The sequence below is a fragment of the Vulpes vulpes genome, chromosome 14 (genome assembly GCF_048418805.1).
Source record: "Vulpes vulpes isolate BD-2025 chromosome 14, VulVul3, whole genome shotgun sequence".
NCBI classification, from domain to species: Eukaryota; Metazoa; Chordata; class Mammalia; order Carnivora; family Canidae; genus Vulpes; species Vulpes vulpes.
Genome location: NC_132793.1, coordinates 100693591 through 100833512, shown reverse-complemented (window position 1 = coordinate 100833512; position 139922 = coordinate 100693591). Strand labels below are relative to the sequence as shown.

At 48.8% G+C, this 139922-nt stretch overlaps 6 protein-coding genes across 9 annotated transcripts; 4 read left to right on the top strand and 2 right to left on the bottom strand.

The window, feature by feature from the left end:
• Positions 1-1978: 1978 nt before the first annotated feature.
• Positions 1979-24661, top strand: ANPEP (alanyl aminopeptidase, membrane). The gene is made up of 21 exons (XM_026000983.2): positions 1979-2162; positions 9348-10182; positions 10750-10892; positions 11006-11145; positions 11565-11691; positions 11774-11928; positions 12155-12268; positions 12375-12518; positions 12673-12738; positions 12884-12949; positions 14443-14618; positions 14886-14965; positions 16172-16305; positions 16436-16491; positions 17314-17461; positions 20555-20646; positions 21407-21517; positions 21641-21808; positions 22641-22781; positions 23199-23280; positions 24047-24661. The coding sequence occupies exons 2-21, from the start codon at positions 9575-9577 to the stop codon at positions 24197-24199; spliced, it is 2904 nt and encodes a 967-aa protein (XP_025856768.1). The 5' UTR covers positions 1979-2162; positions 9348-9574; the 3' UTR covers positions 24200-24661.
• A 4425-nt stretch (positions 24662-29086) lies between these two features.
• Positions 29087-31814, bottom strand: MESP2 (mesoderm posterior bHLH transcription factor 2). Its single transcript, XM_072737283.1, has 2 exons — positions 30951-31814; positions 29087-30097 (listed from the first exon to the last, which is right to left on the bottom strand). Exons 1-2 carry the CDS (start codon positions 31812-31814, stop codon positions 29828-29830), a joined length of 1134 nt encoding a protein of 377 aa, XP_072593384.1. The 3' UTR covers positions 29087-29827.
• A 17596-nt stretch (positions 31815-49410) lies between these two features.
• Positions 49411-50863, top strand: MESP1 (mesoderm posterior bHLH transcription factor 1). Its single transcript, XM_072735224.1, has 2 exons — positions 49411-50145; positions 50478-50863. Exons 1-2 carry the CDS (start codon positions 49426-49428, stop codon positions 50550-50552), a joined length of 795 nt encoding a protein of 264 aa, XP_072591325.1. The 5' UTR covers positions 49411-49425; the 3' UTR covers positions 50553-50863.
• A 5381-nt stretch (positions 50864-56244) lies between these two features.
• Positions 56245-105680, bottom strand: WDR93 (WD repeat domain 93). Of its 3 annotated transcripts, XM_072737280.1 has the most exons (17): positions 105605-105680; positions 96988-97332; positions 95786-95978; positions 94285-94349; positions 87883-87961; positions 85670-85785; positions 83634-83672; positions 77652-77736; positions 73894-74065; positions 72400-72470; positions 71777-71863; positions 70632-70751; positions 68614-68830; positions 66494-66557; positions 65493-65649; positions 64950-65148; positions 56245-56560 (listed from the first exon to the last, which is right to left on the bottom strand). In XM_072737280.1, the coding sequence occupies exons 2-17, from the start codon at positions 97288-97290 to the stop codon at positions 56464-56466; spliced, it is 2064 nt and encodes a 687-aa protein (XP_072593381.1). In that variant the 5' UTR covers positions 97291-97332; positions 105605-105680; the 3' UTR covers positions 56245-56463. The 3 variants fall into 3 exon arrangements, with proteins under 3 accessions (XP_072593381.1, XP_072593382.1, XP_072593383.1); XM_072737281.1 differs by lacking the exons at positions 56245-56560; positions 64950-65148; positions 65493-65649; ... (5 more) ...; positions 73894-74065; positions 85670-85785 and having other exon boundaries at positions 77651-77736; XM_072737282.1 differs by lacking the exons at positions 56245-56560; positions 64950-65148; positions 65493-65649; ... (8 more) ...; positions 85670-85785; positions 87883-87961 and adding an exon at positions 91650-91780.
• On the top strand, positions 105661-116062 carry PEX11A (peroxisomal biogenesis factor 11 alpha). Of its 2 annotated transcripts, XM_026001008.2 has the most exons (3): positions 105661-105854; positions 111693-111808; positions 114032-116062. In XM_026001008.2, exons 1-3 carry the CDS (start codon positions 105799-105801, stop codon positions 114601-114603), a joined length of 744 nt encoding a protein of 247 aa, XP_025856793.2. In that variant the 5' UTR covers positions 105661-105798; the 3' UTR covers positions 114604-116062. The 2 variants fall into 2 exon arrangements, with proteins under 2 accessions (XP_025856793.2, XP_025856803.2); XM_026001018.2 differs by lacking the exon at positions 111693-111808 and having other exon boundaries at positions 105662-105854.
• Positions 111729-131665, top strand: PLIN1 (perilipin 1). The gene is made up of 9 exons (XM_026002682.2): positions 111729-111808; positions 119891-119949; positions 122333-122537; positions 124247-124329; positions 125624-125888; positions 126194-126366; positions 128495-128683; positions 129091-129336; positions 130227-131665. The coding sequence occupies exons 2-9, from the start codon at positions 119905-119907 to the stop codon at positions 130560-130562; spliced, it is 1542 nt and encodes a 513-aa protein (XP_025858467.2). The 5' UTR covers positions 111729-111808; positions 119891-119904; the 3' UTR covers positions 130563-131665.
• Positions 131666-139922: the final 8257 nt, after the last annotated feature.

Genomic DNA, 139922 nt, shown 5'->3' with positions numbered 1-139922 from the left:
CATAATGTATTTAACCAATCATCTGTAGCTGAACATTTAGGCTATTTCTGACTTTCCTGAATTATAAGTCATACTTCAGTAAAGAGCCTGGTCCATAAATATTCTTTTAAAATTTTATTTGTTTGTTTGTTTGTTTATTTATTTGAGAGAGAGACAGAGCACAAGCAGGGGGAGGGGCGCAGGGAGAGGGACAAGGAACAAGCAGGCTCCCCACATAGTGAGGAGTCCGGCATGGGGCTCGATCCCAATATCATGACCCGAGCTGAAGTCAGAAGCTTAAGCAACTGAGCTGTCCAGGTTCCCCAAATAATCTATTTCATTGGGCTAGATTCCTGAAAGCAGCCTTCATTCCTGTCCCCAAACTGCCCTCCTGAAAGTTGGGCTGCACTTCTGCCACAGAGGCATGTTTACTCCTCTCAAAATGTCCTCAGAGCCTAAGGCAGAGTGGCAGGGACCTAGGGTGGAAGATTCTCTCCTGGCCTGAGTGAGCCTTTCCTTGGCTTTATAGCCATAGAGCAGATAATGTGAAATATGCTGGAGGAGGGGGTGAGACAGGATGAGACCCGAGAAAGAGAAGGAAAACCTACAGTAGCTGCTAGGGTCTCACTCAGAGCCTACCTACTCTTACTTTACACACATGTCTATATTCCAATAAACTTTGTGATCTGGCTTTTAAGAGCACGGCAACAAATTAGGAAGCAGAAACAAGACTGCTGCTTAGAGGCTCCCTGGTCCACAGTATGGTTTCCAAAGGAAGAGCAAGTGAAAGTATCATAAAATGGAGTTAGAAAGTGAGTCTGGACCATGCAGCACAGTGCTAACTGTCCCACAGATCCCAGCAATGGATAAGGAGGAGTGGATTAGATCAGGTGATCTCTAGATGTGCTCCTCAACCTGAGGTTCTGGCAGGCATCCTGAATACTGTGGTAGGCAGAATAATGCCCCCGTCCCCAAAGATGTCCTCCTAGTCCCCAGAATCTGTGACCACGTTACAGCTACGTGACAAAGAAGAATGAAAGTTGCAGATGGAATTAAAATACCTAACCAGGTGATGTTAAAATCGGGAGATTATCTTGGCGGACAATGTAATCACAAGGATCTTAAAAGTAGAAGCAGGAGGCGGAAGAAGAGTTAGTGTTGGACTGATACAACGTCAGAAAGATGGGACCATTGCCAGCTTTGAAAAACTGGTGGCAGCCACAAACCAAGGAATGTGGGTGGCCTCTGCAACCTGGAAAAGGCAGAGAAGTAGATGCTCCATAGAACCTCCAGGAGGAGGCCCTGCGGACACCCGAGTTTAGCCCAGAGGACCCATTTTGGATTTGACTAATGGAATTGTAAGGTAATAAATGGGCATTGTGAAGTTTGTGCTAATTTGTTACAGCAGCCAGAGGAAAGGAAGAGAGTATGATCTGGTACTGCCCAGTAGAATGACGCCCCTGGAAGAAGAGTGCCCTGCCCTTGGTTGCACAACGCCTGGAAGCAGAATCTGAAGGAGAAGCACATGCATATTCTGGCTCTGGTCTCTCTCTCTCTCTTTTTTTTTTTAACTTATGTACGTATGTATGTATTTATTTAGCTAAGTCCTGCTGCGTCTCTGCCTTCTTGATGATGAAGGTATTACCGAAGTTAAATTCTGTGGTGGCAGGCATGATTCCGTGATCTGCAACACTCATGTTCAGGGGATGCCAGTCGCCTTCTGGAGTAGTGCTCTGCCCCCACCCTCAACTCCCAGGGCGAAGCGCTGCGCCCCTCCCTCAGGGGCACGTGCCGCCCAGATGTGGAGGGGCGGGGCGCTGGGGCTCTGCGCCCCAGCTGGGCTCGCAGGGCAGCGCGGTGGGGGGGTGCGCAAGGGATCGGGACCCCAGGGCGCTTCCAGGCGGCGCGGCCGGCCCGGCGGAGCGGCCCCCCACCCGCGGGGGGCTCCGGGGAATGGGAGGGCTGGGAGGGCTGGGGGGGCACGGGTCGGCGGAGCTGCGGGCGCGCGGCCGGAAAGGGGTTAACCCTGAGGAGTAGTGGTCGGGTCAGGTTACTTCCCTTTAAAAAGCCGGGGAAAGGAGGAGTCAGGCCCTGGAGGGGCAGTTCGGTGGCCGCCTGGCTCGCCGCGGCGTAGTCGGGGAGAAGCTCCCAGCGGCCTGGGTCGGGCGCCTCTGCGGCTGCAGGCAAGTGGGGCGTGGAGGGGCTGCCGGGCGGCTGCGGGGCGGCTGCGGGGCCGCGGGGGCGGCAGCCCGGGCGAGCGGGGACCAGGACGCAAGCGCAAGCAGAGCGCCCCACGTCTGCTGCCCGCGCCCCCTTCTCAGACGTGTACACTGAGGCCCAGGGAGAGCGAAAACTCTCTTCTCCTCTCCTGCCTCTCCTCCTCCTCTTCTTTTTACAAAAGTTTATTCCTAAGTGTACAACAGGTTCCAAGGCAACACTTCGTTCTAGATGAAGGTGGCAGCAGATGCTGTGGTAGGGAACCCAGATGTTTCCCCAGGAATGGAATGAAGCATCGCCCACTGCCCCCGGCACGGGAAGGGCTTCTGGTGCCAGAGTTCTTCATTGCACCGGGGAGGGGAGGGGGGGGCTTCCCCTGGGGGAGCCCGGGGCGGGGTGCGGGTGGTGGTGGTAGGAGTTTCTCCTGCTCCTGCTCCTGTTTCTGTTCCTGCCTGAGCGCTTTATCTTGACCCCCCTCCTTGGCCAGCTTCTCGGGCTGCTTCAGGGGCTTCTTTTTGCCGTCTTTGCCGCGGGCCCAGGTGCCTGCTGCTCCTTCCGGGGCCTCGCCACCAGAAGTGTGAGGAATTCTTTTGGCAGACAGCCCACGGTGATCTTGTGGCCTACTAGCCCACTTTCCTATGGAGTCTTGGAGTCTAAGGCTAGACCTTCGTGGAAGAAGGTTGAGCTGCTTCCATTTCGCAGATGGGGAACAGGCCCAACTGTGTGAGGCAACCCAGCTCCACTCTGGATTCCCACCACCCACCCCAGCCGCTGGGGGCCTGGGGCCCAGCTCCTTACCACTCCCGCACCCCTCGTCAGGTCTTCCAGCCCTTCTGCTTGAAGTTTTATTGCTAAGCATTCTGAGGAGATAGCAGGGGTCCCCACATTGGAAGGGGCCAGGGGAGTGGAATTGGGCATAGTTCCTCAGCTTGTGGCTCTGGTGGAAGGTCCAGGACCCCTTGCTGGGTGCTCTTGGACAGTCTGAGAAGGATGGCAGGGACAGTGGGCCAGCTGCTCACACCGAGGCCCCTTGGTGCTGTCATCCATAAGGACAGCCATCACCACCTGCCTGGGCCCCACTCCAGGTATCATCAAAGACCCCACAGTGGCCCCAGCTGCAGCCATGGAAGTATAGCTGGGGTCTTCCACAGGCCTGTGCCTGGTAGCAGCCCCCAGCACTGCCCTGCTACCAAGAAGTTCCACTTCCTAGAGCCACACCTGGCTTCCAGTCCTGGTCTGGAGGCATGGGGCTCATAGCACCACTTGCAGAGCCCCCAAGCTGGCTTGCATCAGATTTTCAGCATCTTGGTCATTCCCTACAACAGCTGCTTCAGCTCCATGACCCTTAATGTACCTATAAAATTCAGAAAGAGGGGGCACCTGGATGGCTCAGTCAGTTCAGCGTCTGACTCTTGATTTCAGCTCAGATCATGATCTCATGTGAGATCTCTTAATGTGTGATTAAGCCCCGCGAGCTTTATGCTGAGCTTAAGGGATTAAGCTTGGGATTCTCTCTCTTTCCCTCTGCCTCTATTTCACCCCTGTAAGGGGTGTGTGTAAGGGCCCCTGTAAGCACGTGCATGCGTGCTCACTCTCACTCTCTCAAAAATAAAATAAAATAAAATAAAAATTCACAAGGGACACACAGTTCCCCTAAAAGGTGATCAGACCTTTCATCCTGCCCAGATCTGCCTTTGTGACTTACTATCATGTGTTGTGCTAAAAGGTATTTGTCTCCTCCAGCCAGGAGAAAATGTAGGATGGGTTGGGAGAGTGTTTTATTATTTTGGGAGGGTGCATGTATAGTTAAGCCTACAAAAGCTGCCACTAACTAGCTGTGTGACCTTGAGCAAGTCACTTAATCTCCTTCTGCTTTGGTTTCCTCAGCAGCCCATTGGTGGTGATTATCCTGGTGGGGCACATAATAGATGCTCAGTTACACAGATGGGAGCTGTCAGGCAAGATCCACAGCCCAGGGAACCCTGGGTGGCTCAGCGGTTTGGCGCCTGCCTTTGGCCCAGGGCGCGATCCTGGAGACCCGGGATCGAATCCTACGTCGGGCTCCCGGTGCATGGAGCCTGCTTCTCCCTCTGCCTGTGTCTCTGCCTCTCTCTCTCTCTCTCTCTCTCTCTCTCTCTCTCTCTCTCATAAATAAATAAAAAATTAAAAAAAAAAAAAGATCCACAGCCCAGAATGGTCCCTCCTCAGCTGGTGTACTCTCCACCCCCATCCTACCAGGGCCTCTCTGCTCTTTCCCTCCTGAGTGCTCTTCGTTGGGTTAGAAAATCCATTGCAGGAACTAACTTCCCATCAGGGCCTTCTGAGTTCTCACAGGACAGACAGTATCTGATGCTCCCAGAGGAAGCACCCTGGGGGCTGGCCCACACCCAGCCTCATGCAGCTGCAGATAGAGGCCTCAGAAGCTTGGGAGTAGACCAGGGGCTGAAGGGGCCAGCGTGTGCTCTATGCTGGGGGCCTAGCCTCGTCTCCGCCTCCCCCTCATCATTCCTTCGGGACAGACATTTGGGCTTCAGCCTTTAGGACCCAGCCTGCCTGACCCTGCAGGTGATAAGGGGAAACTGAGTGTTAAGTAGCAGCTTACTCAGGGGTCTGGGAGGGAGCCTGGATCACACCCGAATGCTGTTCCTGGGCTCTCCCCACCACACTCCCTCCCAGGCTCCTGGTGTTCCCATGTTAGAATAAAAAGCAGTTTTTACCCCCTACCTCTGAGACTTTTCTTGTTCAGCTGATGTCTCCTACATGTGTGGCTATCTATGCCTTTAATATTCTCCAAGTTGTCAACCTTAATTTTTTTTTTTTTAGTTTAGAAGAACTTTTGTTCTCTAAACCAAAACATAGGCAGAAACATATAAACCCATAGAAAGGCTGCTTTGGTTGCAATGAGGCTGGAGATCCGCAGCTTCTCCCTCATCAAGAGATGAACAGTAAAAGGACACACATTTTGCTCACCTGCAGAAGGGTCCCATTCCAAAGACAGCCCATGGGGGGCGTCACCCCCAGAACCAGACAGGGTGGAGCAGTGATTTCCAAAGTGAGTGCAGTAGTACAAGATGATTTGAGAGGCCACCTAGATGAATAGTTTTTAAATCAATAATCATTAATTAAGTTGTACCCAGGAAAAAAACGATAGCTTCACACAACTAATCATGAGTTCCTGGTAATTATGGGTCAAGAGAGTAAGAAGCGATTGATTTGAAGAAAAATATTGGGGTGCCTGGGGGACTCAGTTGAGAATATGACTCTTGATTTTGGCTCAGGTCATGATCTCAGGGTTGTGAGATGGAGCCCCATGTTGCACTCCATGCTCAGTGTGGAGTCTGCTTGGGAATCTTCCCTCCCTCTCCTTCCACCTTGCTTCTCTCTTCTCCCCCTTGCTCCTATACATGTGTGTGCTCTCTTTTTCAAACAAATAAATAAATAAAATCTTTAAAAACACAAGAAAAATATTAAGTGAATAATATACAAGAGTATCACAGGTATGGCAAAACTCCTGAAGGTGATCCAAGAGCCCAGGGAGTATGAGGTATGTGGGTGGGGTGGGGGGTGGAATCTTCCCCGAGAATCAAGTGTCTGAACTATGGGTGAGTTCCATCTTTCAACCACTGGCTCATTTTCTTTTTGATACATCCATTTCACAAGCATGTGGTACCTGCCTGCTGTGTACTAGGTGCTTCCTTCGTGTAGGGGATACTATCCCCATGGTGCTCAAAGTCTTGGGGGTGCTGGGAGGACTGTCCTGGGACAGCATCACTGCAGTGGGCCTCCAGGGGGATAGGTGAGGGAAACACAGAAGCCTCCCAGAGTTTGTTGCAGGTGGGGAGGGGATTGCGATATGTGGCTAGAAGGGGGAGAATGTGGTGAGCTTGAGGAACAGAAAGAGGCCAGTGGGCAGAGCCCAGAGGGTGATAGGGGAAAAAGGCTTGAGATGAGACCAGAGAATCTTGGAGAGCTGTACCATGTCAGACCTAGAAGCCATGGCAAGGATTGTATACTCATTCATTTAGCCAGTATTTGCTGGACTCCTGCCCTGTGTTGGAAATGGAGGAGGCCTACAAAATTAGGGTCTTCCTTTAAGGTGCTTGGGTCCAGTGTCAGGCTTTTGAACACATAGATGGTCTATCCATGAATGCTGTGATAGAGATGTGGACCAGAGGCCAGGGAAGCACAGAAAGGTGAGAGGTCCCGGTCCCCATGCGCAAGAAGGCAGTGACATTTGAGCTGGGTTTTGAAGGATGAGTAGGAGTTTGACAGGAGGGAGAGGAAAGGCATTCCTAGTAGCAGAAACAGGATGAGTGAAAAGGCCCAGCAAGTGTAGGGAAATGACTGCAGTTGGAGCCACAGTAGGCATTGGAAAGAGGAGAGGCCAGACGGTCAAGTTCACAGAAGGTCTTCAGACTCAAGACTGAGATTTCAGTCTACAGGCAGTGAGGAGCCAGAGATTGAGTTTGATCAGGAAAGGAAAATCCTTCAACTGAGGTATGTGGTGAGCTTGGGGACAGCCATCACTGCTCAGTGGGGTGTGAAGATGGCCAGGCTTGGGCCATAGCTCCATGGGCTATGGAGCATGCCTCTCCCTGTGCCCCCAGCCTGAGCTGGCATGGTGCCCGGAGCAGGGACCCCTCATTACAAGGCAATAAGCCGCCTGCTGCACCAACTTTGAAAACCAGAGGCTCTTTCCAAAAACAGTGAAGATTGCAGCCAGCTGGGCGTGTTTTGGCCGTGTCCAAAACAAACAGGAAGAGATCATAGTGGGCCAGGCAGGGCCTCTTTCTTTGTTTGGAGAAGGGATTAGGCCAAGTGGGCTTGTGGGTCTTTCTGCCTCAGAGGTGGGGGGCTGCAGGCCCAGTCAGGGTCAGATTTAAACTTGGTTTAGGGGGACATGTAGCACTCGGTGCCAGCCTACAGGGTTACTATAAAGATGTCCTCCTTAGGCAAATCCTGGCCTCGATAGTAGGAGCCTGGGAGCACATGCCACATCACCCATGGGAGCCACTGTTCCCTCTGTCACCACGCCCTAGCTGAAGCCTTTTCTTGGGCACTTGGCTTCCTGTTAGTGGCTCTTGGCCATCAGCCCAGGCCTGAGGAGGGTGGCTTTTGGCCACCACAGTGGGAAGTACACACTGTCCAGACCAGGGCTCCATAGGTAGGTCTCTAGAGAGAAGTAAAGAAATACATGTCAAGGGCTCAGAACACCCCCAGTCTGAAAGATGGGCATGAAGGATTCCCCTGAAGATCCTGCACTCAGACCCTCACCTCCGCTGGCTAGATGACAGGTGGCAGTCCTTCATTCTTGTAGTTATGCATGAATAAATCAATGTAAGGGTCCATTCAATTCATGTGAGCTTTCATCTACGAAGCATTCTCTCAGGCTCAGGGGAAGGCTGACCCAAGCCAGGGCAGGGAGTCGTAGATGCATGAGGTTCTTAAAGAGCTTACAAGCTGATGGAACAGGCATATGTGAGCCCTGAGATACATTTGGCCTGAACAAGAGCACTGCTTGTCTGCATGTTTGGAGGAAGGTTCAGAGAAGGGGCAGGAAGATTCAGGCAGGCATTTCTCTCAGGGCCAGAGTGGGGACAGGGACAGGGATGGAAATGGACTAGAAAGACTTCAAATAAGCAGTGACTCCTGAATCAATTCATGCATGTGTGCGTTCAACAAATATGTATTGAGCACCTGCTATGTGCCAGGCATACCAGGAAGTAGCCAAAGGCCTGCTTTCATGGGGACTGCAGTTGCTGAGAGAGAGGACTCAAGTCTTTACCACACAGATCAAACGGAAAACTAACAACTGAGTTATAGGGCTTTGATGAAGAGGTTTGTGGTACTACTGGAACCAGTAGGGACTTGACCTGGTCAGGAAGGTTGAGGTGGCTTCTCTGAGAAAGACTTAAAGGATGAATAGGAAATAACTAGAAAAAGAAGGAGGAGAAGATGATCCAGGCATTGGGACAGCATGTGCAAAGGGCCTGTGGCAGAAGTGCTGAAGACCAGAGTGGCTGGACCACTGTCAAGGGAATGTGGTGAAGATGAGGCTGGGAAGTGAGCAGGCTGATGTCACCTGAATTTGTGGGACCTTTAGAAGATTTAATCTGGATTTTGTGAGCAAAATGGGAAGTTTTGGAGTTTTTTTAGATTTTATTTTTAAGTCCTCTCTACCCACAACATGGGGCTTGAACTCATGACCCTGAGATCAAGGGCAGCATGTTCCACTGACTGAGCCAGCCAGGTGCCCCAGCAAGGTTTGAAGCTGTGATGAAAAGTGATCCAGTTCTTGTGACAAACAGGTTTGAGGGGGCCTGAGTGGAAGTGGCGAGTCCATGAGGGGATAGTATCTGCATAAACAAGGAGAGTGGCTTTGACCAAGGACATGGTGAGATGAAGGGATGGGGGCGGAATTGGACATAGAAGTCAATGTCTGAGACACTGGGCTGCTAGATAAGAAAAGTGATATTGAACATTATTTTATTACGTATGATAAGTAGTAACTTCATTGCTATTAAGGATAGGAAAAGAGGCCATGCCATGCTCTGAGTAAGGAAGAAGGGAATGGTGTTTGGGTTCTGCTCTGTAGTGTTTAATATATTTTCTTGTTAAATCTGTGCAACAAAGCGGAAAGGTGAGTCCTATTTTCTATTTATGAGGAGAGAACTCTCAGCAAGGTAAAATTACCTGCCTAAGCTCGCAGCTGGGAAGAGGGTAAACCTCCACCAGCCTCCTCTCTTAAAAAAAAAAAAAAAAAAAAAAAGGCAAAACATCTTCTTCCTCCTCAATATGCTGGAGAGTTGGGATAGAAGTTTTTGGCAAGAAGGGATGAGAAGGAGAGACCTCCTGCCCTGGAAGATCGCAAGGGAGGCTAGGACCGTGCCACTGAGGAGCCCTGGGTGTCCTGCCAGGATCCAAACCATAGGGGTGACCCGAGACACACCTGACTCAAACCAGAAACTGACTCTCCTCTGCATCTCCCACCTCCCACTCCTGGGAAGTCCTTCCTTGACTCTGACCTCACCTGACCTGCTTCTGTCCCCACTGTCACAGCATGCAGGCTCACTGCCACCCAGCCCCGCTGCTCCTTCTCCCTGCACCCTCTTCCTGCAGCCTATGACTGGACGCCGTTTGCTCCCCAACAGGCACCCCGGCGCGCAGTGTCTGGATCTCCTCCCTCTCCGGAACCTGAGCACAGGGTGCCCCTGCCCCATCCACTGACCTTTGCCTGTGTGAGCCCTGGTTAATTTTTTGCCCAGTCTGTGGGCTGTGGGGCTCCTCCTTCTGCCTCCCAGGGATATAAGTCTGGCCGAGGCTCGCTTGCTTCTCGCCGTCCTGAACCTCCCCCAGCTTCCCCGCCCCTGCCCTCACCATGGCCAAGGGCTTCTACATTTCCAAGGCTCTGGGCATCCTGGCCATCGTCCTGGGCATTGCAGCCGTGTCCACCATCATCGCTCTGTCTGTGGTGTATGCCCAGGAGAAAAACAAGAACACCGAGAGCTCCCCAGTGAGCTCCCCAGTGAGCCCCACAAACCCCAGCACCACCGCGGCTACCACCTTGGACCAAAGCAAACCTTGGAACCATTACCGCCTGCCCAAGACTCTGATTCCCAGCTCCTACAACGTGACGCTGAGGCCATACCTCACCCCTAACAGTAATGGCCTGTACACCTTCAAAGGCTCCAGCACAGTTCGCTTCAGGTGCAAGGAGTCCACCAGCATGATCATCATCCACAGCAAGAAGCTGAACTACACCAGCATCCAGGGACAGAGGGTGGCCCTGCGGGGTGTGGGGGGTTCCCAGGCTCCTGCCATTGACAGGACCGAGCTGGTGGAGGTCACCGAGTACCTGGTGGTGCACCTGCGGGAGCCACTGCAGGTCAACAGCCAATATGAGATGGACAGTGAGTTTGAGGGGGAGCTGGCCGACGACCTGGCAGGCTTCTACCGCAGCGAGTATACAGAGAATGGTGTCAAAAAGTGAGTTGTGGCTGGGTCTGCACCGGGGGGTAGGGAGGTGGGGGGTGGGCAGGTCCTAGATGCTGAGGCAGAGCTGGATCCTGGGGGCCAAGGGAGGGAGGGCTTGGACTGGCAGGGCTTTGAACTTCCCAGAGGCTTTTGCTGGTTCATGACTGCATCCACAGGTACTGGTGGAGCGGCTACCTAGAAAGCAGCCCTCTTCTGGGGGCCCCCATTCCCCACAATAGGGAGTCAGGGGAAAGTGGTAATAGGGAGTCAGGGGAAAGAGCCTCTGAACAGATAGGAGAACTGGGGCTCACAGGAGAAAAACTTGCCCAAGGTCTCCCGGCTAATACAGGGAGACCTGTATTACCCTGCCAGGACTTTGACTCTGATCTCTCAAAGGAGCGGCCTGTCAGGATCCAGAAGTTGGAAGTGGGGAGGGCAGGGATGAGGCCAGACCGGACTTTCATGCACCCCTTCTCCCACATGCCCAGCAACACATCCTAAATCCCCCACCCCACCTTGCTCACCCTCACGGGTGCAGGCGTTCCACCGGCACCCGCTCTAATATCCTGGTTTGGACAGGGTGCTGGCCACAACACAGATGCAGGCTGCAGATGCCCGGAAATCCTTCCCGTGCTTTGATGAGCCAGCCATGAAGGCCACGTTCAACATCACCCTCATCCACCCCAGCAATCTTGTGGCCCTGTCTAACATGCCGCCCAGAGGTGAGTGGGTCTGTCCCGGAGCCACACACCCTTAGGAAGGAGGCGCCTCCAGGGCTAGGAGGCAGGGCAAGGGAGAGGAGGCATCTCTATGTGCTCGAATGCTCCATGCCTAGGTCCCAGTGTCCCTCTTAACGGAGAACCCAACTGGAGTGTCACTGAGTTTGAAACCACGCCTATCATGTCTACTTACCTGCTGGCCTACATCGTTAGCGAGTTTAAGAATGTGCAGGAGAACACGCCCAGTAACATCCTGGTAAGAAGCTGGGCCCACCTGTCCTTCCCCTGGGATTGGCCCTGGCCGGAGAGATAGTCTTGTTTTAATTCATTTTCATCTAAGCCCCAGATTTGTTTGAATCCCAGCTCTGAGTGATCTTGGACAAGTGTCTTAAATGCTAACCCCCAGTCTTTGCATCTGAAAAATGGGTCTCTCCTCATGAAGGGTGTTCCTAACATGTGGGTGCCAGACATATGGTGGCCATGACTGCTATTATTCCCAAAGGCTCCTCCCTAAGACTCAAAGCCCCTCAGAGACCACCAGCCTTTTCCTCTGCTGCCCACAGCTCTCAGTTTAACTCAGTTGATGCCCTCACTAGCCTACTGGGCCCCTGGGGCTCAGCCCATCTGCACCAGAACCCAGGAGGGACCTCTGACCTGCCTCCCTTGTCTTTGCAGATCCGGATCTGGGCTCGGCCAAGTGCGATCGACCAAGGCCATGGAAATTATTCCCTGGGGGTGACAGGCCCCATCCTAGACTTCTTTTCCAGACATTATGACACACCCTACCCCCTCAAGAAATCTGGTGAGTGAGGGGCCTTGGGGTGGGGGCAGAGGATGGGGCTTCCTCCCCAGAGGCCATCCTGCCAATGGCCTTGCCCTCCCAGACCAGATTGCCTTACCTGACTTCAATGCTGGTGCCATGGAGAACTGGGGGCTGGTGACCTACCGGGAGAGTGCGCTGTTGTATGACCCGCAGTCTTCCTCCATCGGCAACAAGGAGCGGGTGGTCACTGTGATTGCTCACGAGCTGGCCCACCAGGTAGCACCCCCCCCCCCATCCCAGAGAGTGCCGGGAAGTGAACAGGGGGGCTCTGGGAGGAGAGGGCAAAAGTCCTCACTCTGTCCTGGGTATGTGAACCCCACCCTGGACTAACAGCAGAGGGGAGTCCTGCCCAGCACCTGGCACATGGGGGATGCTCACTGAAGGGGAATTCTGGGTCACAGAGCCAGAGTGGCTAACTGGGCTGACCTTCCCTCCCCAACAGTGGTTTGGGAATCTGGTGACCTTGGAATGGTGGAATGACCTGTGGCTGAATGAGGGCTTTGCCTCCTACGTGGAGTACCTGGGCGCTGACTATGCAGAGCCTACCTGGAATCTGGTGAGCCAGCCGCCTAGTGGAGGGGGAAGGGGAGACCCTTGTGTGCAGGGTCGGTGGTCACCCCCCACCAGGTTGGTCCCTCCTCATGGCCACTGGGGATTTGCAGAAAGACCTCATAGTGCTGAATGAAGTATACCGTGTGATGGCGGTGGATGCGCTGGCCTCTTCCCACCCACTGTCCTCGCCTGCCAGCGAGGTCAACACCCCGGCCCAGATCAGTGAGGTGTTCGACTCCATCTCCTACAGCAAGGTACTGAGACAATGGGGAGGCAGGCAGAGGGAGCAGGCACTCAACCCACAGAAGCCACCCCAACCAGGGCTCTGGGAGCACCCGCCCTGGCCAAGGGGGGACACGGGGTCCTGCTGGCACAGCACTGCTTTCTGAGATCCCTGCCCTTCCCCAGGGAGCTTCTGTTCTCAGGATGCTCTCCAGCTTCCTGACTGAGGACCTGTTCAAGAAGGGTGTGGCAGTGAGTACCCTTGGCCAGCCATGGGGGTGTGGGTTGCCCCCGGCCCCTGCCCTGTGTCCCCGAGCCCCGCCCCCCCCCACAGGGACTCAGTGGGAAAGGCTGGGGAGCACCGGTTCTGTGCTCACTGTGGCCTGTCTTTCCACAGTCCTACCTTCATACCTTTGCCTACCAAAACACCATCTACCTGGACCTGTGGGACCACCTGCAGTGGGTCAGTAAAGCCAGCCCCCCAGAGCCGTTTTATTGGGGTCCTGAGATGCTGTAAGTCCCCAGGGGCAGCACATGTGGGAAAGAATGTGTCCAGCTCCACTGGTTACCAGCCCAGACAGGTCATTTGAAGCCTCGGTTGCTCATCTATAAAATGGGTGCAATGATACAGCTCCATGAAGGAGGTGTTAGGAGACCAAGGGTCAGGATCCCTGGCAGGCAACTCGCCCCCCACTGTAGTGAGCTCCGTGATGCAAGCCAAGGATTGCCCTCATCAACCAGATTGCAAAGTTCCTAAGCCTCTTCTGCCTCGAACTTTGGAGTTAGTCATTCTACTTACTCAGCACTCCTGGCTGCCCTGTGCCCCGATGGGTCCCTCCCAGGCATGACTTTGCACACTCCGGCACCCCCAGGACCAACTTTGACCTTGCCACCCAGCCCTGCTTTGTATTCTTGTCCACTCAGACCCCATGCAGCCCTGTCTGGGCAGACCCTCTGACCTTCCCCACCTCCACTCTCCCCTCCCTGCCTTTCTTAGGGCTGGAGTCTGCATCCTCCCATCTTCCCATCACTTCCCCTTCCTTCCAGCAGCCTGATGGACCCCTCCAGAATCGGGAGCCCAGTCCCAGCAGGGAGGGGAGACCCAGGGCCTTGTCATGGAATCACAGATGGCCTCTAGTGCCCCCCACTGGCTGGTCTGCAGCCCAACTTCTATCTGCCAGGAGGCTGGTCCACCCCCACCCCTGCTTCCCCCCTCCTGGAACCTCCCACAACCTGCTGACAGGGGCACCTCACTGCCTTTGTCCCTTCCCTCCACATCCTGGCTCCACTGTCTTCCTGGCCTGCCTCAGTCTCCCTCTCCTTCCTTCCTGCAAAGCTGAGCCCTCCTCCAAACCACGTGCCCCTCTAGCTCCACCCTTCCCTTCTACCTGTTCTGTCCCTGAGCCCCCTCTCTCTGCAGCAGCCCCCAGCTCCCCTCCCTGCTCAGCTTCTGCCCTTCTGACACTCTCCTTCCTCTTTCCTGTCTTTATTTTCTCAGTTATTAACAGATGTTTTTGGCTTTTTGCTGTTATTATAAAAGCAACGTATGTACATGGGAAAAGATGAAAAAAAGACCTGAGAAGACTATAGCAACCACACTAAGCCTATGCCCAGACCACCCACACTCTCATCCTCTCCCTCACTCTGCACCCTGCCTGTTCCTCTCCCCTCTCCTCCTCCAGGGTTGTTCATGCTGGACGCCCCCCTCCCATACCCACCTCCCACAGAAGCAGGGAGTGGGGGGCTTAGATTTGCTTAACCGAAGTGCAACGCACCAAACACCTGGAAGTTCTCAGCCTACCCAACCATTGGCAGCCAAGGAGAGGCAGAGCCTGGCTGAGGACCACCCCCCTCTTGCCTCCCTGCAGGGTGGTGCCAGGTGTAAGGAGGCTGCTGAGGATGGGCGAGGTAGGAGGGGTGGTCCACTGATGGCCGCTCTATCTTGCTCTGCCCCAGGTTTTAGGCAATCAGACAGCCATCAAGCTGCCTTACACAGTGAGCGCCATCATGGACCGCTGGATCCTGCAGATGGGCTTCCCCGTCATCACTGTGGACACCACCACAGGCACCCTCTCCCAGAAGCACTTCCTTCTTGACCCTCAGTCCAACGTCACCCGCCCCTCAGAGTTCAAGTGAGCAGACAGGGTCGCTGACCCAGGCGTCCCAGTGAGGGCTCTGGGGGGCAGTTGCCATGGCACCCCTTAACCATTGCAGGTCCTGGCCTGCTGTGGCCCCAGCCCCAGGGGCTGGAGCCAGGCTCTCCCTCTCTGGCTGGGAAGATGGGAGTGTTTTGTGCTGGAGCTGGGCAGAAATGGGGAGCGGGGCCTGGGCTGCTCATCACTGACCATGTCCAGGAGCTGCTATCTCTCACCACCTGGTTTTGGGGGCTCTTGTTGCAGCTACCTGTGGATTGTACCCATCTCTTCTGTCAAAAGTGGCATACAGCAGGCACACTACTGGATGCCGGACAATGCAAAAGGTAATCCAGCCCTGCCCTAGGGGACAGCAGTTCCACCCCATATTCCTGGGCCCACATCTCCTGGCCCACATTCTGAGGGTCAAGACAGGTTTCAGTGATGGCTTCCTTCATCATTTCATTCAATTAATGGAGCCAACTGCTTTGGTCCTAAGTTTTAATCTGCTGTGTGACCCTTGGCAAGTTATTATCCCCTCTCTGGTCTCCATTTCCTCATCTAGAAAATGGGGCTGAGAACAATATCTAGTTGTGTAAGTTGTGTGAGGACTAAAGAAGAGAATCTACATGAAATGTTTAAAACAGTACCTGGCACAAAGTATGAACAGCCCTGCTCTGCCAGTTACTGAGGACACCAAGCTCAAGGTAATTCATCCTCGGCCTAGGCCAGAACTGCAGGTGAAGAGAAGGAAGATAAGCAGTTAGAACTTTCCAGAGCCATGTTGAATGCTTTAACCGAGGCATGTACAGCTTCCAGGGCATGGGGCAGGAAGCCAGGAATAAGAAAGATTTGGCTTCATGGAGAGGTGAGAGAAAGCTTCCTGGAGGAGGTGAGCAGAGTCTTAGAGGAAGGAGTTGGCCAGGCCCATGGTGGCAGAGATAATAGTAAGTGCAAGGCATAGAGGCAGGAGAGAAGTAAGGCCTGTGACTTGGGCAGAGGTGTGCCCTCAAGGTAGGGCTGGTTCCTGAGGTCCCTGCAGGCTGCAGGACACAGTGGCTGTGTCTTCAGGCCAGGAGAAGCCAGGGAAGGTGGGAAGTGGGCAAGGACCACCTCTATGGAAGGACTTCCTCTGGCTGCCCGGAGAAAGGCTGGAAGGGAGGGAAGAGAGGGGCAACACTGAGGAGTTGACTGGCTGGGAGGCATTGCCTGAGCCTCCTCCTCAGTGACTGGGGGATGATGTTGCTGTTATGAGCTGGGGAGGAGGAGCAGTAGCCTGGGGAGTGCGGATGGAGATATCTGGGTGGCTTTCACTGATCCAGCCACGTGGAGCCTATGGGAGGCAGGGTGGGCAGTGAGGGGCAGAGATGGCACTAGGTCCATCTGAAGTCACCGGCAGTCCTGTGCTTCTTCTCCTCCCCTCTCCTCAGCATCACCCAGGGCTTGAGGGCCAGACAGTGCCAGAGGCTACATGGGAGGCTGCTCTCACCAAGGCCAAGGGTCAGCCTGTGGCCTTCTGAGCAGCACCATCCAGTGCTGGTCTTTCCCCACAGTCCAGAATGACCTGTTCAAAACCACCGGTGATGAGTGGGTCCTGCTGAACCTCAACGTGACGGGCTACTACCTGGTGAACTATGACCAGAACAACTGGAAGAAGATCCATACTCAGCTGCAGACAGACCTGTCGGTGGGTGTCTGCCCCCCCCCGCCCCCGCCCAATTGTCCTCCTACCAGGCCCGGGCCAAGGATGGTGCACCAGACAGCCGGGCCTGCCCCCACCACCCACCTGAGGTCACATCCTCTGTTGCCCCTTCTAGGTCATCCCTGTCATCAACCGGGCTCAGGTCATCCATGACACCTTCGACCTGGCCAGGTGAGTACCCTTTCCCTCTTAGGCACAGCCCAACTCAGGTCTGGTGACATTAGCAAGAGCTGCCCCATAATGAGAGCAGTGCTCTTCCTGTTGGCCTTACCCTCCGGGGCACAGGGCAGCAGGCTCCCTGTGCTGCTGCACACCCCCAGATAAGGCATCTGAGACTTAGTTTGAGTGCTTTACCTAGGGTCACACAGAAGTAGCCCCTGAGGGCCAGACGCAGGCCTGTCCACCTCTAGCACCATGCTGTGCTGCACAGCACCAGGCTTTTTCTGAAGCTTCACAGGGTGCCAGGTGACCATGCTAAGTGCTAAAAAAAAAAAAAAAAATCTGGGCAGGACAGGACAGGAGATGCTGTACCTACTGCATCCCCAGCAGGTGCTCAGCCCTCTGATTTAAGTGATGTCTCCAGAGACGTGGACATTTATGAACCAAATGTGCACACACAGCCTGAGAAGGAGGGGGAAGGAAGGGACGGAGAGCCAAGAAAATCAGAGAAGAGGTGGGCTGAATAAGGAGCACAGACTTTTTGTACTTAGGAATCTCAGCTCTGTGGCCTTAGGCAAATCACATGACCTCTCTGAGCCTCAGTTTCCTGTTTGTAAAATCGGGATAATACGCAAGGGAATGTGATTGGCAGCAGCTGAGGGCAGGGCCTGAGCTGGCCTTGTTTGTGGTAGCAGCCAGCGTCCATGTCCCCCAGCCCATCCACAGTGAACCCCAGAGCTGGTGCAGCTGGGGCTCCACGACCTCAGGTTCCACGAACGGGTCAGGGTTCCTTTAGTGTGGCTGACTTACTTGAACCTCTCTGTTTGTCCCCAGTGCCCAAATCATCCCTGTCACTCTGGCGCTGAACAGCACCCTCTTCCTGATCCAAGAGACAGAGTACATGCCCTGGGAGGCCGCCCTGAGCAGCCTGAGCTACTTCAAGCTCATGTTCGACCGCTCTGAGGTCTACGGCCCCATGAAGGTACAGGAGGTCATGGCAGGATCCAAGGACCACTTGACTCATTGTCTGGAATTGCATCATTAGGGGGTTAACAGAAACATGGTCTGGGTGGTGGGACCCTTCAGGACGACACAACACCAGGTGCTATGCTGAGAGCAGGCCAGGCAGAGAGGTGAGAGGGCTGTGGGATGAAGGGAGCAGGGATTGACAAACTGAACAGGTTGGGGAGGACATAGAAAGGACCCAGACTTCTAGCGGGGTTTGCTGTTTTGGAAATTAGCACTGTCAGGAGCACAGAAAAAGCCACTGAGCTGGGAGTTGGAGGGCCCCACTTTTACCAGCTGTGTGGCTTTGGCCAACTCTCATCAACCCCAGTGAACCCCTCTGTGAAATGAGGGAGGTGCAGGTGTTAACAGCTGTGAGCTTGGGGTAGCAGCAGGGAGCACATATGTTGAGGCTCCCATGGGGGAGACCAGAGGGAAACTCGGCAGTTTCACCGGAAAAAAAAAAAAAAAAAGCACCTAAGCCCCTTAAATGTCCAACAGCTGGGGATTGGTTAAGTAAACTACAAGATCCATTTCATGGAATAGTACACAGCCCTTAGATGATACTTGAAGATATCTTTTTGTTTATTTTTTGAGAGAGAAAGAGAGAAAGTGACCTAATGGGTGAGATTGGGTGGGGGGCAGAGGGAGAGGGAGAATCTTAACCAAATCTGGACTCTGCGCCCAGAATGGAGCCTAACGTGGGGCTCAATCTCACCACCCTGAAATCATGACCTGAGCTGAAATCAAACAAGTATCCAAAAAAAAAAAAAAAAAGAAAAGAAATAAATAATGAGGCACTTAACAGTCTGAGCCACCCAGGTGCCCCTTGAAGAGATCATTTTTACTTAAAAAATTTTATTTTCCTTTAAGATTTTATTTATTTATTCATGAGAGACACAGAAAGAGAGGCAGAGACATAGGCAGAGGCAGAAGCAGGCTCCTTGCAGGGAGCCCCATGTGGGACTCGATCCCAGAACCTCGGGATCATGACTTGAGCTGAAGGCAAAAGCTCAACCACTGAGCCACTCAGGTGCCCCTGGACCCAGAATTTACCTGGGTTTGGAAGGTTCTAGGTTGGAAATTGTTCCTCAGAGATTTTCAGGCCTTGCTCTACGGACTCCCAGCCTCTTGTGTTGCTATTGAGAAGCTCAGAGTCTTGCTCATTCCTGGTTATTTGAATGTGGCTGTTCTCTCCCTTCTAGAATCCTGTGGGCTCTTTTCTCAATCCTAGTGGGCCTTTGCATGAGTCTTTCTCCTCCTCCTCCCCTTTCCATCTGGACCTTTTAGCATTGCTCCCTAAGACATCCCTCCCCTCCTTGCTGTTGGGTTCTCTCCTTCCTAGGCCCCTGTTAATCCAACTTACTGTTCTTGTGTTGGCCCTCTGATTGTCCTCTGACTCCCAGCTTCCAGCTCGCTGACTTTCTGTTCTGCCCTCTGTGATGCACCACCTCTCCACCTGGCAGGCCACCTCTCTGCTACAGACTGCTGGCATTTCTTCTGTCACACGTTTAAACTTCCAAGTCCTGGTCCTGGTTCTAGCATCTTATGCAAATCTTCTCTGGACATTCAGAAGGTATTCATCTCAGGCTTTTACAAAGCTTTCTTTTTTTCCCATTGACTTGTTTCCTGAGTCTTCTGGTGTTTTTGGTCTTTGGAGAGACCACATCAGAGGCTATGCTGCCTCCTTTGGATTTGAGGGTGAGGCAATAAAAAGCCATTGGAAGTTCCGTGCAAAGGTCACATGTGTCACCTGCAGGTCTCGTTGGGGAGGTGGGATGACTGGGTAGCCAAGTGATTCCTCATGGGGACCCTCAAATATTAGTAGCCACTGGGCACCTGGCTGGCTCAGTTAGAAAACCACGCAACTCTTGACTTTGGGGTCGTGAGTTCGAGCCTCACATTGAATATAGAGATTACTAAAAAAAAGAAAAAGAAAAAAAAATTAGTATCTATGAGTGTATTTCTCTGAGACCAGAGAGTCATCTTCTATCTTATATAACAAAGCTGGTGATGCTCATTCTTTGGGATTGAGGGTCAGGGAAGAAACTGGAGATCTCTGCATTCAGGATATAAACTTTCACCTCTGGGCCTCTCTGCAGTCTGCCAACCCTTCCCCTGTGTCTGGTGACCGCCAGTTCTGAGTCCCCACACATTGGGCCTCACCCACGGTGGGGGTGGGGAGGGCAGGGTGCTGCCTGCTGCCAGAAGAGAAGTGGGAGCTTGGGGGGTTTAATTGTTCCTGCTACAGACTTTGACTCCTTAGCTCTGTGTCCACCCCTGCCACACCCCTGCCCACTGCAGCCCTGTCCCTCTGACCCTGAGCCCTGTCTTGGCCAATCTCACTTCCAGTTCCATGCACCCCTCGGCAGGTGCTGTGCTGCAGGCCGTGCCACTCTGCTCTTCCATCCCTCTCTCTCCACCTTCCAGCTCCTTGTCTGCGCAGGGCCCTCATCCACTCCGGTTTTCCTTCCTATTTCCTTTGTTCTTGGAAGTTTATTCCTTTAACATTTGGACGTGGATGCCGATTGGCACACGTGGCGATCTACCCCGTTGCACCAGAGTCTGCAAGGGGTTTTGATCATGTGAAGCAGGGCTTACATTCCAGTGTCAGGGACAAAGAGCAGTGTGCAGACTTATAGAAACATTAGGTAGAAGAGGAAAAATAAGGGGTGAACTCACCAACTTGAAAATCATAGTTTAGGGAAGCTCCTGGGTGGATTTTATTTTCTGCAGAGGCTGCTCCCACAATACATATGTGATATTTAGCATCGGGCAGCAGGGGTGGTGGGACCCAACACTGTATGAAAAAGTGGTAACATGAGCACATGGAGTGTTAGACTGGCAGAGGGAGGGAGGGAGAACCTGAGACCGGTCAGCTGACAGCTGGCCTAGCCCCGGACCCTTTGCACACTGGCCAGTCCCGGGCAAGACCCAAACCTCCAGCCTCTTCACTTCTGTGCCATTAGCCCTTGCTACACCTACCCACCCACGTCAGAGGGTGCATGGGGCTCAGAGCGGTCAGGCATGAGTCTCACCCTCAAAGCTCTTTGTGTTTTCTTCCCCCCAGAACTACCTGAGGAAGCAGGTCACACCTCTCTTTAATTATTTTGAAAAAATCACCAAAAACTGGACCGATCACCCACAGACCCTCACAGAACAGTGAGTATGCAGTTGAGAAGCTCAGGGCCTTGCTCGTTTCCTCATTCCCAGAGGTCATGGGCGCCCCAGCCACCCTGACCTGAGGAGTCCAGAGCACAGCCCTGCAGTATCCTCCTTTGGAAGACATCTCTGGACCAGGGCAACCAGCAGGGAAAGAACCCCTCCTAGGAGTAGGAGGTGGCCTGCCCTAAGGCTCTTTGTGGCCTGTGGGGCCGTCTGGCCCTTTGTACAAGAGACCAAACTGAAACTCTGAGGTCCCTCACTGGCTTGGTCATTTATTTTATTTTAAAGATTTATTTATATATTTGAGAGCAAGAGAGCAAGAGCACATGAGCTGGGGAGGGACAGAGGGAGAGAGAGAGAGAGAGAGAGAGAGAGAGAGAGAGAGAGAGAGAACCCCCAGCAGATTCCCCACTGAGCACAGAGCCCAATGTGGGGCTCGATCCCAGGACCCCCTGAAATCAGGACCTGAGCTGATATCAAGAGCTGGTTGTTTAACAGAGCCACCCATGCGCCCCTTGGTCATTTAGATTCTAAATGTTCAAATTGGGGCTGGAGCCTGTGCTGACCCCTCTAGGTCCCTGGGCTGCCCAAGGCACAGAGCAAACAGAGGAACCCAGTGGGTGGGATGGACTGCAGCCTCAGACAGAGCCTGGGCCGTGCCATCCTCTCCAGAGCTGTGCATCAGCAGGGGAATCTTTACCAGAGTCTAGGCCAGGTAACCCATGGGCCTGCTGACCAAGTGTCACCCCTGGGACAGGTACAACGAGATTAATGCCGTCAGCACCGCCTGCACGTATGGGGTTCCTAAGTGTAAGGACCTGGTCTCAACTCTTTTCGCAGAGTGGAGGAAGAACCCCCAAAATAACCCGTGAGTGTACCCCTCCTTCTCCCCCAACCTCCATCTGTCCCACAAACCCATAGCCACGTCCTCATCAGACCCTCATCCTACCCTCCCTGCTCTTGCTCTACCCGACACCCCCACCCTCGCCAGGATCTACCCCAACCTGCGGTCTACCGTGTACTGCAACGCCATTGCCCAGGGTGGCGAGGAGGAGTGGAACTTTGTGTGGGAGCAGTTTAGGAACACTTCGCTGGTAAACGAGGCTGACAAACTCCGCTCAGCCCTGGCCTGCAGCACCCAGGTCTGGATCCTGAACAGGTGAGGACTGGGTCCGGACGGGGCTGAGCACATTTCCCTCCCCACTGGGAACCAGGATCTCCACATGAGAGACAATGAACCAGCCGGGCCTCCACACTCTCATTTACGGGGGATCCCCATAAACTTGTACAATGGGGGCAGTATGTTCCCCATTTTACAGATGAGAACACTGAAGCTCAGAGAAGCCAAACAATTTGCCCAAAATCCAGAAGTTTTAGTAAGTGGTGAAGTCAAGATCTGAACCCAGATCTGCATCCATGTCTCATGTTTTTAACTGCTGCGGCTTCTTGGCCTGTAGTTGACAGCAGCTCAGTTTAACTTCACCAGGGACTCTGGTGTAGCTGGACCTGAGTACTTTGGAGGTGCAGGCGGGCATGCCTCACAGTCTGGGATGAGGGCTCCTGGCTCCCCCCATGTGCCACATATACCAGACCATGTGCCATATATCTCCCAGACTCCAGTGAAGAGCCTCCCTCAATGTCAAGGACAAGAGTAGCCACTCTACCTGGTACAGGGCTCTGGGCTCTGGGAGTCCTTCCTTTACTCAGTCATTCATGGTCAGTCATCAGATATTTATCAGGCACCTGGTCCATGTCAGGCATGACCCTTGGCATTAGCCAATGACCCCACCGAGGAGACTCAATGTCCCATTAGGCAGAGGGAGGTAGCACTAAGGGATCTTCAGCCCGTAGTAGGGTAAAGAGATACTAAGAGGCTACAGGAGAGGTGTGGGCGAGGTGAGCATGGGACCCTTTGCTGTCCTGGATCCTCTCTCGAATCATATGACTCTAGCCCTTGGAAGTGTCACTAACACAACATCCTGCCCTCACAGGTACCTGAGTTACACCCTGAACCCTGAACTCATCCGGAAGCAAGATGTCATCTCCACTCTTAGCAGCATCGCCAGCAATGTCATCGGGCAAAGTCTGGCCTGGGACTTCATTCAGAGCAACTGGAAAAAGCTCTTTGAGGAGTGAGTCTGCGAGAGCATGTTAGAAGTGCCCACTGAGGCTGGAGTGTCCTTGGAGGGAGACACATGTGTCTGTGTGTCTGTGTGCATGGGACACTGCAGGGCTGGAAGTTAGGAGTGCTGACAAATTAACCGAGCTTGAGGTCAGGTGAGGGGCAAATAATGCAAGACAAGACAGGGTCTGGGCTGTCCCTTTTCACCCTCGGGTGGGGGCGGGGGTGAAGAAAATCTAGTTCTCTGGAGAGATAGGAGCAGGGACAGTGCCATCAGACCTGTATTCGCATCCCTAGGGCATGTCATTTCCTCTCATCTATAAGATGAGGACAGTCACAGGGTGGTTGTGAGGATATAGTGTCCCCTGCCAGTCACTGAGCATTAGTTCTCAGTTTCTCATGGCTCTTCTCTCTCCCCACCTTGTAGCTATGGCACCGGCTCCTTCTCCTTCTCCAACCTCATCCAGGCAGTGACCCGACGATTTTCCACTGAGTTTGAGCTGCAGCAGGTAAGCTGCCCCGGCCCGCAGAGGTCCATCCCCTATCTAAAGGGGCATCTCAACCACTGAGCCACCAGGGTGTCCCCAGTTTTTGTATTTTTCATTGCTAGTGTGTAGAAATGTACTATGATCTTTGTACTATGCTCTTGCATCTTGCAACCTTGCTGAATTAGTTAGTTTTAATAGTTTCTTGGGTAGATTCCTAGGATTTTCTGTATGCAAAATCATGTCATCTGCTAATAGAGAGAGTTTTATTTCTTCCTTTCTGGATGCCTTTTATTTCATTTTCTTGCCTAATTATCCTGGCCACACTAGTACTAATACATCTTTTAATCTATGATATTTAAAAAAAATAATACCATTTATTTGTTGAAACAACTAGGTAATTTTTAGTATAGAAATGGCCACTTTTTGAATTTGCTGATTGCTTCCTTGTGGTATCTTGCTTAATTTGTCCCTCTCCCCTCCCTTGATTGGGCTGAGATTATAATTCAATTAAAAACTGAGGGCCAACTCAATAAAGAACCATGCAATGAAGGTCAGATATATCCAGGAGCCAGATTTAAGCATGAGGCTGTTCGTTTTCACCTCTGCCCTAGATGAAGACTTTCTCCTACAGAGAAAGAAGGACAGCCCTTCCTCTCCTGGAGAACAGGCTGTGGCTCTGTTGCCAAGGGCCCTAATGTGGGTGGGAGGACAGAAGACTGGACAGCCCTCTCCTCAAGGCTGTGTTAGAGACCCAGTCTGGGGCTGAGAATTTTCATTTTCCCGGCAGCTGGAGCAATTCAAGGCAAACAACATGGACACAGGCTTTGGCTCAGGCACCCGGGCTCTGGAGCAAGCCCTGGAGAAGACCAAAGCAAACATCAAGTGGGTGAAAGAAAACAAGGAGGCAGTACTCCAGTGGTTCAGAGAAAACAGCCAATAGTCCTTGGTCCTTACCATCACCTGGCCCCCATGGGAGATGCCTGTATGTGCCTGTCCCTGTGGCCCACAGCAGGACCCCATGTCAGACCCTGAGGCAATGATGTCCTCCCCTCAGGGACAAAGTCTCTGGCCCATGTTTTCTCCACTCTGCCCATGGGGGCAGTCCAGTTCCCAATGGCCAGACCGTCCAAGCACCTCCCAAGCCGCTGCCCCTCATGCCAACCCCTACCCCAGGACCGGCCAGGTGTCTGTCACCCAGGGCCCTGGGGCTGATCTCAGGGAAGCCCAGCTCTAGGGCCAGATGAACAGAAGCCCTTGATGGACAATGGATGGCCTTAGGGGAGCAGCCCTGTGCCCTCTCTCACCTTTCCATAGAGATCCTGAACCTGAAGAATCAACAGGGGACAAGATCTATATATTTTTTTTTCTAAGAGAAAATGTAAATAAAGAATTTCTAGATCAATGTCTAGACTCATTGCTAAACTAGAGCAGGAGTGGGTTTGCCCAGCAGCCAGGAAGACTGGGAGGGGAGGTACCTGGGGTGTATGGGACCTCCAGCGGGCAGAGGGCAAGAAGCATCAGCCTGCTGGTCCCTTCTACATAATGCCTGTGTGTCCCTGTGGGGTCTGCCAGCAGTCTTCATTTCATCCATAATCAATGGCAGGCTGGAGACCTGGGTGCTTGGGAACTATGGGGGGAGGGGCCCTAGGCCACTGGACACGATGGTTCTGATGGTGGTGTGGGGAGAGCTGGGGCTTGGTGCCAGGTCCAGAGCAGGTCCTGACAGTGAAGGGAGTGTTTTTTTCAGAAAGCAGAAGTTTCCATAGTTCCAGACACTGGGGTCAGCACCTGTCCTAACATGAGGGAAGGGAGCAGGGTGCTGACTGGGCTCCTCTTCTTGTGTCGCAGCCAGCACATGTGGGACAGTGAGAAGGGGCTTGGAGTGAGGACAGAAAGCTCTGGGACCCAGGTCTGGTCTGACCATTCACTGGCCAAAGGCATGTCCCATCTCCTCTCCAGGATCCATGGTGGCAGGTGGGATATCAGTCTGTAAAGTGGCTGTTTTCACGAGTAGCATGCAGAAAAAGGCAGATGCCCCCCAGATCACTTGGGGCAGCTGGTGGTCAGTGTCTATTCTGAGGAGGAGGTCTGGGCCCCTATGGCTCCATGGCCCCCATTAGCCTTGGTGGAAGTTTCGTGGCAATTGGAGCCAGGTTGTTGGAAGCTCACCTTGCCCTCAGCCCCACAGGGCCCAGCTGAGCACCCCAGGCCGGTGGAGAGAACATGGGAGGTAACAGATCACAGTGCTCTTTGGGGGTCTCCTCCAAGTGAGTCACTGGGGCTGGAGTCATAGAGAGCAGGGGGCCTGGTTTCAGATCACAGCTTGGCCAGTTTCTTGGGCAAGTGACGCAAACCCATGGGCTTTTGTTTCTGCATCTGCACAATAAAAATAATGGATCAGAGGGTTGGGGTGTGGATCTAAGGAGAGTCACATATCGGGCTATCTGGTGCACTGCCCCGCACGAGGAGGAAATCTGGGTGTTGTTACCCCTAGTCCTGCCTCCTGGCCTCCCCTCTCTCCTCACAGCCTCTGTTCCCTCTTGGGTGAAGTGGGGGTGGGGCTGGGCCAGGAAGGCTCCTCAGCAGCAATTGCAGTCCCTACATCAAAGGCGGGGCAGTCCAAGGAGTGAGACCAGCCCAGGTTATGGGGTGGGATCTCTCCACCAATCAGGAGGCTTCCCTCGGCCTAGCCCCTGTGAGCCAGCCCTTCCTGTCGCCAGTACCCAGCAGCCATGGCTGGCACTTAACCTTCTGGGGATCAGAGGGCAGGCCCCCTCAGGAGGTCCTGCTGGGGGAGGGGCTGGCCCCCCCAGGGTCCCTGGGAGAGAGCTGACCTCCAAGGAGAAGAGTCTGCAGGGATCCTCATCTTGGTGCCTGGCACTGGGCCAAGTGTTTATGCGCATTATCTCATTTGGGTCTCAACACGCCCAGGAGATAAGGATTGTTTTTATCTCAGGTTTGCAGATAAGGAAACTGAGGCGCAGGGAGTTTAACTCAGTAGAGCTAGAATGAGAAGCAGGCTCTTGAGCTGGGGCAGAGCGGCCGAAGCCCTCCATTTGGAGCTGGGGCGAGGTCTGTGGCATCCACATGTTGTGTGCTCCCCACCACCTGACAGCTTCCGAGGCTGGCATCCCAAATGCCCTGTGTGTCTGGAGGAAATCGGGTCCTGAGAATACAGTGAGGGTGCACAGAGCCAGAGACCCGCCTGCAGAACCATGGTCAAGGTCACACACAGAGCAGAGGCCTGTGGACTAGAATTCAGGCTGCTTGTCCCTGCCCAGCACTCTGCAGGGGGTTGACCACTCAGGGCCAGCAGGGAAGGAAGACCCTGGGGAAGGGCAAGAAGCCGCTGGTGTGGGAATGTCTCCTCCCTCTTCCCCAGGAGGCTCCTCAGGAGGCATGTTCTCTATGCAACAGGGTCGTGAAAGGATGTCCAAAGTATTACAGATGATGATGGAGGCAGGGGTGGAGGGTGTCCCCAGGAAGGAGTGGAAAGATCAGTCACCAGGCATCAGCCCCTCTCCCTCTCCTGCCAGGCACTTAGCAGCAGGCAAGCACAGCAGGGGTGAGGCCACGGATGGATGGAGGCGAGGGGCTACTGCTCCTGAGAGGTGGGCCTGAGTTTTCCCTTGCAGAGGCTGAGGACAGGGCTGGGAGATGGGCCCAAGTCCCCTGGGCTCTGTACCCCCATTCCAGCAGCACCTCAGGTGTCTCCCAGGCAACTCTAGCTGGTGGCCTCTCACCTCTGCCTCTTCAGGGGAACTGGGGGAGCTGGGAAAAGACGGCTGCTGGCTGCCGAATTGCAGACGCTCCAAATGCTGCTGGAGGAGGCCAGTGCTCTGTGGGGCTCCACTCCCGCCCTCAGGAGGGAGGACCTGGCCTTGGAGCTGGAAGGGCATGGCCATCTGTGCCTGGACCAGGGAGTATCCCCCTCTGTCCCTATGAGGACTAACTCCAGATCTGTGCGAACCAAAGGAAAAGATGGGCAGTTGTTTAATTCTGCCTTTGGTGCAGCTGCTATGAGACCATGGAGCCAAGACCTTGGGTCTTCTAGGGAAGGAGGGAACACTGGACAGGGAGTCAGGGGCCTGACATCCCTACCTAGCTGGGGGGCTGGGGAAAGTTGCTCCTCTCCCTGGGCTTGTTTCATCAGCTATAAAATGAAGGAGTGAAGACTATCCATTGAAACCAAATCTGGGAAGGATTTTCTTAAAGCCCCAGGCTCCTAAGTCCCAGCTGAATGCACTGAATCATGCTCTCAGGGTGGGCCCCTAGAACCAGGTGTCTCAGCATGCAGTCAGGTTAGGCACCCACCAGGCCACACCATCTCCCACCATTCAGCAATTACTATGTGCCAAGCCCAAGAACCCTGAGATATAGGGCCTGTTACTGTCCCCATTTCATAGCTGAGAAAACTGAGGCTTGGGCAGGTTTCATAGTTTTCCCAGTTATACGGAGAGTTAGAGCTGAGTGGAACGCACACCCAGGTCAGGCCCCTGTAACCATCTCCTCACTGTGTGAGGTCTTCTCATCCTCCCACCTGTGGCTGGCAGACCCCAGGGACAGGAGCCCTTGGGGTAAGAACCAGAACCCTAGAAGGCTAGGGGAAGAAGCTACCTCAGTGGGCACCTAAACTAGTTCTTCTTTTAGGAGATGGAGTAACTGAGGCACAGAGGAGTGACTTGCTTGATGATGTCAGCGGGTACATCATCGGGTCGGATGGCTGGCCTGCGTGCAGCTGAGAGCTCAAGCAGCTTGTGCTCTGGTCTTCCTCCCTCCGCTTCTGTCGCCCTGCACTATGGCCTCCCCACCCGGCTCCATTTCTGCCAAGCAGCCCAAGGGACCACCCGTGCCTCTGACCCAATTCCTTCCACTTTCCCCGCCTTCACTGCCTTCCCAGCACCCAAGAAAGAGGCCAGACAGGATCCCCATAACCTATGAGCTCCTTTTCTGACTCTATTCATCACCTCTGTCAACTCTGGACATGTGGTTTCTTCTGCCGGGGTCACTCCCCACTCGCCTGCTTGGCAAACATCCCTCACTGCCCATCCCCTATATCCTGCGATTCTCCCCTACTTGGGTCAGTATATGCAGAATGAGGTTGTTACCACTTTTGGCGCCCAAGCCCACAGTGGCCTTGATTAATGGATCTTGGGTGGCATTCTTTCAAGATTCTGGAGGTGCCTCTTATTTTTACTTAAAGCAGCATACATCAGAACAGCAGCAGTAACATGGATCAGGTAACTCAAGAAAGAGGTGTCAACCCTGTTTCCCACCACGCTGTAGCATTCTCTCTGGTCCCTAAGTACTGTATGTAAACTCACATCCTCAACTTGGGCCCTGACCGCTCACTTTCCTCTAATCTGCCCTGCTAGCTGGGGAATGTTGTCTCTCCAGGACCTCACATCAGGTATTATGGGCTGACCTGTGTTCCCCCAACATCCATGGTGAAAGTCTAAGCCCCAGGACCTCATAATGTGAATGTATTCAGAGATAGTGCCTGCGAAGAGGTAATTAAGGTAAAATAAAGTCATATGCGTAGGCCCTAACCCAGTATGACTAGTGGCCTTAACCAGAAGTGATTAAGCCAGGTGCAAAGACCGCAGGGTAATTATGTGAGGGCACAGAGAGAAGGTGGCCATCTGCAAGCCAAGGAGAGAGGCTTCAGAGGAAACCAACCCTGCTGACACTGAGCTTGGGCTTTTAGCCTCCTGAACTGTGAGAAAATTATACTTCTGTTCTTCAAGCCACCTGATGTACGCTCTTCTCTTATGGCAACCCTAGAAATAAATACACTGGCCCTAGCTTATACAAGCTAACCACCTCATTTCTTTTTTTATTATCATTTTTTTAAAATCACTTTTATATAACTGTGAAAGAGCCCTCCGGGTCAGTGGGAATGTACTCAAAAGAATGGACAACATAGTGGTGATGGGTCGGAGGCAAGTGAACAGGCCCAAATGTTAACCCCCTGTGTGACCCTGCCCAGCAGGCCAGGTGGAGCCCCTGGAGATAAAGACTTGTCAAAGTGGCAAGTGAGGGCACACACCAACCTCAGGAGGCCTAGTCCCAGGGTGAGGAAGAGCAGCATGACTGTTCCCTGTGGGATGGGAACATTCTTCCTTTTCCAGAGGCAATAAAAACCAAGGTTGATAGAAGAAAAACAGACCAAATAAAAATTTTTGTTGTTGTTTAAGAAGTACAAAATCTAAGCATACAGGCTTCTCTCCCCGCTCACCCACCCCCTCACCGACTCCCCCCACAATCCCAGCCTGGCCAACTCTGTGGTCAAGCAGCCACCACCTTCCTGAGGCTCAGGCAGTGCCCTGCAGAGCACTGGTCATTCTGGGGGATGTCCAGGACGTGGAGGACACTACCCCAGTCCTGATTCCAGCCAGGGAGGCCACCCACTATGTTTCAAACACTGCCTCTGTGAGAGACATCACTTGGAAAAGAGATTGTTGGCTTAAAAAAAAAAAAAGCTTGAAGATCACAGCAAGTAGCAAATGAGGAGGGCACTTCATACGAAAGGCCCGATTCCTGGCTGACAAGGCAACAGGCAAGGCCATTAGTAGAAGATGCCCAGGTGGGCCCCTTCCAAATCTTCTTGCCAAAGTTCAGGGCAGCCACTGAGCTGCAGGCCTGAGCTCTGGGAAGGGCTTTCATCACTGAGCTGGAAGGCAGGGCCTGGTCCCTGGTTCTCTGAGCTGGGGAGCACCTCTACACTGTGGCTCCAGCATCCCCATTGGGTCTGAGGCTGGAGTCTCTGGCATGCTGGGCGGGACAGGAGGGGTGGGGTTTCTGGCAACAGACAGGACTCTGGAGACACTGAGATACCCTGCAAGAGAGACAAAAGCAGCTGATTAGCAGGCCACTGCCTGATGCCCTGAGACCTTGACCCTGGATGCTCCCTGGAACGTGGCTGGCAGCTTCGGACAGCCCTGGTGCCGTGGATGCAGTGAAGCAAAGTGGTGAAGAACACTGGCTCTGGAGATACACTCCAGGGGTTCAAATCTCACCTCTGCTACTAATTAGGTTTAAGAATTCAATCTCTTTTATTCAGTTTTCTCATCTGTAAAATGGGGGTGATGATGACAATACCTATTCCACAGTTGTTGGGCTGGCTGAGTTAATACATGTACAGTGTCAAGAAGGTGTTGGGCAAACAGCAAGCAATAAATTTTGGTTATTAATATGCTCTTTTATGGACTATGATTCATTCACTCATGGGCCTCATGAACAAATGAAGCTTGAAGGAAAGAGGAAGGTCAGTCACCAGCTCCAAACCAGTCTACCCTGGAAGTTCCCACCCCTGGGGCCGCCGGGCTCCCTCTCCCCAAACCTTAATGGAGCACTTGGGAGCGAATCCCCAATGGCTCTTACTACTTTTCATTTTGCTTCTGGAGCAAGTCCAAGGATTCCCTCTTTAACTTGGCTGTCAAGTTTTCTAGGTCCAGGTGGTGGTGGCCTTAACGACCCAGGGCCCGCCACACCTCTTTCCCCAAGGAGGTAAGGGTCCTCTCCATACTCTCTTCAGCTTCTCTCTACCTCTCATTGGGTTGTTGGATTAGATAAACTGGGATAGAAAAAGCCTGTGATTCCCTGCAGACTAGAGCCTACCCACCCTTGCCATTTCCAAAGGAACCTGGGGACCATCCCGGGGGAAGCAGCACCCTAACATGCGCGCGTACCTGGTATACTACAGCCAGCTCGGGGGCCGCGGGGGGCGGCGTCCAGGGCGTGGCCTGGTTCCTCGGTTCTGGGGACGTCTGAGTTCCGGAACAGGCCTGGGGCGGTGTCCAAAGGGCAGCGTCGCGGGCTCTCCCTTGGGGGAGTTGCGGGGGCGACTGCATCGCAGGGCAGTAAGGGGGTGTAACCCAGGGATCCACGTCCGGCACCCCGCTCCCCAGGCGCTCGGGCGCCACTAGCGCTCCGGGACGGGCCGGCGGGGACCCCCAGGGCGCCGCGGAGCCCAGGCCCCCCGGGGCGCGCGCCTGCACCTGCACCTGCACCGGCGTCTGCGTCTGCGCCTGCGCGGGGCCGCCGCCGCCGCCGTCGGGGCAGAGCTGGCAGCACGGAGGCGCCGCCGCGTCGCCACGCCGCCGCCGCCGGCGCTGCAGGCTCTCCTCGCTGAGGCCCAGCACGGCCGACAGGTGGCCGATGTAGCGGATGGCCAGGCGCAGCGTCTCGATCTTGGTGAGGCTCTGGCCGGCGGGCGCCACGGACGGCGGCAGAAAGCGGCGCAGCTCGTGCAGGGCGCGGGCGAGCGTGCGCATGCGCAGCTTCTCGCGCTCGCTGGCGCTCTGCCGCGGGCCGCCGGCCGCTGCGCTGCGGGCTCGTGCGGGCGCCGTCGGGGCGGCCTCTGCGGCACGGACGCTGCGGGCCGGGGGCGCGGGCTGCGAGGGGCCGCGGGCGCCGTCGCAGGGGCACGAGCCCGACGAATCCGAGGAGGAGGCCGGGGACGTGGAGTCGGGGTGGCCGGCCCAGCCCCAGCCCCGGGGTGAGGCCCAGTGGTCGTGGCCCAGAAGGCCGCGCAGAGGAGGAGACTGGGCCATGGCCGGGGCCGCCGAGGGCTCTGGGAGGCTGAGCCGGCCACCTCCAGGCCTGAGCTTTTATCTGGCCCGAAGGTGAGAGGTGGCCCCCTGCCAGGTTACAGAGAGGTGTCAAAACCCACAGAGCCCAGGGAAGGCCTGGGCAGGGGGGCCTTGGGAAAGCGGGCCCATTTGCGGAGGTGTGGATTCTGACTCCTCGGGGGCTCTAATGGAGGCCCCTGCCGCCCGCGAGGTGTGGGAGGGACAATTCGCATCTGGCTGGAGCTGCGAAGCTTCTCACCGAGTTCCCACCCGCCCGGGCTCGTGGCGTGGTGAGTGCCCAGGAGCCCGACAGTGGTGGGCAGTGCCATGGTCTGGGGACGGCCGGGCTGGCCCTCGTGTGACATGTGGACCCGCGCAAAGAGAGGCTGCCTCTCTCACCCCCAGCGACTTCCCCTCACTGTCTGCAGGTGTGCTGGGTGAGAGGTCAAGACAAGCCCCGAGGGATTTGCCCACAATGATTCGGGGTGGGGTGGAAGTAGGGGGACCTACAGGTGGATCCTTCCTGGGTTGCAGCTGGAACCCACACTTGCTGGTTTGCTGAATGGTACAGAGAAAGTCATCTCACTACCCACAGATAGTTTCTGTCCCTGAAAAAATAGAACAGGCAGGAGAAGAGAGATAGGGAGCAGTGGGTGATGAAGATGAGAGAAGGTGAGCCCCCAAGCAGGCCTGAATCTGTTTGCTGTGTGACCTTGGGCAAGTCACTTAACTCCTCTGACACTCAAGGTTCCCTCAATCTCCTAGCAGTAATACAAAAACGCACCACCTAGGATGGCTGCTGGTACTGGGTGGAACCATTCAGTATGGGCCTGGCAGGTGAGCTAAATGTTTGCTGTTCCCATTTCATGAAGAAGGTTACTTACATTTCAGGATGCTGTAGGCATCACATTTCATTCATATTTATTTAGCAACTGGCAAAAGCCAGGCATAGCAGTGTGAGCTAGTTGTGGTTTCTACTCATGACATTTCAGGCTTGTGCTGAGAGACAAGTGAAAAGGCCATTATACACTTAGTAGCTCCGCCACCAACTAGCTGTGTGCTCTTGGGCAGAGCTTGAGTCTGAGCTTGAGCTTCTGCTCTATAAAACAGGAATAATGATTATAGTATCTACTTGTAGGACTGTTGTTACAGTCTCGTATTATAAACTCGGAGGTAAGGATGCTTGGGTGGCTCAGCAGTTGGACATCTGCCTTTGGCTCAGGGCATGATCCTGGGGTCCCAGGATCGGGTCCTGCATCAGGTTCCCTGCATGGAGCCTGTTTCTTTTCCTTCTGCCTGTGTCTCAGCCTCTCTCTCTGTCTCTCATGAATAAATAAATAAAATCTTTAAAAATAAAATAAACTTGGAAGTAGTAAAGCTCTCCTCAGCAATGATTACAGTTTAAGGGAGGCATCACTGTCCTTTGTGATCTTCAGAGAAAGTGCTGTACTCTGAAGCTGAGGCCCAAATGAGGGTCAGGATGTAGAGCTCTGACCACAGAGCTAGAGAGGTCACCACTGGGCCCTGGGACATGAGTAGGACTTGGTTAAGGAGAGAGGCGAGTAGGGAACATTCTGGCTGTGGGAACTGCTTAAACAAAGGGCTGGCAGTGGGACTTGGCAAGGTGCTTCCAGAACAGTGTGCAAAGGTGCTGCTCTAGAGAGCTGGAGGACAGCTTGGCTGGGGCCAGCCTAAGAAGTTGGATTGCCAGATGGACCTTGGAGCAGAAGTGTGATGTGAAAAAAAAAGGGGGGGTGGCGGTCAGTAACTAAAGGTCAACATGATGCTGTTTCCGGAATAGGTTGGCCTATATCAACTCGAAGTAATAAATAATGACCTTGGAGTATTTGTGGCTGCTCCTCAAATATTTAACTAATTCTCTTTGTAAGTAGTGAGAACATTACAGGTAAAGCTGGGATCCCTGTAACCCCTCAGCTATCAGGTTGTCCTGTGCCCCTCCAGACCTGGCCCACATGTTCACATGGATGTATGTAAATGAGGCAACATTGCAGCCTGTTGTCTGTAAGTTGCAGTTGTTGTTTTTTAAGATTTTAGTTATTTGAGAGAGAATGAGTAAGCGCATGAGTCAGGGGTAGGGGCAGAGGCAGAGGGAGAAGCAGCCTCCCCATAGAGCAAAGAGCCCGACGTGGGGCTCGATCCCAGGACCCCAGGATCGTGACCTGAGCCAAAGGCAGACACCTAACCGACTGAGCCTTGTGACTTGTAACTTGCTTTCTTTCATTCAACATTATGCCCTAGAGCATCCCACATCAGGATATATTTAGCTGACTTGTAGAGGGTAATAGATGATTTCAGTGAACATTTAAACATTGTGTGAACATTAGAGCAGATCATCTTAACTGGAAAAAAAATGGCAGGAGGCTCTGACAAACCTTCAATGACCAGGTGACATCACTTCTGCTCAGGACTTATTTTTTAAAATACCAGAGAAAATATGCCCAAATTACCACTCTGACGTGATGATGAAGTAATGATTGTCATTGAACAATGTTGGTCAGGGCAACACCTGTTTAGTTTATTCTAGCTGCCGTGAATGAGGAGAAGGAATTTCTAATTTGTCCATTGCACAGAGAGAAGATGACTTAACAGTGCTCTTGACTCTAAATAGGCTTTCTTTGGAGAGAAGCTGGCAGTTTATGCACTATTCCCTGACTTAAAAGGATTTAAAACAAGTAAAAATAAAATAGAAAAAATTCCAACTTTTTCCTAAGGGTGGTGGGGACTTAGAAAGTGAGTCCTACTCTTTTTAGGTTGAACTGTACTGCCTAGGAATTGATTTATATGTAATTGGCATTATAGTACATGTTGGCAAATCAGACTTCAATTAAAAAATATATATGTAATTTACAGTTGTAAATAAAATCCATCAGGTTTCTTGTGTGTTTATTTTTTTATTTTAAAAAAATTTTTTTAGGGATCCCGGGGTGGCGCAGCGGTTTGGCGCCTGCCTTTGGCCCAGGGCGCGATCCTGGAGACCCGGGATCGAATCCCACATCGGGCTCCCGGTGCATGGAGCCTCTCCCTCTGCCTGTGTCTCTGCCTCTCTCTCTCTGTGTGTGCCTATCATAAATAAATAAAAAAAAAAAACTGTGTGCCTATCATAAAAAAATTTTTATTTATTTATGATAGGCACACACACAGAGAGAGAGAGGCAGAGACACAGGCAGAGGGAGAAGCAGGTTCTCCGCAGGGATCCCGATGTGGGACCCAACCCCTGGATCGTGCCCTGAGCCAAAGGCAGAAGCTCAATTGCTGAGCCACTCAGGCATCCCTCTTGTGTGTTTCTTAATCTAGATTCTGAAGTTTCAACCTGCTGTTGATACTAAGTTTTCTGACTCACCCCTTTTAAACTGTTCTATGATATTCTGTAGCATATGTGCACCAGTCAGGCCCTTACTGAGGCATCTTTAGTGTGTGTTTAGTTTTTGCCAAATAGCACTGCCTCATGCATAGGCAGGTAGATCTGCTTGCAATCTCCAGGAAGTTCTGAAAATCCAGAAGTATCCCCACCCTTAGAGCCAGCCTGGGAGGATTTCATATGAAAGAGTTTGGTGAATAATGGGAATCCACTGTCAGCATAGAGCCCTGCTTACTCTCCTGTCTCTAGGGTAGCCTGGCCTCCTCTCTTGGGCTAGCACCAGAGCCCTGGCTACAGACTGGACTGTAAGATGCCAGAGTGTAAGTTCTAGAAAGTGGGGCCCTGGCTCTTAGCCAGGCTCTGGAAGCACAGGGACAAACTGTCTTCCAGCCGCATTCACTGGGAGAGTATGCCAAGATGCCAAAGTAGGTCCCCTCATATTGGGCCTGCTTAGCACAGGGAAGCAGTGTCACTTGGCAGGAGGCTGGGCTATGGAATCGGACTGACTTAGGTTTAGAGTCCCAGCTCTACCCCTTATAAGCTGTAAGAACTTGGGCAACTTAGCATCTGTTTTCTAATCTGTAAAGTGGGGATTCTGACTGCCAGGGTGATTGTTGGGGTAAATAAAGATAATGCATGTCACAGTGCTTAGCACAGAGCCTACACTTAAAAGACTTGCTTCTAGCAAGTTCAAGGGCAGAAGAATGAAGTAGGTAAAGGACGAGGTTGGGTGTAGGTAAGGGGGGTGGTATCTCTTAGTCTTGGCCCTAGAAGAAGCCAATCCCTTCCATCCCTGAGACTCCAGCAGCAGGCCCAGTACATCCTGCTCTATCTCCCTCCTCCATCTGCAGCTCTTTGCCTCTATGGACCTAGCATGGGGGGTCATCTTCAGGGCACTCCAGCTTCTGGCCTGTGGCAGGGGTCACCCCAGCTACAGCGTAGAGGGAACAGGAGAGTTCAGATACCTGGAGCCAAAGCTGGAGCCCACCAGCCCAGCCAAGGCTAGGAAATAGAGGATCTGAGCCTGCTTTTCCTGGTGGGCTGGGTCCTGGCCCAGCTGCTTGTCCAGCTTGCCTCTGGGACCCTCAGGCATTCCTCCCTCTATGCCGAAACCTGCCCCAGGTGTTTGGCAAATAAGCTGGGTCTGGGTCCTGCCCCACGGAGGCTTCTAGTTGGGCCAGCTCTGCTTCTCTCTTCCCCATTGACTCTCCTGGTGGAAGGAGGGACATCTAAGGCTGTATGCTCTTAGATAAGGTGATTAATGTCTGGGCCTCAGCGGGCTACTGGCACCGGACCGGGTGCACCCCCTGCTTCCTGTGATAGCAAAAGGTGGTGGTTAGGTCAGAGAAACATGGTCAGTAGAATGTTCACGAGTATGGCAGACACTTCTAGTTGCACACAGCATCCATTACAGCCTCTATTCTTAAATCTTTTTACATAGCAGGACTTGGTGTTATGTGGGTAGCAGTATGCCCAGCTGAAAGACTACATCTCTCAGCGTCTCTTGCTCATGTAACAGCCAACAAGATGTTAACAGAAGTATTGGTTGGGGCTTCTAGGAAAGCTGTTTGTTTATAAAGATTTTGTTTATTCATGAGAGACATGGAGAGAGAGGCAGAGACATAGGGAGAGGGAGAAGCAGGCTCCCTATGGGGAGGCTGATGCAGGACTTAATCCCAGGACCCCAGATCATGACCTGAGCCAAAAGGCAGACACTCAACCACTGAGCCACCCAGTGCCACTAGGAAAGCTCTTTAAAGCAGAGATGTACCCATGTTTTATCCTCTTACATTTTCTTCCTGGAAAATGTGATGACTGGAGCTTCAGCAACCATTTTGTGACAGTGAAGCAATCCCAAGGACAGAAGGCATACATTAAGGATGACGGAGCAAACAGAATCTTGAGGGCTTGATGACAACATAGAAGCACCATACTGGCCCAGGACTGTCTATCCCTGAATTTCTTTAATGTGAGAGAAAATAAATCACCACTTTGTCCAAGTCATTGACATTTGGGTATGAGCAGCCATGTACAATTCCTGTCTACATACTAAGTAAGTACCTAGGGTATCCTTGTCAACAAATCTTGTGAGTTGGATGACAGTTAAGGGAATTCATGACAGATTCAGTGTTCCCACAGATGATGAATGGATGGATGTTCACCTAGAGGAAGATCTACGGTGATAGGCCACTAGCTCTGTTCCCAGCCTCATCAAAGGCCTCATCATGATCTTGAATAAAGATACAAATTGGTCGAATTTGCGGTAAGCACACAGCGAGGGAGTTGGGTCACAGCCAAAATCTCAACAGATGCTGACAGGCTAGAACAACCTACCAGATCTAATAAGGGGAAGGGAGCAACAGAGCTCCAGGTATCCTCTGCATATCTTAGTTCAAGGTCAGGTGGCATCATGTAACCAGAAGCACGCTTAGAAAGGGCATGGTAGCCCTTGCCTCCTGGGCATCACAGGCATATAAAATAAATGTGATCCCAGTTGCAAGAAACGGGGTAATGAGTCTCTTATTCCCTATGCAGGATGGGCCATTGCCAGAGTAAGCATTCAAAATGTGGGGGCCACCATTTATAATGGAAGGAAACAGGCCCTAGCCAAGGAGAGCAAGGTTAGTGACAGGGCTTTAAGCCACGTCACCAGGGAAATAGTTGAAGGACTCAGGGACGTTTTGTCCCCCAAGAAAAAAACTTAAGGGTATCATGGGTGTCTCTGTGAAGGGAATACCCTAGAGAGACTGAAGAGCTGCTTAAGATTGGAAGTGCTGGGGCAGCCCTGGTGGCTCAGCAGTTTAGCGCCGCCTTCAGTCCAGGGTGTGATCCGGAGACCCAGGATCGAGTCCCATGTCAGGCTCCCTGCATGGAGCCTGCTTCTCCCTCTGCCTGTGTCTCTGCCTCTCTCTCTCTCTCTCTGTCTCTATGAATAAAAAAAAAAAGATTGGAAGTGCTGTTTTGTGAGGGAGTGAGTGGCCTGTTTGTGGAAGTGATCAAGAAGAGACTACAAGTACACAGTAGACACATGCAGAAGCTGGAACGGATGGCTGTTACTGCCTCTGCCAACACTCACAAGCCCCATAAAACACCGGGGTTGGACCTGAAAACCCCTGAGGTACAAGAATCAGGGAGAGGTTGGGGCTACCTCAGGACTCTGGGCTGTGTGAGGGTGAAGAACCACAGGGCTTCGTGGAAGGTTCTGAAGAACCTTCAGGCTGTCGTGGGCTGGGCTGGGGGGCGCAGAAGGAGGCCTCCCAGGTGCCCCAGCACCCCTGCCACTCTCACCCCTCTGCTCTGTGCCTGAAGCCCAGGCTCGGCTGGGCCTGCTAGTGCGTGAGCTGGAGCCATAAAGCCCCCGTGACCCTAAGCTATGTCTGCCAGTGTGGCACCAGTCAGGTCGACGCCCCGAAGCAGGGGGTGTCCAAGATCCTTTCACACGGGCGGAAACACATCATCCCCTGTGGACTTCCTCGGACTTTGCCCCAGGGCAGCAGTCAGAGCAGAAGGCCAGAGGCCCTGGTGGGGCCCTGAAGGGGCTTCAGCTCTGGGCCTGCTGAGGCTGTGGGAGGGCGGGGACTATGGCCCAGCCTGCTCTTGGTGGCAGCACGGCCCCCACCTTCTGTTCATGCCCAGCCCTGCTCCTGGAAGCTCTCCACCTGCCCTTTCTCCCCGGGCAGGCAGCGCAGGGCACCCCAGAGCAGGCCCAGGGACCTGGAGCTGGGTGAAGGCCTGGCCTCTGCCCTGTATGCTGTCTTTGCCTGCCTTCCCCGGGGTTCCCTTCCAGGCCTTGGGGGTGGTCAGGCTGTGGGAACATGGAAGGGAAGGAGAGGCAGGGCACATGGGGGCTGCAGCAGCCGTGTGGTATTCTCATTACCAGGGAGCAGTAAGGCCCAGCCCAGCCTCCCCCTTGGCCACTGGGGCTGCCTTCACACCTCCTCTCTGCCTGTTGACACAAGGCCACCTCCCCCAGGGCAGAAGGTGTCGACTTGGGAACGAGGGTGTTCTGGGGCCTCCAAAACAGTCCGGCAGCAGGTCTTCTCAGAAACCCCAGAAAGCCCTTCTGGGGGTGGGGGTGGGAGGCTGCAGGTCCCCACCCTGGGAGGCCCAGGGAAGGAGTAGGGCCTGTGCCCCTGGGATGGGGAGGGAGAAAGAGGGTGAGTGGGGGAGGACAGGAGCCCCAAGTCTGCCTGCCCAGAGAATGTCCCCTCTCCTGGCTCTGGCGGCTGGTGTGTGACAAGGCCCTGCCAGGTCGAGTGCCATCAGTGTCTCTGGGAGGCCCAGCAATGCAGCTACCAGGGCAAGGTCACCCTGACTGGGCCTCACAACCGCCTGGTCTCCTGAGCACTGCCACGCTACAGAGTGCCCAACACTTCGTCTGCAGTAACCTGCTCACTGCTCAGACCCCGTGACTTTCAGCCTGCGGTTCTCCCCGGACTTAGGTGCGCCAGGCCCAGAGAAAGTGCCTTGACCTTCATTTCCCAGTCAGGATTCTTTTTTTTTTTTTTTAATTTAAATTCAATTTATCAACACCCAGTGCTCATCTTACCATATTCCCTCCTTAATGCCTGTCACCCAGTTACCCTGTCTCCTCACTCACCTCTCCTTCTGAAACCCTTTGTTTCCCAAAGTTAGGTGTGGAAGACAAACCATCAGAGTCAGGATTCAGACCCACAGAAACCATGCACCCACCACTGGGAAAGGCTGCCCCAGGCCTAGGGGAGGCTCAAGGGACAGAGAAGCCCTCAAGGGAATCAGAACTTGGGGGAGAGGAAAGATCTCCTCTCAGTCTGCAGTGACCTGGTGTGGGGGTTGTGGAGGGTCAGGGCCACAGAGAGGCCCTACTGGCTAGGTCGAATGAGAGTGATCGAGTGATCAGTGATCAGGGCAGCTCACAGGGGAAGGCAGGAAGCAGTGAGGAGACCACAGTCACCAGGTGAGGACTGGCCGGAGCCGAAGCCAGGGCAGGGCCTGGGAGTGAGCTGAGGAGTCTATGGGCGGGCAGAGGATGTGGCCTATGGCAAGAAGGACATGGCCCCTGTTGGCTGGGAGAAGCACAGGAATGGCCAGGGCCATGGAGGTGGACCCACAGCTCTTCCTCCAGCAGGAGGCTGGGGCAGGGTGGCTGGCAGGGGAGAGCCTCCAGAGGCCCCAGGACTGCCTGGTCCCACTCCCCGGGCAACAAGAGCCAGTGGAGGTGGCTCCGGCCTAGGGCCAGCCATGGCTTGGCTCCATCCCTTGAGCCTTAGTCTTCTCATCTATGAAATGGGTGTCCTTGCTGGAAGGATTAGCTGGAGCAGAATGTGTTCAGCATGTGGGATTCCAGAAGTCTTGCCTGCCTGCCTGCCTACCCTTGCCAGAGAGAAATGACCACCTGTGGTCCTGCAGCTCTTGGGAAGTACCAAGTGGGAGAGCGAGTGGGAGAGCAAGTGACAGGCACTCCTGTGGCCCAGGCTCTGGGAGGGAAGCCCCAGCCTCCCGGCCCAGGAAGCCAAAAGGGCACTTGGGTCCACCTGTTGGAAGGCAAACAAGTTTGGGGTGGTTCTGCAAAATTTTTTTCCTCAAACCCCCCCCATCCCTCCCCTTCCTTTTCTTCCTCTTATTTTAATTATCAAAGCAATGCATGCTCATTACAAGGAAGTGAGAAAATGTAGACAGTCAAAAGGAATTTTAAATGCCCCTGGTTCCATCCACCCAGAGAAAACCAGGTTAACACCAGGTTGGCCCCGGGTTAGCACATATCCCGGTGTCCTAAGCTTTTCTAGGCATCCCTGCAAATACACAAACATAGAGCTAGAGGCCTTAGGAGAGAGCATGCTGAGGTTTTTTCTGTTTTTGTTTTTCCATTTTTTGAAGTTTCTGGTATATATGTTGGGGTTTTTTTTTTTTTTAATGATTTATTTATTTATTTTAGACAGAGCACTCAAGAGAGCACATGGTGGGGAGGGGCAGAAGGAGAGGGAATCTCAAGCAGATTCCCCACTGAGCCGGGACACAGGGCTTGATCTCACGACCCTAAAATCACGAACTGAGCTGAAATCAAGAGCCAGACGCTTAACTGAGCCACCCAGGCATCTCTATGTTTTCTTTTTTATATCAGCTTTATTGAGATATAATTCACACATCATGCATTCATCTATGTAAAGTGTACAATTCAGTAGTTTTGTATATTACATTAAAATTGTTTTAAATGGTGGTAAAATATATATAACATAAAAATTTGCCATCTTAACTGTTTTTAAATGGTGTTAATTACATCCACAGTTTTATGCAGCTGTCACCACTTCTTTCCACATCCTTCCATCACCTTGAGTAGAAGCATGTATCCATTAAACAATCACTCCCTTTACCACCAGCCCCTGGTAGCACCTCAGCCTCGTCCTGTCTCTACATAGTGCTCTAGGCGCCTCATGGAAGTGGAATCATAGTACATGCTCTTTGTATATGGCTTACTTTATCATGCCCTCAAGGTTTGTCCATGGTGTAGTATGTGCCCGAACTTCATTCCTTCCTGTGGTTGAAAAATACTCCATCATACGTATAGACCACATTCTCTTTATCCACTCATCTGTTGCTGGAAATTTGGTTATTTCCACCTTTTGGCCACTGTGCCTAATGCTTCTACTAAAGTTGGTGTGCAAATCTCTGTTCCAGTCCCTGCTTTCAAGTTCTTTGGATAGGAAAAGAGCATGTTGTTTTGTGACCAACTTTTCTCACTAATGTATTAACATTCTCTATATAATAGATGTAATTTTTTTTAGATTATACTTATTTATTGAGGAGACAGAGTGTGTGTGCATGAGTGGGATGGGGGGCAGGGCTGGGGAGGAACAGAGAGAAGGAGAAAATCTCAAGCAGACTCCCCACTGGGTGCAGAGCCTGATGCAGGGGCTTAGTCTCATGACCCTGAGATCATGACCTGAGTTGAAATCAAGAGTCAGATGTTCAATAGACTGAGCCACCCAGACGCCCCATCAGTAGATGTATTTGTGCAATGAGATGTTTAGGGAGTGCCTGGTTCTCCAGGCTGTGGTAGCAGTTTTGGTAACAAGTTCTCTAGTACACACTGAGGTGCCTTATGGATTTCCACATAGCAACATCCTTGTACCTAGATTTTTAAAATTATTTTTAAGTTGCATGTGTAATAATCAAATGCAGACTTCTTGTAAAAAATTTAAGCGTTTCAGATGAGATTAAAGTCTCCCCTAACTGCCTCCCAGAACCCAGACCTGCACCCAACCCCACCCCTCCACCCCAACACACACACCAAGTAAGTCCTGGGACGTTGTTTTAGGTTGGGTGAGTGTCCTGAGACCGCTTCTGGGTCTACGTGCATGCATACAGTCGACCCTCATAACCTGCATGGCATCACTGGATGACTTTCTGGTTAGAGGCAGTTTTTTTTAAATCTGTGTTCTCTCATTATTGCGTATATCGGGGGTGTCCTACTGAACGGATTTTTCTGCAACTTGGTTCTGCCCCGCAGCAGTACGTCTGCACGTGTGCCTGTAATCTTTTTTTGATCAGAATGAATATCCATCAGGGAAACTGCTGGGCAGAAGGCACACTGAGGCTGTTCTGCAGTTGCAGGCCGGCCCTGGGGAGCCCTGGAAGTGGGCTGTCGAGGGAGGCTAACCTGGTTTGGGGCTGTCAGCAGCCGGCAGCAGCCGGCACACCTGGGGCCCCAGCTATCCTGGCCGCCTTCACGGTGTGTACTCCCGGAGCCTGGGCTGGGGTATGATCTCTAAGGGTAAGGAAACTCGCTCGGTTCAGGCCAGGGGCTGGATCTTGGATTCCTCTAGGCAGGGGCCCCTCCAGAACTGCGGGTGGCGTTCATCCTTTCCTTTCACAAACAACCAGTGCTGACCACGTAAGACCCTTCCCCTGAGTGATTTAGCATCTAGTCAGTTTAAGCTGTGTCCCCTCTCCCGAGATGTTTTCCACTCTGTCCAGGGACACCCCTGTCCTCCAGCCCCTGGCAAAGAATTCTCTGCCCGAAGGGTCCTCACTCCCCCAGGTCCCAGTCAAGTGTCCAGTTCAGGCCTTAGAGCCCCCAGCCCGCTTTTTATTGGGCCTGAAGTCAGATACCTCTGGGGGTGCCCTCCCTCCCCTGCTTCCTCTGCCCTTGGAGCCAGCTGAGAGCCTGAGCCACCCACTGACCTGGCAGGGGCCTCATCACTGTCCTGGTGCCTCACCATGTTGTTGTGAGTGGTCAGCCGGGCTAGGAGTGGCGTTACGAGAAGTCTGAAAGCTGTACATCCTGCCTGGCAGCAGCTCCATCCTGTGTTTTCTGGAGGGGCTGTGTTGGACATGTCCTAGGTTGGCGGCTTAGCTGGACCTGCAGATCCTTACCAGGAACTTGGCAAGGGCACAGAGCCCAAGGTGTCCCCTGTCCAGAGCTTCCATCAACTTGTGGTCCTTTTTCAACCTTTGCTCCCAGGAATGTACCGGGCAGGTCTGTAGACCAGGGAGCCCTGCTTGGGCCCTACCCTCCCAAGCCCATTACCCTTCTCCTCATTCCTCTGGGCTCTATCTTGTGCTGCTTCTCAGCACACAGATGGATGTTTTTCCCAGTGGACAGAGGAGCAGACAGGGCTCTAGAGAGGGCGAAGTAGCCCGTCTGGGAGTCACACAGCCCATCACACTGGCCCTGAGCTGGCTTCACCCTCTTTTTCTTCTTCTCCCTCTTCTCTCTCTTCTTCCTCCACTTCCTCCTCCTCCTTTCTCCTTTTTCTTCTTCTTCCCCTTCTTTCTCTTCTTCCTCTTCCTTCTTCCTGTTTTCTCCTTCTTCTTCTTCTCCTTCCTCTTTTAAAGAAAGGACACTCATTTCACATTTTTTTTAGGAGTCAGTGGAGTTCAGTAATGGGCCCCAGGGGCAAATGTCAGCCCAGGGTAAGGCAAGTCCAGGTGGAGGCCCAGCCTGCCCGACAACACCACTGAGGCTCAGAACAGGTGGTGAGCTTATTATTGTTTGCTGCTGGGCAGCAGGCCAGGCTAATGTGGGAATGTGGAAGAGTGAGTCTGGGCCCCCTCAGCTGTCCCCAGGTTTATGCAGGGAAAGCAGCCCTACAGGGCCAACCCTCTGTGAGTCAGGAATCCTGCCTGCCCAGGGGGAGGGGATGGCCAGGACCTCCCAAGCTAGTAAGCCCTTTGCAGTGGGATAAAGCATGGTGAGGTAGGCCCAGCAAGCTTCCTCCCCTCCCTAAATGCAAGCCTCTGTGCCACAACCGCACCTGGCAAAGTTCTGGCAAAGGCCAGAACTAATGCTTCCTGCAACCCTCCAACAGGCCAGAATGGGGTGGCTGGGAGCAAGGGCTGGCATTGCGTGGCTTCAGCCACTTCTTAAGCCGGCCCCTGCATCTCTGGTTCCTAGTGCCCACCACCCCACCCCACCCCACCCCACCCCACCCCGGCCCCAGGACAAAGGCCCCTGACTCAGATCACCAAACCCCAGGTGGCTGGGCAGTGCCCTCTGCTGGTGGTGGCTGGGAATTTGAGGACACTGGTCCATGCTGCTGGTTGACCCAGGGGTCAACTCTCTGTCCTGAGACTGGAGCCTTCCATCCAAGGCATACAATCTCCCAGAACATCTCAGCAGGCAGTTGGGAGTACTGGGCTCCATTTTACCATTAGAGAAACCAAGGTGCCATGTGACAGGTTCCCCCCATTCCCAGGTCGGCCTCGTGGCTTTGGGCTGGTTCGGCTCCTTATTCCCTTTATGCCTTGGTTTCCCCATGCTCACTGTAAAGCTTAGATCTTCCTCCACTTACCCAGATGAAGCAAGGCAGTGTACATGTGACTTCCCTAAGAGAGAGGCACTATCACTATCTGCTTCCCCTGCGTTCTCAGCCTGGCTCCCAGCACGGCAGAGACTCTGGCACTTCCTCTCGCTGGAGCCTTTCCTGGAATCCGCCAAATCTCTCTCCTTTCTTCCCACCCCCTCCCTCCTCATCACCACTCTGCCTCCTGTGACTTCCACTGGCTGTGCATCCAGCTGATCCATGACCAAGATAATCAGATTACCTTGGGTCCAGAATAATCTATTCCATATGGCTTGCCAGCTCAGAGGCTCCGGCAGCTAAAGGTGTGAGGAAGGGGGGTGATCTTAGTTGGAAGGGGCTCCCTGGGAGCCTTAGGGGCCTTAGCTGGGAAATCTGCTGGGGAAGGAAGAAGGTGGAGGAGAAGCCTAGGGGGCCTGCCTGCTGAGCCCCCTGACTGCTCTGGGGCTCCAGGTGACTGCAGCCTTATCCATCTGGGACCCATGGGGGCTTGGGATCCATGCTGGGGGAGGTGGGTACTGGGCACTCCCAGTGCTTTCTCCATCTCTGCATTGGGGGCAGGTGGCTGCTATAGGACACCGAGCTTCATCATTCTGGGGCACTTGTACTTTCCATACGAGAATTCTCCACCTCCATTCACCAGGGCTCTGGTGCTGCTGGTCCAGGGCGGGTGTGGAAACCTTCCTCTTTTACATGTCCACGGATCCCTGTGATTTGCGACAAGATGTTGTGGGTGCTTGAGGACTGGGGGAGTCTCGAGGAGGAAAGGAACCCCTCTCGTCTTCCAGAGGAGATAGGAGAAGGTGGTGGGGAGGACAGAACACAGGCTTTGACCCTGACAGAGGCAAATAGGCTGCAGCCCTGCCCCTGTTTGCCATGTGACACAGGACAACCTCTCTACACTCCATTTCCTCATCTGCAAAGGGAGCAGTGACACCCACCTCACCACAGGGTGGTGAGCTGTGACCCAGCCAGGCCCCAGCACAGTAGCAAACATGCACGTGAGTGTTGCCCAATTATCCTGTGGCGCAAAAGCAGAAGCTGGGGCTGAGATGGAGAGTGAACTCCCCACCTGATGCAGGTGGTACAGGGCAGGACAGGGATTCTATTCTAACCCACACTGGCCACACTCCAGAAGGGTGTCCTAGGCCTTGTAAAGGTGACAGCTTCCCTCCCCCAAAAGGGGCTGGTGCCAGGGTGTGATGGGAAGATCCTGGCCGCAGGGGACACCTAAATGAGGAGCTTCCCAGGAGATGCGCCTGCTGATGCTAAGCAGGCTGGCAGCAGAAGAGCTGCTTCCTTCTCCTGGGGCCTCTGGCTCCGGCGGGGACCGGGATTAGGGGCTACGAGGGGAGTATTGACATAGCACCTTTGATTAGCACTCCTGTGTCAGGGGGCTGGTCGGGAAATGAGAGCACGGAGGCTGAGGGGTGGGAGGGGGGCCACGTCCAGGACCTCAGGCTTGGCCCGAGGAGCTGGCTGGTTCCTAGCGGGCAGGCTGAGACCCAGACCCCAGCCCAAGAGGATGCTGCCCTGTGCCTGCCCCCCGACACCGCAGCCAAGGACCCCAACTGAACTTTCACCTCTGCTCAGTGGGGCTACCCCAAGGCCTCATTTCCCAGCCTTACACGTTGGCAGGCGAAGGCAGGCTCGGGCCAGGGGAGCGGGAGCCACTGGCTCCGGCACTTGTCAAAACACAGGCCCCAGAGGTGTGAAGGCCTCACCCCAGCGGGAGGGCGTGTGGGCCATGCTGCCCGGAGAACTCATTAACTTGGGCAACTCCCAAACGAGCCCCCAGGAGAGGCTGGCGATAAGGTGATCAAAGGTGAGAGAGGCCCGAAGGGTGGGGTGGGGGATAGCAGCGACTGGCAGGAGGTGGTAAAGCCCAGGCTCTGGGTTGGGAGTCCTTCCTCTGCCCCAACTTGGCTCCATCGGGCCCACTGGCCATGACTCTTGCACAAACTGAGCCCGGACACCCCAGGGGCAGCAGGAGAGGGAGGGATCCCCAGGTGGCAGCCTTGAGGGCTGAGGTCCCCAAGGTGGGGGTGGGGGTAGAGGGGAGCCTGCCATCTACCCTGCCTCTCTGCGCTTTCCCTGGGCTCTTTTTTTTTAGCCTCCAAGCCTGACACCAGAGATCCTCAGGTCACATTCTGCTCAGGGCACAAGTGCACAAGGGACTTTAAATCTTAGGGCCCAGATGTGAGAATCCTCAGGAGCCTGAGCTGTGTTTTTCGGATGAACAGCCTGCCTCCCACACATGCCTGTTGTCCAAAACACGTCTAGTTGATTTTGTACTTAATAAAATAAAAAGTCATTTTTGCAACAAACCAGTGCTGGCGCTTTCCTCTGGACGGGAAGTGCAGGCCTCAGAGACAGGATGGCAATGGACTTTTTTATACCCTTGGGACTTGTTGAGCTTTGGACTTTTTTTGTGAATAAGGTGCATGTGTTGTATTTTCAAAGAGATGACAATGAAACCAAAGGGCAGCTGACTGCCGAGGTGTTCTGGGGGTCCTTCTGAGTTTCCTCAATTATTAGCTGCAAAGTGGAAATCCGAATCATGTGGGAACTGGAGGGATTTTTTGACATTCAGAAGGTTGGCAGCAGAGTGCCCAGAGCCCTCTCAGATCCCACCCTCCTACCTGATCGTCTTTACTCTGCACCTCCTCCCCTGAGTGCACAATATGCTCTACCAATAATAGTTAGTCCTTTTGGGTCCTATGAGATTGAAGGGGCCCAACCGCTGGCTTAGATCTGGAGCCCCAGGAAGGCATCCCTTGACCAGGGTCCAAAAGGAGCAGACCCATTGACAGCCTCAGGCTGAGAAGCACCCTCCTGGAGCAGGCTCTCCTTGGGAATAGGTGGGTCTACAGCACATACCCAGGGAATGGGCTCCTCCCCTTCTTCCCAAGGGTGGGTTGGCACTGCCTCTCCTGGATGTGACCATAGGCATAAGAATTCTGGGGCTGCTGGGACAGACTGCAGGGGAAGAGGGTACAGAAGGTGCCAGAAGAGGCCAAGGACAGTAGAAGATAAAAGAGAGAAGGAGAGGGGGTGGTGGTGGGCAGAGATACCAGGGAGAAGGTACTAAGCCACTTGGCCCCCCCTTTGCTACAGACCAGCTCACCCAATGGTCTCACTAGGCTGGAAGCCATGGGCAATGTGAAACATTACACCCCTCGCCCTGAGAAAGTTGGTATATACCACTTCTCTTGAAGACCTGATGCTAGACATCAGGTATTTCACAGTCTAGTGGAGAACAGATATCTGTGCACAAAGTAGCTATTATGATAAGGTGCAAACTCAAACTCCTAGGGGGTCAGGCAGGCAGCATAGGTTCTCTGAGATTTCCTACACAGTCATATTGTCTATAAATGGAGACAGTTTTATTTCTTCCTTTCCAATATGTATGCCTTTTATTTCTCTTCTGTGACTACACAAGCTAGGCCCTCTAGGACAATGTTGAGTAGGCCTGGGTAGGCACAGATATCCTTGCCTTGTTCTCAGTATTAGGGATAAGCATTCAGTCTTTCACTGTTTAGTATGATATTAACTGTGGGTTCTTTGTAGATGCCTCTTATCAGGCTGAGAAAGTTCCCCTCAATTGCTAGTTGGCTGAGAATTTTTATTATGAAGGGGTATGAATTTTGTCAAATGCTTTCTCTGTGTCACATCCACTCACATTTCAACTGCAAAGCCTCTGTACCCGCCCCAAAGTGGCAGGATACCACTGGCTAGAGGCCAGTGGTGGCAGCTTGTGGCAGCAGGCCAGGCCCTTGGTGCCGCCAGGCTGAGGGTGTCCTGCAGGGCATCAGGCTTCCCCTCTCTCAGTCAGCTGGTCCAGCAACTTGACCAGATTTGGCCAGCTTGTTGGACTTGCCTCGGATAGTTTCCCTTCCTCCCATGACCATCACCACCAGGTAAGGCCACGTCCAGGACAGCCTGCCTCAGAGGAGACACGGATTACTGTTCCTCTCACCTCTAGGGGGGGATCAGGGTCCCACTCGGAGTCCCCATCCTACAGATTCTACAGACCTGGCTGCAGCATGCCCCAGGGCTCCCATTATACCAACTGGGAACGACTCTCCAAGAAAACGTTAAGGTCCCAACAGGTGAAGGTGGCCCCCAATCCGGGTGCTATCCTTCAGGTCCCTGACCTGGCCACTGGGCGACAGCAAGAGGCCCGAGCGGCCGGCTCAGGTGCCCAGGCGAGGGCCCAGGTGGGGCCGACCCCGAGCAGCCGAGCCCCCCCCCCCCCCCCCCGCACCTTCAGCGCCCCCCGTTGGTTCAAAGGGTCGAGCCCCGCCCCCTCCAGGCCCCGAGCCCGCTTTGAAGTGCAGATGATGCGGCCTGGAAGGGGCCACTTCACACCTCGGGCTCGGGATAAAGCGGCCGCCGGCCGCCGGCCCCCAGACGCGCCGCCGCCGCCGCCGCCATGGCCCAGTCCCTGTGTCCGCCGCTCCCCGAGCCCTGGCTCCTCTCCGCCGGCTGGGGCCCGGCTCGGCATCCGGACGGCGGCTGCTCCCCCGCCTCGTCCCCCGACTCCTGGGGCAGCGTCCCGGCCGGCAGCCCCGAGCCGAGCCCCGGGCGGCCCGGCGGCCCCGCGGCCCCGCGAGCCCGCAGCGCCGGGAGGCGCGGAGCCCGCGGCAGCCGCCTGGGGTCGGGACAGCGGCAGAGCGCCAGCGAGCGCGAGAAGCTGCGCATGCGCACGCTCGCCCGCGCCCTGCACGAGCTGCGCCGCTTTCTGCCGCCGTCCGTGGCGCCCGCCGGCCAGAGCCTCACCAAGATCGAGACGCTGCGCCTGGCCATCCGCTACATCGGCCACCTGTCGGCCGTGCTGGGCCTCAGCGAGGAGAGCCTGCAGCGCCGGCGGCGGCGGCGTGGCGACGCGGCGGCGCCTCCGTGCTGCCAGCTCTGCCCCGACGGCGGCGGCGGCGGCGGCGGCGGTGGCCCCGCGCAGGCGCAGACGCAGACGCCGGTGCAGGTGCAGGTGCAGGCGCGCGCCCCGGGGGGCCTGGGCTCCACGGCGCCCTGGGGGTCCCCGCCGGCCCGTCCCGGAGCGCTAGCAGCGCCCGAGCCGCCAGACCCACCGGTGCTTTATGAGGAGGCGGCGTTTTCGGAATCTCAGGCAGTGGAGCCGGGCCCGTCGTCTCCGGTTAGTACTTCTTCCCGCCCGGGACGCCCTCCCGGAGCCCTGGGGCGGGGGTGGGGGTGCTACGTGCTGGCCGCGTCCCCGGCGCGCAGCTTACCCTGGGAGGGGGGCTCGCCCTGCGGCACCCCCACCGGCAGCCGGGGCCGGCCTGCTTGCTGTCCGGAGCAGGGTAGCTGGTGTGCCCGGGGCGCTCAAGCGGCGAGGGGAGGGAGAGGACACGCAAGGGACAGAGTCCTGTGTCCCGCCAAAGGTGCCCTGGGAGTGGAACCCACGAGCGCGACACCCACACCCCGCGGCCAGTGCTGACGGGAACTCCGTTCCCTCTCCCTCCGCAGCTCTTTCCTGGCGACGTGCTGGCCCTGTTGGAGACCTGGATGCCCCTTTCGCCCCTGGAGTGGCCGCCGGCCTGAACAGATGAAGTGACAACGTACAACTGGAGCCCTGTCTATGAGCATCGAGGCATTTTTGTCCTGAGCACCTTCAAAACGGCCTCTCCCCCCACAGACTCCCTTTCCTAGGAGGGGGCACTTGTGATACCGGCATGGACATTCCTGAGAGTGAGAACCTGTCCCCACCCAGGACGCCTCTCCCCAGCCCCTCCAGCAATGGAGGGACCCATAGGTAGACCCTTGGAGCCCGGCAGGGGGTGCCTGCCTCATATGTATTTATTTATTTGTGAATAAACTGTGCTGGTGTCAATTGGCAGTTTCTTCTTCCTCTACATGGACACAAAGCTCCCTCCCCTTCTTCAAAGAACCTAGGAGAATCATGAGAGTTTCTTGCAGTCTTCAGTCCCCAAAATACACAGGCTCAGACCCTTTCCCCCTCGCCCCCAGCCCTGGCTTAGCATCTAGTATTCTAGGAAGGTCAGCCTGGAAGGGGGAGGTGCTGCATATGCCGAGGTGGTAGCAGGTGGAGTCTGTCCATGTTTTCTTTGAACCCGGTTGGAGCTGGGTAAAACCAAAGCATCTCTGTAGAAAATACATTTCCATTAGTACTTACTGTGCACCAGGGCGTTTACACATTTTATACCCGAATAACCATTTTACGGAAGAATAAACTAGGGATCAGCACTCAAGCCCAGATATGAATTCAGAATCTGAGTTTCTTATCCCTGGTAGGATTTTGCCAGGGGACAGGAGCTCCAAGGGTTCATTTCATGCGTCCCAAGCCCCTTCTCCCCTTGTGCTGGAGCATATCATGACCTGAACCTTGGGATTTTCTCATCTACCTCCACTCTGGTTTCTTGCCCAGGTGGTTTAGGGACATAAAATAACATCAGTGAGTCAGTCCGGAGAGTTTATGTAACTGTGCCCTCCTAGCGGCCTTGCTAGGGTGGAGAGGCTCATGGGGTTGCATCCAAATCCACACACCTGACCTGGAACCACACTCCTGTCTACATTGCTGGGTTCAGGTCAGGGACACACTATAAGGGGAAGAAGAAAGCCTTGACCCAGAAGGAGCCTGGCCTCACTCATGGGGTCTGGTAAGCAGTCAAGCCTTAATGGGGAGGTGTGGTGCAGCCAGGTCAGCCTCTGCCCAAGGATCCCTGGGCCCTCTGCGGATGGATACCGAGTTTTCCCCTCTCCTTCAAGCATCTTTGAAATACAGGTGTTGGTGTTTGTTTTTTATGAGAGCTTTATTGAGATATAGTGTATGTACCATAAAATTCAACCTTTTAATTCAGTGGTTTTAATGTATTTATAGTTGTGCAACTGCCATCACTGTCTTAATGTAGAACATTTTCATCACCCCCAAAAGAAACCCTGGGCCCACTAGCAGTCACTCTGATTATCCCACCCCTCACCCCTCACCCCCAACCCCAGCACACTCATCTACTTTCCATCTCCATAGACTTGCCTGTTAGGGACATTTTGTATGAATGGAATCACACAATATGAGGCCTTTTGTGTCTGGGTTTTTTCATCTGTCATAACATTTTCAGGGTTCATCCGTGTGGTCTCGTGCATCAGTACTTCTTTTACTGCCTGGTGATATTACATTGCATAGATATAACCTGGTTTATCTGTTTGGCCGTTGATACTGATAGGGTTGTTTTGAAACCACCTCAGAGATAATTTCCAGGGCTCACCAGGCCGGGAGGGGCAGTAATTCAGAACAGGCCTGCGGCACTGCTGTGTCATTCAGGCGTTCAGGCGCACCCTGGCCAGCATTTGGCCGCAGAGAGTGGGATCCAAAAGCAGAGGCCCTGCAGGAGGGCAGACCTCACACCTCCGATGACCACCTCCTTTCCCACACCTCCCCTCCCACCTTGCCTTCCCCTCCCAGGACCCTAACTGGAGCCGAGTGGGAAGGCTTTTCCAGGGGCCTAGCCAATTTAGAAAATCTGTTTGCATGGCAAAGGCCCTGTGGTTTAGGATGGGGAATTAAAGTTATTAGCAAGTCTTTTCACAGATAAGTGGGTCTCATCAGCCAGCGCCCTCCCCTGGGGAGAGCCTCACCCTCCCTCTCAGAGCCCGGGAGCGGCCCAGTGTTTATTAGCACCTGGGTGTGAATTTTCATTAGCAGGTCTCTGCTAATAAGATAGGGGATCGGGGATGGAGGGGGGCGTCTCCTCGCACTGCTCCTGCGCCCCCTTGCTGGGCCAGCGCCACCGCCCAGGAGGAAGGCCGGTGTTCCCGCTCCGAGGCCCTGGGACGGTCCCTGGCATCTAGGTAGGTGAGAGCGTGTGCTCTCTCAGGTCTCAGCCAACCAACCCGTGAAAGCGGTCGGCTGGTGGGGCCGTGTTAAGGATGGAGAAGTTGAGTAGAGAGAGGCGCCCTAATGCGCCCCACTTTTGGTCAGTGGCGGTGTTGGATTGGGACACGGATGTGAGTGCGTCTGTGTGCTTCCCCAGGTCACATGGTGTGTGTCAGAGCTAAACGCCAGCCTGTGTTGGGGACTGGGTGGCGCCCCACCTCACCCGGGTCCCGGCCTGGAGGGAGTGGGCACGGACCTGCTGCAAGACGGGAGCCAGGGAATGGCATCAGCAGGGGATGCCCCACCAGGCCTCTGGCCAGCGGTGCTGCCTCCTCGGGGGAAGCTGCTTTCACAGGGGTCCCGGTCAGAGCCCATGGGGTACAGGCACACACGGAGCAGCTCCCATCAGCCAGGCTCTGTGTTAAGGGCTTTATTTTTATTATTATTTTTTAAAGATTTTATTATTTGACAGAGAGAAAGAAAGCACAAGCAGGGGGAGACTCAGAGGGAGAGGGAGAAGCAGACTCCCCGCTGAGCAGGGCGCCTGGCATGGGGCTCCAACCCTGGACCGAGATCAAGAACCCAGCCTAAGGCAGATTACTCGCCTACTAACCTACTCAGGTGCCCTGTATCAAGGGCTTTAAATTCAACATCTAACCTCAAGCCAGTTTAGCCTCCCAGGCACAGGTGAAGTGGGCAGGTGTGTGTGCTTCTACCCGTTGGACAGATCAGGACGCTGAAGCATGGACAGTGGGGATTTTTTTACAGAGCTAGTACTGAGCGGTTGGGGCAGATGGGCAGATGGTGGGCAGTCGTTGACAAATCGGGTCCTCGGAACAGTAGCGGCAGGCAAGTGTGTGGATTGGGGGGTGTAGAGTAAGGCTCTTGATGCACCTTGACCACCAGGGCCACCGATCGCCAGCAGGAAAGCTGCTTCTGCTCGCCGAGGAGGCCGGACTGTGGGTGCTGATGCTGGCTGGGCCACGTCCTAAGGAGGGGCAGCTAAGCTGATGGTTCTGTACTCCAGACATTGATTCAAGGACATGTTACGTGGGTCACCATGTGAACCTCGAGGACAAGAAGGGGGTGGTGGTCATGGGCTGGCTGTCTTCCCTCTAGCCACTTGTAGCTACATAAACAAGGCCATCTGAGGGGCATACGGATATGCCAGGATTCTGAGACACCCTATATCTGGAGAACTGGGGCTGGTCCTGACTGCAAAGCCCCTGCTTATCCCAGGGCCAGGCCACTTTGGCCACCCCAGCCCCCCTGCCCCCAGATGTCCCTGCATTTGCACACCCCTGAGCCTGATGCCTTCTAAGTTTGGCACCGTGGGCACTCCTTTGACTCACGTTAATTCCAACAGTCTCCTGAGAAGACCCAAGGTTCTCCTTTTTTTTTTTTTTTTTTTTTTTTTTTGAGAGAGATCGAGCACACTTGGCATGAGCAGGGTGGGGGAGGGGGAGCATCTCAGGCAGACTCCTCACTGAGCGTGGAGGAGATGGGGTTCCATCTCAGGACCCTGAGATCATGACCAAAGCTGAAATCAAGAGTTGGACATTTAACTGAGCGCCCCCAGGTGCCCCAAGAACACCCTAAGTTCTTGGTGCTTTGGAGGCATTCTGCTCCCCAATGGGCCAGGACCTCCTTGGGGCCCCCTGGCACAGCCCACTCAGCCCCTCGGTGCACCAGTTCTGAGTGGGGCTAGAGCTGTGGGGCCCCTGCTCAGCGCTGCTAAGGCCTCTTCTGCCCATTTCCCTGCACATGGCCAGGCCCTGGGTCCTCCGGTCTCCCCCTCTCCCCTCTCCTCCCTCCTGTGGACCAGGCATAGGAGGTGCCTTGTGAATGCCCCAACTCCCCTCCTGCTCCCCGCTCTCCCCATACTAGGAAACGAGGCAGCAATGGGATGTGGGCAGCACATGACTCTGGAGAAGGCAGACAGGGCACCTCTGGGGTCTTGGCCAGCTCAGCAGCCCTCCTGCCTTCTCCCCTTGTGACCTGGCACTTTTCTTGCTTCACATGGCTGCCCCTCCTTAGCTGGGGCGGACATGACCTCCATGTCCCTCCAGGGCTGGCACAGGCCACAGGCCCACCCAGTCAGTGGGCCTTGAGTGGTTCAAGGATGTGACCAGGCTCAGGGTGGGGAGAAGCAGGCTTTAGATGTTCCCAGAACCATCAAGAAAGGGACACTTGCTGTGGGTGCTGTTGGCAGCCGTGTTGCCACCCAAGCAGAGGGCCTCCCTGCAAAGGGAATCAGAATAGAGGTGGAGAGAGGTTCCTGAAGTTATCTAACACCTGGACCCAGCTACACGGGGAGCATCATGCTCCTGGGTGTTCACTTGACATGAGCCAGCCCAAAAGCTCATTTGAGTTGAGTCTCTGCCACTTGATGTTGAAAAAGTCCTTTAGGGCTTGATAGAGGCTGTTCTAGGCCATGTAACCGAGCCTCAACTTCCTGTCTGTAAAATGTGGGTAATGATGATATGGACATTTCACAAGATCACTTGAGGCACACACGGCAAGCACACATCATAGTAGGTGCCCCATAAATGCTGGTGTCCCGTCCCATTTGGGTGGTGGGTAAGGCCAAGGCCATCATCCCAAGTTCTCCCCCCTCATCTTGAGAGAGAGTGGCCTCAGGGCAAGCTGCGTGGAGGAAGAGGGTGGTTGTGGGAGTCGTTGCTGCTCCAGGTGGGAAGGGAAGGGGCAGGCACCTCGGGGGGGGACCTCTCCATCCAGGGACCTTCTGCGGTCTGCACCAGCACCGTGGAGGAGGTGTCGTGGCAGTGGGGAGCATGTGTGACCCAAAGGAGGAGATAGGTGGGAAAGGTCACTGCGGGTCACAGCCCCCACCTGCAGTTGGTCACAGGGAGGCTGAGACGAGACACCTGCCTGCAGTTCTCAGAGGCACCACACGATGTCCTCAGAGAGGCAGGCACAGGCCTGGAGCTGGGGAACCCCCTGCAGGGTGGAGGGGGTGCTCTGCATCCTGTATTCTGGTTCCAGGGGCTGCTCCTTCCAGTCCTCCAGCCCCGCTCCGGGGATCCTCCAGGGTCCAGGCCAGCAGGCAAGGGGCAGTAGTGCCACAGTCCCTGCCTGCCACCCTGCCTCTCAGGCCCCTGTGACCTCAGGCAGGTGCCCAGCCACTCAGAACCTCAGCCTCTCCAAGTGATTCCAGAAAGGTCATGAGCCGGCACAGGGAAGGAAAGGAAATGGGTGGGGAGAAAGAGGTGGCCTGAGGTCTTGCTCATTTGAGCGAAGTGACTCTCCTTCTCTTTCTCTAGAAGATGAATGGGCCTCACAAGGCCCGGGACTCTGCCTGAAATCGTTGCCTGGGCCCTGCTGGGGTCTGCACTGTGTGGGAAGAGAGGGTTACACAGCACAGCAACTTTGGAGTCTGGAAACGGTATCATTGTTTATTGGGGTGGCACCTCTGCCCACCGAGGGCTCTGACAAGTGGCTTAGGGGCATAGGCTCCCAGGGCCTACCTCCCCCTTGCTGAGGTCCCAGCCTGCCAGTCCAGGTCCCTGGGGCCTACTGAGCTGCTGTCCTCTGTCTTTGTGTCTCTGGACCTCAGGGCATCCTGAAGGCTGTGTACTGCAAAGCTTTTTGGCAGCCCAGTCACTTCCTGAAGTTCTCTCTTTGGAGCATCAAGGAATACCTGTGAAGCCGGGTCCAGTGCTCCTCCTCTTTCACCTTCTTCTCCAGCTTCTGGAAACTGTGGGCCGCATAGGTGGAGATGAGAGGGAACTGCTTCACTCCGTGTGCCCCCACTCCTCCTCCTCCTAGGTCCCCAGGCAGACCCTGCCTGCCCTGTGCTAATCTAAGAAACTCTCCAAATGGATAAAGAAGGTGTGGTGTCTATAAACAATGGAATATTACTCAGCCATCAAAAAATATGAAATCTTGCCATTTGCAATGATGTGGATGGAACCAGAAGGTATTATGCTAGATGAAATAAGTCAATCGGAGAAAGATAATTATTATAGGATTTCGCTCATATGGAATTTAAGAAACAAAACGGGATCATAGGAGAAGAGAGGGAGAAATAAAACAAGATAAAATCAGAGAGGGAGACAAACCATAAGAGACTCTTAACCATAGGAAACAAACTGGGGATCACTGAAGGGGAGGAAGTTGGGGGAACGGGGTAACTGGGTGATGGACATGAAGGAGGGCATGTGATGTAATGAGCACTGGGTGTTATATGCAACCGATGAATCACTGAACTCTACCTCTGAAACTAATAAAAAAAAAAAAAGACAAAAAAAAAGAGAAGAATTCTCCAAATGGCACATCTGCTGCACGTCTGTGTCCTCAGGACTCAGCCTGGTGCACAGCCCACCCTCAGAACACCCTTACTGCCTGACAACAGGGTGGGCATCCTAAACCAGGAGATGCCCCCCACCCCTGATAGAAAGCACGGTGTGCTGGGGGAGTCATGGTCTGTGTGCATGGACCCCCATTAGCCACATCAGAATACCAGCATGTCCGGTGAGTAACACTTCCTGAACATCTATCAGTGACACCAGCTGGACCCCAAGACCTGACCTTGACTGATCACCTGTTTGTACCCACTGACTTTTGTTTCACATTTTTCTTTAAGCTCTTCTTTCCAGTGTATCTCTTAACTCAAGCAAAAGAACTGAGGGACACAGCATCCTGTGATTAAACCCGAACCTACCCCTCAAGTAATAACACCTGCCCAGATAGACTTTCAGAGGCTCAGACAACCCAGACCAGTTCGCACTTAACACCCAACTCACACCTGCACACATGGACCATGGAGTGACCCACGGAGGGACCGACAGATTCTTTTACCTCATTATAATACTAGAATTTTGGGGTGTCTGGGTGGCTCGGTGGATGAGCATCTGCCTTCAGCTCAGGGTGTGATCCCGGGATCAAGTCCCACATCGGGCTCCTGCATGGAGCCTGCTTCTCCCTCTGCCTGTGTCTCTGCTTCTCTCTCTCTCTCTCTCTCTGTCTCTCTCATGAATAAATAAATAAAATCTTAAAAAATAAATACACTATGTATGCACGGGCATGTGTCCTTACAGCACAGCATGACCCTATAGACAACGACAAGCCTTCCTATCTAAATATTCATCCTAGCCCTACAATAAAAGGAACCCATTCACCCTGACTCAGGCCATCTCTTCATTTGCTGCAAATCAAGTTTACTTGTGCGACAGTTCATCTGGTGTCATTTCTCTGTGAGTCACCTTGGAGTGAGCTCACGCTCTTCTGGTTACACTGGTGACAGGCATGGGTGCGAGTGTGGGAAGGACCAGAGTCATTAAAACAGCCCCGTAGCCCCAGTGTACTAAGAGGGACAGGAGAGAGAACATTTGTAATACAAGGCATTTAAATGTCATTTGATGAGTTCAAATGTTAGAAGGGGGAAGGGTCTACCCTTCCCTGGGGTGGGAGTGGAGGTTGCTCCTGGAAGAGAAGGCCTTTGAGTTGGGTCTTTTACAAAATAAGAGTTTTTTTTGTTTTTTTGTTTTTTTAAATAACAAATGCACATGAATGGGTACAGGAGAATCAGAGAAGCTCAAGGTTCATCCCTCATTCTGCACGCAGATGGGGCTGTTGTAAACAGGGCAGAGGAAGCCTTAGTTCTGGGGAAGGGGTGCGGGCTGCGGGCCAGGTTTCTGCTGGGGGGTGCTTGAGTGCACAGAGGCTGTTACAATGCTTCAGGCAAGCAGGAGGAGGGCCACTTCTGGGCAGCTTTGGATCTGTTTTAAGGCTTTGCCTGCTAAGGAATATCCTCACGGAGACCTATTTGGTTCTCAATGCACTAGAATTTTTTTTAACTTGAAAAAGTAATGTTCACTTTGCTTAAAAACAAAAAAGAATCCAAGTGTGTATACAACTACAAGCAATCTCTCCCTCTCACCTCAGATCCTGGTTTTCTGTTCCCAAAGCAACTGTAATTAACAGCGCACTGTAAATCCTTGGAAATTGTTTTCATGCATACAAGCATAGACATGCATAATATCTGCCACCACCACCCCCCACCCCCCGTTGGGCTCCCTGGTGTTTGTCCTGGAAATGTATCCTAGAAACTGCCTCCAGGTGGCACTCACACACCTGCCACCTTCTTTTCCCAAATGTGTACACTTGGGGTTGGCAATCTTGACACTCGGGCAATCTTTTGTTAACGCTCCATCCAGGCTGCAATGAACCAACCGTGCCTGCATGTGGGAGCGAAGGGCAGGGAGGAGGCAGTGTGTGTGCATGTTACACACTCAGGCTTTGTTTTGTTTTTTTTTTTTTTAAAGATTTTATTTATTTATTCAAGAGAGAGACAGAAACATAGGCAGAAGGAGAAGCGGGCTCCTTGCAGGGGGCCTGATGTGGGACTCGATCCCAGGACCCCAGGATCACGACCTGAGCCAAAGGCATATGCTCAACCACTGAACCACCCAGGGGTCTCCACCCTCAGACTTTGAACTCACAGTGCTTGAGTTCACCTACAAGCTGGTAACCCTGGGTGGGCAATTTGACCTCTGTCAGCCTCAGCTTTCTCACTGTGCAGTGGGGGTTGTGATAACAGTAAGAAAAATAAGATTATGCCTACAGAGCACTTAGCATATAGTACCTGGCACACAGTACATGCTCAGTAAAGGTTAATTATAATCATACTTCTGCCGATGATAAATTAGTGTAAGTGAAATTTCTGGGTCAGGAGGTCAAAACAACATGGATTCAATAAGCGACCATCCAAGGGCACCCAGCCAGTTCAGTCACTGGAGCACACGACTCTTAATCTTGGGGTTGAAAGTTTGACCTCATAGGAGGTATAGTGATTACTTAAAAATAAAATCTTAAAAAAAAAAAAAAAAAAGCAACCATCCACAAGGCTGTTGAATAGACAAAACTAGGGCAAGTTTTAAAAGGAAGCCCAACATTAAGGAGGGCGCGTGATGTGATGAGCACTGGGTGTTACACTATATGTTGATAAATTGAATTTAAATTTAAAAAATAAGATAAAAGGAAGCCTGAAAATAAAGCCATTCATGTGTTCAAGACAACGTGGATGATTTTCAAAACATAATGTTGGTGCGGAGAAGGACTTTCTCTATGATCTAATGATAAGTCATGGCTAGCCTTTACTGCAAACGCCATAATGTCCTATGCAGAGATACAGCTGTCACTGGTTTTATGCACAAAGACACTGCCGCCTGTCCCATCACACAGCTAGAGGCCCCTAGTCTGTGACCCAGTCATACTGCAGAGCTTGCACCCCAAATTTGAGGCTCTTTACACCCACCTCTCAGTGAAGCCTAAGGGAGAAGAAGATGGAAGACTCCAGCCATCTGACACTTGAAACTTCTCTTTGGCTAGATGAGCAACCAAATTTTCTCCTACCTCAAAACAAACCAGGACAAAATGATTCACAACACATTGATGAAGAATTCTTAAAATCAAAAGAAAATGAACTCATGCTTGGGGAGAATATCCAAAGCAAGTCAAGGAAGGAGAGAGAAAAACATAGGGGCGCCTGGGTGGCTAAGTCAGTTAAGCATCTGCCTTTGGCTCAGGTCATGATCCTAGGGACCTGGGCTCGGTGGGGGAGTCTGCTTCTCCCTCTCCCTCTGCCCGTCCCCCTGCTTGTGCTCTGTCTCAATCAATCAATCAATAAAAAATGTAATGAGCCATCAATTCTTGCCTGTCCTGGCCAAGGAAGCCAGGGGCCCTGTGGACCTGGCCTGTTGGGCTACCCCAGAAGCCCACCTTCTGGCAGAAAGCTGGCTATGTAGAACCTGAATCTTGCTGGGCTTTGTATTTCAAAGGGAAGAGAGAGAGAGAGAGAGAGAGAGAGAGAGAGAGAGAGAGAGAGAGAGGGGCACTCTGCTTCTGTTTCCTGGAGTCCAGAAATTTCTGTCTTGTGATCCAGTTAGACCCAGGCAGAGATGGCAGACCAGGAAATGGTGCCTGGGAACTGGGTCTGGATGGGAACAGAAGCCAGGCCTTGGGGAAGGGGTGGCGGGGTGGGGGGTGGAGACACATATTTGATGCTAACCAGCCTCCTTTTAAAGCCCCAAAGGCAGGCTCCCTTTCACACTGGCTGTTTATAAAAGTCCCAAGTGCGGTTTTGTGAAAACAATTTGGACAGATTATTGCAAGTCTGAAACTTTGAGTCAATTGCCACATAAACCCATTGCCTTGAAATTTCACCTAGTTTTAGAGCCAACAGAAGCTGTTTCAGACATGAGGAATAAAAAGATGGAAAAAAGAGATGAAAACCTTTGGGACATATAATGGATATGCGTGATAAACAGTAGGAAAACATTAAGGACAGAGTCTAGGTTATGGGTTTGTGGATGTCAGTGACTTTTTCTTTCAAAGCTGGTGTGGGTTTGAAAATTTTGAAAATAACAGGTGCCTGGATGGCTCGGTCGGTTGAGTCCAACTCTTAATTTTGGCTCAGGTCATGATCTCAGGGTCATGAGATTGAGCCTCACGGAGCCTGCTTAAGATTATCTCTCCCTCTCCCTCTGTCTCCCCCCTTCACCCCACGTACACACACGCTCTCTCTCTAATACAAAACAAAACAAAAAAATTCAAACTAAAATATTGGGGTAGAGGCTCCTCATTGGGAAAGCCCCAGATATCAGATCTCCAAGCAGCAGAACAGAAAAAGCCTTCTTTAAATCAACATTTTCCAGTTTATTGCTGGCATCCAATCTGGAAAATAGGTTGCCACAAGGGATATAATTCGAACACTGCCATCAGGCCCAAACTGCTGTGGCTCAAGCTGGCACCAACCACAGTGTGACCCCTCCTAGCTCCTGCTGTGGCCCCGAGCCCAGTGAGCACTTCCGTAAGCTTTTCTGTTCTCAAGCTCCCAAGCCCTGCCCCTGGCCCCCTGATGCCCACCTGGTCAGGCCCTGCAGCCCTCTCCTCTGCAGAAGGCTCCTGGGAGGCAGTCCTTTCCACCCTCTCAGCGGCTGTGGGGCCTTCCCAGGGAGGAATTGGGGTATGGGACCTAAGGGCTAAGCTGTGTTGACAGAGAGGAAAGATATTTGGACAAAGGGAATGCAGAAGAGTCCCGTTCCCACAGGAACACAGACTGAAGGAGGGCAGGGCAGAAGGGCCTTGTCATTATTAGAGCAGACCAACCGCAGGGGAGTGGAGAGACAGATTGTAGACACAACTCTTTCATGGAAATTCCAGAGGCATTAAAAACCGTATTTACAAGGAAGTTTTTCTTCTTTTTTTTACAAGGAAGTTTTTCTTAAAAAATAATTAACTTATATTCTGGAGTGACATCAAACCAGACTGAAAAACTCAACATGAAACAGAATCTCAGCTTAATAAAAACACTGAAGGAAATGCACTAACATATTAACAGCAGTGCTAGGGGGTTTGTGATGTTATTTAAAAAAATTTTTTTTTGCATTGTCCTGTTTTCCAAATTTCTACAAGTGCACATATAACTTCCATTAGAAATAACGAATAATTTTTTCCCCCCAGTGGGGAAGTGCTCCGTTAGAAGTAGTTCTGCTTGAAGCAAATTTCAGGGGCTAAGTAGGGCTCTTCTGATGGGCGTCCAAGTGCTAATCTCCACTTCTACCATGGCTGAGGATGGGACTTGTCAACCAGGGACTTGAGCAACCTGAGTTGGCAGGACCCTCTGCTGCCAGGCAGGAGGTGAGCCTCCCGGGGTTGGAAATGTGGGCCTGGGGTCTGTTCCCCCCATTGGCTTCTGGATCAAGTGGGAAGGCTCACCCTTTTTAGGCCAACAAAAGTGAGGCCCGACTGAAATGCAGAAACGGAGATCAGCTCCTTAAACAAAGAGTTCTCTGGGCCTCATCAAAAAAGAGCTCTAGAACGTTCTATGCTGGGACCTCCTGTGAGAACAGTCTCACTACAGCCATGACCTACATTCATACTCTTGATTTTTTTTAACCATTATTTTAAATTTTCCAAAATAATGTTTTTTTTGGTAGAAAAGCTGCAAAGAGGGAAAATACAAAGAAACAAATCACACATACCTCAGCACCCAAATATAACTACCCTTGCAATCGGTATACACGCTTCCAGGCTTCTTTTACTCAAAATCAGGGTTATACTGTAAATAATACTTTATAACCTGTCCTCATCTTTTATTTAGAAAAAATTCAAACCTTTTGCAATAATACAATGAACCTGTGCCTATATTCACCACCTGTGAACATTCTGTGTGTCTCTCTTTCTTTCTGTGAATATTTTCCTGGGTTTTACTAGTTCACATTTTACTGGTTTACTGGTTCACATTTTCTCTTCCTCTCTCTAAATGTTTCCCTGGTCTGCTTGAAAGCTGGTTGTAGACTTTATTTGGCCCTAAATTTTTCAGCTGCATATCCTCAGGACAAATCAAGCCATTGAGGGTCAAAATAAGAACACTCCGTGTGAGAACAGCAAAACACTCTTAGGAAATCTTGGTAGATCTTCAGTCCGGAGAAAAGTTCCTTCTTCGCTGTCCTCCTCAAGATCCACAGGCTATCCCCCTCTCCTGATGAATGGGCCTACTTCCCTCCAGGAGATACCGAAAGCCATCAGGCAGTCCACCACAGCCAGGAAGGAACCAAAGGCCACAGGTAAATGCTGCTGTGGGGGCCATGGCGCCACTTGGCGGTGGTGTTTAGAGTTTCCCTGGGGGAACCAACTGGGATTAACCCATCATCATTCTTGGACCTACCATTTATTGAGTGACCACCCTGTGCCCAGCACTTGACATGTATCCTCTTTCGAATTCCTACAACACCTGGCGGCCAGCCATTGTTGAAGAGTCCACAGCACAGCCTGGTGCACTGTGGGTGTTCGACAAATCTTTTTTTGGATTAACAAAGAAATTGAGGCTCTTGGAGTTTATGGGACTCAACAAAATCTTAAGGTTAGTAAGTGGTGGCATCTGATTTCAGACCCGAGTATCCTAGCTGGCCCACTTGGTTCCTCTAGAGCCAAAAAGGGAAGTGATCATAAAGCAATGTTATGTGGACTGGAGAGATCACAGAGTCCCAGAGTGGACACTATAGAAGGCCCTGGAAGGGAAGGGGCCAGGGGAGTCAGCTCTGTAGTGGCAGGCTCAGGATGAGAATCCAGGACTCCACTGGTGACCCCTTCCCGCCCAAAGTGTATGGTCAATTACAACACAAATCATCAACATAAATTTTCAAGCTGCTGAAAATTTGTGGTGGATGGACTAGAGGAGGCACCTGCCTCTCCAGAGCTGAGAGAGCACAGCTCTTTATGCTTCTGCAGCAGAAGGGGCTGTGAGCAGAGTCCTAACAGGACTAGGTTAGCAGAAAGGAGAGAGATGCATGGCCTAACCATTTGTCCAGCTGCTGGATACAGCAGAGGGGGCTTGGACCAGGGGCTGGCAAACAGTTTCTATAAAGGGCCAGATGGCCAATGAGGCAGCTTTATGAGTCATATGGTGTCTGCTGGCACTGTTCAGCTCTGCTGTTGTAGCCCACGAGCAGCCTTGGTAAGACGTAACAAACAGGTGTGACTGTTCCGGTAACACCTTAGTCACAAAAGTGGGCATGGGCCACACTTGCCCTCAGCATGATGTTGGCTGGCCCCTGCCTTAGATGACTCTGTCTGAAAATCCAAATATGATTTTAAAAAAAGAAAAGGACTGAGAAAGCAGACAGAAAAGACAGTCTGGACTTGGAGAAAACAGCAACTGCCAGTCCTCCTTTACCAGTCTGAACCCACTGCTCCTTTTCTACCAAGCTGAATGGGAATGAGAGTGTGGCTCCTGGACTCTGATATAGTGAGTGGGGTCCCCGCTGACGGGGGGATAGAAATGCTAGATGGATCTTACTACCAAACAAACTCCACTAGTCCTCCATCCAGATACAACCACAGGGCAGCCTGGGTGGCTCAGCGGTTTAGTGCCACGTTCGGCCCAGGGTGTGATCCTGGAGACCCAGGATCGAGGCCCACATTGGACTCCCTGCATGGAGCTTGCTTCTCCCTCTGTCTGTGTGTCTGCCTCTCTCTCTCTGTGTGTGTCTCTCATGAATAAATAAATAAAATCTTAAAAAAAAAAAAAAAACCAGAGACAACCCCAGGTGCAGGGGTGGGAAGCAGACCCAAGACTCTACCTTCTCTCGAGGAAATCCTCACATCTTTTCTCCAAGGGCAACACCTGAGTGAAAGCCATGTTCTCGGTTATGTCCATTTTAGGAATGGTGTGATTTCTTGAGATGTTTTCCAGGAGTGGGTAGGCCTCGAGATTAAAGTAGAAGATGGAGTTCTGGATGTCCTTGGTGTCGTCAGATTCAATTTCATCTGGATGGTCTCCTGAGATGAAACAAGAGTGCACGTTCTGTGGAGTGATGACCTTTTCTGTGGGCTGGGAGGGTACAGGGGGGCTGCTGTCTGCTTGTAAAGGCCTGGTCACTGGGGCTAAGCTGTGAGGGGCTCACTTGATCTGGAGCAGCAGGATTCTAGAGAGAAGACCTTGCCTATTAGCTATGTGCCTAGTGAGGGCTCAGCAGCTGTGTCCTTTTGGCCTGTGGGGAGGGGTCTAAAGAAGGGGTAAGAGATTGGGGGCTTCCCTCTGTGCTTTGGGAGGGGACAGAAGGTGTCAGGGAACTACCAGGCCACAGGTCTGGGCAGCAGCCCCCAGGGTCCCCCTCCTGTACCTCGGAGCAGGAAACATGGATGTTGCAAAGACACGACAAACACAGGCTTCCAGGGGACCACCAGATGGTAAGTTCTGGGTGGAGCAAAGGCACAGATGATCTGAGGCTTGGCCACATCCATGAGCTGTACAGAGCCATTCCTGCAAAAGATCAGCACCTGGGAAGCAAAGAGATGGTGATGGGGATTTCTTGGTCACCTCCATTTGGAGCAAGAGAAGCAGCTGGACATAAAAACTGGCAATAGAACTGCTTTGCTTTCAGGCACCAAGAGCTGCCCAGGGAGCAGAGGTGTGTGTGTCTGTGTATGTGTGTGTACACATATTTGTGTGTGTACACGTGTGTGTACTTCTCTGGTGACCCCAGCAACAACAGGCCCTCCAGGTGCTGCGTCTGATCCTGAGCAGTGCTTCCTCCTTCTGCCCTGGCTTCTCTTCGAGTGAACTAGCAGCCCCCTGCTGAGGAGCTGGCTCTCCTCCTGCCTGTCCTTGGGACCCCTGCTCAATCCAGCGGCCCCTCTTGGCCTGAGATCCAAGATAGGTCTCTCTTCTGCCTGGGCCCCTTCCTCCCTGCAGATGAGCATGCTAGGTGTGCCCCAATCTCATCCTCTCCCAGCCACCACACCATTTCCCTTCCCTTGCACTCAAATATGGGGGAGTCTGTCCTTGACCTCTCCACCTCATCTGTCCTGTCACCACCTCCCGAAAGCAGCCACCCCCACCAAATTCCACAGGCTGTCAGTGACCCCTCTCTCTGCTCTGTGGCATCCAGTGTGGGATGCCAGGATGCTGCATGGCCTCTCTCATCTCCCAGGGCAGCTGCTTGGTGATTCGTCTGTCTTTCCAGCTGAACCGTGTGCCCCACCAGGGCAGTGGCTTACTCTTTTATCCCGCATACCCCAGGGGTAGTGTGGTGCCTAGCACTTGACAGACCTTCGACAGATAATTTTTGAAGGAAAAGTGAACAGATTTACTGAAGAGGAGTGAGGGCCATGAGGAACCTACTGTGCCGGGGAAGGCTTGAACCGGGGCCACTGCACAGATGGCCTCCTCTGGATGTTTCACGGGCCTGCAAGAAACGAGACACACAGACATTCATGCTGGAAAAGTCCAGGCTGTGCTAGCCTCTCCTGGGCATACATCCCAGAGACACTCTGGTACACTCTTCTGAGTAGCAGACACTGGGGACAATCTAATCATCCACTGTTAGGAGAGTGCCTTTTGTGGTCTGTTATATGGCAGGCTGCGGTACAGCAGGGAAAATAAACGTAGCTGCATTCGCCAACATGTGCAACTCTTGTGAGCAAGGTCGCAGAGCAAGTTCTAGAAGCAACAGCGCTGAGAAACAAGCTGGAGAATACATAGAGCATGATTCCATTTACAAATCCCCCAAATATGCACAGCTAAAGGACATGTTACTTGGAGATACATGTGATTAATTCTTGCAGAAAGGCGAATGATGAATTTTGGAAAATGACGTTGTAGGTTGAAAAAGAAACTGGCCATGGTATTTGGCAGCAACTCCCATCAAAAAGTGGAGTCAAGGGGCGGGCGCTGCCTCTCAGTTTCAGCTCAGGTCATGATCAGATCCTGGGATCCAGCCCGCATTGGGCTCCCTGCTCAGCAGAGTCTGCTTGAAAGATTCTCTCCTTCTGCCCCTCCCCCTGCTCATGCTCTCTCTCAAAAATAAATCTTTAAAATAAATAAAAAGGTGGAGTCAGTTTTCCTACTGCTTGACTGCAGGTCTGGCCACATAATGTGCTCTGTCCAGGATGACTGGAGCAGAGGCCTGGAAAGCGTTTATGCATCGTGGCTGCCCCTGCTTGCTGGGAGGACCCTGTAGGCTGCCAGGTGATGGAGGTTGAGACAGCCCACAGGACTAGCCATAAGGAGGAGAACCAAGAGTCCCAGCCACCTGCCGTCTATGTGAGCAAGGTCATCTCAGACCATCCAGCCCCCAGCTGAGCTGCCAGATGCTGCCTGAGGCACACGTGAGAGCCTGAGCAAGACTCGTGGAAGGGTGGCCCATCGGAGCCTGGCCCAAGTTGCTGACCTACAGTATTAGGGGCTAACCAATGACTGTTTTCTTTTCTTTTTTTTAAACCCACCTCAGATTCTAGGCTTTTTTTTTCTTTTTTTTAAGATTTTATTTATTTATTCATGAGAGACACAAAGAGAGAGAGGCAGAGACACAGACAGAGGGAGAAGCAGGCTCCATGCAGGGAGCCCGATGTGGGACTTGATCCTGGGCCTCCAGGATCACACCCTGGGCTCATGGTGGTGCTTCACCTAGGCATCCCAACAATGACTGTTTTCTCAAGTCATTAAATTGTAGGGTGGTTTGTTATACACAGCAATAGATAAGGGGCGTGACCGGGGACAAAGCACACAGAGAGCCTTAACTGAATCAAAGATTATCTATTTCTTACATGGGAGTTTCTCTCTCTCTTGCTCTGTGTCTCTCTCTCTCTCTACACACACACACACACAGACTATATAGAATATATATATAGTGTGTATATATGTGTGTATATAATGTGTACTCCTAGGTGGTATAGATATACCCTAAATATACACACATACATATTATATACATCATTTGCATACATAAAGTGTTTCACAATTTAAAAAGAAAGACGGGATCCCTGGGTGGTGCAGCGGTTTGGCGCCTGCCTTTGACCCAGGGCGCGATCCTGGAGACCCAGGATCTAATCCCACGTCGGGCTCCCGGTGCATGGAGCCTGCTTCTCCCTCTGCCTGTGTCTCTGCCTCTCTCTCTCTTTCTCTCTCTCTCTCTCTCTCTGTGTGACTATCATAAAAAAAAATAAAAAATAAAAATAAAAAAGACACTTGAGGAAACTGATAAAAGGTTATTTTGGTAGACACAACACTGTTCTTGGTCACATGGGACACAAAGGTGTCATTTACACCATCATACAAGTTTGTGACACAAGTTTTGCATAGATACCCATACATGAAAGAGAGCGGGGATCCTGAGGTTCTCAGGGAGTGTGGTGACTACAGAGCAAGTGGACTCCTGCTGGGGAGGGGGTTGGTTTCTCCTTATTGAATGGCGTCATCTGTCTGGCAGATCATCTACCCTGTCCTGCACTCAAATTACCAACCTCTCAACAAGCTCGCTGATGGTGGGCACTTGGGTCCCCTTGGCTGTCAGAAGATGGAGGGAAGAATCTGTGCACAGCACCACACATTGTGGGATTTGGGATTTCAAGGGACCCTCAGGATACACGTTCTGTCCTTTGTAGACTAAGAAGTATTTTAGGAAGTGAATGCTCTGGCAGAAACATCCCTCCGGAAGAGCAACGACCCCAAGTGGGAAACCTGGAGAAAAAAATGTTACAGGCAGGTCAGATAAGTAGGTAGAGGATGATGCAGCCATGCGCACAGGGTCTGTGATCAGCAGGTATATGAGGGAGAGCCCTCTGAGAGTGAAACCAGAGAACCCCAATGCCCAGTGGGAGAGAAGAGCCCCCCTCCTAAGGATGGAGAGGCACAGGGAATGAAGAGGACCAGCCTCATGGAGGAGGGGTGGTAGGGCAAGGTGGTAGGGCAACCCCCGAGGGGTTAGGTGATGGGGTGGTTCTCGGAGAATGAGAGGGAAGTGTGTGTGTAGCCAAGCAATATCCAGAATGTATCAATACCCAGAAAAATGAAAGCAAGCTATTGGGCAAGTGAATGTGAAATTAGGATCATTCTTCTGCCCATGATGAATCTTCAGCTATTTTAAGAATGCTGTCGGGGGCAGCCTAGGTGGCTCAGGGGTTTAGCGCCGCCTTTGGCCCAGGGCCTGATCCTGGAGACCCAGGATCGAGTCCCATGTCGGGCTCCCTGCATGGAGCCTGCTTCTCCCTCTGCCTGTGTCTCTGCCTCTCTCTCTGTGTCTCTCATGGATAAATAAATAAAATCTTAAAAAAAAAATAAAAAGAACACTGTGGGTGCTGTAACTCTTGCTCAAGTTCAAGAGGGCCTATAGCCATGTTTATCTTTCTACCATGTAGGCGGAGTGCCCGCTATTGGAAACAACCATGGAATTCTTCAGGTGGAAGTAGCTCAGGTAAAGGAAGGCACTTAACTGATCTGACATAAGCCTCCCTGAGGCCACCAATAAACAGGGCACTGTCCCAGACTCTCACCAATGTGCTGCCTTAGGAAGGCCGCCAGGGAAGACAACCCCCCTCTACTCTAAAAAATGACAAACCAGGGATTCAGTCATTACTTCTAAAAACATTTGGTAAGAAGGAGACACTCCCAGGGCACCTGGGTGGCTCAGGCAGTTAAGCATCTGCTTGGTTTCGACTCAGGTCATGATCTCAGGGTCCTAGGATCTAGGTCCTGTTGGGCTCTTCATTCATTCATTCATTCATTCATTTATTTATTTATGATAGTCACACACAGAGAGAGAGAGGCAGAGACACAGGCAGAGGGAGAAGCAGGCTCCATGCACCAGGAGCCCGACGTGGGATTCGATTCCGGGTCTCCAGGATCGCGCCCTGGGCCAAAGGCAGGCACTAAACCGCTGCACCACCCAGGGATCTCGAGGGCTCTTCATTCAATGGGGAGTCTGCTTCTCCATCTCCCTCTGCCCCTTCATCTACTCTCTCCCTGGGGACCCTGGGACCCCAGGACTCTAGCAAGGTGCCACCCACCCAGAATAGCTGATCTTGCCCTGCCCACGCTGTAGGTCTCTTAGCTTGCACACCAGTGAGGTTCCTGCTGACCAGGCTCAGGGTAGAATAGCAGCAAGGAAGACATGTTTATTTTAAGAGCCTGGGGGATAGAGGGAGGAGGGCTGAGACTGCCAGGATCTCACACCCTAAGCTGGAAGACACCTCCTCACCGGAGTGTGATAATGAGGTAATGGACAGACTTCCAGGCCTTGGTCTGGTGCCAGGTATGGAGCAAGCGCTCAATAAATACACAGAGAATGGAAACCATCAGAGCATATTAAGTTCAGGAAGTGTCTATTGAATGGCTGAATGAAGGGAAAGCAAGACCACCTCCCCAAGCTGACAAAAGAAGGCAGTAACTAACAGAAGGCCCAGCGCCTGCAGACATCCCTGCGCTCCGGGACTCTCATTACCCAGAGACCCATCCAGGGCTTAGGCAGAGGTGGGGGGCTCACCTTCGGCCAGGTCCCACAGTGTGAGCACGCCATCCTCACAGGCAATCAACAGGTAGGAGCAGGTATAGCTGAGCTGAGAGACAGCAATGGGCGCAGCACAGGGCCACACACCCTCTGGGTCTGCAGGGAGGACACCATGCACGAGGCTGCCCCCCCAGCCCCTGCACCTACACATCACCTCTATGTGTGCAGCCCAAGACCCACACTAGTCTGCCTGTCTGGGCTCACCACCCCTCTCACCTCTCTGCAATGCTGTCTCCTTCCTCAGGATAAAACAATGGGTCATGCTGCTATTCGACTGCAGCTAACATGGAATGAGTGCTTACTAGGTGCTAAGCACTGTGCTAAGCACTTTACATGCCTCCTTCCGGTGAATTCTCGCAAGGGTCCCCTGAGGGGGGCCCACTATACCCCCATTTCATTGATGAGGAGACTGAGGCAGGATGTAAGCGACCTGCCCAGGGTCCCAGCCAGTCGGTACAGAGGTTGAGGTTGGAAGCTATGCTGCCTGGGAGATAGAGGGATGATAGGAAAGAGAGTCTTCCTTTGCCTATTTTTAAATGTTACTTTTAAAGGACAATTCTAAAGTTTGACCTATGTGTACAGCTCACGGAATTACCACAGGGTGAGTGTGCTCATGCAACTGCTTCCATGAGTCTGTATAAACCAAATAACCACCGTATTTCCAAAGTGCCTTTCAATTTCCGAGAGCTTGCCTATGTTGAGACCCTCGGGATTCTCCTATTTATGACAAGTGTGAGCAAGGGGCAGGGGTGGTGTCCTGAATTAGCTCTGTTTCAGATGAGAAGACAGGACTGGGGCAGGGGTGACTGGCCTGACAGCACACAGCTTGCAGGCTGTTGGGCCAGGGCTGGATCTGGCCTCTGATGCCATGTCTTTTTTTTACCTCGCTGCCACAGGAGCTCTGTGGACCTGACTGGGCTTTGTCCCTATTGACCTGTTCTCTTTAAGAAACGGGACTGTTCAGAGACAGAGCCTCACAGTGACACCACAGCCACTGAGCCACCTGCTTCTGCTGGCATGTCTCTGGCCCTCTGAAGTGACATGTCAGTCACATGCCCTCAACTAAGCTGGAGGAGGACGTGTTCTGAGAGCCCGCTTAGGCAACTCCCATCCCAAAGTACCGACTTTATCCTTCAGAGTTCGGTTAAGCGAATAGAGGAAGAAGTTGTGACTTCCAGTCCAATGTATGCCAAGGACACAGGCTACTCCTGGGAAAGAAAAAGAGGAAAGGGGTGTCATGTAAAGAATCTGAGTCCCCTCTGGTTTGTACGGAAAGTGTTGGCTCAAGAGGAATTCAGTTTGAAATCAAAAGTAGCCTGTTCTAATGGGCAGCACCCAACAGAAGGGGTGGGCACCCCTGGTTCCTAGGGACAATTCGCCTTCCTGGGTGGGGAGGACAGTCACACTGCCCCTCAGCTGCTCTCACATCTTCTAGATAATTCACGTCCTCTTGGCTGTCAGTGCTTTAAATAACATTTTCCACAAAATGAATTCCTGTCCAGAAGCAGCCTGGCAGGATATGTGCTTATACCCTCCTCTGTGGCAAGTCACTCCCTGAAAACAATGCCCAACTCCATTATCAAGGAATCTGGATGCCTAATGTCCAACCAGAAACTGTTAAGCTCCAACTGCGAAGCAGGTGACGCACATTTTGCCTCATTCCCTCCCATCATGTATGGTTTGCTGAGGCATTCCCTTGAGTGGATCATTGCCCAGGATAACCACCTGCTTCGTGCTCATTTACCTGAGGGGCTCTTGACTTCTGCTGGCATTGCAATTATGCTGCTAGGAAGGAGGAAATGGAATGAGGCCATGCTGAGAAAAAAAGAGACACTAGTCAGAGCCATGGCAGACTCCTTGGCCAGGAGAGATGCTGGCAGAGGCTTGGCACGAAAATTAGAAATGGGTTTATGAAGGGAATGTTAGGATGGACCTTTCCAGGAGCATAGGGCCATAAGGTAAATCACATTTTATGTGCTGGGTCTGGTGGCTGCAGACTTTGGAATTTGGTGAGGGCAGGGCAAGCAGGGCTGCAGGAGTCACTCCCAGACTGGCAACAGCACCCAGCACTGAGTAGAACTTTCTCTGTAGTGACCAGACTTGGCTGACATGAATAATGGTCGCTTATGCTGGGGACAATCCAATGAGTGGTGTGCTAAGTTTGCTCTAAAAAACCCAAAAAAACGAAAAAAAAAAAAAAAGATTTCCTGATTTATAGTTTCTTGTGGTTTAAAGACTCTCACTACAGACACTACCAGCAGTTTAACAGCTAGCCTGCAAAACTCCCAACTACCCTGCAAGGCAGTGCACCCCTGAACCTCACTGGGTCCTAGTTCAGGTATCAAGCAGCTGCGATGAGGGTGCAGCCCTAGGAGTCTGTGTCCTGAAGTGAGAAAATTGGAGGTGCACTTCACAGCAAGATGAGAGGCTCCGCTTCCTATGTGAAGCAAGAACATCCCTGAGGTTCAGCTTAGCTGTGGGGAGAGCTAGTTCCTAAAACCAGCTCCACTGCACTCTTTAAAGACTTGGGCTCGGTTTTTTACAATCACAGCAGGGGGTTCATGAGCCATACCCGCTGCTAGAAGGTATTTCAGGAATTATACATTAATATATTATGTTTAAAAAGCCTGGATAGGGAATCCCTGGGTGGCTCAGCGGTTTAGCGCCTGCCTTCAGCCCAGGGTGTGATCCTGGAGACTCCGGGATCGAGTCCCATGTCAGGTTCCCTGCATGGAGCCTGTTTCTCCCTCTGCCTGTGTCTCTGTCTCTATCTCTCTCTCTGTGTGTGTGTGTCTTTCATGAATAAATAAATAAAATCTTTTATAAATAAATAAATAAATAAATAAATAAATAAATAAATAAATAGCAAGCCTGGATAGAAATGGAGAAAATCTGAATAGTAGTGACTTTCATTTCTGTCTTTAGGGTCTTCTGTGTTGTCTAGATAATCAGGGGAAAAAATTTAAGAGATGAGGGCTGGGCATAAAATACTAAAATAAACTCTACTCCTTATCTCCATACATGCCTACCCCCTCTTTGAAATCCACAATGTGATCCACCTTTGTTCTAACTGTATTTGAACAATCTCCACACACCTTTTCAAAAGATCTGCTGAAACTCTTGGAAAAATTCCCCAAATCAAGAGGAGCCTTTACACCTCAGATGAGTTCAAGGGCTTGGGTTGATTCCTGCACGTGCCCCAGGGCTCCCTGGGAGCAGAGTGCTCCTTCCCACTCACCTGAGTGGCTCCTCCTCCCCTTTCTCATCCAGGTACTTCTTGTAGGAGGCGTGGAAGATGGCTGCTTGTTGTTCCCACTGACTTTCCTTGATGAAGTGGTTCTGCCCCGAGCCCAACCCATAGCAATCCTCTATCTTTGCAAAGACTTCCAGGGGGCTTTTAAATGTGGTCCCTAGGGTGAAAAGATGCCAAAATTAGTCAAACCATGGGACTTCCCTCTGTCTAATTTTTCCCCCCTTCCTCCATGCTCCCCAGTTTCCTGCAGAATCCCTCATCCTCAGAAGTCCATGTGGGAGCCCAGGGTTTCTCTCCACCTCTTTCCTACCCACTCGCTCAGGGAGCACAGGCAAAGGACGGCTGCCTCCTCCTCTTGCTCCTCCAGCTCCATCCCCCCATCACTTTCTGTTTCCGAATTACTAGATCCCCAGAGAAAGCCAAGGAAACGTTCACGAGGGCATTAGAGGCCTCAGATCCTAATGGTGTCTCCTCAGGTTGGTAAGGCCCCAAACCTGCCAGCTGGTCACTACTGAGCCACTGCTGAAGGCTCACATAAGCATACAGTCCCACCCCTACCTGTGTTTACATCTATCCAACTAACTTCCTTCAAAAACCTCCTCTCTGCCAATCACTTTTCTTACCACTCTACTCCCTCCTCCCACCCTGAAACCTTTCATTTCCTTCTTTTTCAACTGTTCCTAAATCCACAGTAAAACTGGGTGATCGATTTTCTGGGTTCCCATCCCAGCTTTCAAAACTCTGCTCTCTTTGGAGGGTATCCAGGAGGCCTGATGGTGCCCCAGCTCCCCTTCCCCAGTGGCCACCATTGTTGCTGGTTCCTTGCATACGTTGCTACAAAGAGACCCCTTTTGTTTAAACAAATGGTAGCTAGCATATAAGATACTAGTAGTTTCCCAAGTGTGGTCCCAGATCAGCAGGGATCTGACAGGCTCTACGAGAACTTGTTAGAAATGCAGATTCTCGGGCTCAACCCCAGGCTGAAACAGAAACTCTGTAGGTGGGGCCCAGCAAATTGGGTTCTAACAAGTTCTCCAGGTGAGTCTGATCCAGCTAAAGTTTGAGAATTGCTCTTATACCCTAGCACCCTTGCATTTTTTTCACTCATAACAGCTTGGAGATCTCTTTATATCAGTACTATAGACCTTCCTCATTGTTGCTTATTTTCATTCATTAAAACTTTGTCTTCTTGGGAAATAGAACACATCCAGCAAACAGCATAAAAATATATATCTTAATAAATTACCATAAGGCAAACATCTGTCTCTACTCAGGTCCAAGGACAGGACATTGTCTGTTCCCTAGAAGCTTTGCAAGGAAGGGCCAGTCTCCAGTCACAGCCTTCTGGGAAGGGCAGCAACCGTTCCCTTGGCTTTTATGTAAGCACTGCATTACATTTATTTTACTTTTGCTGTCTAAATGTGCATCTAAACATGACAGCTTTGTTTTGCCTGATTTTGAACTATATACACAAATGGAATTATATATAGTGTTAACTCTATGTCTGCCCTCTTTGGCTTAATACTGTTTGTGAGCCACTTTGTTGTGATAGCTGTAGTTTGTTCCTTTTTATTGATAGTATTCCACCGAGTGAAGACATTATAGCTGATCTGTTTGTTGTTGATGGACATTTTGGTTATTCCATGTTTGGGGCTATTGAATATCACGTCACTGTTATGATTCTTGTACATGACTCCTGGTACGCATTTACTTTTAAACCTATCAGATGTATACCTAGAAGGAGAGGAGCCACTTCACCCTGGTTTGCTTTGCACTGAAAGCCCCACATCCCTGGAAACCCTCAGTCCCAGGCAAACTAGTATAGTTGGTCACACTGCCTAGGAGTGTATATGTATAAATGCTGGCTCTCAGGGTATAAATTATCATCAATATTACTAGATCATTCCAAAGTGATTGTTATCAATTTTCATTCCTAACTACAGTGTATGAGAAGTCTAGTTATGGTTATTCCATATCCTTACCAACTTGGTACAGTCAGTGTCTTTTCATTGTTGCCATCCTGGTGGGTATAGAGTGGTAAGCTCATTATGGTCTTAATCTGCATTTCCCTGATAAACTAATGATGTTGAGTATATATACTCATGTTTATTGGCCATTTGAATAATTTCTTGCTGTTTTATACTAGATTATCTCTTTTCCTTAATAAGTTGTGGGAATTCTTTATATACTCTTGATATGAAATTCATAAGTTTTATGTGTTTTGCAAATGTCTTCTCTACGTGGCTTGCTCTTTCATGCTTTTAATGATGTCTTAGGGTGACTCGAAGTCCTTAATTTTAGTAGCCAAATTTATCAAATTTTTCTTTTATTATAAGTGCTTTTTGTATTTGTTTTGTGTGTCTTGTTTACAAAGTCTTTCCCTACCCAGAAATCATAAAGATATTGTTTTATACATTTTCTAAAAGCATTATTGTTTTCTCTTATTTACTTCTATGGTTCATCTAGAATTAATTTTTGTGGATGGTGTGAGGCAGGAGTCAAGTCTCACTTTTGTTTCCATATGGACAACCAGTGCCATTTATTGAAATGACCATCCTTTCTCCACTGCTCTGGAGTGCCACCCCTCAGGTATCCAGTGGCCATTAATGCCTGGCTCTGTTCTGGCCTCTGATATTTCATTCATTGATTTTTCTATCTATCTATATTTCTATATCTTATATATATTGCAATCTACTATGCACTCCTTTGTTTTTCTATCTGTCTTAATCACTGTAGCTTTACAATAAATGTTGATGGAGCATGTTGTATCATCATGTTCATTTATGAGAGTGAATTGGATATTCTTGGCCTTTTGAATTTCCTTCTTTGTTTTTATTTTTTTTTTTATTTTTAAAGATTTTATTTAGTTATTCATGAGAGACACACACAGAGAGAGAGGCAGAGATACAGGCAGAGGGAAAAGCAGGCTCCATGCAAGGAGCCCGATGTGGGACTCAATCCTGGGACTCCAGGATCACGCCCTAGGCTGAAGGCAGGCACTAAACTGCTAAGCCACCCAGGGATCCCTTCCTTCATTTTTTATGGTTGCGAAGTATTCCTTTGGAGAGGTGTATGAGATTTTGCTTCTATAAATACTGCAGCAGTGAACATTATTATAGATATATCTTTGATGCCATATGCAGGTATTGAAAGGATATACTCTGTCCTCTGCCTACAATTGACTTCTCTTTTCCTCATGACATACTCCCACTTATCCTTCAAAACCTTCCCAAGTGCCCCTTCCTTTGATAAAGCCTTTGCCTGCTCTGTGGACAGAGTTAGTCACTCTTTTTTCTATGTTTTCATGGTTCCAGGTGTTCCCCATTGCTGCACTTATCATATCCTATAATGCCGGATTCCTCTTCTTCTCCCTTGGTGGAACAGCAGCTTTTAGGGCACAAGATGATGTGTCTTACTCACCTGTGTGCTTACTGCATTACTGGCACTCAGCAAACACTGATGAATGAACTAACACAGGAATATAAAAATGAATGAACTCCAGCTAGATGTGTCTTGCCTGATTTCCCGATTCTGTTAGCTGTATTCTTGTAACATTTATATGTTTTGTCTTTTGATCCCAGAGCTTATGACTTTTAAAAAATTTTCCTCTTCAGAACTATACTTATAATTTACATATTTCCCCTAATAAATAGAAAAGACAGGACATGTAGAGAAAGACAAAGAGAGAAAAAAACAGAAATTAAAGGCAGAAGAGAAGAAAGTGTTAGTTGAATTTTACTAACCTGTAACTGGTTTGGGTGGTTTGATCTTCATTATGTGAGCTGGATGACTCAACTTAATGTCTCCTCTAAAACAAATGTTTGTATCCTACGATAAGGAAAAGGCACAGCTAATAAGCCAAACAAAGAAGATATAACAGAATCATTAAAAACACATCCCAAAAGAAGACAGAAAAAGAGGGAAAAGAAAAAAAAAAACTGGTGGGACAAAAGACAGTAATTAGCAAAGTGACAGATTTAAATCCAAACACATCATCAATCATATTAAATATAAGTGGTCTAACTGCCCCAATTAAAAGGTAGAGATTGTCAGATTATATAAAAAGGTAAGACCCAACTATTCGTTGTCAAAAAGAAACTTATTTTAATACAAAAACACCAAAATATTAGAAGTATAGAAAAAGATACATCTTGTAAAACTAATATAAAGAGGGACGCGTGGGTGGCTCAGTGGTTGAGCACCTGACTTCGGCCCAAGTCGTGATCCCGGAAACCCAGGATCGAGTCCCACGTTGGGCTCCCTGCATGGAGCCTGCTTCTCCCTCTGCTTGTGTCTCTGCCCCTATCTCTCTCTCGGTCTGTGTCTCTCGTGAATAAATAAAATATTAAAAAAAAAACTAATATAAAGAAACCTGGGGTGGTTATATTAATATCTAACATAACAGATTTCATAGCAAAGAATATTACCAGGGATCAAAGATTCACCGAATAATGATAAAATGGTCAACTCATTAAGGAGACATAACATTCCAAATGTTTATGCACATAATAACAGTGCTTCAAAATACAAGAAGCAAAGACTCAGAGAAGTGAAAGCAGAAATAGATAAATCTGTAATCTTAGAGATTTGAACACTCTTCTCCCAATAACTGATAGAATAGACAGAAAATCAGTAAGGATATAGTACAGATACAGAAGGAAAACAGTAAATATGTAGGAGATTTAAATAACTTGACCAACAATAGATAAATACACATTCTTTTCAAGTGCACTTAGAACACTTATCAAGATAAGCCATATTCTGGGCACAAAACAAATCTCAATAAATTTAAAAGGCTTCAAATTATATGAAGTATGTTCTCTGATCACAATGGAATTAAATTAGAAACCACAAAAAGAAAGATATCTGGAACATCTCCAGTATTTAGATCTTACAAATGTTGCCAAGTTAAAATTGGTGAGTTGGATCTACAGTTTCTTTAAAAAATAAAAAGGAGGCACACATAAATAGCATTAAAAACAAGAAAAAGGAATAACTTAAAAGATAGATTTTCACTTTTATAGTATAGGAGAAATTTATTTACATGTATCTATAGTTCTATATCTATACTGATAAATTATATGAATTGTGACTGAAATTGCCTCAAAATTTTTTACAATGGACTAATAATCATAGAAGAAATTGAAAAGATAATATAGGATTTACTTAGACCTAGAGGGTTAAAAAAAGACATCCAACTTTCTTTACAAATCTTGCATAACACTCATACCAAAGGCTGATAAGAAAACCACAAGAAAAAGGTAATAAAACCACTACAGGCCAATCTCATATTTGAACATAGATACTATCCATGAACACAAAGCAATCGGTTTGCTTTGCTAATATCTTGTTTAGGACTTTAATGTTAGCAAAGCAAACTGACATTATAATTAAATGAATTATTACCAAGTATGGATTACCTAAAATGGAAGGAAGAATGTTTTAACTTTAGAAAATGTTTTCACTGCCTACCCTCCCTTGGTTCCTTCCAATTTTCTGAAACTTGATATCCTTCCAATTTCTTTGCTGCAACTAAGGCCCTGATGAATACTGATAAAACCAGAGACCAGCAATAACTAGCTGGAAAATACAGACGTTGGTGTGAACATTTAACATGTAACACCTTTTCTTCCTGAAATCCCATTAAAATGACAGAAAGCTGCTTTTTAAAAAAGGAATAAACTTATAAGTAACAAGAGAATGAAAAGGGAACAAAAGCAAGAACATTTTGAGGTTGGAAAGCAGGTGGCTAAATGATTTAGCAGACCCAAGAAAGTCAGATCTGAGCCAGTAGGGGAGAAAGCCTAGCAGCCATCTGATTTATACCACAAATGCCCTATGACTCAAGAAAATGCCAGCACTGGGTATCTCTGGAGTGGAAGCGCCAGTGAGGCAGCAACAGGATTGACTGGAAATCTTTTTAAGAAGCATTTAAACTCTGGGGTGCCTGAGTGGCTCAGTGTTTGAGCATCTATCTGCCTTTGGCTCAGTGCATGTTCCTGGGGTCCTTAAATCGAGTCCCACATTAGGCTCCCAGCAGAGTCTGCTTCTCCCTCTGCCTATGTCTCTGCCTCTCCCTCTGTGTCTCTCATGAATGAATAAATAAAATCTTTTTTTAAAGAAGCATTTAAACTCAGACTCTCAAGCTCCAAGCAGCCAACATAATGAAGTTAAAGTTTACATACTGAATGTTGAAGTTACCCCTGACCCCCAAGGTGTCTTCCCCACAAGCCTCTGCAACTCAGGTGAGAGCTGTGATTAGAGCTGAGCACTGAGCACCCACTTAGAGGCCCCGCCCATATCCTTCCTAAGGAGCTACACCTAGCCTGTCAGCATCATGTGCCATGTGCCAGAGCTTTACTGTGTCAGTGAGCATCTGTGCTTCATGTTGATTTATTTTGTATATACATTAGCAAGATGTGTTCTAAGGTATCAGAAAAGCCTCAGAGAGGTTGTATTTTGGGTCTAGGAACCTAAAAAATTTTCCATATAAATTAATGGTAATTGCTTTTTATACCATTTTGACTTAGGAAAGGTTTTATAGGAACAGTCTCCTTTTGGATAGCAGGTGAAACTTGTATTCTTCAAGACACTGACATGCGTGTTTTCCAACACAAAAGCCTAGTTGGGGCACTCTTTAGCAAAACCACAATCAACAAACCCCACCTGTGCCCACAGGCCTGGCATCCTGTTTGTTTCCCAATGACCCCTATTCTAATTTATGGCAGAGATCCAAGTACCACCAGACAAGTGAAGAGAGCATCTCTTTGGAAAGACAGAGACCAAAACAATTAGAAAGAAAAAAGCAACTTGGGGGAAAATAGGCCATATATGGAGAAGAAATATCAGTAATTATTATAAATGTTTTTAGGGAAGGCATAGTATTTATCAAGTAAACAAACAATCAGAGAAAAAAGAAGGGCCCTTGTAAATGAAAAGATGATAGCAAAAATGAAAAACTCAGTGAGAGGGTAGAGACTGAGCCACTGAGCTCTCTCAAATGTAGAACAACAAAAATACAGAAAATAGAACAGAAAATAAACAGGGGCATTGACGAGATTAGAACCCTGGTAGTTTCGCTCCAAAGTTCATTAAGGTCTTGGTGTAGGCAGATGAATATTTTAATGGAACAGGATAAAGAGCATAGAAGTATATATATATATATATATATATATATATATATAGGAATGATAAAAGATCACATTTCAAAACAAACGGGAAAGGATGAATTACTCAAAGATATTTGTGTGATGGTTGGCTATTTGAAAAAAAAGATAAAAGTCTGACCACTTCCTCACTTCATTCACAAAAGACACTCACTTCCCTATGAATTAGAGTGAAATGTTAGAAGCAAAACTCTTGAAATTATTAGAAGAAACCACAGGAGAAGTTACTTATAACCTTGAGGTTGGGAAAGCCTTCTTCAGGCTGCAATAAATATTAAAAAAAAAGAAAAGAAAGAGAGAGAGAAAATTCTGACTATATCCAAACCAAAAACTTTTCTCTCTCTCTCTCTTTCTTTTCAGAGAGAGAGAATGAGAGAGCACATGCAAACATGTAGGCAGCTGGAAGGGACAGGAGGGGAGAGACAGAATCCAAAGCAATTTCCACGCTCAGCACAGAGCCCAGGTGGGGCTTGATCTCACGACCCTAAGAACATGACCTGATCTGAAATTAAGAGTTGAACACCCCACTGACTGAGCCACCCAGGCATTGCAAACCTAAAACTTCTTTACAGGGATCCCTGGGTGGCGCAGTGGTTTAGCGCCTGCCTTTGGCCCAGGGCGCGATCCTGGAGACCTAGGATGGAATCCCACATCGGGCTCCCGGTGCATGGAGTCTGCTTCTCCCTCTGCCTATGTCTCTGCCTCTCTCTCTCTCTCTCTCTCTCTCTCTCTCTGTGTGTGTGTGTGTGTGACTATCATAAAAAAAAAACTTCTTTACAACAGAAAAGCACATAAACAGAGGAAAAAGGGAAACAACAAATTGGAAGCAAATATATAACAAGCAAAAGATATAGGCAGGCATTTCAAAGAAAATCTCGTGGCCAATAGAAGATATAGAGATCAGTAAAAATTACATGGGATGCTATTTTGTTCCATCAGTTTGGGAAAAAAGAGGATAATATCAAGGTCAGGGAGGCTGTGGAGAAATATTAAATGTAAATTGTCATGCTACTTTGGCGGGGGCAATTTAACAGTATCTATACTAACACTAAAAATGCATGCACCCAAATGCTCAGAAGCACTTGAGTGCTTTACACTCAAGAATTTACAAAAATTTTCACTGTGTTATAAAAGCCACAAACTGGGAATATCCTATCATCAGTAGACTCACACTCAAAAAAAACTGTGGTATGTGCATAACATGGAACAGAATTCAAGAGGTCAAAAGAACAAGGTAGGCTTATCTGACACTGAAAAATGTTGCCAATAAATTGATGAGTAAGAAAAACACAAGTTTGTAAGAAAATATAAATAGTATAGGAAATTCTCATAAAACAAAATAGAAAAAAATTCCCAAAGAAAAAACATTTCCATAAAACAAAACTATATTTTCAAAATAAATATATCAGAACTTAAATGTACACTGAAGATCGAGAAAACATACATCGAGCTAATAATGGTGAGGACTTGTGGAGATGGCTGCTCTCTCTGAATTACCTGGCTTTTCCCAGAGTGATATGTTCACATATTGTTTGTATAATTTAAAATATAACTTTATTTATTTATTTATTTATTTATTTATTTATTTATTCATTCATTTATTCATTCATTCATTCATTTATTCATTCATTCATGAGAGATACAGAGAGAGGCAGAAACATAGGCAGAGGGAGAAACAGATTCCCTGCAAGAAGCCTGATGAGGGACTCCATCCCAGGATCCCAGGATCATGACCTGAACCAAAGGCAGACACTCAAACATTGAGCCACCCAGGCACCCCAAAATATAAAGTAATTTAAAAGGAGGAAAAAGAGAGGGCTCTAGAGAGACTTTTATTTGGAGGTCACCACTATGCTACTGGTAAGCCTGAGTCCTCCCAAAGCTGAGCTTCTCAAAAGCCTGGTGTGCTCTACGCCTCAAAGGGAGAGCTAGGAAGCTCCAGAGAAGCTCTCCGTTCTCTAAGGTATCCCAATATAAAGATGAAATCCCTCAAGACACTTGGCTTGGCAGATTGGGCTGTTACTTTGGAAGGGTGACCCGGGTTTCATAGGGCCTGAGTATGTATAATTTGGGAGCCACTGTAAAAAAATGGAACAAAAAAGTTTGAACACAAAATGTCCATGACCATCCTAATACCATCCGATATGGGGTAAGTTATGACAGGAGAAGTTTGAGTGAAAAGAGACAAGGGTCTTAAGCGACTGTGGTTAACATGTTACTTTTGCTAATCTTACAAAACCATGTGGCCCTGTGAAAACATGGCGAAGGCCCCTCACGGGCAGGCTTGGAAGAGGCCCTACAAATAACAGGTCCTGAAATTTGACCTCACTTATCTTCATGGAAACCGATGTCTGGACAAACGACTCAATTATCCTCAAGGATAGGGGGCCATCTTCTGTGGATGTGGGGCTCGAGATTAAGTCACAGAGAGTCTGAAAATAGTGCCCTGATGGAACATTTTACTAGTATACCTGACATTTAAAGTAAATTTCAAGTTAAAATAAAAAACTGTTGCATGCAACTTAAATCTCTTTAAATAATTTCTTTAAAGGTCCTTACCATTTCTAAAGTCTCTGAAGTCACGGGTTCAAGAGTGCTCTGAGGAGAAAAGTGACAAATTAATTCACAATAGGGTTGATGTATGTTCCCCCTCCCCTTTCATCTCTTTCTCCCCGTTACTGTTGTCAGGAATCAACTCATCCTGGAGAAATGGAGGACTGATATTTGTGTAATCCTCTGGCCTGCAGGATTTTAACATATGATCCCTACTGTCCAGAATCTTAAAATGTAGGAGGGGAAACTGGAAATAGTGATAGGAAGAAATATTAAATAACAGAGGTAAGATCAGTTAGGAGCTCATTCCAGAAAAATCTAAGTTGAAGCAAATATTTCTGATTGGCAAAATATATTGGCAATGTTGACAATTTTATTTAACCAACTCTAAATGTAATTCATAGCTACCAGGACTACCCCTGCAACTGGTGTTAATTGACTACTTCTCAGTGTATGGACACTGAGTGAATTATGGTGAGAAACATCCATTCCAAGGTGGTTTTCCCAGTTGGATAATGAATTATGCCCTCAAAAAATGTATCTGTTGGGTACTGAGTATGATACCATGGGGTTGGTTAATGAGAAGAAGAAGGTATGTTCTTAACAATCCAGAAATATCTAGTTAATAAAAAAAAGTTCATGCACAAAAGGATAACTAAAATCAAGGTAGTATATGGGAAGTACCCAAAAAGAGGTATAAGAAATAAATTCCAGGGATGCCTGGGTGGCTCAGTGGTTGAGTGCCTGCCTTTGGCTCAGGGCATCATCCCAGTTTGGGGATCGAGTCCCACATCAGGCTCCCTGTGAGGAGCCTGCTTCTCCCTCTGCCTATATCTCTGCCTCTGTGTGTGTGTGTGTGTGTGTGTGTGTGTGTGTTTCATGAATAAATAAATTAAAAAAATCTTAAAAAAAAGAAAGAAATTCCTTAAGAGTTTAGAGGAGGAAGATCTCTGGGCTGGTGACTCTTCCAGTAATCAGGACTACACTTTGATTTGAAGACATAGACTGGGGAGAAAAGGCATTTGTTTAAAGCCACTCAATGAGCTCAGTAATGAATGTGAGTTTCATAGCTCTTTAGCACCTGATACAGTGTGTTTTAAGAGCACACTCAATAATTCTTGGCTAAAAAAGTAAGCGCACATTGGATAGATAAGCAAATTAAGTTTTTTTAAAAAAGATTTTATTTATTCATTCATGAGGGACACACACAGAGAGAGAGAGAGAGAGAGAGAAAGAGGCAGAGACATAGGCAGAGGGAGAAGCAAGCTCCATACTGGGAGCCTAACATGGGACTCGATCCCGGGGCTCCAGGAACTCACCCTGGGCTGAAGGCGGTGCTAAACCGCTGAGCCACCCAGGCTGCCCAGCAAATTAAGTTTCAAAATAATATTTACCGAGGAACTATTCTAAAGACACAGTTCAAGGCCCAGGGATCACATATAACTAAACTGAAACAGCAGTGCCTGGCTGCTCAGTTGGTGGAATGTGCAACCCTTGATCTTGGGAGTCATGAATTTGAGCCTTATGTTGGCCATAGAGATTACTTTAAAAAATTAAAAATAAATTAAAAAAAAAAACGGAAATGGTAGAGCTCCTACTTTCCTACTTCCTAAGAATGATATGAAGAATATATGTGTTCCTATATATTGAGAACTGGTTTATACCATAATCTGGGAAATTCAGTGGAATGTGAGGCATGAGGGGATTATTTCAGTACAGATGGGGGAAAACATTACCAGTGAGGCAGGAGTCAGGATGAAAGACCCTCTTCCCAGAGAAATGCCTGGGAGTGGTCTTGGTGCAGAGGCAACCCTCAGACAAGAAAGAGAGCGAGACTCCCACTACTGAGGACACCTCTACTTTTTAATATCTTATTTTAACCAAAGCAAATTGATTTTAGAGTCATGGGCCAGTATGCCTGCTGTCCTCTCTGACAGCCTCCATAAGGCCTCGTTCATGTTGATACTGCAAGGAGGATTTAGGCTAGATGTGGGTCAAGGGTAGGGAGAAACAGATCAGTGGAAAAGAGGGATGTTTCCTACCAGTTGTGGCTGTCTGCCTTTTTTCTTTGGATTTATAGCAAGTTGGGGGTGCTCCACTTCCTTGAGCCAAGACTCCTTGGGCAATTTATACACATCCAGCCAAACATCTCCGGCTCCTGCATTGGGAAACCAGGGAGCCATTGAGCAACAGCAAGCAGGCAACAAGTGTCCCATGAGGAATGGCCTGTCTTCTCAGAACCCCTGGCGCAGGGACCAGCAGGCACGATTGGAGCAGTGACTTGGGCAAAGGGATGTTGTCCTGCTATGGGTCTCTTTGGGTCCTCACTCATGAACAGCTGTACAGCCTGTCCCTCTCAGGCCACTACCATCTCAAGGCAACAGGCCTCCTCACTGACATTACAGCTTTTGACCATGCTGTTTTCTTGCCCCAGTCCCCATGCTTTCTAGGTTCCACATAGGAGATTCCACTGACATTTTGTCGTATAACTTTTCTTGTCTGGGGAGGAAGGTGGTATTACACAGAATCCATAACTGAGAGGGGTATGGCTGAGGGATAGAATTGGGAGAGATCCCTCAAGAGCATTCTTCTGATATTTGAGGAAATGACAACCGATGGAAGTGGTTGTGGGGCTTTAATTTGTCACAGAAACACACACAGCTTCTATACCGAATACCTGTCAACCTGGGAGGGGTCACTTTCCCTTAGTATGGGGGTTCTGGCTAAGTGTTTCCTTGAAAAAGTCATCATCTGAAAACCTAGATTTCAGGCTTCTGGCCTCCAGTCCTGGGAAAGAATAAATATCTTTTGTTTTAAGCCACCCAGTTTGCAGTGCTTTGTTGGGGAAGCCCTAGGAACCACCACAGAGATAAAAGCTTCCTTTGATGCATAAAGCAAATAAAGTGTATGCTTTCTTCAAGCCCTTAACATTTGAGGGGCCTGGGGGATCCCTCGGTGGCTCAGCAGTTTGGTGCCTGCCTTTGGCCCAGGGCACAATCCTGGAGTCCTGGGATCGATTCCCGCGTTGGGCTCCCAGCGTGGAGCCTGCTTCTCCCTCTGCCTGTGTCTCTGCCTCTCTCTCTCTCTATGTCTATCATGAATAAATAAATAAAATTAAAAAAAAATTTGAGGGGCCTGGGGTAAAAATATAGAGGCCCATATACCATGTGTCTAAATATTTAAAAGTTAAAAATCAAGCAAACAGTTACTTGAATAAAATATGTTCTATCACCACAGTAATAATTACAGCACATAAGATCCAAGGATAAATGCTAGAATTGGTAGGCTATCCTTTAAGGGGAAACAGGATATCTGCAGTCTCAAAGTATCTCCCCACAAATGTTTATCCACTACTGTGGTGGTTTCAGCATATGCCCCCAAATTCTTTGATTCTCCTACCTCCAGGAAGAGATGCTAAAATCCTCTGCCTTTGAATGTGGCCTGGGCATACTGACTTGTTTCTAACAGAGTATGGGGAGGAAAAAGCAGTACCTTAACCATGGAGGAACCTGGCAAATGCCAGTTAATTAGGTGATGTTGCTAGCACATACCCCCTGATATATAATGACAAGAGCACTTCACCTCTGTGGCATCTCCCCCAAATCCTTAACCCTGGACGAATCATGAGAAGCATATCAGGCAAATTAAAATTGGGGGACACTGTACAAAATATCTGACTGGTATTCTTCAAAAGTGTCAAGGTCATGAAAAACACAGAAAGACTGAGAAATTGTCACAGATTGGGGTGTCTGGGTGGCTCAGTTAGTTGAGCAGCTGCCTTCAGTTTAGGTCATAATCTCAGAGTTCTGGGATGGAGCCCCACATTAGCCTCCCTGCTCAGTGTCCCCACTTCTCCCTCTCCCTCTGCTGCTTCCCTGCTTGTGCTCTCTCTCTCTAACAAATAAATAAGATCTTTAAAAAAATTGTCAGATTGGAGTAGGCTAAGAAGATACGATAACTAAATATGATATCCTGGAGTGAGCCTTGGAACAAAAATATTAGTGGAAAATGGGCAAAACCTGAAAAAAAAAAACCACCTTAACAGTATTATACCTGTGTCATTGCTTAATTTTGACAAATGAACAGTGATCATGTTGTTTGTTGGTATTGGAAAATCTGGGTGAAGAGTTCCAGGGGAACTCTGAACCCATCTTTACAATTCTTCTGTAAATTATTTCTAATTAAAAGGTTTGAAAAAAGGGGGTTATCTGAAAGCTCTATCTGAACTTTCTTATCACCCTGCGGGTAATCTTGCCTTGTAGGAGGAAGGCTGCAAAGTCCCCTCCTCGACAGATCTCCATCTTTATACAGGTGGTTTGCTTGCTGGCATCATCCTGAAAAGAAGAGAGGGGCTGATGGAGTAAGCTCAGCCTGATGATAGAGAAGAATCTGTTTCAGGGTCTTTTGTGGTTCACAAAATCCTCTTAAACTAGAGACATGAAAAGTTGCCTCAAACTGCTTCATACTCCCCATTTTTGTACAGCAGTTGGACAAGATCATATATAAAGAAGTGGAACTTTAGTGGAACTAAAGATTTTGAACTTACTTCCTGGTTTCTTAAGTACTACTGATGATTGTGGTGACTGCATATTATCTGTTCTCCTGGTCATATCTGCAAACTACCTACGTTAGAACTCAATGTGTACTCAAAATGAGTTGAAATAAGTTCTATATGACACTGAAAACTCTGGTCAGGTGCTTGAAGAAAGGCTCTATCTGGACCACAGCAGTGCCTTCATCTGTTCAGGCTGTTACAACAAAATACCATAGACTGCATGGCTCATAAACAATAAACCTTTATCGCTCACAATCCTGGAGGCAGGAAAGCCAATTTCCAAAGACTTCAAGAATCTGGCAGATTCAGTGTCTAGTGAGTCCCAAGCAGCCCATTTGCTGCTTCCTAGACTTCCTGCCTGCCACCTTCTCAGTATGCCCTCACGTGGTGGAGGGGTTGAGGGAGTTCTCTTGGGCCTCATATAAGGGCACTAATCCCATTTATGAAGGTTCCGTCTTCATGACCCAATAAACACCTCCCAAAGACCCCCACCTCTAATACTATCACACTGGGAATTAGGATTTCAACCTGAATTTTGTGGGGACACAAATATTCAGTCCATAGCAAGTAGAGACTAACTGTAACCCTAGTATGAAATCTGCTCAAATTTCAGGCCAGGTGAGAGACTCGATACTTATGATTGTCTGTGGCTTGCTTTTACACTTTCTTAATTGTACCTTTATAATAACAAAGATAATTGTTCTCATTAAGACCTTTATTATTAGGTGCTTGCATTTTGTTGAGCTTTTTTGAAAAAAGTCAAGTTGCAATGTTTTATTACAAATTTAAAATGAGGTACTTAAAAACCTCAACTTGGCAAGGGGTTCCTGGGTGGCTCAGTTGGTTGAGTGTCCAACACTTGATTTTGGCTCAGGTCATGAGATCAAGCCCTGTGTCCAGCTCCACACTGGGCATGGAGCCTGCTTGGGATTCTCTCCCTCTGCCTCTCTCCTACCACCCCTGGCTCACTTTCTCTTTTTCCAAAAAATAAAAATAAACTTGGCTAGATACAAAACACTTTAAAAACCTTTAAAGGTGGGGATCCCTGGGTGGCGCAGTGGTTTGGCGCCTGCCTTTGGCCCAGGGCGCGATTCTGGAGACCCGGGATCAAATCCCACATCGGGCTCCCGGTGCATGGAGCCTGCTTCTCCCTCTGCCTGTGTCTCTGCCTCTCTCTCTCTCTCTGTGACTATCATAAATAAAATAAAAAAAATTTAAAAAAAAGAACTTTTTAAATAAAAAACAACAACAACAACAACAAAAAACCTTTAAAGGTGTATTTTAAAAACCCAGACTTTTTAAAAAAAATTTGGTATTACCAAAGAGACATCCTTAAGAAAAAATAAAAACCAGATGCTGCATAGATAATGCCACTAGTTCTAGTTGTGTGGTCAACATAGAAAAACAAGCACTTAAGGTCTTCAGCTCCACTCTTTCATTTGCCTCTTACTGCTGAAATGTCATAATTTCACCCATCTTCCCATGTCCACCCCCTACCTTGCCCCTCTGGCAACCACCAGTTTGTTCTCTGTATTTAAGAATCTATTTGTCTGGGATCCCTGGGTGGCGCAGCGGTTTGGCACCTGCCTTTGGCCCAGGGCACGATCCTGGAGACCTGGGATCAAATCCCACATCGGGCTCCCGGTGCATGGAGCCTGCTTCTCCCTCTGCCTGTGTCTCTGCCTCTCTCTCTCTCTCTCTCTCTCTCTCTGTGACTATAATAAATAAATAAAAAAAATTAAAAAAAAAGAATCTATTTGTCTCTTTTTTTTCTCTGCCCATTTGTTTTATTTCTTAAATTCCACATAAAAGTAAAATCATGGTATTTGTCTTTCTCTATTTCATCTAGAATTATACCCTCTAGGTCCATCCATGTTGCAAATGGCAAGATCTCATTCTCTTTTATGGCTAATATTCATTGTGACTGTATATACCACATCTTCTGTATCCATTCTATCAGTGGACACTTGGGTTCTTCCATAATTTGGCTATTGTAAGTAATGCTGCAGTAAACACATAGGTGCACATATCCTTTCAAATTAGTTTTTCATTTTCTTTGGGTAAATTCCCATTAGTACAATTATTGGATCATGTGGTATTTCTATTTTTAATTTTTTGAACAATTTCCAGACTATTTTTCACAATGACTGCACCGATTTACATTTCCACCAAGGGTTCCTTTTCTCTACACCTTCACCAACTCTTGTTATTTCTTGTCTTTTTCATTCTAGTCATTCTGACAGGTGTGAGGTGATATCCCACTGTGGTTTTGATTTGCATTTCCCCGATGATGAGTGATGCTGAGCATCTCTTCATGTGTCTGTTGGCTATCTGCATGTCTTCTTCTCTATGTCTTCTGCCCATTTTTAAATTGGATTGTTTAGGTTTTGGGTGTTGAGTTGTAGAAGTTCTTGCCCTTTATCTGATGTGTCATTTGCAAACATCTTCTCCCATTTGGCAGGTTGCTTTGTCATTTTGGGGATGGTTTCCTTCACTGTGCAAATACATTTTGGTGTAGTCCAGAGAGTTTTTTGTGATCACTCCTAGTTGGCTGACTGAAGTGCATGATGGTACAGGTGATAAGCCTGCATTTACTCGGCTCTGTCCTATTTAGCCTCAGAAGCCACAAAGTCTCACTTGGATTCTCAGCTACTTTTGTCCCTTTGCCATCTCATGGCTTAGGTGGTCCAGGCATTTGCATCAGTAATAGAAGTGGTGGGGTTGAGATGGCTGCTGACCTTGGGTCTCATCTGCTTGATTTTCCTTCTCCTCTTTATTGCTGTCCTCTCTAGGCTATCTGTTGAGGCGGGCCACCCCGATACAGATTCTCTCACTGGTCTATATGCTTCTGTGCCCTGCTTGACAATCCCCTCCATCCCCCTGCACAGGAAGTTGGCATGGTGTGATGAGTTCCTTCAGGGTGCCTGCCCATATGCAGGTGGAGAGTGTTGCTGGCACCAGGGCCAATGCTGTGGGGCCTGACCTTCAGGGGCACTCTGACCCCTTATTCCTTTTACTGCTCCCACAAGTCTGGAATTCTGCTGGTAATTGCATGGAGGCCTAGCCCTAGACATGGCAGCGTTCACAGTGGTTCTGTTTGGCTGCAGATTTACTGCCTTGCACTGAACTCCACCAGGGCCTTTAATGTCTGCTACCTCTGCACACTTTCTCCTCAGACAACGTCAAACTCCTCCATCTCTCCATATCCTATACCAAAAAGTCCCTTCCTGGGGTTACTCTTTATGGCAGTCTGCTGTCCAAATACATCTTCCTTGGTGTCCTTGCAGCTGATGAAACCATGTCTGTTCTGCACATAGAACCATCTGACTGTTCACTAAACCTCTGTTGCCATGACCTTCTTGTCCCCACCAGCAGGTGCCACTGCTCCTTGCAAGGTGGCAAGTGGTGTGGGCAGGGGCATTGTGGAGGTCCCTGCTGGGTCTCCACCTCACTGCTCAGGACTGTGGTGTCTTGGATCAGCTGTGGGGGCCAGCTGTGATAGCTGTGGCTCCTCCTGGGGTGTGCAGGTCACTGGGCCGGCACTGGTGGGGCCACTCAAGGCTCTCAGGGTTCCAGTCAGCTCCTGCTAGAGTGAACTCTAATAACATCTTTTGATGAGTTTTATTAAACAGCGTTATAGGGATAACATATGCCAATTACACATGTTTAAAGTGTACAATTTGATGTCTTGACATATGTATATTCCTTGAAACCATCACTCCAAGACTGTGAACATATCTATCACCGCCCCCCCCAAAATTTCCTCCTGCCCTTGGTAATCATCCCCTTCACGCTCCTCCCACCCTACCCAGGCAAAAACTGATATTCTCCATCACTACATTAGTTTGTATTCTCTAGAATTTTCTTTAAATGGAATCATATAATTTGCTTCTGACTTCACTCAGCATATTTTTTTTTAAATTTTGCGTATTTTTATTTTTTTTATTATTATTATTTTTTTTATGATAGTCAGAGAGAGAGAGAGAGAGAGAGAGGCAGAGACACAGGCAGAGGGAGAAGCAGGCTCCATGCACCGGGAGCCCGATGTGGGATTCGATCCCGGGTCTCCAGGATCGCGCCCTGGGCCAAAGGCAGGCGCTAAACCGCTACGCCACCCAGGGATCCCCACTCAGCATATTTTAAGATGCATCCATGTTGTTATGTGCATTACTAGTTCTGGTATATCCAGAACTATTGTGTGGGTATATCACAATTTACTTATCTATTCACCTGCTGATGGACATTTGGATGGTTTGCAGTTTTTGGCTATTACACATCTAGCAGCTTATAAACACTCACATGTGTTTGGATGGAGATATGCTCTCTTTTCTCCTGTGTAAATATCAAGAAGTGGAATGCCTGGTAGATGTATGTTTAACTTTTCTTAAAAACTGCCAAAGGGGTGCCTGGATGGCTCGGTTGGATGAGCATGCAACTCTTGATCTCAGGGTTGTGAGTTTGAGCCCCACGTTGGGTGTAGACATTACTTAAAAAAAAAAAAAAAACCACTGCAAAAATGATTGTACCATTGTACTTTACCATCAGCGTGTATGACAGTTCCAGCTGTTCTGTAACTCTGCCAACACTTGGTATGGTCACTCTTTAATTTTAGGCATTCTAAGACATGTGTAATGGTAGCTCACTATGATTTTGACTTGCATTTCCCCAGTGACTAAGGATGCTGAGCATCTAATTTACTTTCCACATATCTTCTTTGGTGAAGACTATCTTTTCAAATCCTTGCCCATTTTGAAAACTGGGTTATTTAATGCCTAATTTTTGAGTTTGCATTTTGAGAGTTCATCCTATGTTCTGGATACAAGTCATTTATCAGATAGGTGATTTACAATTATTTTCTCCCAGTCTACTGCTTGTCTTTTTATTCTTTTACCAGTGTCACTTATAGAAGTTTTTAATTTTGATGAAGTCCAACTTATCAATTTTTTCTTGTATAGATGGTACTTTTGATGTTACAGCTAGAAACTCTTTGCCAATCCCATGGTCATGAGACTTCCTCCAGTGTTTTCTTCTAGAAGTTTTATGATTTTACAAATAGACATATGACCCATTTTCAAGTGAATTTTTGTGTATGGTGTGAGAATAAGAAGTGTTTAACATTGATGAAGGCGAATATCAATTTTTTTCTTTTGTATTTAGTGCTTTCCATGTCTAAGGAATCTTTGCCTTCCCCAAAGTGGCTAAAATATTTCCCTGTGTTTTCTTCAAAAAATGATAATGTTTTTTTAGCCTTTACATGTAGACCTGTAATCCATCTCAAATTAATTCTTATATACAGTGTGAAGTAGGGTGGAGGTTCATCCCCCCCCCCTTACTGGCTAATCTAGCGTTCTAGCACCATTTGTTGAAAACACTTTCTTTTCCCCACTGACTTGCTTTGATGACCATCAACAGTCTTTTTTACAAGACAAGCTACAATTAAAAATCTACTCTGAACATTCCTCTCTCTTTCTCTCTTTGAACTCATTGACTCACTAAACATTTTTTGAGACCCCATGGCATATAGACAGTATGCTAGGAACAAGGGCTACATGGGTAAGTAAGACATGTCCCCTGCCCTCAGGATGGTTACATCCAAGAGAAGAAGCAGTCATACAAACAAATAAGTGTGGAGAGTGGAGAAAACAGTGATAGAGATTCTGCTCTGTATGGGGCCAGGCAGAGGAGGGAGAGATTGGGTCCTTTTTGAGTATATAAGGGAAAGTATCTCAGAGAAGGAGATAATCTGAGCTGGTCTTAAATGAAATATGAGGGAACGAGGGATATTTAAGAGGCACTCATAGCAGGTAGGAGGCAAGGAGAACAGAACGTGAGCAGAAGGAACACCACGTGAAGCAGCCTGGAACATTTAGGGACTTATAAATAGTGGCTGAATATATTGGTCTGATGCTCAGTCTGGACTGGATTCCTTAGGAACTTCTCTGAATAAATCCAGGGCATCCAGCATGTACCCTCAGCTGGTGGGGGATCTATAAGTTGGATATTTTGGAGGAGGATCTCTGTCCAGAGAGTCTCTTCCTTTCTACCCTAGGACAGCCGTCATCACCTTTTGGCCCAGCTATAAGGGAAAGAACATGAACTTACCGCTTCATTGATGGCTTTGATTAGGAAAAGACTATCCTTATAAAAGTAAAACAGTCTAGCAATACCTGAAACAGAGAATGTAAGATAAACAAGTAAGTCAAAGAAAAACTGGGATTTTTATATCTGACTTTTTGAATTATCATCTTGTGCTCATGGGTTATTAGGCCTCCCCCTGCCCTACTGGCTCCTGCCGATCTGTTTCCCTAGCTTCCTCTCCCGCTGACTCGACATGTTCAGGCTGTTCTACCTCCTGGGTCCTCTCTGCCTACCGCTACCCACTCTTTTATCTTGGGAGCCTCGGTGAGACACTCAGAACTTGCCCTGACACCCATAATCCAGAAAGGCAAAGGCAAAGAGCCCACTGTGGGTGCAGGCCTAACTCAACCCAATAAATATCCAAGGGATATCTGCTGCACGACCACAGATGTGCTATGGACAACCAAGGCAGTTGCTGCATTCAAATGCTTTACATCGAGGGTCACACAGATAGGATTCCAAGTAGATATAACGCAGCGTGATAAACGCAATCCCATCTTTAGACCAAACTCCTCTTAAGTATCAACATTCCCATTCTAGCTGCCTCAAGGCTGCACATGCTCAAACTTATAGAAAAGTTTTGGAAGTAGTACAGAGTTCCCATATATCCCTCACCTCGTTTCCTCAATGATTGCATCTTACATAAACATACTATGATTTTTTCCTCTCGTTTTAATAGCCTGTGCCTTGGTTCAGACCTTCAGAATTTCTCTCCCTGAAGAAAGCAATAGTTCTTGGCCTGCTTGCTTGCTTGCTTTCTTTCTTTCTTTCTTTTTTCTTTCTTTCTTTTCTTTCATTCTTTCTCCTTCCTTCCTTCCTTCCTTCCTTCTTTCTTTCCTCTTCCTCTCCCTCCCTCCCCCAACAGAAGATAGGTTTATTTGGGGATACTAGAGAACTGCATCACCAGACAAGCAAACTACTACAAAACCAAACATTTCTGCCTCTCATTTTGACTTACTCCTACCATGGTGTCCTTCCTAAAACACCGATTGAGTCAGGTCACTCTCCTACATAAACAGTGTCCTCTATTACACTGTCTAAGGTTCTTGTGTAATCTAGGCCCTGTGAAGGCCTGGTTCACCCTCAGGCTGAAGGGAAAGAAACAATCCCTGGTTTATATGAGCAGCAGGACTTCTGAGTGCCCAAAGGGTGTGAAGTCTGGGTTCATACTGGCTGGTTGGCATCCTGCCTGTGCCACTCACCTTCTACATTTCCTCAAGCAAGTTATTTAACCTCAATGCCTCAGATGCATTTTCTGAAAACCGGGATAATGAATTGTACTTACTTCCTAGGGCTGTTGTGAGGGTTAAATGGGCCAACCTACAGACTAGTGCTTGGAACACCATCCTGTTCTGTAGATGTAAGTCAATATTACATGGCCCCACCCATACCTGGAAAGGAGATTAAATTAAACAGTCTACAGATAACTATAAATGAGGCTACAAATAAGAGGGAGAACCTGTACCCATTTCATCCACAGGAGCAATAAGTATTTCATTCCCTAAATCAGTGGTCCAGATGGAAGTGACATCGACCTTAAGTTTCTCCCAAATACATATTTGTTTAGCACTGTACAGATTATAGATGGAGAATCCTTTGGCTCCTCCAATGAAGACATAGTCTTGGGAAACTGCCATACAATTTGGCATCTTGCTGAGCTGGGAAAATAAAAACAAAGAAAAAAAAAGGAGTGATTTTCATCTGCTACCATCTATAAGAATATGAGCTAGCTTTTCAAAGAGGCATGTGGGCCCTTCCTAGATATAATATTACCCCCAAACAGGGATCCCTGGGTGGCACAGCGGTTTGGCGCCTGCCTTTGGCCCAGGGCGCGATCCTGGAGACCCAGGATCGAATCCCACGTTGGGCTCTCGGTACATGGAGCCTGCTTCTCCCTCTGCCTGTGTCTCTGCCTCTCTCTCTCTGTGACTATCATAAATAAAAAAAAATTAAAAAAGAAATATTACCCCCAAACAGTGTTTATCTAATTATCTTGCCCAAGCATCAAGAAAGTCATAGCATTCTACTTTTAGGAGAAAGGGGCCAGAGAACACAAATAAGTTAAGAATAAGTACACATTTACAATGCTAACCATGACCACAGGTCCTGTGATGAATGGACAGGCGGCCCCATTCCCTGTACTCTTTTCATTGAGAACACTATGGAAAGGGCTATAGCTGAGACACTGGCAGATTCTCAACTATCAAGCAAGAGGGTGATTAATACATTCAGAAATATATTTTTTTAAGATTTTGTTTATTCATGAGATACACACACACACACACAAAGAGAGAGAGAGAGCGAGAGGCAGAGGTAGAAGCAAGCTCTATGCAGGGAGCCCGACATGGGACTTGATCCTGGGTCTCCAAGATCACGCCCCAGGCCGAAGGCAGTGCCAAAGCACTGAGTCACCAGGGCTCCCCCCAGAAATATTATTAAATAGCAATAGAATATAAAAGATTTTCTGTGTAATCTTCAACTAATTAGAACACCCATTTCCCAGGCAATTACTAGATCCATTTTAATCACCATGATCACCATAATCTTTCAAAAATGCATCTGTCTTGTGAATGAAGGTTCCTTGGAGCAGTTCCTTCCCTGAATCAGGTATTTTCATTTATTAACACTCAACTGGGAAACAGGGACTCCTGGTCAGCTGCTCCATACCTTGTTTTCTACATGTGGAGGGTAGGTGACAGGCTGGATCCGGCTGAGCTCAGCTTCCCTCAATGCATCCCTCTCCTGGATAACTTTCCAAGACTGGTCAAATACAAGGTTAACCATCTTGTTGATCATTCGATAAGGCTGAGGCAGGGAATCCATCTCCTGACCTGAATCTTTGAAGACATAATCACTTTCATCATCCTTTGGCCAGTCCTTCTCTGTTGGGGATGGCACTTCCAGGAGCCCCTTTCTTGTAAAACTGGAGAGCCTCTTCTTCTCAACTTGACTTCTTCTGGGGATTGACATCACAGAAGCTGGCAACGGGAACTCTTATGAAACTCTGAATAACTGATAAAGAAAGCAAGCAGAGGTACTCTGAGAAAAAGGGGAAGTTACCAGAAAACAGCACATTATTACCCTTTCTAGTGCAAAATCCCATGGGGAACTATTTCTTCTAGAGACTGCCACTCTCCTGATTTATCACAGGATTGTTACTGCATTGCTAAGGTATGTTCCTACCTTAGCCTAACTCAACTCAATAAATATCCCAGGGATATCTGCTGCACAACCACAGATGTGCTACGGACAACCAAGGCAGTTGCTGCAATGGTTCATATTATAAGGATATCAGCAGAAATGGGTATTGATGAGTCACATCTTCCAGGCCAGCCCAAGATAATGTGTGGTATAGTGCAGGGAGAAGAATCTGGCATTCTTGCTGCTTTCTCCATCTCCTGCTCAGAGACGGTCTGTCTCGGTCCCAATGAGAATTCAACCTCTCTCCTACCACTTAGATTTTCTCTTGCTTCTTCCATGTCTGCAAATGGTTGTGCCCAGGCCAGCTGAGTAGTGAACCAGGATTGCTCTCTTTCCTTCCCCTCACTTCCAACCAGATGCCAGATGCCATTCAAGCACTTGCAATCCTAGCTGTCTCTTTCGTTCCTTTCTCTCTAGGCTCACTGCTACCAATCAGGAGTTTTGTAGGCAGAGTGTATTTTTGTAGGCCTGTGAAATTTTTTTCTAGAGCTTACAAAAATATTGGAGACTCAAAAAAATTGGACTAAAACAAAACAGAATCCCCACAAAATCAAAATAATTAAACACTTACAAAATATTACAATTTATCAGTTCCAATCTGTGTGTATGTGTAACATGTCAGACCATAGAAAAGAACAAGTAATCTGTACTTCATAAAACACAAAGCTATACAAATTATAAAAAGGCTTTCAAAATTATAGTTAAATAAAGGCATTTAATGTGGCACCTGGGGTCCATTTTAAGATGCTTAACATGTGGCAGAGTGGGGTCTTATACTGTCAAAGTGCTGGGGGCCGTGGAACTCTTATAAAAACCTGCTGCCTTCATCTTTCCTTGTCTGCTAGAATACATCTGTGATGTTTCCAGTGCATGAGTAGAGGAGAGAGCTGAGTCTCAATATGAGATAAAAGAACCACCTGAATTAACTGGTAGAATCAGTAAGCTGAGCTCCACCAGGGAAACTGGAAAGCCTCATAATTCACAAACACTGGGTGGGGTACTCAGAAGAGTCTTGCCAACTAGTGGAAAAAAAATTAGCCCTAGAATAAATGCTTCTCTGGTTTTGCCAAATCTTAGAAGATCAAAAAATTGCTAAGTAACTTAACTGCATACCAGAACAAAGCCCAAGAATATTTACAAGAATACAGAAATATCCAGCATTCAATGAAGTAAATGTCTGGGATCCAATAAAAAAAAATTTACTTGGTCTGCAGAGGCAAGAAAACATAGCCATAATAAATAGAAAAGTCACTCAATTGAAGCTGACTCATCATCAACACAGCTATTAGAATTAGCAGACAAAACAGTTATATTTCACGTGTTCAAAAACCAAGAGGAAATGTTAGCTAGAGATGTGGAAGATACAAAGAAACCCAAACTAAACTTTTAGAGATGAAAATTACTATGTTGAGACAAAGAATACATTTGACTAGATTTAAAATTTTTTTAATTTATTTATTTAAGAGAGAGAGTATGAGAGAGTACATGCTTGTACTCATCAGCGGGGGAGGAGCAGATGGAGAGAGAGAAGCAGACTTCCCTCTGAGCAGGGAGTCTGATATGGGGCTCTATCTCAGGACTCTGGGATCATGACCCAAGCCGAAGGCAGATGCTTAACCAGCTGAGCCACTCAGGCACCCCTACATTTGATTAGATTAATCAAAGCTCTCAAAACAAAACGAATTACATGGACAGAAGATAAGTAAATTTAAAGATACAGAAAAAGATACAGAAACAAAAATGAAACAAAAGAGAGGAAAAAATGAAGAAAGTGAGGTGTGGGAGAACCTGAAGTAGCCTAACATAAGTGTGGTTGAACTCCCTAAAGGGGGAAGAGACAGAAAAATCTGTAGAAATAGACAAAATGTTTCTAAATTTGATGAAAACTATAAACTCACAGATACAAGAAAAAAAATAAGTCCTAAGCAAATGAAACACGAAGAAATCTATACCAAGGCACTTCATGAATAAAACTAGTGATAAATGGGATACATGGGTGGCTCAGTGGTGGAGTGTCTGCTTCGGCTAAGGGCGTGACCCCAAGTTCCTGGGATCAAGTCCCACATTGGGGTCCCCTCATGAAGTCTGCTTCTCCCTCTGCCTATGTTTCTGCCTCTCTGTCTCTGTGTCTCTTATGAATAAATAAATAAAATCTTTAAAAAAACTGGTGATAAAGACAAGATTTCAAAAGCAGCCAGAGAAAAAGAAGACATGAATAAAGGAACAAAATAGAGGATGACAGCAGATTTCCTAAGGAGGTAAAGAACAGTGGAGCAGTGTTCTAGAACACCCTGCCCAACAACGGCAGTGGACAGCTTCTTTTTTAAGTACACATGAAACATTTTTCAAGACAAATCATATTCTGGGCCATAAGCCAATTCTTAAATTTAAGAATACTCAAGAAATACAAAGTATTTTCTGACCACACAGAATTATTTCAGAAATCAATGACACAAAGATATTTAGAAATACACAAGAGCTCAAGAATAACACACTTCTCACTAACTTATGGATCACTACTACATACCTATTAGAATGGCTAAAATAAAAAAATACTGACAATACAATACAAAAAAATGACACACTGACAGTACTAATGAAGCTGTGGAGCAACTGGACACTCCTACATTGCTGTTGGGAATACGAAATGATACCACCACTCTGGGAAAGGATTTGGCAGTTTCTTATGAAGGTAAACATATATTTACCATATAACCCAACAATTGCACTCCTAGGTATCTATCTCCTCCAGGACTATGAAAACTTACATTCACACAAAAGCCTGTACACAAATGTCTATAGCAGCTCTATTTTTAATTGCCCCAAATAAAAAAAACAATCCAAATAACTTTTACCACATAAATGTTTAAACCAACTGTGGGATAGCCACATAAGGAATACTACACAGTAATAAAAAGTGAAAAACTACTGATACGGACAAAAACATGGGTGAATTTCAAAGGCATTATGCACAGTGAAAGAAGCCAGTCTCAAAATCTATGTGCAGTGATTTCATTTATATGGCATTCTAGAAAACACAAACAAGTAATGCAGAACAGATCAGTAGTTGCCAGGAGCTATGTGTGGAGGGAGGATGTTATTTTTCTTAATTTTATTTATTTATTCATGGGAGACACACAGAGAGAGGCAGAGATATAGGGAGAGAGAGAAGCAGACTCCCTCTGGGGAGCTTGATGCAGGACTCCATCCCAGAACCCCAGGATCATGATCTGAGCCGAAGGCAGACGCTCAACAACTGAGCCACCCAGGTGTCCCAGGAGGATGTTATTTTAAAAAGATAGCATGAGGGAAATTTTTGGGGTGATGAAGCTGTTGTATCCAGATTGGAAAAGATGTTAAGCTGTCTTTATTCCCATACAATATGATTATTTATATAGTAAATCTGATGAAATCTACCAAAAAAATCTACTAACACTAATAAAATGAGGTTAGCAGGGTTGCTGGATAGAATTTCAATATAAAAAACTTACTGTATTTCTATCAACTGGCAACAAAAAACAAAAATTGACATAAAAATACTATTTATAATAGTATCAAAATATGAAATAGGGATAAGCCTGGCAAAAGATGTATAAGACCTGTATGCTGAAACTGTAAAATACTGCTGAGAGAAATTAAAGAAGACCTCAATAAATGGACAGAATACCTTGCTTATAGGTTGGAAGACTCAATTTTGTTAAGATGTCAATTCTCCCCAAATTCATCTATGAATTCAACACAATCCCTATGATAGTCCCAGCTGTCCTTTAAAAAAAAATTAGGAAATTAAGAAACTGGTTTTATAATTCATATGGAAATGCCAAGTACCTAGAATAGCCAAAATAACTTAGAAAAAGAAGGACAGAATTGGAGGATTAACATTACCTATTTCAAGACTTATTATAAAGCCACAGTAATCAAGACAGTGTGGTACTGGCATCAAAATACACAAATCGATCAGTGAAACCAAATAAAGAGCCCAGAATTAGACTCACATATGTATGGACAGCTTATTTTTGACAAAGTAAAGATTATCCAATGGAAAAGAGGATAGTTTTTTTTTTTCAATAAGTAATGCTGCAGCAATTAGATATACAAATGGAAAAGAAAATGAACTCTGGGGGCACCTGGCTGGCTCATTCGGTAGAGCACGTGACTCTTGGGGTTATGAGTTCAAATCCCATGTTGGGTGTAGAGATTACATAAAAACAAAATCTTAAGGGGTGTCTGAGTGGCACAGTTGGTTAAGTATCTACCTTCAACTCAGGTCATGATCCCGGGGTCCCAGGATTGAGCCCTGTGTCAGGCTTCCTGCTCAGCAGAGAGTCTGCTTCTCTCTCTCTCCCTCTGCCCCTACCCCCACTCATGTACTTGTTCTCTCTCCCTCTCTCTCTCACTCTCTCTCAAATGAATAAAATCTTTAAAATAAAATCTTTAGGGATCCCTGGGTGGCGCAGCGGCTTGGCGCCTGCCTTTGGCCCAGGGCACGATCCTGGAGACCCGGGATCAAATCCCACATCGGGCTCCCGTTGCATGGAGCCTGCTTCTCCCTCTGCCTGTGTCTCTGCCTCTCTCTCTCTCTCTCTGTGACTATCATAAATAAAAAAAAAATTAAAAATAAAATAAAATCTTTAAAAAATGAACTCTGATCTATACCCTGCAGCATATATAAAAATTAACTCAAATAGTAAATCATAGACCCAAATGTAAAATTTTAAACTGTAAGACTTCTAGAAGAAAATATAGGAGAAAACTTTTGCAGTCCTTAGTTAGACAAAGATTTCTTAAATATGACATTGAAGTACACCCTATACAAGAAGAAATGAGTAATTTAAACCTTCCAAAAATAAATTTATCCTTTTCAGAAAACACTGTCTAGAAAATAAAAGGTAGTCCACAGACTGGGAGAAAACAGTTGCAGGTCATATATATGATAAAGTACTTGTGTTCAGAATGTTTTGCACATTCTTAAAACTCCATTATAAGAAATGACCCAATTTTTTCAAATGGGCGAAAGATTTGCACACTTAACCAAAGAAGATAGACTGGATGGCATATTGGCACATGAAAATATGTCCAACATCATTAGTTTGTGAAATGCAAATAAAATCACAGTGAGATGCCACAACAGGTGTACTGGAATGCCTAAGGCTAGAAGACCACACCAAGTGTTGTCAAGGATGTGGAGGATACGGAACTCTTCCAACTACTGTTGGGAAGATAAAATGGTACAATCAGTTTGGAAAACAGTTTAGCAATTTCTTAAAAAGTTAAACATACTATCTACCACAATAGCCAGTCATTCCACACCTAGGTATAAGGAATGAAAACATATGTCCCCATGTAGTCTTATATATGAATGTTCATTATGGCTTGGCATACAGATAATGGTTCATTATTTGCAAGAGCCCCAAACTGGAAGCGACCCAAATGTTTATCAACGGGTGACCAGATAAAATAGCATAGTCACTGGGACACCTGGGTGGCTCAGTGGTTGAGCACTGTCTTTGGCTCAGGTCATGATCCCGGGGTCCCGGGGTCCCGGGATCCCAGGATTAAGTCCCACATCGGGCTCAAGGAGCCTGCAAGGAGCCTGCTTCTCCCTCTGCCTGTGTCTCTGCTTCTCTCTCTGTGTCTCTCATGAATAAATAAATAAAATCTTAAAAACAATAGCATAGCCACTTTGGAAAACAGTCCAGCAATCTCTCACAAAGTTGAATATACACTTGTCATATGATTCAGCAATCCCATTCCTACATATTACACAAGAAAAGTTTGTTTCATATGAAAATCTGTACTTAAATATTTACAGCAGCTTTATTTATAATTGCCCCAAACTAGAAACAACACAAATGTACTTCAGTGGGTGAAGAGATAATGAACTATGGTACATCCATACAATGGACTTTGTTTTTTTAACATTAAAAAGCCAAAAACTACAGATAGGATATATACAACACGGAACAAACTCAAATGCATGATGCTAGTGAAAGAAATCAGATAGAAAAAGCTATATACTACATGATTCAATTTGTATAATATTGTGGAAAAGGAAGAATTATAGGTGTAGGAAACAATATAAATCTGTCTTTAAAAGCACCCTGTGCTCATCTTTATCATCATATCACCGTGTTGTATTTACTATTTACTTATGTCACTCATTAACCTAGGCCTTAGCACAGTGGTTGGTACATGGCCAGCATCAACAAACCATTTGCTTGCAGTATTGCCCTGACCTGGGACATCAATTTAGAGAATACTAAATGCCTCTCTTACAAGCACTTACCTCTGACAAGGATGAGCAATTTATGGGGCCAAGAGATTATACGTACCGAGAGCCTAGATGCATCCTTCTGGAGTCTAGACCACATTCAGGTAACTATAACCTGAAATTCACTGCCCAGATGATGCCAAGGCCAACACAAGCCTCTTTCCCAGCTTTCTCTTGAGGGCAGGCCCAGATGCTAATATGTGCACTCCTAGACCTGAAAGGTGGCCAGGGCGTGGCTGTTTGCAGGAGTATGGGCAGAACTTGGATGTGGCTTGGAATATCCACACATTGTATGCAAGGCCCCCTCAAGTGATGTGGATGGGAGCCAGGAATGAGAAGAGAAGTGGCGGGTGGGAAAGGACTGGGGGCCAGCTCTCCCCACAGTCCCACATTCCAGCTGTGTTTCCAGGTATTTCAAGGAGCACAAGAATTCTGAATGTGAAACTGAACTTGTAGGTCATTATGAAAATATATTTGACAAGATAGGAGAACAGAACATATCTGATGTGACAATTGGTTACCTAGACTTAAAACTTTAAAATATTTAGGGGTACCTGGGTGGCTCAGTCAGTTGAGCATCTGCTTTCTGCTCTGAGTGTGATTCCCAGGGACCTGGGATTGAGCCCTGCATCGGGCTCCCTGCTCAGAGAGGAGCCTGCTTTTCTCTCTCTCTCTCTCTCTCTCTCTCTCTTATTCTCTCTCCTACCCTTCCCCACCCCCACACATCTCTCTCTCTTGCTCCTGCTCTATCTCAAATAAATATTTTTTTAAAAAACCTTCCAAATATTTAAACATATGAAATGTGGGAGAGGTGCCTAGCTGGTTCAGCCCTTGGAGCTCAGGACTCTTGATTTCAAGGTTATGGGTTCGATCCCCAGGATGGGTGTAGAGGTTACTTAAAATCTTTTGGGGCATCTGGGTGGCTCAGTCTTTAAGCCTCTGACTCTTGGTTTCAGCTCAGGTTATGATTTCAGGGTCCTGAGATGGAGCCCCACACAGTGCTCAGCACCAGTCCCCTGGGGATCCTCGCCTGCTGCCCTAGCCCCCACTCACTGCATGCCTCTGGGGTACTCTCTCAAATAAAGAAATAAAAATATTTAAAATATACAGAATATTTTTAATAAAATAATAAAATAAAAAACATATGGTTTGTGGGTCTGTATTTGCAATTCTACCCCGAGGCCTGCACATTTTAAGGGCAGGAATGACCAAGGCAATAACGATTACAAAAATAGGTGACCTCACTTTTTGATTAGAGGGGATATATTTCGTAAAATTACTGCTATGGAACAGGTGGAATTTCCATGTTTTCAAGCCCCAAAGAACCAACGTTCAGTGGTGCAATTTCCTCGAAATCAGTTTCTGCCTCCACTTTGTTCATATTAGCCCTTCTAGGATATCCTCAGGCAGCAATCTTCTTTGAGGACTCAATGATCCAAACAGAAAATTCTCTCATTTTACCGGGTTTTCCATGCTAGAAGTACATGCCACGCACTGGCTGATCTCTGCGCTAAGCATTTCTTCCCCAGACCCGCAGCTGGTGGTGCTCAAGAGGCATAGCGGTGGGAAATGATTAAGCCCCAAAGTCCCCAAGCAAAACCTCGGGGGAATCTTCATTCGGGATGCCGCAGGGAGTTCCCAGGATCTCCGGGGACACCCGAGGCTGGGGAGATGGGTCCTCCCCTTCCTCAGAGCCCGGGTACCCCCCCCCCCCAGCAGAGCCCCTCTCTAGGAGACTCTAGATATCGAGGGGTGTCCAGGGACACGCGGGGAATCGCTGAACACGCGCCGGGAAGCCGAAGTTCCGCTCACCTGGGCCGGCGGCGGTGCGTCTCCTTAGTAACCGCCACTTCCGGTCCCCGCCGGAAGCCCGTGAAGTCGCTCTTCCGAAGGCGCGCCCGCCCGGGTGGAGGCGGGGAGATTCAGCCTCTCCCGCAGGGACCCAGTGACACCTTTGAGGACTCCGGACCGAACCCGGAGCGACACGTGGCCTCTGGCCGGGCGCCATGGATGCCTTCACCCGCTTCACCAACCAGACCCAGGGCCGGGACCGACTCTTCAGGTGAGTCAGGTGCCGGCGGCCTGCACCCCTTCCTGGCGCTGCGACCCGAGCTGGTCCCGTGACCCCCGGCTCCCCGAGGAGGGACTCGCCCAGTGGACGGCGGCGGGACGGAATTGGGTTCCGAAGCCCTTCTCGCCGGCACTCTGCCGGACCGGGCCTCGCGGCCGCCCTGACCCCAACCACGGCACACCAGTCCACCAGCGCTCTCCTAACCCGGGGAACACCGGGTCTTCTCCACTCGGCATTCCTCCCGGGAGTTATTTTTAAGAATTTGATTTTTGGGGGGACGCCTGGGTGGCTCAGCGGTTGAGCGTCAGCCACCCAGGCTCGGGGCGTGATCCTAGAATCAAGGATCGAGTCCCGCATCGGGCTCCCTGTGAGGAGCCTGCTTCTCCCTCTGCCTGTGTCTCTGCTTCTCTCTGTGTCTCTCATGAATAAATAAACAAAATCTTTTAAAATTTTTAATTTTTTAAAGTAATCGCTACACCACAGTGGGACTCGAACTGGCAACCCCGAGATCCAGAGTCCACCGCTCCACCGACTGAGCCAACTAGGCGTGCCCCGCTCCACCCCCCCCCCCCCCCCCCCCCCGCCAACCCCGTTTGTTTATTCATTTATTTTTAAGATGAACTTTGGGCTGACATTTGTGGCCCGGGAAGCTAGCCACTTGGTTGTGGCTTCAAATACCCCCATGAAATGCTTATGGAGAGACAGAAATTGTATTTCTCTTCTATTATTGCCCTCCTATCTCACTGAGATTGTAGGGAAGTAAAGATTCTCCCTCTATCCTTAAGGTCTTTCAACTAGACTAAGAAATAAATGTACACGAAACAGGAAAAAAAAAAAAAAGGTGTGTGCACAGAGTCCCAGCATTGAAATTAAGACCTAAAGAAATGACCCAGGGAGGCAGTTTGTCTACATTTTAGACAAACAGACAATATATTTGTGAAGAATTGGCAAGATAAAGAAAACAGGTGTTTTGGAGCTTCATTTAGGAGCGAATCCTAAACAGGATTTAGGCTGAAATATTAAGATGAGAAGAAGAGAAAAAAAAAAAAGTAACGAGGTTTGTTTCTATAGATTTCTCTGTTTTAAAGCCCCTATCTTTGGTGATAAGGAAGTCTTTTTACTTAGTACAAGGAGGGTATTTTTTTCTCATGGGAGATGTGTTTCCTACTTTCTGGGGGATGGAATGGAGAAGGGTCTGAGTGTCCTTGCACTGCTGTTTCTTAAATAACTTTTATTTAGAATAATCTATATGCCAGAGTGGCACCTTTTGGGTTGGCCTACCCTTGGCCCCTACAGTTTCCCTTTCCGAAACTTCCCTGGAAGTTTCTTACATTAAAAGTTGAGCTGGTAGATTGTCCCGTGTCCTTGAACCAGTGTCTTAGTTCCGACGATAGGTCATTTTAGTTAAACTCATTTCAGGAGGTGGTGACGCAAGTGTGTTCTAAATTTGGCCAGGGTTCAAATTATCAGATTATAAGTAAGGCATCTTTAGGGAAACAAACAAACAAACAAAAAAAAAACAATTAATGATTAGATCAAATTATGAACCAGCTTCTGAGTTCTGAATGTAGCCAAAGATTTCTAGTTGTTAAGGTTTAAAGCATCTTTACATAAAGTGAGGGCAGGCAGTGGCAACCTGACAGAGTTTCTTGGTTTGTAGTTGAGTGTTTCTGGAGATCATCTTGAGTGGCTTGTAGAGCACCAGGCATGAAGATTGTTCATGTGTGAACTGTTGTGACTTTTCTGAAGTTCACATCAAGTTGTTCATACTCAGTTTGTGGGGCTTTAAGAAAAAGGGCAATCCTAGTTATCAAATGATTTCACGTCAAAAGGATAGGAAATACCAAAAATACTAGTTTGGAGAATTGTAACCAGGCTTTGGAAGAAGCTAGAAGAAATTAGGATCTAGTCCAGTTTATAAAGAATTGTATTTGAATCTAATTTCCACAAAGGTGTATTATTGAAACATAATTTTTTTCATATACTCACTCTCATTTTACCAAAGAGAGCCAAATCAAGACTAATTTCTTACAAAATAAATCTAGTTGGTATAAACTTGGCCTGATTATTTACATAAGTGCAGCAAAAAGCAAAAACAGTGATTAAACATATAGGCTCTTTTAAATCTGCTTTGCTGGAACTTTTTTATTAGGAATCTCCATACTGAACTTTAAACAACCTCTTGAAGCCAGAAGCCAAGTCAAATATTGCCATCAGACTTCACCTGTAATACCGAGAGATTAAGGTTAATTCTTCTCGGGACGCTTGGGTGGCTCAGCGGTTGAGCGCCTGCCCTTGGCCCAGGGTGTGATCCTGGAGTCCCGGGATCCAGTCCCACGTCGGGCTCCCTGCGTGGAGCCTGCTCCTCCCTCTGCCTGCCTCTGCCCCCCATCCCTCTTTGTCTCAAGAATAAATAAATAAAATCTAAAAAAAAAAAAAAAAAAAAAAAAGTTAATTCTTCTCTTCTTGAGGTCCCCAAAGTACCCTGAGGTTCTTGGATCTGTCAGGAAGTGGCCTCCTTTACTCACCTGGTAAGGCTGCTGGGAGCCCTGTAAGCAAGCTATCAGGCTCTTTTTCCAAAGGCCCTTACTGGCTCCTTAGAGTCACCCTTACTGCCTTAAAACTGTCCAGTCATATCTGAGTCAATGCCTGTCTCCCAAGTGTGACATTCCAGTCAAAGCCTTGGTAATGTAACCCATGTTTCCACTTGTGTCCTGTTACAAGGAGAACTAATTCTTACTGAACTTACCTAAATATTGTCCAAAAAAAAAAAAAAAGAATAATTCAATGAGAGTTTTTGAATTCTGGAGGGATCAGATAAGGAGAGAAAGAAATTGTTGTAAATCATAGGTTAAGAGAAAAACTTTTCTTAAATCTGTAAAACAAAGCATTAAAAAATTAGCAATGTTTCAAGCAAAATTGTCAATTATAATTATTCTCCAAAGTTCATTTAGTCGTTATTTATTCTTGATCTGCTTAAATTCTTTTCTTCCATTAGTTCCAAAATTCCTTACCCAGTTCAGTATAATAATCTTAAGGTTATCAAAACCTTTATTTGTCAAAATTCATTTTTAGGAATCTCTTAAGATAAAACATATTTGCAGGAAGCTTTTGTAAAAGAATCTTGAGTAAAGTATTAACTGTCTATAAATGATAAAAATGTTAAAAATGGCCATGATTAAAGATCTGACTAAAGTTTGTTAGGAAGCAAGATTTCCTGTTCCTACATTTCCTACATAGAACATTTCAAAATATTTGATCATTTTACTTCTTAGTACAGGGAGGGTATTTCTCATGTGGGAGATATGTTTCCTGCTTTCTGGGGGATGAAGGAGGCTCTGAGTGTCCTTGTACCAGCTGTTTCTTCAGTAACTTTTATTTAAAATAATCAGTGTACAGATTTTGGGGCAGCCTGCTCTTGGCCCCTTCAAGATTCTGTGTGGAATAGTTTTTTGTTTTTTGTTTTTAAGATTTTATTTATTCATGAGAGACACACAGAGAGAGAGAAAGAGAGGCAGAGACACAGGCAGAGGGAGAAGCAGGTTCCATGCAGGAGGCCCGACGTGGGACTCAATCCCGGGTCTCCAGGATCATGCCCTGGGCCGAAGGCAGGCACTAAACCACTGAGCCCCCCGGGCTGCCCAGTGTGTGGAATAGTTTTGTGAACCATAAAACAAAGTACAATATGGAGAGACAGAACTAACTGTACCTCTAAGGTGCATGCTATGCTGCTGGAAATACTAGACAGAGATTGTGCTTTTTTTTTTTTTTTTTTTTTTTTAAGATTTTATTTATTCACTTGAGAAAGAGAGAGCATGAGTGGGAGGAAGAGGAAGAGGGAGGCTTAGCAGGGAGCCTGACATGGGGCTCTGTCCCAGGACCCCAAGATCATGACCTGAGCCGAAGGTAGATGCTCAACCGCAGAGCCACCCAGGTGCCCTGAGATTGTGCTTTAACACTAATTAGTTTCCAATTAGTAACACTAATGATATTTCTTTTAGAAATTTGGTTGAAAAAAAAAAAGAAATTTGGTTGATTCTTAATAAAGAAAGAATAGTTAGGGTTGTGATTTCATTTAACATCTTTCCCTTCCCTTCTCTTCTGGATGTGGAAGGGCTAAGACAGTCCATGAATGGCCCTGGTCATGAGACTTTTGGAAGCCGATTTTATCCAGATTTTGTTCTCAGTGTGTTACAGCTGTTCATTCGTTTAACCCTCATCACAACCCTAAGAGGTAGATACTCTGAATTATTCCCATTTTACAGATTGGGAAACTGAGGCAGAAGGTTAATAGGAACTAAGTGGCAGAACTGAGATTGAAATCAACATGGTTGACTCCAGTGCCCACATAGTAATAACCAACCCATACTACTGTTGTAATTAATTTGATGGATTTTTTTAAATGGTTGCATTATATACAAGCTTCATTAAAATAGAAGCCTTCTGATGCACTGCTCTCAGAATGTACCCTGCAAGGTTTATCAGTGAGGTTGGTTAATAAACAAATTGTTTATGATATACTTTTCAGTAAGATCTGAGATCTCTAGTATTTATTTCCCAACACTCATGGTGATCTATAGCTCCCATAAACTAACTGGCATTCATAAAATAATACCTTGGTTTGGGACACATTCCTGTTATTAGACCAAATCTGAAAAAGGGGGACTTATTGGTGTGACCAGCTTGAGCCCTATGGCCATGAAGCTACTTTATTTATTTATTTATTTTCATGAAGCTACTTTAAAAGAGAGAGAGAGAAAGAGAGAGATTGATTCTTTTTAGTTCACCTCCAGTACCAAGTTTACCATTTTGGAAAATGTGCCACATTTTATTGAGCATAATATTGGTAGCTGACAGTGGTTGCAGTGCAGTTACAGGACTGTGGGAAACAGGCACCCACTTTGTTAAATATTAATGTGTTTAGATGTTTGATTCTGTAATATAAAATTTCTCATGTGTTACATTGCTGTTAGTAAGGATTGTTATTTATAGTCCTAGCAAAAATCACTTTACTGAATATTTAGTATTTTTAGGGAAAAAAACAAAACAAAACTAGTTAGGGTTTTATATAAATACAGGCTCGGGATCCCTGGGTGGCGCAGTGGTTTGGCGCCTGCCTTTGGCCCGGGGCATGATCCTGGAGACCCAGAATCGAATCCCACGTTGGGCTCCCGGCGCATGGAGCCTGCTTCTCACTCTGCCTGTGTCTCTGCCCCTCTCTCTCTCTCTCTGTGACTATCATAAATAAATACAAATTTAAAAAAAATACAGGCTCCTGCTTAATATTGAAAGATGAATATAAAAACACATCTATATGTATTTATGTTGGTATGTATTTGATCTTTTTACAAAAAATTAAGCAATGTGCCAACTAAACTTTTCATTTGGTTCTGGTTTGAGTGTATGTCCAGTCATATCAGTAGTTGGTAGTAGGTAAAAATTTCATTTTAGAAATCTGAAAAATCATTCTATATAGGAGAAAATAAAGAATATGGATCACTGGAAACTTACCATGAGGGAGATATTTGTACATTTTACTGCTTTGACTACCCATTTCTCTGTGCCAGCAACAGGCCTCTTTAGGGGGGCTGTTCACTATTCCTGCAGAGTTCTGTTGCATTACCTTTGTGTCATATTTCCATCACATGTTCTACCCTTTGGCCCTTGGAGTGACTGTTGCAAAATTATGCTCTTGTAAGAGCCACTTCCATGAGAAATTGTCTTGGAAATTTTGCTTTTAGCAACACACTTTTCTGCTTTCCTTACTGCATGAATCAAATTTTGTTTGGTTTGTAAATCATTCTCCTCATTTTTTTTTTTCCATTTCAGAGCCACTCAGTACACATGCATGTTGCTTAGATATTTGTTAGAGCCTAAAGCTGGCAAAGAGAAGGTGGTAATGAAGCTCAAGAAACTGGAGTCCAGTGTGAGCACTGGCCGTAAATGTAAGTACCTGGTCTCTTGAGGGACAGTGGCTCCTGGTTTCAAATCATCAGACCCTGTAATTCACAAAATGCTTTCTAGATCATTGATTTCTAATCCATCATGTTTTTTGATGAAGTTGACCAGTAAGGCTGCCCTCATGAAATGACAGGCCCAGAAAATTCGATGTTTTGCTACCGACCATTTGCAAACACCCTCCTCTGTGCACACTTGGTGCTGTACCGTATCTTTTTGCTTAATCATAACCAGTGGATATATGGCATTTTGCTCGTCTTTCATTCTTAGAATTGTACAACGTTTTGGCAGTCCCTAACATGAGCTTCTGGCTCCTGGAAGGCCTTTGTATTTTCTAGAAGAGCAGAATAGCTTACCTTTTTTCAGATGTTGTCACAGCAGGAAGGTGGAGATGTTAGAGTGGAATATAGAAATTAGATGTTGAACAATTATTTTTGCGTACCTACCTTAGGTATGGTGCTGAGCTTTATGAGACAAATAAGATTACATGGTGTAAATAATAAGATTTAGTGCTAAATATATTAGCTAGGATAGAGGGAAAGAAAGGTTTAGGAGGAAGTGGAACTTGAGCTGTAGCTAGAGAATAAGGGAAGGAGAGCCTTTCTGAAGGATGATTTCCTCCATGAAGGCTCAGAACTGTTATGAGCAGACCATTGTATTGGACGATCAGTGAGGAAACTAGTTTGACAGAAGACTTAAATTTTCTTTTTTTTTTTTTTTTGAAAAGATTTTATTTATTTATTCATGAGAAACACAGAGAGAGAGAGAGAGGCAGAGACACAGGCAGAGGGAGAAGCAGGCTCCATTCAGGGAGCCCGACATGGGACTCGATCCCTGGCCTCCAGGATCAGGCCCTGGGCTGAAGGCAGCGCTAAACTGCTGAGCCACTGGGATGCCCAGAAGACTTAAATTTTCAAGTGGAGGCATGTTGGGGGTAGGGTGAGCTTTGGGGGATGGCTTTGAAGGATAGGATTAGAAGTTCTCAGATTCTTTAGTATGTTAGAACTCACAGGTCCTTTAGAGGTCACTAGTCTCTGAAGTTGAGGAAGGAATTACCCATGGTCATTCAGCCATTTTGATGCAAGAGTCCGAACTGGAACCCAGGATTATTCATTACATACTCTGTTTTGTGTTATTTTTGATATAATACCAGACATTCTCTTGAGATTATAAGTCTATTGAGGATATTAAGTATTTGGTGAGTTAAAGATATGGTCCTTAATGGAAAATACTTCCTTTGTATTCTCCATAATGTTTAGGACTATAACTCATTCTGAGTAGATACTCAGTAAATATTTGTTGATTAATACATCCCCGATTAATTGAATTACATGCTCAGATATGGCTATGCCTTATAGTGGTTGATTGAATTCAACTAGGAGTTACATATGACAATATTAATAGTTTTCCTATCTTCTAAATCCTACCATCTCTACGGAGCTGAAAGGGCTTTGGGACACAGAGATGGCAAAATGATAATGGTGTTTTATTTAAAAACAAAAAACAAACAAACAAAGTCTTTTGTCTGGAAAGTCAATAAAATCTAAGGTATCGGACTCTCCAAAAGGATATTGGCATCTGGGTCGGGAGGAATGGCCACAGTGAATCAAACCTTAATATGTGCAAAAATAAACAAGGAAGTAAATAAAGTTGCATCTAGACTTCATGTTATCATAGTACTACTTCTAAAGATGTAGAGGGATCCCTGGGTGGCGCAGCGGTTTAGTGCCTGCCTTTGGCCCAGGGCGCGATCCTGGAGACCCGGGATCGAATCCCACGTCGGGCTCCCGGTGCATGGAGCCTGCTTCTCCCTCTGCCTATGTCTCTGCCTCTCTCTCTCTCTCTCTGTGACTATCATAAAAAAAAAAAAAAATTTAAAGATGTAGAGCTGATAAGCTGATAATAGTAAAATGTCACAATCCACACTCATGATTGACCTTGCCTGAAGGATGTTGTAAGCCAGTGTTAAGGTATTCACTTGAATAGAAGTGATAAATTTAAAGAGTTGCTGTGTTTTATGCCTTCCAGGATCATTTTGGGTGTCCTTAAAATGCTGTAAAGTCCTTCCTTATTCCTGAGTGAAGACTGAGCCTCAAATGACAGGCAGTTGTCAGAACACCAGCATTGGTTTCTCATCCTGATATAGGGATCCTGCCTTCATATCCCATAGTAACTAAATATTTGTTAACTGTTGTGGGTTCTTCTTGCAGGGTTCAGACTAGGCAATGTAGTACATGCTGTGCAGGCGACTCAGCAGAGCATTCATGCCACTGACCTGGTGCCCCGTGTATGCCTAACGTTAGCCAACATGAACCGTGTGATTTATTTCATCTGTGATACCATCCTCTGGGTGAGGAGCGTAGGGCTTGCCTCTGGCATTAACAAAGAGAAATGGCGAATGTGGGCGGCCCGCCATTACTACTATTCTCTCCTGCTGAGCCTGGCCAGGGATCTGTATGAAATTTCCCTGCAGATGGAAAAGATTGCACACAACAGAGCAAAGAGGGAGAAGTCACTGTCTCAAGATCCTCTTGGGTACAACGTGGCTGATGAGGAAACAGAGTGGCTCCAGTCCTTTCTCTTTCTCTTATTCCGCTCTCTGAAGAAGCATCCTCCCTTGTTCCTGGACACAGTGAAGAACTTCTGCGATATCTTGAACCCCTTGGACCAGTTGGGGATCTATAAGTCCAATCCTGGCCTTATTGGACTTGGAGGTCTTGTGTCTTCCATAGCAGGCATCATCATTGTGGCATATCCTCAGATGAGGCTGAAGATGCACTGAAGTGGTTTCAGACTGAAGAGACAGCATCCTTAGGATGGACATTTTTGTGAGCCACAAACCATGCTATACTGAGCATAGAGACTCATTCATGGGAGCATTTCATGACCAGCAATGTGAGCAGAGGTGGGGCCAAGAATGGAGAACAGGAGTGCCTGAAAATTTGTGTTTTTTAGAGAGATGGAGTGACTTCTGCATTTCTGAGTGTTTTCTTTTCATCTAATACTTAATCGAGCATCTGATATGCTCATAGTGGGAGCTTACTATTTGCTGAGTAGGTGAAAATTGAAAAAGGCCCAAACAATTGAACATTAATATACAGTGACCTTTTGGTTGTGTGCCTCACTCACTACTGTAGGTCTGATACCCAGCCCTCTCTCAGACCTAGTAGAGGCCTCTCATTCCTCTGACCAGATACCAACCCCAGCTCTTGCCTCCCCCCACTTCTCCATAGAGGCCCATGCCAAGGCACAGGGGAGCTAGGCTTACGTCCTTTTATCCTGTCATTTCTTTGTCCGGAAGTAGAATCAGAAATGCATCAGGTCCCTTCATGGTGTAAATGATGACTGGGTAGTGCAGTGAGTAAGCAGAAATCAGAAGCACATGGAAAGGACTAGAGTACCTGTAATATGGGAGGTCACAACAGGTGCTTGTGGGTAGCCTGTGACAGGTGGACGAAACAGGTTAAAAAAACAGGCCAGCACCTCATTCCTCTCACTCCCAATCCAGTGTTCTTTCCAAAATAGTTTGTTGCCTTCCTGATTGAGTGGAAGTGTGAGACTCCAGAATCCTGTGTGAAAAGCCTTTTTTTAGAATTTTGTTAGTGATTTATATAAAAAAAAAACTATCTAGATTTATCAACTAGATTTTTTATTTAAAGCCATATAACAGTTTAGGTACTTGTACATTAATTTTCATCAAAATTCATGCAGTTAAGAAATTTCACGAATACTCTGAATGGAGGAGCATCACAATTTTCTGTGATAAATCAGGCTTCATATGTGTGGGGTGGTTGGGGGAGTGGAAAGAGCAATAAGGGGCTACTGAGAAAACCATTTATTCCTTCCCATCTTGGGTGTTGAGTTCTTATTTGTGATTGCAGATCCTCCAATTGGAGGGCAGTGATATAGAAAAATAGGATGTTGTCAGGTAGGAAGCCAATGTCAGTCCTATCAGTAAAGCCATTTCACTTACCTGAAGGGAAATGAGAAGAGAAATGCCACTAAATAAATTTCCCGTAAATGTGAATGAGATTCTTAAGAAGTAGACTCAGGTCCTTGGCTCTCTTATTTTTAAAGTGATTAGTCAAGATAACGAGATTTGAGAAAACACTTGGGGAATTTTAAGATGAATGAAAGCTGCTAGGTCAGGGCAAGTAAAAAGTTTTAAGCAATTAAATATTACTTTGTCCAAATCCTCTACTATCAAAGGTTAATTATGTCTAATAAATTTCTAGACAAAAGACACTCTTGTATCTGTGAATATATTCTGGGAATGAAGGGCGATCCAGAGATGATCAGAGTATACACAGTTGGTAGAGAGAGCTCCAGGAAAAATAAGCTCTCGCCTGGAGGACCCAAGCTGAGGAAGATGATCAAGAAAGCTTTAGATCGGAACATCTGGGTTGAAAGAGACCTCTGGGATGATCTCATCCAGGAGAGGGTCTTCTGTATTAACTCTGTCAGATGGTGCTTTGGCTTCTGTCTGGAGAAGTTGGCCTCAAATCTGTGGTGGCATGTTATGGTAGTGTCCATCTTGGTACTTTTGTCCTCTAATTTAGGGTGGTGATGAGTTTGGATAATAACCACCCCTTCTGGAATTTGTGAAAACCTTAATGGTACCCTGGTACATCCTTCCCTGTGCATCTTTCTCATTTCTAACTACCTCCCCACTCCGAGCCTCCGCATTCATGAGGGGTTCTAAAAACCAAAGACATTCCTAATAGATGTACAGGCCAGTACATTCACAACTGAATATTGTTCCCTGAGAATTTATCCAACAACAGATGTTTGAATGCCATGCTTAGCTCTGGGATCTACTTTATACAGGAGGACCAAGGTCTCTATGCTCATGTGGAAAGGTAAAGGGGTGAGGGGGGTGCGGCGGGGTGGGGAGGAGGAGGAAAGAAGATAACTGTCCTTCAAGCTGAGGCTGGAAGACAGACTGCACCCAGGGGACCGCCCTAGGCCCTTTCACCACTCCTCACCTCTCACCCACATTCCAGACTCCCAGCCGAAGCTGCCAAAGGGTCAGCTTTGTCAACAGAGCTTTCCGGCACAGAGCCCTATACACTCTCTGGCCCAGAGCCGTTACTCCAAAGGCTTGGAACCGCCCTTTGGCCCAATTCTCCAGACACAGCCTCAAGGATAATTTGTCCTGAATCCTGAAGTGAGGGCAGAGTCTCCTTTTTCAGATGCTGCCTTTCCTCTCCATTACTGTCTTATATTTTATTTTTTTAATTTTATTTTTTAAGTGGATGATTTTTTTTTTAAGATTTTATTTATTTGAGAGAGAGCATGAGAGAGAGAGAGCATAAGCATGGAGCGGGAGAGGGAGAAGCAGACTCCCCACTGAGCAGCGAGCCCCTTGTGGGGCTTGATCCCAGGACTGTAGGATCAGGACCTGAGCTGGAGGCAGACGCTTAACCACCCGAGCTACCCAGGTGCCCCACTGTCTTGTATTTTAAAAAGTCTGAGTTGGATCAGTATTAAATATATCATATATTTAGAACTCCTTTTGGAGGCTCCCTGCTTAATTCTCCTCCCTTTTTCTGACCTCTCATTCCCTGCCTTATTTTATCACAGATACAGACTTGATTACCAAGGATCTATGAGAAATCTTCCCACCTTCTGCCTCTTTCTCTTATTGCCCACAGCATACAATTTAGAGAGTCAGCAATAGAGGTTATTCTACCAACAACAAGGAAAATAAGTTTTGTCCCCTCATTATCCATTTTATTGTTATTAATAAAGCCCCAGCATGGAGCTTGAGCCCTCGACCCTGAGATCAAGAATTGCATGCTCTACAACTGAGCCAGCCTGGCATGCCCCATCCCCATTATCCATTTTATTTCTAATTTTTATTCACCTTTAAGATTTTATTTATTTATTTGTGAGATAGAGATATCAAGAGAGAGCATGAGCTGGGGAGGTGAGGGGAGGAGCAGAGAGGGAGAAGCAGACTTCCCATTGAGCAGGGAGCCCCATGTGGGGCTCCATCCCAAGACCCTGGGATCATAACCAGACCCTTAGCTGACTGAGTCATCAGGTGCCCCATTATCCATTTTAAAAAGCCCTTCTCAGATAATCTGAAAACTATGGCTTATACCACAGTCCTCTATCATCTTTGAAGCCAGGAACTGGAACTCAGGCTCTTGCCTAATTTGTTGCTAAGGAAGGGATGAGAAGTAATAGTTCTTGGTTGTCTAGATGCTATTGATCAGTAAGAGGGTCCTGGTCAACACTAACACTTTTCCAGACTCTGCAAAATCCAGTTGGTTCTCTACAGCATATTCTGGTGGCACCTTAGACCAGGTAGAGTTCAATAAACTTCCTTGAAATCTAGTAATTCTAGAGGTTGAAATTCCCTGCTCAAAGGCTAGATTGTCAAGGAGTCAACCCCTAGCTCTTGTCCTTTTCTTCACTGAGAGCAATTTATCTCTCTCCTTTTAAGATTTTATTTATTTATTTGAGGGAGCATGCATGAGAGAGCATGCATGTGCGCACACACACAAGTGGAAAAGGAGCAAAGGGAGGAGGAGAGGGAGAAGCAATCTCCTTGCTGAGCAGGGAGCCCAGTGTAGGGCTTGATCCCAGGACCCTGAGATCATGACCTGAGCCAAAGACAGTTGCTTAACCAACTGAGCCACCCAGACACCCCGAGAGTAATTTATCTTAGTAACCAAAGAGTAGTAAGTACATTCAAGTGAACTTCCTGTGTTGGTTTAAATCTTACTGTTCAAAATTTGCTCTTAATAGTAAATAGTAAGGGATGAGGAAAATGGGTTGAAAACTCTTACAGGAGACTCTGTGAAAAAGGAGCCAAGGATTATAGAACTTTAGAATTTATGAGTTTAATTACCTATAATCCCAACACCTTCTTTCTGGAAGACACTTTTTTGAGAACCGGGGCCAGAAACATGTTACAGAAGGGATATTTTGGGAACCTGGGTGGCTCAGTGGTTGAGCATCTGCCTTCAGCTCAGATCATGATCCCAGGGTCCTGGGATCGAGTCCCACATCGGGCTCCCCACAGGGAGCCTGTTTCTCCCTCTGCCTAGGTCTCTGCCTCTCTGTGTGTGTCTCTCATGAATAAATAAATAAAATATTAGAAAAAAAACCCACAGATATTTCATGGCTCTGGAATAAGAACCCTCCTGGAGCTGCATCTCCGTCAACTCCGTGATCCTCCTCCTCCTAGTTGGCTAAATCTCCTTACAGAGGTTGGGATATATGTTCAGGGGACCCTGGTTCAAAAAAAACCATGACAACTGGCTGACCCCATGTCCTCTTCCTCCCTGCCCTCCTCTAGCTGGAAGGTGTTAGTAGCATTGCCCAAGGCTTCCCTGGATCAGCTAGAATTGTCTCTGCTGGGGGAGACGCTCAGCAACCCGGGCTCTGAGACAGACAACATCAGCTAGTGTGAGTGCAGGGGTCCAGATACATCTGCCTTCCCTGGTTTGTTTCTGAGAGGTAAAGGGAAGAAGCTGATGGTGGGGGTCTCCTGAGAATGTCCCTGAAGATGAAGAGGCCTACAAGGAATCCACTGAGAGAGATCATTCAAGGTGAATGACCAAGAGTGTAGGGTAGATATGCTGGGGCACTAGCTTTTCCAGATCACAGCTGAAATAGCTGGTTTTAAGTGACTAGTTGCTTCCTCACTGAGCATTCAGGGAATGGTGGCAGATAGAGTTGCTTAAAAAGAGAGGAGTTAATGCAGAACTTTTTCATCAGAAAAGACTAAACTTGAAACGTACTCTTTTAGTCTCTTGGATCTTCTTCTGGGAGCCCCTTACCTCCATTTAAAACCTCTTCTCTCTTACCCTTATTTGTCATTTCTTACCCCAAACCCTTATAAGAAACATCAATCTTGACAAGTAGGCTGTGGGGCAGCTCCTCCCAGTGGGGCCCTAGGGAGTGGCCGCCTGTCTGTGACACTTACCCTCCGACCTGATGTCTTCTGTTGAGGGAGCTGGAGCTTCCAGCAGCGTGGGCCCAGTTGGAGCTAGGGGACTGATCCTACAGGCCTCCAGCTGAGGGCTTTCTGATGGACCTGCAGCTCTGCCTTGCAGCTTGAAGAGCTACGATGGCAGTCAACAAGGGCCCCACCTTGCCGGATGGAGACCTCCCTGTAAGTAGCTTGGGCCTATATGAGAAGTGGGGGGACCACTGAGCAGGGGAGGAAGGAGCCGGAAAAGAGGTTCAGGGGACTCAGAACAAATTCTGTCTAGATTGTGTCCCTCTTTTGTTGACCATCATGTCTTCATTACTCTTGCCCTCAGTACCTTTGGTAGGGGGGCTCTTAGAGGATCAGGGGGAGTGCCTATGGAAAACTGGAAAACTTTTCCTCTTAGAGGAAAAGAACAGAAATATTGGCTGAGAGGTTAAGGAGAGGAAGGGAGCTACTGCGTTTGGAGCGCTGATGCAAAGGCCCATGCTTTACTCACCCAGGCGGGATATAGTTTCAAATGCCGAGCCACTGCCTTCTGTAATTCCAGGGTGTCGTGCGTGTTCTAGAATACGTGAATGGCACCTCTTTGAGTTATGTGGTGCGTGGCCTGAGCTGTATGTTGGAGGAGCATTGCTTCCGGGGTTTTGTGTGCAGCCTGGCTTTCACTGTGACTTGGAGCAGTCTGAGACTTTAAAGTGTACCTGATGCCTCCAGGCCAGGCCTCAGATTTAGGCACAGTTCAGGTAGTTGGTGAAACTTTAAAAACTGTGAAACTATATAACACCCATCTTGTCCCAAGTTAGGCTTTAGCTAGCGTTTGCACTCAGAATCACCATTAGGCTTTATATTAAATAATAGAGCAAAAAAAAAAAATTAAATAATAGAGCAGGGACGCCTGGGTGGCTCAGTGGTTGGGCGTCTGCCTTTGGCTCAGGGCATGATCTCAGGGTCCCAGGATCGAGTCCCACATCAGGCCCCTTGCAGGGAACCTGCTTCTCCCTCTGCCTGTGTCTCTCTGTGTGTCTCTCATGAATAAATGAATGAAATCTTTGAAATCAATCAATCAATCATAGAGCACAGAAGCATAAAATGAACCAGTGCATAGTTAATCCAGCCTAACAGTGGGTGGTTTATTCCCTTCCCAGGACCTCTCTCTATCCCTCTTTGGCTTTGCCTACAACAACCCCAGAAGGCTCTGTCCAAATGTTAAAATATACTCTTATTTACAGTCATAATCTTTTTCTAGTTCAAATTTCAAACTTGGCTGCAAAATGAGAGTGAAAATATTGTAACCTGTTGTTACAAGTCTCCTTCATGGGTCTCTGAACTCAACCTACAAATGGAAGAGGCTAGGTCCTTGACCCTAGAGGACCTGTTCAAACTGCAGAGAGAGCTCCAGCGTCTGAGTCAGGACCCGGGGCACTTCCTCCTTTTTACTTTTCATGTGGAGAATCCTTAGCACTCTTGAGTGGACAGAAGACTATTAACACCCTACACTAGCTTCAACAGCCATTAATCCCATGGCCAATCTTTTGGCCCTTGAAGCACTTGAAGCACTTGAAACATAGTCTGAGTGCTCTATGTTTAAGAAAGGCAGCAAAGCTGTAGCATATCCAGAGGGGACTACCAGACCAGGGCAGTAAGCTAAGTTAGGATCTTAAGCTAGTTAGCACCCGAGAGGGATCACTGAAGGCAGACATACTGCCTTCAAATATGTGGAAGGCCAGCCCATGCATGGTGAAATAGATTTGCCCATGAATGATGAAATCTATTTGCTCAGTGTTGCTCCAGAGGGCAGAGGGCAGAGGGCAGAGCAGCGGGTGAGGGCGCTTTGCGCTCAGTGGTGCAGTCCAACAAGGGCCACAGGCCACTCTATGAGGTCCATCTAAGAAGGCATCTAAATACAAGCCTGCCCAAGAGACTACGGGAAGCCCTTTTGCTACAGAGGCTCCTGGAGGCCTAAACATCTGTGATTCTGTGCTGTTGGGCAGATCTAAACTTACCCCACCACCACCACCCCGGGTGCAGTCCTGATTGACTTATTCAGCCAGCGTCACTGTACAGGCTCTAGGCTAGACAGTGGGGACCCAGTGATGACAGTCTCCTGGGAGAGAGATGAGTACACACACAATCCCAGCACAGCACCATGTGAGGAATGTAGAGACATGCCAGGGAAGGAGTGATGGCTGCTGATGTGAGCGTGGAGGGGTGGAGGCTTCAGAGCAGCAGAGGCTCCAGCTGTGTCTTGAGGGAGTGGCATTCTGCCAGATAGAAAGGAGTATGGGAGGGAAGGGGGAGCACGCACGGGCAGGCGAACAGCATCCGCAGGCTGAGAGGCAGTGTTCCAGCAGCTCCCCAGAGCCTGGACCGAGCCAGGAAAGTGGCAGGCTGGCTCTGGTTTTTCCTGTTGGCCATCCAGAAACCTTGGTGGCCTGCCCCCCCACCCAGGTCACTGGGACACAGGCTTGCCTCATCAGTGGGCTGCATGACCCAGGGCCGCCTCCCCGAGAGGCAGGAGTGTGCAGGGGAGCACCATGATTGTCTTCCTTCCTTCTGGCACTAGGAGCAGGAAAACGTGTTGCAGCGGGTCCTGCAGCTGCCAGTGGTGAGCGGCACCTGTGAGTGCTTCCAGAAGACCTACACCAGCACCAAGGAAGCCTACCCACTAGTGGCCTCTGTATGCAATGCCTACGAGAAGGGCGTGCAGGGCGCCAGCAGCCTGGCGGCCTGGAGCATGGAGCCGGTGGTCCGCAGGCTGTCCACCCAGTGTGAGTCCTTGTGGCACTTGCAGGCTGCCATCCATCATTCTCTCACTGTCTGATAGCTTGCTTGTCTGCCAATATTTCTGTGCACCTTTTTGCCTGTCTGACTGCCTTTCTAACCACCTATATCCCCTTACATGATCTTATCTACAGATACAGGTGATACAGTTACAGATGGCTGTAGGTATAGGTATGGATGTAGACATACATCTCTCCTCATCTGTAGATCTGGCCATCTACAGCCCAGTCGTCATTTTCCTGGGATGACAGTGACAGGCCAAAGAATTGGCAGGGGAAGGGAGCTGTGTGGGCAGTGGTGGGAGTGGGGCTCGTGGTAGAGCAGATATGCACTTTGGCCCCAAATCGGGCAGCAGCAGTAGGAACTAGCAGAGTCTGACACAGAAGCAGGGGCAGCAGAGACTAGGTCTGGCCCAGCAGAGCCTTGGGGTGGCAGAGTGGCTGGGGCATGGCTCAAAGGGGGATGGGAAGACCTCTGGGCCCAGCAGCAGAGAGGTAGCAGCCAGGGTCCTGTCCATCCAAGCCCTACTACCTGACCCAGCCCAATTCAAATTGTTCTGCCCCATTTGAAAATATGGTCTCCAAAGAAAGGCTCTTTTATTATTATTTTTATTAATTCCAGTACAGTTAACATATGGTGTTATGCTAATTTCAGGCATGCAATATAGTGATTCAGCAATTCATCATGCAGTGCTCATCATGACAAGTGCCTCCCTCTTGACAGGGCTGAGGGAAATTCCAGCAGCACCAGGAAATCTAGAACCTTCTATCATCCTGATTAGAGAACTATGGAATCTGAGGATTCCACCCTGGGCTAGCCTCCCTGCCTACAAACTCGTTAAATAATTTTTCTGGGTCTCATTTTGTCCAATCAGAAGATGGCCCATGTCATCTGGGCTCTTCTTTTGCTTGAGAATTTTGGGAAGAAAGGTAAGCTATCTGGAGAGAGAATATATGAAAAAAAATAGAGAACTAATCTCCATGTTCATGACTGCAAAGCTCTGTCTTCAGCAGCCCTTGGGCAGTAGCTCCTAGAAGCATCTGCATCCTCTGGCACTTGCTCCCCTCTCTGGGGGAGCTCCTTTCTCTTCCCTGTGACCCTGTTCCCATTTTTTATCATCTTACTCCTTGAGGGTAGAAGGAAGGACGTGGATAGTCTGGGGCCTGGGGCCGGCTGCAGCTCAGACCTGGTCACCCCTAGGACTAAGCAGTGCCGGCCCTACTCCCACAAAGCCCACCCAAGGGCCCTGCTGCCCTTCCTCTCACACCTTCACTCCCCTTGTCCTTCATGCCTATCCAGACCTTACCCAGAGAGGGGAGGGACCAGTATGTGCTGGTGAGTCACAGAGTCCCTGCTGCTTCCTCCTCACCCCAACCCTGTGAGGTAGGCACCACTAGTCCACATTTAACAAATGGGGAGCAGGTTGACACTTGCCCAGAGCTGCAGTCTGTGGGTGCATGCTCAGGGCTCTGAGATCTGCCTGACTCCAGAGCTCCTACACAGAGGGAAGACATGGGCCCAAGCTCTAGGAGTCATGGAGGATGGGGGCTAAAGGTGCCGGGAGAGGGGGGTGGAGCTCAGGTTCCAAGATGCTTTGGAGGCAGCAGGGCTGGGGGGTTTTGAGGGCTCCGAGATGCCTTCTTTGGCACACTGCCAGGTCCTCACGGCTCACCCCACTGTGGCCCTTCACTTCTAGTCACAGCTGCCAATGAGCTGGCCTGCCGTGGCCTAGACCACCTGGAGGAAAAGATCCCAGCCCTCCAGTACCCTCCTGAGAAGGTGAGCCCCCTTCCCTGTCTCTAGTGTCTCTAGTGTGCCGGTACTCTGGGAGGGGAGGGCACAGGCCAACGACTACCAGCCTTTCATTTCAATGCAAGTGCCATCCAAGTTTGTGGGTGGCTGCCTGCCCCTAAGGTCACACAGTGGGCTTGTTCCTCTCCCTGTGGTGCCAAAGGAGGGCAGGCTTTCTGGAAAGCAGGAACAGCCTAGGGGCAAACTCAAACAGGGACTTGGGGTGGGTCCCACTGCTTCTGATGCCACCATTCCCCCTCCCCCATCCCAGGATACCCAGTGGGTCTGCCCTGGGCCACTTGGTAACTACAGTCACCTAAGATTGTGAGCTGTACTCATCAGATCTTGTGCAGTCCCGCGTCCTCAAAATCAACCCTTTATGGACCATGAGACTGAAAAAATCACTTTACCTAGCTATATATTCATTGGGCATCTAGTAACTAAGGGCCATATCAGGTGCTTTTGGGGAATTATTGACCAACTATCTACTCATCCCACAAACATTTACTGAGCCCTACCCTGTGCCAGGGGCCATGATGCGATTTATGGGGCCTTCCCAATTTAATCTTCTCTTGTCAACCCTCTGGGACAGAGTGAGTATCCTCATTTTACAGATGAGAACCAGTGATTTCTCCCTGGCCACACAGCCTTAAGCGGAGGCCACATGAGAGCAGGTGTGTTGGCTCAGAGGCCTGTGCTCTTCACATGTTTCCAGATGAAGGGCATCTTTGTCACAAAAGAGCTTCCAGATGAATAGGAGGGAAAGAGAAATTATTCCAATATGGAGCTGGTAGGAAGATCAGCCACATCTTTGAATCAGTCTAAATGAAGATGGGGATGTGTGTTCTGAAGGATGGACAGACAAGATATTCAAGGAATTTGAGAGTGAAGTTGCCTTATGTGCATGAGAATATCAAGGCTGGTGTCACCAGGGAGGTGGCCTTTGAGGGGTCAGTTAGCTAGGATCTTGACAGGCCGAGGTGGAGCATGAAGAAGCCAGAGATTCATGCCCAGGGACGACTGGAGCCCTTTCCCTTTAAAGCCCAGCTTAACCAAGGAGCCTGGATATTGGTGCCACTCCACTGGGCCTGTATTTTATTTTTTAAGTAAGCTCTGTGCCCAATGTAGGGCTTGAACTCATGACTCCGAGATCAAGGTTACATGCTCTACCAACTAAGTCAGCCAGATACTCCCCACCTCGGCCTTTAGGTGAGACCTTCCTGGAAGCTGGGCTCAGGGCTACCAGACTCACAGGCCTGACTCCCCTCCCCATTTCCCCCAGATTGCCTCTGAGCTGAAGGACACCATCTCTACTCGCCTTCGCAGTGCCAGGAATAGCATCAGTGTGCCCATCGCCAGCACTTCGGACAAGGTCCTAGGGGCCGCTCTGGCCAGCTGTGAGCTCGCCTGGGGGGTAGCCAAAGACACTGCTGAGTATGCTGCCAACACCCGGGCGGGTCGGCTGGCCTCTGGAGGGGCCGACTTGGCCCTGGGTGGTGTTGAGAAGGTGGTAGAGTTCCTCCTCCCTTCAGCCAAGGAAGACTCAGGTATCTACTGCTGGGGGGCTGGCAGACCTGCCCTGGGAAGGGAATTGACTGCCCACGCTGCCTGGGAATTAGCAAGAGGCAGCCAGGGCGCACCCGGCCACTACTCTGGAACAGGGAAGGCCCAGCAAGATTTCCAGATGGATCTATCCTAAGTTAGCCTCCTTTCTCCATTTGTAAGTGGGGAAAGTGAGTGACCCAAGTGGTGGACCTAGGGTGACCTCTTTCCAACCCTAGACACAGCCCAGCTCCTCCAGCCGCTCTCTCTCTGATCAGCTTTCCTTTCTTTCCCCCTAAATCTCACCCAGCCCCTGCTCCAGGACACCAGCAGACCCAGAAGCCCACCAAAGCCAAGCCGAGCCTTGTGCACAGGGTTGGGGCCCTGGCCAACACCCTCTCTCGACACACCTTCCAGACCACAGCCCGGGCACTGAAGCAGGGCCAGGCCCTGGCCATGTGGATCCCAGGCGTGGCACCCCTGGTGAGTGTCTGCCCTGAGTTCTGGCTGACCCCCCCCCAGTCTGCGTCTCTCCCATCCCTCCTCCAGCTTGGGCTGGGGCTTTTGGTCTAAGGACAAGAGGCCTTATGCGGACCAAAGGCCAGTCTTCTGGGCTTTAGGAGAAAGGACAGGATGTGAGCCAAGGGCAAGCCACCCACTTCAGTCTCTCTCCCTCTCCCTCTGAGTCCCACCCCCCAGCATTCATCCTGGCAAAGTGGCTTCTTGCTGTGGGCTCTCTCCCACCTATGAGGGAGCAGAGACCCCCAGCTGCTATCCAGGCACTGGGGAGTGTCACCTGTAAATAGGCAAGGCCCCAAACCCCTTCTCTTGGGGAGAGAGTGCTGGTGGGGCTGCATCCCTGACTGACCTCAGGTTTTAAAAATTTCTCTTCTAGAAGCATCTAATTTGCATCCTACTTGCACCTAAAGTAAAGCTGCCTTTTCTAGACCTGGGCAGGGCTAACCCCCCACCGTATCCCACTCCCCACTGTGTATTTTAGCAGATATAGACTGGATTTTTTTTTTCATAAGGACCTTTAAGTAAGAAACCAAGGCCAAAATAAAGGAAATAAAAATTGAAAATTAAAGCATAAAGGTCAGCAAACAAAACAACCACTTCTCAGCCATCATTTGGGTGACAATTTTATTTATTTTTAAGATTTTATTTATTTGACTGAGAGCACAAGTGGGGTGTGTGGCAGGCAGACGGAGAGGGAGAAGCAGGCTCCCCACTGAGCAGAGAGCGCTATGTGGGGCTCCATCCCAGGACCCCAGGATCATGAGCTGAAGGCAGACACTTAACCAACTGAGCCACCGAGGCGCCCCTGGGTGACACTTTAAAAAGCATCATCAGGACTGACTCATTCACTCAAATGCTTGTTGAAAACCTACTAGGAGTCAGGTTCTGTGGCTCCAGTAGGGATACAGGAGTATCACTGTCCCCTGTGTTGGGGATCAGTTACCTACCAGTGGGGCTGCAACTAACCCTTGTCCCAGCCTTATGTGTAGTCAGGGGGCCTTCTGTACCATGCAACCTCAGGCACCCTATTCACATAGGACATAATGTTGTCCCCTGAAGTTCTATGGTGAAGACGCCCTGTTGGTAGAGCTCCATGGGGTGAGGAATGAGCCACGCTCTGCCTCAAGGGGACACTAGCCCACCTGCCCAGGTCTGTTTTCGCCCATGGGATACTGGAGTCCTCTTGATTTTTTTGCACTCTTTAAAGATCTCCAAGGAATATCTACTAAAGTTTAACATACCTACCCTCCAAGACTCAGCAATTCAACCCAACAGAAATGAGAGCTTCTGTCCCCCAAAATACAGGTCAATATGTTCCTATCAGTCTTTATCCTTCACCAAGAACTGAAAACAACACAGATGTCCACCAACAGCAGAGTGGGTGAATTGTGGTAGATATACATGATATATGACCCAGAAGTGAAAAAGAAGGGGCTATTTAGAGGCACAATATCACAGATGAGTCTCACAACATCATGTTGAACAAAAGAAGCTTCTCATGAAAGGAGACACATCGCAATAGTCCATTTATATGGATTTCAGAAACAGGCAAAACCAGTGCATGGTGGCAGAGGTCAACATGTGGTCCCTCTTGGAGGGGGTTACTGACTGGGAGGGGGGCAACCACATGGCAGATTTTGGGGGTGTTGAAAATCACCTATATCTTGTCCTGTGGTAGTTACAGAAGTGTGTGCTTCTAAAAGTTCACAGAGCTACCCACTAATGATGTGTGTGCTCTAGGTATGCAAGTTATCACTTGAGGACAGGTTTTATTATTTTTTAAATATATTTTTTAAGGATTTTATTTATCCATGAGAGACAGAGAGGCAGAGACACAAGCAGAGAGAGAGAGAAGCAGGCTCCATGCAGGGAGCCTGATGTGGGACTCGATCTCGGGACTCCAGGATCACGCCCTGGGCCAAAGGCAGGCGCTAAACCGCTGAGCCACCCAGGCATCCCTCGATAGGTTTCAGACACAGCCTGCTGGGGCCAGGCCCTGGGGGTGAGGGAATTTGCCCTCTGGAGCTGCTCAGCCCCCCGGCAGGCGCCGTGAAGCCAACAGCCTGTCTGGCCTTCTCCCCACCACCCCCAGAGCAGTCTGGCCCAGTGGGGCGCATCGGTAGCCATGCAGGTGGTGCCCCGGCGACAGAGTGAGGTGCGGGTGCCCTGGCTGCACAACCTCACTGCCTCCCAGGAGGAGGATCACAATGACCAGATGGACACCGAGGGAGAGGAGACAGAGGAGGAGGAATCAGACACCGAGGAGAACAAGCTCAGTGAGGTAAGGGAGCAAGTAGAAGCCCAGTGGGGAGGTGGCCACCTCGAGGTCCCACAGGCCACTGAGGGGATGTGAAGCAGAGGCAATAGATGAAACAAGTCTCTGCCCCCAGGCCCAGAGACATCGTGCAGGCCTGCTGCGCTGTTCACTGTTCTCTCAGCAGACCCTCCCAGCAGCCTCACAAAGTAGGCAGGGCAGAGACTGTCTTTCCCATTTTGCAGATGAAGAAGCAGGTCCAGAGAGGGGAAGTGACCTGCCCAAGGCCACACAGCTGGAAGAAATTGGCAGACAGTTTTTTTTTTTATTAGGTGTCCAAGTTCTTTCCCTCCACTCCGGGAGGTGGGGGGAGGTGGAGGGATCAGGGCCATGGGTGGGGCTGCAGGAGGTGCTGACCTAGCTCTGGCCCCCAGGTAGCAGCCCTGCCCAGCCCACAAGGCCTCCTGGGCAGTGTGGCCCACACGCTGCAGAAGGCCGTCCAGAGCACCATCTCAGCCGTGACATGGGCACCTGCGGCCGTGCTGGGCTCAGCAGCGAGGATGCTACACCTCGCCCCAGCCCGTGCTGTCTCCTCCACCAAAGGGAGGGCCATGTCCCTGTCAGACGCCCTGAAGGGCGTCACTGACAACGTGGTGGACACAGTCGTGCACTATGTCCCGGTGAGTCCCACCCCAGGGTCCGGGAAAGGACAGGTAAAGCAGATTTGACTGAAGGGGCTGCAGCAGTCCTGCCTTCCCCAAACTCCTTGGCGGGCTCTGGTCCTCAGAGCTTCAGAAACATTTTTGACAAACTGCACCCTTGATGAAGGGGGCCCTTTGCTAGCCTGGCAGAGAGTGTAGAGACCCTGGCCCTGGCCTGAGACCTTTCCCCCACCTCCTCCCTTCTGACCCTTAGTCTGGGGGTTCCCAGTGGCCCAGCCATCCCCCCCAGGGGGTTTGCATGCTGCTCCCTGCTGCCCATCTCGATAGTATCACCTATAACCAACAGGAAAAACCCAAGAGACACCAATACTGTCTCTTTTGGGGGCCCCCAGGCCCCTTCCCAGAGCAAGTTTTGGGTTGTGCAGGCTCCAGGGGGACCAGGGACACACCAGACCCCTCAGAGCAAGGGTTGGGAGCAGAAGTTACTCAACACTTCCAGAAGCATGCAGGGGTCTTGGCTGCCAGCCTGTTCACCTTGGGCTCCCAACAGGGCCCGGCATGGGCCCCCTGACCCAGACAGGGACAGGGTGTGGGCTGTGCTTAGGCCCAAGGGGGTGGGGCTGTGTGGGAAAGCCGCTGACCTTCCAGGAGGGAGACCCGAGGGGTCCAGACACTCTGGGAGGGGGGCTGCCGGCCTCGCCTTAGGGCTCTGGACCGCGGAGACCACCGGAGAGGGCAAGCCGTCCGGGTCTCCCCCGCCCCCGCCCCCGCCCCCGTCCCACCCCAGGCGGTGCGCTCGGGAGGGCCGCTCCCGGGAGGCGCGCGCGCGACGGTCCCTGAGAAAGGCGGGCGGGAGGCGCGGGACGGGGTGCAGGCCGGGGGCCCTGACGCGGCCGCCGCGCCCTCAGCTCCCCAGGCTGTCGCTGATGGAGCCCGAGAGCGAATTCCGGGACATCGAGGAGGCCGGGCGCCGGGAGGCGGAGCGCAGGGCGTCTGGGGCGCCGGAGCCCACGCCGCGCCCCCCGCAGCCCCGCGGCGGCCCGCGGCCCGCGCGCAGCCCCGGGGCGCCCCCCGGCCCGGGACCCGAGGACAGGCTGGACGCGCCCGCCGCGCCGCGCCCCGCCTTCCCGGCGGCGGCCCGCGAGAAGCCCACGCGCAGGGTCAGCGACAGCTTCTTCCGGCCGAGCGTCATGGAGCCCATCCTGGGCCGCGCGCAGTACAGCCAGCTGCGCAAGAAGAGCTGAGCCCCGCGCCGCCCGCCGCCCGCCGCCCGCCGCCCGCCGCCCGCCGCGCCCCCGCGCCCGGAGCCCGGAGCCCGGAGCCCGAGCCTCGGTCCCGCCGCGCTGCCGAGGCGCGCGTCGTCCTGGCCCCGCTTTCGGGCTTCGCGGTCACAACCTGTTAAGCATCCGAGCAGCAGCTTGCTTTGACTCTGCGCTTGGCGGCTTTTTGTTTTGTTTTGTTCTGTTTTTTAAACGAAGGGATTACTTGTCTGACTTGATCTCTCACCTCTTTAACCAGAGTTGTGGCCAAATGACACTTGACAATTTCCAAAATTAAGCAGGAGTCTCTGACATGTGTTAAAGGCCTGAGCTCGGGGGTTCCTCTGAGTACCCAGGCTCCTACTTCGAAGGGAGCGTCAATTAGGTGCAAAAGCGGTTGTATGTTTCCCCTCCCCCCCTTACTGAGTACGCGGGACTCCGCAGGGTGAGCCCCGGCCTGTGCTCTGTAGCGCCACCTCCTGGCTCACGGCCACACTGCCACTTGCATCCTGCCCGCCTTGCCGCCGTACATTCATTCACTCATCCACCGCCCTTTGAAGGCGGGCGCCCCCCGCTGCCGGGGGACGGCAAACGGCGACTACATAGACCATACGTGTGGACGCTAGTAGCCACAATTCATTCCAAGCCCTATTTCTGAAAATGTCAATATTTGGTAAATCTAGGGAATGCGTATATATATTTTAATTCAAATATTGCAAAAGGGTGTGTGTCCTCTCTGACCCATTCCCCTTCACAAAAACCACCGCGCTGCCAGTCTCTGGTGTATCCTGCAGGTCCAGGCAGTGCATGTGAAACCCATGTGCGGAGCCCCGTCCCCCCCACCCCCCCGTTTTGCCCACACAGCTGCGGGATGATATCCTGCTTTCTTGATTGAACAATACATCTTAGAGATCTTTTTGTTTCAGCACCATAAATCCTCCTTGCTCTGTTTAATAGCCATGTAGTAAGTGTTTCATGATGTAGATGTGCTATCTGTGGTTTCCTATTGATGGATTTTTAGGTTGTTTCCTTTTTCTTTTTTCTTTTGGTCCTGCAAACAGTGCTACAATAAATGTCTGCATATAAAATGTTTTGTGTAGATATATCTATAGGAGAAATTTATAACTTGGAACCATGGCATGCTGGGTGAAAGAGTATGTGCATTTTAACTATTATCAGATAATAGCAAGTAGCCTTAAACCAAATTCAGTTTTCCTTGTTACTGTCATCTGCAGCTACACAGATAATTCCTACCTCTCCGTCAGACCCGTGAGCACCCTCTTGGCCCCCACTCTGTTGCACACCTGAAAGCCCAGTTTTTTGAAACTGAATCTGGGTCCTGGCAGATCTTTGGTGTAATGAGTCCTTGGCCTTGATGCTTGGTTTTGGAATCTGAAGATGCCCAGGATGGGGAGATGGAAGTGCCGGTGGACATGCACCTGTGGACATGACCAGGACTCTGAGCTAGCCTTGGGCACTCCACCCCCACCTCTACAATCCACACGACTCCCAGCAGTTCCCGGAGGAGGGAGTATAATCTGGCAAGAGGGGCCCTTATAAGCCAATATGGCAGGGGCTATAAAGATCGAGTCCAGCCTAGCCCTGGCAGAGCTCCCGTGGGCAGCTGCTGGTGCAGTGACCTCAGGCCTCAGTGTGCAGAGAGGAACACCCAGCTGTTCTGGACTCACCTGTCCATGCTGCTTTCTTCCTGGAGCTTCAGAAACCACACTCCTGACTGTACACTCTTCCATTGTCCTGTGGCTCTTCCTTCTAGACCATACTCCAGTTGGCACAAAAACTGCCCTCTCAGCAGCCCAGAAGAACTGGGGCCTTGACAGGACAGTAGCAATCAACATACCTGCTGGCCAGGCCCATACCCCCCACCCCCACCCCTCAGGTGTTGGGGGCCAGTGTATGGGATAGGACAGCTCAGGAAACAGTTTAAGTTGTAAAAGATTCTTTTTACCATTAGAAACCTCTTGATTAGGTAGCAAAGTGCTCTGAGCCTGGACCTTGGGGCTTCTGAATACTTTTTGGAGAGAAATGAGAGCAAAATACCTCCTCTAAATGATAGAAATGTACTTCATTGTCTGGTGTGAGACTCTTCACTGTTCCTAGACACATCACTTTGGCAAGTCTCCTTGCTCATGTGAATGTGAAGGCTCATCCACACTCATCTTTGGTAGCTCATGACCTCCGGAAGACCTCCACTTCACACTGGGATGTCAAGGCCCCTTTCCTTAACCTCTCTCTTCTAGTCCAGTTCCTGAAATGCACCTCCAACTTAATCACAGCTTTCAGAGATGGAAAAATAACAATTACAGCCCATAAAATACCTTTATATGCATAGTTATTTATCACTTTTTTCTTTCATAATTATTTAGGATCTTAGTATCCAAAGGACTTCTTGACTGGAGACAGATAGCACTATGACTTGGGCTTTCTTGCTCACCATATGAAGCATAATTTTCCTGAACATTTAAATACTTCATACTTAGTCAAATATTACAAAATGCATAAATCAAATTATTGAAAATACTGTAATGTTGATTACAAACAAATAAGTCAAATTCTCTTAAACATTCCTGTAAGGCCTGAGTCCATGGAAACTTCCACACAACTCATCAGCACCTGACTATAGTTAGCAGGCGTCCAGAGGTTCTCCTGTCTGCAGAGAGGCAACTAAACCTGCACGTACTGCTGGGTGGACCCTTGTCCTACCTACCACTCAATGGGACACACAGAACGTGAGCGGTACTGTTAGAACGTCCTGTGTGGCATCTCCATTCCCACCCTGGCCCTGTCCCCGGAAACTATAATCTGGAACTTTGTGTTTATTATGCCTTTTGCTTTTCTTTATAGATTCCTTTCCTGTGCATATACGTCATTCCAATGCTATTTCGTTTTGCAGGCTTTGCATTTTAAGTGGAATTTGATGTATTCGTCTGAGACTTGCTTTTGTTTCACTCTAAATGAAGTTCCTGCCAGTCACTCATGTTCACTAGAGATTTTTTTAAATACAAATATTGCTGTAATCTGATTGTATCCCCCCCAAAGTCATATATTGAAATCTTACCCCCTCCCAGAGATGATAGTATTAGGAAGTGGGTGGGACCTTTGGGAGGTGATAAGGTCATGAGGACTCCATAGGATTGGTGTCTTTATAAAAGAGGCCTCAGGGCAGCCCCAGGTGGGTCAGCGGTTTAGCACTGCCTTCAGCCCAGAGCGTGATCCTGGAGACCCTGAATCGAGTCCCATGTCAGGCTCCCTGCATGGAGCCTGCTTCTCCCTCTGCCTGTGTCTCTGCCTCTCTCTCTCTCTCTCTCTCTCCCCCACCCTCCGTGTCTCTCACGAATGAATAAAATCTAAAGAAAAAAAAAAAAAGAGCCCCCCCCCCCCCCCCCCAGAGGTCCCTTGCCTCTTCCACCATGTGAGGACCCAGCAAGAAACACCAGCTACAAATCAAGAAGAGGGCCACTACCAGAATGTGACCATGCAGGCACTATGATCTTGGACTTCCTGGCCTTCCAAACTATAAGAAATAAATTCCATTGTTTATAAGCTACCCAGTCTGTGGTATTTGGTTATAGCAGCCCAAATGGACTAAAACAAATACACTTTATATTTAATAAGTATATTAAATTAGTATATTAACAATAAGTATATAAATTTAGTCATTTGTATCATAATTGAACCAGTCTTGAGAGATAGAAAGGCCTAAATAGCAATATGTATTAGTCAGCCTCTGCCATATTGCTGCACAACAAATATCCTAAATAGTGTGGTTTATGACAATATGCATTTATTCTTATGTTTGTGGGTGGGTCAGCAGGTAGGCTGTGGTTCAGCTCATCCTTCTGGTACTCACGGTGGCTCTGCTTCGGCCTGTGGATCAGCTGAACTTGGCTTCAGGTTGTGCATGGGTTCAAATCTGCTCCAGGTATACTATTTTGGGGATCCAGGGTAAGGGTCAGTGGAGATCTGGGGCCTGCTCTCCCACAACAAAGCACAGCCTTCCAGCTGCATCATGTCTCCTCAATGCCATTGGCCAAAGCATGTCATATGGCCAAGTCCCAGCCTTTCTTCCACGTGGAGAACTGATTGTCCTATACATGTTTTCTAATTTCTTGAATTTTTAGTTTCTCTTCAGTGGAAGTATACACTGTGGGAAGGTAAAGAGTTCCTCTTTGGGGTTCCTGGGTTGCTCAGTCCGTTAAACATCTGCCTTTGGCTCAGGTCATGATCCCAGGGTCCTGGGATCCATCCCTGCATTGGGCTCCCTGTTTAGTGGGGAGTCTGCTTCTCCCGCCCTTCTGCCCCTCCCCTCTCTCCCACCCCATGTGCTAGCTCCCTCTCATGCTCTCTCTCTCTCTAATAGATAAAGAAAATGGTTGTTGTTGTTGTTGTTTTTTATAGTATGCTTTTTGGCCTTCGATACCTAGAAGCTATTTTTTAATGAAAATTTTATTTATTTATTCATGAGAGACACACAGAGAGAGACAGAGACACAGTCAGAGGGAAAAGCAGGCTCCGTGCAGGGAGCCTGATGTGGGACTGGATCCCGGGACTCCAGGATCATGCTCTGGGCTGAAGGCAGGCACTAACCTCTGAGCCACCCAGGGATCCCTAAAGAAAATCTTTTAAAAAAACACAAAAACAAATCAAGAGTCAGTGGCTCAACTGAGTCACCCAGACATCTCTGGAATCAGCTACTTTTAACAGGGAGCAGTTATAAAGCCCACAGTTTGAACCCTGGGGTATGCATATCTGATTGTTCCACATGCATATTGGTGATAGACAAAACAAAACAAAACAAACAAAAAACATTGCACAATCACTACTAATAAGAGCGAGAAAAAAAAGGTATTTCTCTCCAAAGTTATGAATTCACATTGATGGTTCCAGTGAACTCTAAGGTCACAAAATTCTCTCAAAATTTTACTGTAACAAAAAAGTTTTATTTTTTTCTTAAAGCTTAATAACTGTAATTGTAATCGTAATTGCACTTCCTTCTCTTAAATAATGAGGTTTCGCCAATCATTGTCGACTTTTGTTACATTTACAAGCATGAGGACTCAAGTTTCATTTCCAGCCTTTTCACATATAGAGACTAAAGGAATTGTTTTGACCATTATGGTACCAGGCTTCTCTATATCATTCCAGCTCAGGACCCCAGCTGAATATTAGAATATTTGGGACCAACAATGTAATTCTACAGCATGTCAGAGAACACTGGGGTTGCATCTACATTTCCCAAATGTGTAAATTTTTAGTTTCTTCCTAATTGAATTATTTTTTTCATTCATTCACTCAAGTTTCATTTCCAGCCTTTTCACATATAGAGACTAAAGGAATTGTTTTGACCATTATGGTACCAGGCTTCTCTATATCATTCCAGCTCAGGACCCCAGCTGAATATTAGAATATTTGGGACCAACAATGTAATTCTACAGCATGTCAGAGAACACTGGGGTTGCATCTACATTTCCCAAATGTGTAAATTTTTAGTTTCTTCCTAATTGAATTATTTTTTTCTCTAATTGCATTTTATATCACAGAAGTGATGCAGCTTCTGGCAGCTTCTGACAGATAGATGGTTGGTACCTGAGTGAGGATCCTTCATGCATGTGAATAGTTGACCAGCCTCTCTTATCTTTGAAAATTCTAGGATGTGGTTGTGGATGACCTTCTGTCTTAGAGTTCTCCAGAGAAACAGATCCAACCGACAGTATATAAATATACATCCATAGGAGGTGTATATATGCAGAGAGATTCATTACCAGGAATTAACTTACACAGTTATGGAGACTGGCAAGTCCTCAGAGCTATAGGGTGAGTCAGCAAGCTGGAGACCCAGGAGAGCCAGAGATGGAGTTCCAGTCCAGTCCAGTCTAAAGTCTGGCAGGCTCAAGACCCAGGAAAAGCCAATATTCAATTTGAGTCTGAAGGTGGGATAAAAGCTGAAGTCGTGGTTCAAGGAAGGCAGGAAAACTCTTATTTGGGGCAGGATCAGCCTTTTGGTTCTGTTCAGGCCTTCACCTGATTGGATGAGGCCCACCCACAATGGGGAGGCTGATCTGCTTTACTCCAAATTCACCAATTTACATGTTAATCTCACCCAAAAACACCCTCACAGAAACACCCAAAGTAATGTTTGACCAAATATCTGAGCAGCCCAGGGCCCAGTCAAGTGAATACATAAAATGAACCATCACTTTTCCCAATACAGGCCGACCCATCTCGTGTGCATATTTTAAGCCAGCATAGTCATTCTGCTTTTTTGCCAGTGGTGATTTCCTGGGGGGCAGCCCTAAGTCCTAAAAGGATATGAGGGAAAGCCACTCTTAGGGCTCCTAAGAAATTTCTTTTAATCCGAAGAATGCCACATGATATTTCTTTTAATCCGAAGAATGCTCTCTTCCTCCTCTGAATCTTCTATGGTTGAAGGTGATGGCCAGAGAAATAGACAAGCCAGGTCCTCTATCACATTGCCACTTATTCAACCTGCCCCAGAGCCACCTCCCTCTTGTCTTTCAGCTGAGAGAACAAATGGTCTTTTTGTTCAAGCCACTTCAAGTTGTGGTTTGTGTTGGTTGAAGCTGAAGGCTTCCTACTATAGATCCATCCAAAGAGACTTGGCAATTTCTACAGTCTTTAATGATACTGCCTGTGATGACAGGCAATCTTCTGTATACATAATAAATGAAATTTTGCTACTACATCACAGTTCAATTTTTCTACTGACATTTATTATTATTATTTTTTATTTATTTATGATAGTCACAGAGAGAGAGAGAGGCAGAGACACAGGCGGAGGAAGAAGCAGGCTCCATGCACCAGGAGCCTGATATGGGATTCGATCCCGGGTCTCCAGGATCGCGCCCTGGGCCAAAGGCAGGCGCCAAACCGCTGCGCCACCCAGGGATCCCTCTACTGACATTTAAAATGACAAATTTGTTTCTAGATTTTAATTAAAATTCAACCATGCATGGTGCTCCCAATGCAACCAGTCCATCAGAGGTCACAGAGAAGACACCATCTCCTTGAAGTGGCTTGTGGACATCCCCTCTCACCTCTCCTGGTGCCACATTTCCCTTGGCAATGACCACAAGATGCAACTTAATTTCACAAATGTTACAATGTGGGAAAATGCAAGTCTCAGAACTGAGCAAGCATGTTTTTGATGTGGGGAGATAGACATTTCTACTAGGCTTTTTGGGTGGGGAGGGTCAGGACGGAGAGTGCAAAGCAGAGGTGACTGAAGACAAGATTCTGAGCTGAGGACAGGATGGCCTGGTATCCGGATGGGGGACTTGACTTCTAAAGGCATAAGATGTCATCAAAGGGATGCTTTTTCTTCTTCTTTTATAAAGACTTTATTTGAGAAAGAGAGAAAGATAGAGAAAAGCACAAGCAGGGAGAGGGGCAGAGGGAGAAGCAGACTCCCCGCTGAGCATGGAGCCTAATGCAGGGCCCATCCCAGGCCCCTAGGATCATGACCTGAGCCGAAGGCAGATACTTAACTGACACCCAGGTGCTCTAAGTGGACGCTTCCTTCCTTACTTTCCAGATACATCCTACGTGGCACTCTATCACTTTGTGCCTACAATACAAAAACATGAGCCACAGTGATCCATATCCATATTTCTGCTAATGCAAAAAGGTTTTCCTTCCTTTCTTCTATAACTTTTACTGAAAACCTCTATGGAGTGATGGTGCTTGGCTGTGGGCCAAGGGAAAGAGACATGGGGTAAATAAATAGTGCACTCTCCTTTCAAGGACCTCTCAGTTTAGCAGGTAAAATGGGCAAGTAATATATGTGTATAATATGCATGTGTAACACACATGCAAGTGCTTGTGTATGGTAGGGCTGTAGTCTGAATGTTCGTCTCCCCCTGCAAGTTCGCACATTGAAATCCTAACCCTCAAGGTGATGATACTGAAGATGGGGCCTTTGGGAGGTGATTAGGTCGTGACAGTGGAGCCCTTGTGGAAGGGGTCAGTGTCCTTATAGAAGAGACCTCAGGGAGCTAGCCTGTCTCTACCACATGAGCACGCTGTGGCCTGGGCCCTCTAGGGACACCCAAGAAGTGGGGCCTCATCTGACACTGAATCTTCCACGGCTGTGATCGTGGACTCCCCAGCCCTCAAAACTGAGAAATAAAAGTTTGCTGTTTATAAGCTGCCCAGTCTGGGCATTTGATATTTTATTATATCAGCCTGAATGGACTAAGATACATAGAGAATAAGAGTTGGAAGGGTATCCTCCAAGACACTGAGTATTCTTATTTGTCTCCTTCATACTTCATGCTTATTATTATTATTATTTTAAATTGGCCTGTGTTGCAAGGACAGGAAGGAGATCAGTGAAGAGGTTCTGCAGTGGCCCAGATGAGAGGTAGTGATGATTTGGGTGGCCAGGGTGTAGAGGAGAAAGCTTTGCCTGGACTGGAAGCTACGGAGGAGAGGAAAGTCAGGGCTCCTTGGCAGAAAGGATGAGAGGAGGAGACAAGGATGGCTGGAGTGCTGGGGTAGATGGTGGGAGGCAGTCCCTTGGTCAGCACCTTTCCTGGGTAGATTCAGAATGAACACCTCAGCAAGGGTCCCACTAGCTGTTCACCCAGAGTAACTTCCCAAACTGGAGAGGTTGGCTGAGAACTCTCCAAAAACCTCACCTCCCAGCGGCCTCTTTCCCGGGCACTGTGACACTGTGGCCTCCAGGAACCTGAGGCTGGGTGGCCGTGCAGTCTACCAATGGACAGGTGGTTCCTCTGCTCACTCTAAACTGGGGGCTTCCAAGCCAGTGCTGGGGGGTGCCAGGCCTTGTCAGGGCCTGCCCTGGTGAGGCTCTCCCAGGGGCAGTCTCCAGCTTGTTCTCTGTCTGGCATGCCCGGTCCCTGGTGGCTTCATCCATCCACCCTCTACGTCACTTTGGGTCTTGGTGAAGAAGGGGCACAGCGAGGACTCCCTGGTGTGAGTGCAGGGGGTGCAGCCAGAGCCCCCTCACACAGGGTGGAGTGGGCCCCCAGCTCTACCTGGAAAATCTCCTGGGGGTTGGATCCTTCTCAGCTTTTTTAGAATAGGGTAGTGAAATCCGAGAAAAGCGGGGTGGAGGCTTTCTGAGGTTGGGGAAGGGATAGCTTTGCTGAGGTCTGAGTGGGTGTAGGGAGGTCTGCGATACCCGGGTAGCAATGACGGGAGGAGCGAAGGTCTGCACCCGAACGAATGAATTCACGAACAGAAAGAAGCTTATCTTCAGTCCGCTGTTATTCAGAGTCTAGGGTTGGAGAAGCCAACCTCTCTCCTCGTGGAGCGAAAGTCTCCCAGTTAGTTTTCGTTTCCTCA

Bases quoted from the DNA above. Each gene is read 5' to 3' on its own strand.
- ANPEP (XM_026000983.2), top strand. From the start codon at position 9,575: ATGGCCAAGGGCTTCTACATTTCCAAGGCTCTGGGCATCCTGGCCATC. The intron at 12,739-12,883 runs GTGAGTACCCTT...GTCTTTCCACAG, and splicing joins TGTTCAAGAAGGGTGTGGCA to TCCTACCTTCATACCTTTGC. The intron at 22,782-23,198 runs GTGAGTCTGCGA...CCCACCTTGTAG, and splicing joins TGGAAAAAGCTCTTTGAGGA to CTATGGCACCGGCTCCTTCT.
- MESP2 (XM_072737283.1), bottom strand. From the start codon at position 31,814: ATGGCCCAGTCTCCTCCTCTGCGCGGCCTTCTGGGCCACGACCACTGG. The intron at 30,098-30,950 runs GTACGCGCGCAT...TCTCTCTTGCAG, and splicing joins AGCTGGCTGTAGTATACCAG to GGTATCTCAGTGTCTCCAGA.
- MESP1 (XM_072735224.1), top strand. From the start codon at position 49,426: ATGGCCCAGTCCCTGTGTCCGCCGCTCCCCGAGCCCTGGCTCCTCTCC. The intron at 50,146-50,477 runs GTTAGTACTTCT...CTCCCTCCGCAG, and splicing joins AGCCGGGCCCGTCGTCTCCG to CTCTTTCCTGGCGACGTGCT.
- WDR93 (XM_072737280.1), bottom strand. From the start codon at position 97,290: ATGTCAATCCCCAGAAGAAGTCAAGTTGAGAAGAAGAGGCTCTCCAGT. The intron at 85,786-87,882 runs GCAAGATTACCC...TTCCCAATGCAG, and splicing joins TGCAGCCTTCCTCCTACAAG to GAGCCGGAGATGTTTGGCTG. The intron at 65,149-65,492 runs GTACAGGAGGGG...GTTTCATCTCAG, and splicing joins TCCATGTTTCCTGCTCCGAG to GAGACCATCCAGATGAAATT.
- PEX11A (XM_026001008.2), top strand. From the start codon at position 105,799: ATGGATGCCTTCACCCGCTTCACCAACCAGACCCAGGGCCGGGACCGA. The intron at 105,855-111,692 runs GTGAGTCAGGTG...TTTCCATTTCAG, and splicing joins GGCCGGGACCGACTCTTCAG to AGCCACTCAGTACACATGCA. The intron at 111,809-114,031 runs GTAAGTACCTGG...TTCTTCTTGCAG, and splicing joins TGTGAGCACTGGCCGTAAAT to GGTTCAGACTAGGCAATGTA.
- PLIN1 (XM_026002682.2), top strand. From the start codon at position 119,905: ATGGCAGTCAACAAGGGCCCCACCTTGCCGGATGGAGACCTCCCT. The intron at 122,538-124,246 runs GTGAGTCCTTGT...CTTCACTTCTAG, and splicing joins CCGCAGGCTGTCCACCCAGT to TCACAGCTGCCAATGAGCTG. The intron at 128,684-129,090 runs GTAAGGGAGCAA...TCTGGCCCCCAG, and splicing joins AGGAGAACAAGCTCAGTGAG to GTAGCAGCCCTGCCCAGCCC.